The 127,842-nt window shown below is 33.2% G+C and overlaps 1 protein-coding gene and 1 long non-coding RNA gene across 15 annotated transcripts; one reads left to right on the top strand and one right to left on the bottom strand.

The window, feature by feature from the left end:
* Positions 1-18,905: 18,905 nt before the first annotated feature.
* LOC127723009 (uncharacterized) lies at positions 18,906-27,465 on the bottom strand. Of its 11 annotated transcripts, XR_007991811.1 has the most exons (6): positions 26,767-27,108; positions 25,254-25,634; positions 24,200-24,502; positions 22,427-22,875; positions 19,803-21,103; positions 18,906-19,046 (listed from the first exon to the last, which is right to left on the bottom strand). It is a non-coding gene; the product is annotated as an uncharacterized LOC127723009 (long non-coding RNA). The 11 variants fall into 11 exon arrangements; XR_007991795.1 differs by lacking the exons at positions 24,200-24,502; positions 25,254-25,634; positions 26,767-27,108 and adding an exon at positions 27,145-27,465 and having other exon boundaries at positions 22,427-23,368; XR_007991808.1 differs by lacking the exons at positions 24,200-24,502; positions 25,254-25,634 and having other exon boundaries at positions 22,427-23,178.
* Positions 27,466-28,742: 1,277 nt separating this feature from the next.
* Positions 28,743-98,736, top strand: LOC127722682 (L-tyrosine decarboxylase-like). Of its 4 annotated transcripts, none has more exons than XM_052229338.1 (11): positions 28,743-28,863; positions 70,816-71,127; positions 74,032-74,343; positions 86,436-86,769; positions 87,087-87,226; positions 88,002-88,373; positions 89,210-89,425; positions 90,123-90,380; positions 95,896-96,021; positions 97,582-98,064; positions 98,390-98,736. In XM_052229338.1, exons 2-11 carry the CDS (start codon positions 70,843-70,845, stop codon positions 98,621-98,623), a joined length of 2,760 nt encoding a protein of 919 aa, XP_052085298.1. In that variant the 5' UTR covers positions 28,743-28,863; positions 70,816-70,842; the 3' UTR covers positions 98,624-98,736. The 4 variants fall into 4 exon arrangements, with proteins under 4 accessions (XP_052085298.1, XP_052085297.1, XP_052085299.1 ...); XM_052229337.1 differs by having other exon boundaries at positions 86,433-86,769; XM_052229339.1 differs by lacking the exon at positions 28,743-28,863 and adding an exon at positions 61,050-61,494 and having other exon boundaries at positions 86,433-86,769; positions 97,582-98,091; positions 98,390-98,511.
* The last annotated feature ends 29,106 nt before the right edge of the window (positions 98,737-127,842 follow it).

Here is a 127,842-nt window from a genome sequence, read left to right as displayed (position 1 = left end):
AAATTGACTAAATGAGATTGGGGGCTAGGCCAATTTAAGCTATTTTTGGACCAATTTTAAGAGATTGTGACGGGCAACGACTATATAGGTGTTGTAGAGGAAACATTGGCGCATCGTTTAAGAAAATCTCCAGAGTGGTTTATGTTCGAAAATCTGAAGTTACGGTTAAAAAACTGAAAATTTTATTGTGAAATTGAAAAATGAGATTAGGGGGGTAGGGCAATTCAAGTTAATTTTGGACCTATTTCAAGAGATTTTGACGTGCAACGACTATATAGGTGTTGTACAGGAAACAATGGCGCATCGTTTAAGAAAATCTCCAGAGTGGTTTATGTTCGAAAATCTGAAGTTACGGTTAAAAAATTGAAATTGTGAAATTGACAAAATGAGATTAGGGGGGGGGGGGGGATAAGGCACTAAAAGAAAAATTTGGACCATTTTGAAGAGATTGTGACGGGCAACGACTATATAGGTGTTGTAGAGGAGACATTGGCGCATCGTTTAAGAAAATCTCCAGAGTGGATTATGTTCGAAAATCTGAAGTTACGGTTAAAAAACTGAAAATTTTATTGTGAAATTGAAAAATGAGATTAGGGGGGGTAGGGCAATTCAAGTTAATTTTGGACCTATTTCAAGAGATTTTGACGGGCAACGACTATATAGGTGTTGTAGAGGAGACATTGGCGCATCGTTTAAGAAAATCTCCAGAGTAGTTTATGTTCGAAAATCTGAAGTTACGGTTAAAAAACTGAAAATTTTATTGTGAAATTGACAAAATGAGATTAGGGGGGTAGGGCACTAAAAGAAAAAATTTGGACCATTTTAAAGAGATTTTTTAACGGGCAACGACTATATAGGTGTTGAAGAGGAGACATTGGCGCATCGTTTAAGAAAATCTCCAGAGTGGTTTATGTTCGAAAATCTGAAGTTACGGTTAAAAAACTGAAAATTTTATTGTGAAATTGACAAAATGAGATTAGGGGGGTAGGGCACTAAAAGAAAAATTTGGACCATTTTAAAGAGATTGTGACGGGAAACGACTATATAGGTGTTGAAGAGGAGACATTGGCGCATCGTTTAAGAAAATCTCCAGAGTAGTTTATGTTCGAAAATCTGAAGTTACGGTTGAAAAACTGAAATTGTGAAATTGACAAAATGAGATTAGGGGGCAGGCCAATTTAAGTTAATTTTGGTCCAATTTAAGAGATTGTGACGGGCAACGACTATATAAGCGTTGTAAAGGAGACATTGGCGCATCGTTTAAGAAATTCTCCAGAGTGGTTTATGTTCGAAAATTTGAAGTTCCGGTTAAAAAACTGAAATTGTGAAATTGACAAAATGAGTAAAGGGGGGTAGGGCAATTTAAGTTAATTTTGGACTAATTTCAAGAGATTGTGACGGGCAACGACTATATAGGTGTTGTAGAGGAGACATTGGCGCATCGTTTAAGAAAATCTCCAGAGTGGTTTATGTTCGAAAATCTGAAGTTACGGTTAAAAAATTGAAATTGTGAAATTGACAAAATGAGATTAGGGGGGGGGATAAGGCACTAAAAGAAAAATTTGGACCATTTTGAAGAGATTGTGACGGGCAACGACTATATAGGTGTTGTAGAGGAGACATTGGCGCATCGTTTAAGAAAATCTCCAGAGTGGATTATGTTCGAAAATCTGAAGTTACGGTTAAAAAAACTGAAATTGTGAAATTGACAAAATGACATTAGGGGGGTAGGCCAATTCAAGTTAATTTTGGACCAATTTCAAGAGATTGTGACGGGCAACGACTATATAAGTGTTGTAAAGGAGACATTGGCGCATCGTTTAAGAAATTCTCCAGAGTGGTTTATGTTCGAAAATCTGAAGTTCCGGTTAAAAAACTGAAATTGTGAAATTGACAAAATGAGTTAAGGGGGGGTAGGCCAATTTAAGTTAATTTTGGACCAATTTCAAGAGATTGTGACGGGCAACGACTATATAGGTGTTGTAGAGGAGACATTGGCGCATCGTTTAAGAAAATCTCCAGAGTGGTTTATGTTCGAAAATCTGAAGTTACGGTTAAAAAATTGAAATTGTGAAATTGACAAAATGAGATTAGGGGGGGGGGGGGGGGGATAAGGCACTAAAAGAAAAATTTGGACCATTTTGAAGAGATTGTGACGGGCAACGACTATATAGGTGTTGTAGAGGAGACATTGGCGCATCGTTTAAGAAAATCTCCAGAGTGGATTATGTTCGAAAATCTGAAGTTACGGTTAAAAAAACTGAAATTGTGAAATTGACAAAATGACATTAGGGGGGTAGGCCAGTTTATGTTAATTTTGGACCAATTTCAAGAGATTGTGACGGGCAACGATTACATAGGTGTTGTAGAGGAGACATTAGCCCATCGTTTAAGAAAATCTCCAGAGTGGTTTATGTTCGAAAATCTGAAGTTCCGGTTAAAAAACTGAAATTGTGAAATTGACTAAATGAGATTGGGGGTTAGGCCAATTTAAGCTATTTTTGGACCAATTTTAAGAGATTGTGACGGGCAACGACTATATAGGTGTTGTAGAGGAAACATTGGCGCATCGTTTAAGAAAATCTCCAGAGTGGTTTATGTTCGAAAATCTGAAGTTACGGTTAAAAAACTGAAAATTTTATTGTGAAATTGAAAAATGAGATTAGGGGGGTAGGGCAATTCAAGTTAATTTTGGACCTATTTCAAGAGATTTTGACGTGCAACGACTATATAGGTGTTGTACAGGAAACAATGGCGCATCGTTTAAGAAAATCTCCAGAGTGGTTTATGTTCGAAAATCTGAAGTTACGGTTAAAAAACTGAAAATTTTATTGTGAAATTGACAAAATGAGATTAAAGGGTAGGGCACTAAAAGAAAAAATTGGACCATTTTAAAGAGATTATGACGGGCAACGACTATATAGGTGTTGTAGAGGAGACATTGGCGCATCGTTTAAGAAAATCTCCAGAGTGGTTTATGTTCGAAAATCTGAAGTTACGGTTAAAAAACTGAAAATTTTATTGTGAAATTGACAGAATGAGATTAAGGGGGTAGGGCACTAAAAGAAAAATTTGGACCATTTTAAAGAGATTGTGACGGGCAACGACTATATAGGTGTTGAAGAGGAGACATTGGCGCATCGTTTAAGAAAATCTCCAGAGTGGTTTATGTTCGAAAATCTGAAGTTACGGTTAAAAAACTGAAAATTTTATTGTGAAATTGACAAAATGAGATTAGGGGGGTAGGGCACTAAAAGAAAAATTTGGACCATTTTAAAGAGATTGTGACGGGCAACGACTATATAGGTGTTGAAGAGGAGACATTGGCGCATCGTTTAAGAAAATCTCCAGAGTAGTTTATGTTCGAATATCTGAAGTTACGGTTAAAAAACTGAAATTGTGAAATTGACAAAATGAGATTAGGGGGCAGGCCAATTTAAGTTAATTTTGGACCAATTTGAGAGATTGTGACGGGCAACGACTATACAGGTGTTGTAAAGGAGACATTGGCGCATCGTTTAAGAAAATCTCCAAAGTGGTTTATGTTCGAAAATCTGAAGTTACGGTTAATAAACTGAAAGTTTTATTGTGAAATGACAAAATGAAATTAGGGGGGTAGTGCACTAAAAGAAAAATTTAGACCATGTTAAAGAGATTGAGACGGGCAACGACTATATAGGTGTTAAAGAGGAGACAATGGCGCATCGTTTAAGAAAATCTCCAGAGTGGTTTATGTTCGAAAATCTGAAGTTACGGTTAAAAAACTGAAAATGTTATTGTGAAATTGACAAAATGAGATTAGGGGGTAGGCCAATTTAAGTTAATTTTGGACCAATTTCAAGAGATTGTGACGGGCAACGATTACATAGGTGTTGTAGAGGAGACATTGACGCATCGTTTAAGAAAATCTCCAGAGTGGTTTATGTTCGAAAATCTGAAGTTCCGGTTAAAAAACTGAAATTGTGAAATTGACAAAATGAGTTAAGGGGGGGTAGGCCAATTTAAGTTAATTTTGGACCAATTTCAAGAGATTGTGACGGGCAACGACTATATAGGTGTTGTAGAGGAGACATTGGCGCATCGTTTAAGAAAATCTCCAGAGTGGTTTATGTTCGAAAATCTGAAGTTACGGTTAAAAAATTGAAATTGTGAAATTGACAAAATGAGATTAGGGGGGGGGGGGGGATAAGGCACTAAAAGAAAAATTTGGACCATTTTGAAGAGATTGTGACGGGCAACGACTATATAGGTGTTGTAGAGGAGACATTGGCGCATCGTTTAAGAAAATCTCCAGAGTGGATTATGTTCGAAAATCTGAAGTTACGGTTAAAAAAACTGAAATTGTGAAATTGACAAAATGACATTAGGGGGGTAGGCCAATTTATGTTAATTTTGGACCAATTTCAAGAGATTGTGACGGGCAACGATTACATAGGTGTTGTAGAGGAGACATTAGCCCATCGTTTAAGAAAATCTCCAGAGTGGTTTATGTTCGAAAATCTGAAGTTCCGGTTAAAAAACTGAAATTGTGAAATTGACTAAATGAGATTGGGGGCTAGGCCAATTTAAGCTATTTTTGGACCAATTTTAAGAGATTGTGACGGGCAACGACTATATAGGTGTTGTAGAGGAAACATTGGCGCATCGTTTAAGAAAATCTCCAGAGTGGTTTATGTTCGAAAATCTGAAGTTACGGTTAAAAAACTGAAAATTTTATTGTGAAATTGAAAAATGAGATTAGGGGGGTAGGGCAATTCAAGTTAATTTTGGACCTATTTCAAGAGATTTTGACGTGCAACGACTATATAGGTGTTGTACAGGAAACAATGGCGCATCGTTTAAGAAAATCTCCAGAGTGGTTTATGTTCGAAAATCTGAAGTTACGGTTAAAAAATTGAAATTGTGAAATTGACAAAATGAGATTAGGGGGGGGGGGGGGGGATAAGGCACTAAAAGAAAAATTTGGACCATTTTGAAGAGATTGTGACGGGCAACGACTATATAGGTGTTGTAGAGGAGACATTGGCGCATCGTTTAAGAAAATCTCCAGAGTGGATTATGTTCGAAAATCTGAAGTTACGGTTAAAAAACTGAAAATTTTATTGTGAAATTGAAAAATGAGATTAGGGGGGTAGGGCAATTCAAGTTAATTTTGGACCTATTTCAAGAGATTTTGACGGGCAACGACTATATAGGTGTTGTAGAGGAGACATTGGCGCATCGTTTAAGAAAATCTCCAGAGTAGTTTATGTTCGAAAATCTGAAGTTACGGTTAAAAAACTGAAAATTTTATTGTGAAATTGACAAAATGAGATTAGGGGGGTAGGGCACTAAAAGAAAAAATTTGGACCATTTTAAAGAGATTTTTTAACGGGCAACGACTATATAGGTGTTGAAGAGGAGACATTGGCGCATCGTTTAAGAAAATCTCCAGAGTGGTTTATGTTCGAAAATCTGAAGTTACGGTTAAAAAACTGAAAATTTTATTGTGAAATTGACAAAATGAGATTAGGGGGGTAGGGCACTAAAAGAAAAATTTGGACCATTTTAAAGAGATTGTGACGGGAAACGACTATATAGGTGTTGAAGAGGAGACATTGGCGCATCGTTTAAGAAAATCTCCAGAGTAGTTTATGTTCGAAAATCTGAAGTTACGGTTGAAAAACTGAAATTGTGAAATTGACAAAATGAGATTAGGGGGCAGGCCAATTTAAGTTAATTTTGGTCCAATTTAAGAGATTGTGACGGGCAACGACTATATAAGCGTTGTAAAGGAGACATTGGCGCATCGTTTAAGAAATTCTCCAGAGTGGTTTATGTTCGAAAATTTGAAGTTCCGGTTAAAAAACTGAAATTGTGAAATTGACAAAATGAGTAAAGGGGGGTAGGGCAATTTAAGTTAATTTTGGACTAATTTCAAGAGATTGTGACGGGCAACGACTATATAGGTGTTGTAGAGGAGACATTGGCGCATCGTTTAAGAAAATCTCCAGAGTGGTTTATGTTCGAAAATCTGAAGTTACGGTTAAAAAATTGAAATTGTGAAATTGACAAAATGAGATTAGGGGGGGGGATAAGGCACTAAAAGAAAAATTTGGACCATTTTGAAGAGATTGTGACGGGCAACGACTATATAGGTGTTGTAGAGGAGACATTGGCGCATCGTTTAAGAAAATCTCCAGAGTGGATTATGTTCGAAAATCTGAAGTTACGGTTAAAAAAACTGAAATTGTGAAATTGACAAAATGACATTAGGGGGGTAGGCCAATTCAAGTTAATTTTGGACCAATTTCAAGAGATTGTGACGGGCAACGACTATATAAGTGTTGTAAAGGAGACATTGGCGCATCGTTTAAGAAATTCTCCAGAGTGGTTTATGTTCGAAAATCTGAAGTTCCGGTTAAAAAACTGAAATTGTGAAATTGACAAAATGAGTTAAGGGGGGGTAGGCCAATTTAAGTTAATTTTGGACCAATTTCAAGAGATTGTGACGGGCAACGACTATATAGGTGTTGTAGAGGAGACATTGGCGCATCGTTTAAGAAAATCTCCAGAGTGGTTTATGTTCGAAAATCTGAAGTTACGGTTAAAAAATTGAAATTGTGAAATTGACAAAATGAGATTAGGGGGGGGGGGGGGGATAAGGCACTAAAAGAAAAATTTGGACCATTTTGAAGAGATTGTGACGGGCAACGACTATATAGGTGTTGTAGAGGAGACATTGGCGCATCGTTTAAGAAAATCTCCAGAGTGGATTATGTTCGAAAATCTGAAGTTACGGTTAAAAAAACTGAAATTGTGAAATTGACAAAATGACATTAGGGGGGTAGGCCAGTTTATGTTAATTTTGGACCAATTTCAAGAGATTGTGACGGGCAACGATTACATAGGTGTTGTAGAGGAGACATTAGCCCATCGTTTAAGAAAATCTCCAGAGTGGTTTATGTTCGAAAATCTGAAGTTCCGGTTAAAAAACTGAAATTGTGAAATTGACTAAATGAGATTGGGGGTTAGGCCAATTTAAGCTATTTTTGGACCAATTTTAAGAGATTGTGACGGGCAACGACTATATAGGTGTTGTAGAGGAAACATTGGCGCATCGTTTAAGAAAATCTCCAGAGTGGTTTATGTTCGAAAATCTGAAGTTACGGTTAAAAAACTGAAAATTTTATTGTGAAATTGAAAAATGAGATTAGGGGGGTAGGGCAATTCAAGTTAATTTTGGACCTATTTCAAGAGATTTTGACGTGCAACGACTATATAGGTGTTGTACAGGAAACAATGGCGCATCGTTTAAGAAAATCTCCAGAGTGGTTTATGTTCGAAAATCTGAAGTTACGGTTAAAAAACTGAAAATTTTATTGTGAAATTGACAAAATGAGATTAAAGGGTAGGGCACTAAAAGAAAAAATTGGACCATTTTAAAGAGATTATGACGGGCAACGACTATATAGGTGTTGTAGAGGAGACATTGGCGCATCGTTTAAGAAAATCTCCAGAGTGGTTTATGTTCGAAAATCTGAAGTTACGGTTAAAAAACTGAAAATTTTATTGTGAAATTGACAGAATGAGATTAAGGGGGTAGGGCACTAAAAGAAAAATTTGGACCATTTTAAAGAGATTGTGACGGGCAACGACTATATAGGTGTTGAAGAGGAGACATTGGCGCATCGTTTAAGAAAATCTCCAGAGTGGTTTATGTTCGAAAATCTGAAGTTACGGTTAAAAAACTGAAAATTTTATTGTGAAATTGACAAAATGAGATTAGGGGGGTAGGGCACTAAAAGAAAAATTTGGACCATTTTAAAGAGATTGTGACGGGCAACGACTATATAGGTGTTGAAGAGGAGACATTGGCGCATCGTTTAAGAAAATCTCCAGAGTAGTTTATGTTCGAATATCTGAAGTTACGGTTAAAAAACTGAAATTGTGAAATTGACAAAATGAGATTAGGGGGCAGGCCAATTTAAGTTAATTTTGGACCAATTTGAGAGATTGTGACGGGCAACGACTATACAGGTGTTGTAAAGGAGACATTGGCGCATCGTTTAAGAAAATCTCCAAAGTGGTTTATGTTCGAAAATCTGAAGTTACGGTTAATAAACTGAAAGTTTTATTGTGAAATGACAAAATGAAATTAGGGGGGTAGTGCACTAAAAGAAAAATTTAGACCATGTTAAAGAGATTGAGACGGGCAACGACTATATAGGTGTTAAAGAGGAGACAATGGCGCATCGTTTAAGAAAATCTCCAGAGTGGTTTATGTTCGAAAATCTGAAGTTACGGTTAAAAAACTGAAAATGTTATTGTGAAATTGACAAAATGAGATTAGGGGGTAGGCCAATTTAAGTTAATTTTGGACCAATTTCAAGAGATTGTGACGGGCAACGATTACATAGGTGTTGTAGAGGAGACATTGACGCATCGTTTAAGAAAATCTCCAGAGTGGTTTATGTTCGAAAATCTGAAGTTCCGGTTAAAAAACTGAAATTGTGAAATTGACAAAATGAGATTAGGGGGGTAGGCCAATTTAAGTTAATTTTGGACCAATTTCAAGAGATTGTGACGGGCAACGACTATATAGGTGTTGTAGAGGAGACATTGGCGCATCGTTTTAGAAAATCTCCAGAGTGGTTTATGTTCGAAAAATCTGAAGTTACGGTTAAAAAACTGAAATTGTGAAATTGACAAAAACGGAAAAATTGATGAAATTTTCGTTTCCGTTCTCTTACTTCAGTTTGCCTCAACCAAATGTTATGAAACTTAGACACAATGCTTATTACCACAAAACGATCTCAACTGTATGTGGAAGTTGACTCATGCATATTTAAAATCTTGAAAAATAGACCAACACTCATCCTTAATGTTTAAAATTAATTATTTTCCAATTAATCAAAGTGACAATTTATATACCTTCAGACATTTATTGACATGTACAATATAATATTTCAGATCACTTGAAGTAGTATTGGCAGTAATTTTAAAGTGATCATTTGATTAAGCATTTGAATGGGCTTGATAGTGCTTTCTTTTTTCGATATCTCTCTTTTTGTAGTATTCATTCAAAATTCGTAATTTGTCTAAATAAACATATCTTTAATAAATAAATATCACAAAATAATAAAGAAAAAACATACGGAAACAGAAGAGAGCAAGTGGCCGAAAATGGTTTATTTATTACAATAACAAAAATAGACATAATTTGAAAGTCACAATTATGAAATGCTTACGTTTTCCCTTTTCTTTAGATTACTACGTATTCGTGAACATATACATGCAAACAAATAAATATTTTCCTCTCATTCTACGTTTAGAATTAACAATGGGAATGGAATTAAATGAGGTTTTTCTAAACATTTAATTTTATTATACTTCACGTCAAAATGCCATATTTTGATTGGCTAATACGAGGGTGTTAATTTACTCTATTACCCTTCATGGAGACGCTTGATCAAGTGTGCGCTTTATTAAATACGACTCTATCCTATGGCAAATACTCTATTACCCTTCACGGAGACGCTTGATCAAGTGTGCGCTTTATTAAATACGACTCTATCCTATGGCAAATACTCTATTACCCTTCACGGAGACGCTTGATCAAGTGTGCGCTTTATTAAATACGGATGGTTGTTATGTACAAGACGTCATAGTTTATTACTTTGAATTTGAAATTTAATCGACAGTAATAACAGAACATTCAGTATAATAAATTAAATAACACATGTCTGGGAGGGTGATAGAGCAGATTGTTACCCCTCGAAAAGACATTGTCAACCTTGGCTTCGCCTCAGTTGACAATGTTTTTTTGGGGTAACAATCTGCTCAATAACCCTCTCAGCTATGTGTTATTTATATAATGTATAATTCTGTTAATATTTGAAATGTATGTTCTTATTATTTAGTTACTTTTTGTTGGGTTGCTTAATGATTGACATTTGCACTTCATTTGGTTTTATTTATACCAAATGAATACTCATTCATTTTACAATAACAATAACAATAGGTCTTGACAGATACAAGTTCTTAATTACTTCATTTAATTTAAGGATGAAAATGCAAAGGGATACTGAATAACTATTACATCTTATTTACTTTTGTTTTAATGAGTTTGGACAGATGGGCATAAATCCTTCATTTGAAACAATTAAACTTGTTATAAAATATTGTAAGAGGAAATCTGTCACTGAAACCAATTAATCCACCTTAAAATTTGACGGTTCACACAATAAAATTCGAACCTTAGAGATTTGGTAAATTGTTTTAAATGGCTTTCTATAATCATTATCATGATCATGATAATCTATCATGTGTCTCTAGATTTCAATTCATGTTTTATTAAAGAAACAGGGGGGGGGGGGGGGGGACACACACATTGAATGAAAAGTGATATTACAAATTTAATATAACATAACCAAATAACGAAACATTTAACATAAATAGTTTAAGAAAGGTCGTAATGGAATTGTAGCAAACTTTGCACACTTTTAAATGACTTTGTAAATCAACGAAAAATACTCCGGCGTTATGGTCATTATTTTTCATAACAATTCTTTCAGTGGAATTTTGATAAAGTCGTGTATTTTTTCCTGAAAAGGTTCTGTTTCGTACACATCGCTATGTGTGATTTCTCGAAATTTCTACATTTTCTGCTATTTATCCGTAGCGAGTTAACTTCTCCAGCTAAAATTTTACCGCTGGTAAATCATTTGTTATTTGTCTCATAATAGTTAAATTCATATAATGGCACTCATACATATAAGTTTTATAACATCAAGAATCAATTTCAAATAAATTTCAAACCTTCGTTCAGTTTAATAAAGGAAATAAAGTACGAAACATTCTTACACATTTTTCAAATATTCACAAATTGAACCTTATATACCCGTATATATAATGTTTTGGTGAAACACTTATATTTTCTTTCCTCCTTCATATTCAACTGACTTGCCGATTGCAGCCTGCAACCAACGGGAAGTGCTATTTTGCAGGTTGCGGGTTGCGGGTTGCAGGTCACACATATAAATATTATATACGTAAAAAGGTCATATTAGGGGAATTAATACATATAAAATCTACCCCATGACTAATAAAGGAGAAGGCTCACGAAGGGTTAAAATTGTCCCTAAATTTTTGATGTTTTTTAAATCGGGACAAAAAACTTAAAACTTATAGAAATACTTGAGATAATACTATTAAGACAAAAATATATTTTTTTTGCACCTTCCTTTCAACTTTATGAAGCTATGACCCCTTAAATAAACATTATTTGTATTAAAGGTCAATTTTGGTAAATTTTTTAATTAATTTAGCTTGGCCGCCATTCATGATCCAAATTTTTTTTATATTGATGAACTCTATATCCGCAAAATTGGAATCTTTTAGTTACAAAACATTTTGGATCGTAGGTGGCGGCCAAGGGTTTCCTAAAGCTTTTTGGTCTGAAAATTGCACAAGATCATCATATTTTGACAAAATGTCCAAAATGGGCCTACTTTGGAGAATATTATGTACTTTTATGAAAAGAACAGATTTATTTAGCAGTAAGGTTTTTGAAAAAGACCAATTTACGAACCAAACTGTGAACTTTTTGGTGTTTTATGATAAAGTTGATATTTTAGGCCATTTTGTGCCATAAGTGAACCTTGTCCTTACAATTATTTCTTACAGTACTGTGTGGTAAAAGTGTCTTGTCAGTTATCAGTTGTCAGTATTTAATTTTCTTTGTATCATAATCTTCAAATTCAATAATCATAATTTTAATACACATACATGTATCTTTTGATGCTAATCGTACTGCTCAATTGCTATTAATAGTTCTTAACATTGATTCTATAGTGAAGTTTAAGTAATAAAAACTTCAAATTGACATAGGCTGAACAGGTTCTATGGACACATTAATCTGTCTTAATCTAGTTACATAAACAATTAAATTCCTTTTAATGGACATTAAAAATCTTTGAGGCTAATATTAAGAAATTATTAGCTTTAAATAATTAATTGCTTTTTTTTGCCAAAACAGAAGGGACACCTCTATTTGTCGGTCTTTACTCAGTGATTTAGCACTTTTGGTTATCTCTAGCAATTATTTGGTTTCTCAACTGTCAAGTCAAACAGTAACTTTATTTTTATAAAACTTTATTCAAGGTGAGCAAAAAATACAACTTTTAAAACAGAAGTGTGTTCATCTGCTTAAACAGCCATTTTCTGAGAATACATTTCTGTTTGGCCTCCCCAACATTACTGACTGGTTTGTCAGAAAGAGACAAAACACCTCGCAAAACACGATTATTAAGTTTACGTATAATTTCTCCAATACAGAAGTGACGTACTTAGATACTGAGGTGTACAAAGGGGAGCATTTTAAATCGAGTGGTGTCCTTGATTTCAGGTTGCATGTCTTATGAGTATCTCCCAATTACAAGTGCACATCTTAGACATACTTTTCAAATTGTAATAACAAGTGAAACAAGTCGTCACTTAAGAAACAACTAGAACACACCCGCGAAATCGCGGGCTTTTAGAGTGTGGTTGAAAGTATGTAATCTGTTGTAGGATGAATTTTTGTAAAAGATTTTATGACTGGAGAATTTCAAAAACGGTATCAAATTAGAAAGGTCATAGGTACATGTACTTGGGGACATTACAATTTTTTTTTTAGCCCTCCCCCTTTTTTCCAAAGTCCGTTATTTTTTGTTTTTCTGTTAATTTTAATTATTTTCGCGTTTTTCTGTATATTATGAACATACATATACTATAAATGAAGTGCATTTGCTATTTACTATCAATTCCAAGTTTACTATCTAGGGCGGTCACTGATATATTATATAGAGACTCTCTAGATCTCTAAATAATATAGCAGTGACCGCCGTGGATAGTAGACTTGGAATTGATAGTAAATAGCAAATACACTTTATTTATAGTATATGCATTATCATAGTACATGTAGTATACAGAAAACGCGAAAATAATTGTCCTGTTCCCAAGTACTTATGAAATTCTATATGTAATTTTAAGAGTCCTAAACGGAAGTCTTGTCTATGACTTAAGAGTCCGTCCGATGACGAAAATATTATCGGGACGCCTTTATTATCGTTTCCTCCCAAAATAACCCAAACTGAATAATCATAAGCGAGGATGACAAATGCGACTATGCGTGATACCTATAGGACACAGAGGCATGATGATTTATTTATTGTGGAAGGAAGAGAAGCGACACACAAAATGAGGTCTTCTCATTTAATAGTATAAATAGCAACGAGACTGATCTCAACAACATTTTATGACTTTGGAGAAATAAACTTATAGATAGAGGAGGTTATGATATTAAAGTTTCAAACTGCGTAAGACATTACAGATGTGAAACACAAGATTAAAAGATGCAGTACACTCTGTCAAATAATTTTAGAAAAAAGGAAATTTCACTTGCACTGCATGGTAACTAAATATATAACCCTGCAGTAATAATTCTTAACAGAGCTATTAAGAAACATTAGCATATTTTTCAAAGAGATGAATATTGTTTTGATTGATATTCAATAAAAAAAGGAGTTCCAATGTCTCCCGCGTTGCACTTATTTAATATTTTCAAGTGGAATAATTTTATCATCTTATTAAGAAATCCGATTGTCCACCTTTATAGAACTTGTCCGAGATACTGCTGATATTAATCTAAAGTATAAGTTTTATAAATATCTGGCAAGAATTGTACCTGTATGAGCGCTAACGAGGCCATTTTCCATAAATTTAATATTTCCAAGGGACATAACTCTTTTAAAAAAAGTCGATCGTCCACCATTTTAGAACTTAATTTTAACTTTGAAGGAGCATCAATTGAAAACAAGACTTTTGAATAGGTAGGCTTTTGAGAAGGACCCTTGCTAAGAATGCAATAGAACTTCGCTGAAAAATTCAGAAACACCGTTCATTAAAAATATATACAATGATATACGTATGTACATCTAGCCGTTTAAAGGCAATAAGTCTTTACCACTATATAAAAACTGTGTCAAGTCTTGATGTTTTAGTATGTATGTTCTATGCATTTGTTGAAAGTTTTACCCAGATATTTGTTCAGTTTTCTCTTTTCGAACAGAAAGTGTATGTATTAGATAAACTCTGAGGGTGTTAGACCAATTAAGTGCATTTAAATCTCTCTGCCTTTAACACATGTTGATCATAAAATTGTGTAAATTAGATACACCCTCTCATGCTAATGCCCTCGTTGTATATCTAATACTTAAACCCGCAACCTTCAACCTGCAACCTGCAACCCGCAACCCACAACCTGCATTTTAGACAATTTCGCAACCAACAGTCCGCTCCGGTATCACTTGGTCCAACTCTTTATTGGAATGATTGAAATCTACATTGTAATCACAAGTCAATTTATCTACAAAACTACTTTTGAAATACCAAACGGTTTTTTTTCAATTCTTAATTTTCATCCTTATGATACTTTACTTCAGAACTTGTTCCTGTATTGTTATGAATTTCAGTTAATGGCCAATTTCTTAGTGAAGATTCGTCTAAATTCCATTTAATAGATACATTTAAAAACGCTTACCGTTACCTTGATGGCATTTTTGCTTCAAATAATAAAGAATTCCCTAATCATACTGCTGAAATTTACCCCAGAGAACTTACTTTAAATAAAAGTAATACTTGTATAAACAGCAATACTTTTGCTTTTTGCAGATTTTGACATATGATTACATTTCAGTTTCATACGAACAAATTCGTAAGGGTTCCGTGGAACCCAGTGTCTCGCCTACTTTTGCTGTTAGTCGCAGGCTCAACAAAAATGGGGAAATAATTATTGCAAATTTTCCTCTAGATACTATCTTTTAATTGTAAGAAGCTTCTGTTCAAGTTTGGAAGGAATCCAGGATGGTTTATGAATCTAATAAATGTTTTAAAAACTTTAACTGCAGACTGTATGTAATGTTAACTGGAAGAACAACTAAGTCCATTTATAAGTAATATACGGAAAAACAGGATTTTTTTTTTTACAAAATTTCCTTCTAGATACTAGCTTTTGATCATAAACAAGCTTCTGTCCAAGTTTGGTACAAATCCAGGATAGTGTAAAGAAAGTTATTAAAATTTGAAAAACTTTTACCACACAGTTAATGTTATGTTAACTGGCAGAAAAACTAAGTCCATTTATAAGTAAAATACGGATAAACAGGATTATTTTTTTAACAAAATTAATTTTTTAATACTATCTTATGATCATAAACAAGCTTCTGTCCAAGTATGGTACAAATCCAGGATAGTTTAAGAAAGTTATTAAAATTTGAAAAACTTTAACCACAGAGTGAATGTTATGTTAACTGGCAGAAAAACTAAGTCCATTTATAAGTAAAATACGGATAAACAGGATTATTTTTTTACAAAATTAACTTTTTAATACTATCTTATGATCATAAACAAGCTTCTGTCCAAGTATGGTACAAATCTAGGATAGTTTAAGAGAGTTATTAAAATTGGAAAAACTTTAACCACAGAGTGAATGTTATGTTAACTGGCAGAAAAACTAAGTCCAGTTATGAGTAAAATACGGATAAACAGGATTTTTCTTTACAAAATTTTCTTCTGTATACTATCTTATGATTATAAACAAGCTTCTGTCCAAGGTTGGTACAAATCCAGGATAGTTTAAGAAAGTTATTAAAATTTGAAAAACTTTAACCACAGAGTGAATGTTATGTTAACTGGCAGAAAAACTAAGTCCATTTATAAGTAAAATACGGATAAACAGGATTATTTTTTAACAAAATTAACTTTTGAATACTATCTTATGATCATAAACAAGCTTCTGTCCAAGTATGGTACAAATCCAGGATAGTTTAAGAAAGTTATTAAAATTGGAAAAACTTTAACCACAGAGTGAATGTTATGTTAACTGGCAGAAAAACTAAGTCCAGTTATGAGTAAAATACGGATAAACAGGATTATTCTTTACAAAATTTTCTTCTGGATACTATCTTATGATTATAAACAAGCTTCTGTCCAACGTTGGTACAAATCCAGGATAGTTTAAGAAAGTTATTAAAATTTGAAAAACTTTAACCACAGAGTGAATGTAATGTTAACTGGCAGAAAAACTAAGTCCATTTATGAGTAAAATACGGATAAACAGGATTTTTTTTACAAAATTTACTTCTGGATACTATCTTATAATCATAAACAAGCATCTGTCCAAGTTTATTAGAAATCCAGGATAGTTTAAGAAAGTTATTAAAATTTTAAAAACTTTAACCACAGAGTGAATATTTGTGGACGCCGCCGACGACGCCGGACGACGACGACGACAACGCCGACGACGGAATGTAGGATCGCTATGTCTCGCTTTTGCGACAAAAGTCGCAGGCTCGACAAAAATTAAAAGAAAACTTCACGACGACAAAATAGACGATTTTGTGCCCTTGATCGTTTTAAAGCGTGAATTGATCGGTCTTTTTCGAGTGTTATCATGTTTTTTTCGTGTGAATATGGTGTAAAATGTTAACAAACAGACTTCTTCTCTTTTCGTAAGACGGGAAATAAAAGTTTTAAAAAAACGTCAAAGGTAAAAACATCGATTGAAGTTATACACGTTGGTTTTCCCGTTTGAATGGTTTTACACTAGTAATTTTTGGGGCCCTTTATAGCTTGCTGTTCGGTGTGAGCTAAGGCTCCATGTTGAAGACCGTACTTTGACCTATAATTGTTTACTTTTATAAATTTTGACTTGGATGGAGAGTTGTCTCATTGGCACTCATACCACATCTTCTTATATCTATATATTGTGTAAAAGTTTTATGACAATTGGTTGAGGCAAACTAAAGTTAGAGAATGGAAACCAATTTTGGGACGTACGGACACAGGGACGTTTAGACGGACAAGGGTAAAGTTTAATGCCCCTCCGCTACGGCATAATAAGCTTAATAATATTGGTAGGTTATCGAGTCTCTTTTTGTGATAAAAATTATATGTTTTTTTTTTTAAATAGGACGAATAGGATGACTCGGACTTTTACATTAAATTTAGCATTGGCATTATTTGGGACATACGGATGCACGGACGTACAGACGGACAAGGGTAAAGTTTAATGCCCCTCCGCTACGGCGGGGGCATAATAAGCTAAAAAATATTGATAGGTTATCGAGTTCCTTTTTGTGATATATGTTTTTTTTTTTAAATGGGGCGAAAAGGATGACTCGGACTTTTACATTATATTTAGCATCGGCATTATTTGGGACGTACGGATGCACGGACGTACAGACGGACAAGGGTAAAGCTTAATGCCCCTCCGCTACGGCGGGGCATAATAAACTAAAAATATTGATAGGTTATAGAATTCCTTTTTGTGATATATGTTTTTTTAATTGGGGGAAAAGGATGACTTGGACTTTTACCTTATATTTAGCATTGGCATTATTTGGGACGTACAGACGCACGGACGTACAGATTGACAAGGGTAAATCTTAATGCCCCTCCGCTACGGCGGGGGCATAATAAGCTAAAAATATTGATAGGTTATAGAATTCCTTTTTGTTATATTTTTTTCACTAGAATTATTTCACACGCGAGAAAATGTAAATATATTTATTTTCTAAAAAAATAAAAGTTCGATATCGCACAGCTAATTCTTCTAAAATCTAGAAACAACTGATTAACATAAAAGTTGACAAACACTTAAATTGGAACACGTGCAATCGTGTTAATTCACGAGAAAGATAATAAACCGTTATTAGCTACCACAGACGAACATCTATCAACTCTTGCCATAAACTTGCGTATCGTCCCCATAACATTTATGAATTTGACAGATGCTGAGTTCGGACAGACAAAACAATAAACATTGATATAAACATCTATTAAAATTTTAAATTCAAATCAAAGTTGTGTTTTAAATTTCGTTTTTGTATTACTGTTCTCTCATATTTTCCATTATTTTGTGAAAAAATGAAATTGTCTCAGTCAAATAATTTGACAAAGTTTATCAGAAGTTTAGCTATTACCCTATTATACTCAACGAAGCTCGGAGATAAATGTACGTTCACCCGTAGAACGTTTAACGACCGTTGACTCGTCGAAAAAAGGGAAGGGGTGTGGTTTGGTCATTCAACAAGATAATTCCAAAGCTTTCAGACAAATTACTTCTTTATTTCAGCAATCACTTCTTTTTTATTAGTAAAATAAAATTAATAGGACTGTATTATATTTCTTTCCATTTTTGGGGACCATTATTATCAATTATGTTGTGTGCAGTATACAAATATGTAATAATGTGCACGTTTACAATCATCCATGTTTTATGTGGATGGCGAAGGAGTTGACAGAAAGAGATATGCAAAAAAAATATAGAATGACATTGTCAAAGTTTTAGGACCCTGTTATTTCAATAAAAAATATTACTTACTTCATTGTCGTGTTTGTGGACTACCGACTCAAGAGAATGTTGATTTCAACAAAGTGTGTTGTAAACGGTGTATACATACTGTCGGATAGCGGGAAAAATATTGATGTACTTTTTTATACAAGTATAAAAAGTAACATCATTCCATTATACAAGGTAACCCCCCCCCCCCCCCCCCCCCCCTATTTTTTTTAACCTAACTTCAGATTTCCAAACATAAACGATTCTGGAGTTTTTCTAAATAGATACGCCAATGTCTTCTCTAATGTCTCCTCTACGTTACATATACAGTCGTTGCCCGTCACAATCTCTATAAATTGGTCTTCAATCATCTTAAGGTACGCCATCCCTCGTTTTTACAATTTCAGTTTTTTAACCGTTACTTCAGATTTTGAACATAAACCACTCTGGAGATTTTCCTAAACGATGCGCCAATGTCTCCTCTACAACACCTATATAGTCGTTGTCCGTCACAATCTCTTTGAAATGGTCCAAAATTTCCTTTTAGTGCCCTACCCCCCTAATCTCATTTTGTCAATATCACAATAAAATTTTCAGTTTTTTAACCGTAACTTCAGATTTTCGAACATAAACCACTCTGGAGATTTTCTTAAACGATGCGCCATTGTTTCCTCTACAACACCTATATAGTCGTTGCCCGTCACAATTTCTTTGAAGTGGTCCAAAATTCCCTTTTAGTGCCCTACCCCCTTAATCTCATTTTGTCAATTTCGCAATAAAATTTTCAGTTTTTTAACCGTAACTTCAGATTTTCGAACATAAACCACTCTGGATTATTTCTTAAACAATGCGCCATTATCTCTTTTACAACACCTATATAGTCGTTGCCCGTCACAATCTCTTGAAATAGGTCCAAAATTAACTTAAATTGGCCTACCCCTAATCTCATTTTGTCAATTTCACAATTTCAGTTTTTTAACCGTAACTTCAGATTTTCGAACATAAACCACTCTGGAGATTTTCTTAAACGATGCGCCATTGTCTCGTCTACAACACCTATATAGTCGTTGTCCGTCACAATCTCTTGAAATTGGTCCAAAATTAACTTAAATTGCCCTACCCCCCTAATCTCATTTTGTCAATTTCACATTAAAAGTTTCAGTTTTTTAATCGTAACTTTAGATTTTCGAACATAAACCACTCTGGAGATTTTCTTAAACGAAGCACCATTGTCTCCTCTACAACACTTATAAAGTCGTTGCCCGTCACAATCTCTTTAAAATAGTCCAAATTTTTCTTTTAGTGCCCTACCCCTTTAATCTCATTTTGTCAATTTCACAATAAAAGTTTCAGTTTTTTAACCGTAACTTCAGATGTTCGAACATAAACCACTCTGGATAATTTCTTAAACAATGCGCAATTGTCTCCTCTACAACACCTATATAGTCGTTGCCCGTCACAATCTCTTGAAATTGGTCCAAAATTAACTTAAATTGGCCTACCCCCCTTATCTCATTTTGTCAATTTCACAATTTCAGTTTTTTAACCGTAACTTCAGATTTTCGAACATAAACCACTCAGGAGATTTTCTTAAACGATGCGCCATTGTCTCCTCTACAACACCTATATAGTCGTTGCCCGTCACAACCTCTTAAAATTGGTCCAAAATTAACTTAAGTTGCCCTACCCCCCTAATCTCATTTTGTCAATTTCACAATAAAATTTTCAGTTTTTTAACCGTAACTTCAGATTTTCGAACATAAACCACTCTGGAGATTTTCTTAAACGATGCGCCAATGTCTCCTCTACAACACCTATGTAGTCGTTGCCCGTCACAATCTCTTTAAAATGGTCCTAATTTTTCTTTTGTGCCCTACCCCCTAATCTCATTTTGTCAATTTCACAATAAAATTTTCAGTTTTTTAACAGTAAGTTCTGATTTTCGAACATAAACCACTCTGGAGATTTTCTTAAACGATGCGCCATTGTCTCCTCTACAACACCTATATAGTCGTTGTCCGTCACAATCTCTTTAAAATGGTCCTAATTTTTCTTTTGTGCCCTACCCCCTAATCTCATTTTGTCAATTTCACAATAAAATTTTCAGTTTTTTAACCGTAACTTCAGATTTTCGAACATAAACCACTCAGGAGATTTTCTTAAGCGATGCGCCAATGTCTCCTCTACAACACCTATATAGTCGTTGCCCGTCACAATCTCTTCAAAATGGTCCAAATTTTTCTTTTAGTGCCCTACCCCCTTAATCTCATTTTGTCAATTTCACAATAAAATTTTCAGTTTTTTAACCGTAACTTCAGATTTTCGAACATAAACCACTCTGGAGATTTTCTTAAACGATGCGCCATTGTCTCCTCTACAACACCTATATAGTCGTTCTCCGTCACAATCTCTTTAAAATGGTCCAAATTTTTCTTTTAGTGCCCTACCCCCCTAATCTCATTTTGTCAATTTCACAATAAAATTTTCAGTTTTTTAACCGTAACTTCAGATTTTCGAACATAAACCACTCTGGAGATTTTCTTAAACGACGCGCCATTGTCTCTTCTACAACACCTATATAGTCGTTGCCCGTCACAATCTCTTGAAATTGGTCCAAAATTAATTTAAATTGGCCTACCCCCCTAATCTCATTTTGTCAATTTCACAATAAAATTTTCAGTTTTTTAACCGTTACTTCAGATTTTCTTAAACGATGCGCCAATGTCTTCTCTACAACACCTATAGAGTCGTTGCCCGTCACAATCTCTTTAAAATGGTCCAAATTTTTCTTTTAGTGCCCTACCCCCCTAATCTCATTTTGTCAAATTCACAATAATATTTTCAGATTTTTAACCGTAACTTCAGATTTTCGAACATAAACCACTCTGGAGATTTTCTTAAACGATGCGCCATTGTCTCTCCTACAACACCTATATAGTGGTTGCCCGTCACAATCTTTTTAAAATGGTCCAAATTTTTCTTTTAGTGCCCTACCCCCCTAATCTCATTTTGTCAATTTCACAATAAAATTTTCAGATTTTTAACCGTAACTTCGGATTTTCGAACATAAACCACTCTGGAGATTTTCTTAAACGATGCGCCATTGTCTCCTCTACAACACCTATATAGTCGTTGCCGATCACAATCTCTTGAAATTGGTCCAAAATTAACTTAAATTGCCCTACCCCCCTAATCTCATTTTGTCAATTTCACAATTTCATTTTTTTAACCGTAACTTCAGATTTTCGAACATAAACCACTCTGGAGATTTTCTTAAACGATGCGCCAATGTCTCCTCTACAACACCTATATAGTCGTTGCCCGTCACAATCTCTTTAAAATGGTCCAAATTTTTCTTTTAGTGCTCTATCCCCTAATCTCATTTTGTCAATTTCACAATAAAATTTAAAGTTTTTTAACAGTAAGTTCTGATTTTCGAACATAAACCACTCTGGAGATTTTCTTAAACGATGCGCCAATGTCTCCTCTACAACACCTATATAGTCGTTCTCCGTCACAATCTCTTTAAAATGGTCCAAATTTTTCTTTTAGTGCCCTACCCCCCTAACCTAATTTTGTCAATTTCACAATAAAATTTTCAGTTTTTTAACCGTAACTTCAGATTTTCGAACATAAACCACTCTGGAGATTTTCTTAAACGATGCGCCATTGTCTTCTCTACAACATCTATATAGTTGTTGCCCGTCACAATCTCTTGAAATTGGTCCAAAACTAACTTAAATTGGCCTACACCCCTAATCTCGTTTTGTCAATTTCACAATTTCAGTTTTTTAACCGTAACTTCAGATTTTCGAACATAAACCACTCAGGAGATTTTCTTAAACGATGCGCCATTGTCTCCTCTACAACACCTATATAGTCGTTGTCCGTCACAATCTCTTTAAAATGGTCCTAATTTTTCTTTTGTGCCCTACCCCCCTAATCTCATTTTGTCAATTTCACAATGAAATTTTCAGTTTTTTAACCGTAACTTCAGATTTTCGAACATAAACCACTCAGGAGATTTTCTTAAACGATGCGCCAATTTCTCCTCTACAACACCTATATAGTCGTTGCCCGTCACAATCTCTTCAAAATGGTCCAAATTTTTCTTTTAGTGCCCTACCCCCTCAATCTCATTTTGTCAATTTCACAATAAAATATTCAGTTTTTTAACCGTAACTTCAGATTTTCGAACATAAACCACTCTGGAGATTTTCTTAAACGACGCGCCATTGTCTCCTCTACAACACCTATATAGTCGTTGCCCGTCACAATCTCTTGAAATTGGTCCAAAATTAACTTAAATTGGCCTACCCCCCTAATCTCATTTTGTCAATTTCACAATTTCAGTTTTTTAACCGTAAGTTCAGATTTTCGAACATAAACCACTCTGGAGATTTTCTTAAACGATGCGCCATTGTCTCCTCTACAACATCCATATAGTCGTTGCCCGTCACAATTTCTTGAAATTGGTCCAAAATTAACTTAAATTGGCCTACCCCCCTAATCTCATTTTGTCAATTTCACAATTTCAGTTTTTTAACCGTAACTTCAGATTTTCGAACATAAACCACTCTGGAGATTTTCTTAAACGATGCGCCATTGTTTCCTCTACAACACCTATATAGTCGTTGCCCGTCACAATCTCTTGAAATTGGTCAAAAATTAACTTAAATTGCCCTACCCCCCTAATCTCATTTTGTCAATTTCACAATAAAAGTTTCAGTTTTTTAATCGTAACTTCAGATTTTCGAACATAAACCACTCTGGAGATTTTCTTAAACGATGCGCCATTGTCTCCTCTACAACACCTATATAGTCGTTGTCCGTCACAATCTCTTTAAAATGGTCCTAATTTTTCTTTTGTGCCCTACCCCCCTAATCTCATTTTGTCAATTTCACAATAAAATTTTCAGTTTTTTAACCGTAACTTCAGATTTTCGAACATAAACCACTCAGGAGATTTTCTTAAACAATGCGCCAATGTCTCCTCTACAACACCTATATAGTCGTTGCCCGTCACAATCTCTTCAAAATGGTCTCAATTTTTCTTTTAGTGCCCTACCCCCCTAATCTCATTTTGTCAAATTCACAATAATATTTTCAGATTTTTAACCGTAACTTCAGATTTTCGAACATAAACCACTCTGGAGATTTTCTTAAACGATGCGCCATTGTCTTTCCTACAACACCTATATAGTGGTTGCCCGTCACAATCTCTTTAAAATGGTCCAAATTTTTCTTTTAGTGCCCTACCCCCCTAATCTCATTTTGTCAATTTCACAATAAAATTTTCAGATTTTTAACCGTAACTTCGGATTTTCGAACATAAACCACTCTGGAGATTTTCTTAAACGATGCGCCATTGTCTCCTCTACAACACCTATATAGTCGTTGCCGATCACAATCTCTTGAAATTGGTCCAAAATTAACTTAAATTGCCCTACCCCCCTAATCTCATTTTGTCAATTTCACAATTTCATTTTTTTAACCGTAACTTCAGATTTTCGAACATAAACCACTCTGGAGATTTTTCTTAAACGATGCGCCAATGTCTCCTCTACAACACCTATATAGTCGTTGCCCGTCACAATCTCTTTAAAATGGTCCAAATTTTTCTTTTAGTGCTCTATCCCCTAATCTCATTTTGTCAATTTCACAATAAAATTTAAAGTTTTTTAACAGTAAGTTCTGATTTTCGAACATAAACCACTCTGGAGATTTTCTTAAACGATGCGCCAATGTCTCCTCTACAACACCTATATAGTCGTTCTCCGTCACAATCTCTTTAAAATGGTCCAAATTTTTCTTTTAGTGCCCTACCCCCCTAACCTAATTTTGTCAATTTCACAATAAAATTTTCAGTTTTTTAACCGTAACTTCAGATTTTCGAACATAAACCACTCTGGAGATTTTCTTAAACGATGCGCCATTGTCTTCTCTACAACATCTATATAGTTGTTGCCCGTCACAATCTCTTGAAATTGGTCCAAAACTAACTTAAATTGGCCTACACCCCTAATCTCGTTTTGTCAATTTCACAATTTCAGTTTTTTAACCGTAACTTCAGATTTTCGAACATAAACCACTCAGGAGATTTTCTTAAACGATGCGCCATTGTCTCCTCTACAACACCTATATAGTCGTTGTCCGTCACAATCTCTTTAAAATGGTCCTAATTTTTCTTTTGTGCCCTACCCCCCTAATCTCATTTTGTCAATTTCACAATGAAATTTTCAGTTTTTTAACCGTAACTTCAGATTTTCGAACATAAACCACTCAGGAGATTTTCTTAAACGATGCGCCAATTTCTCCTCTACAACACCTATATAGTCGTTGCCCGTCACAATCTCTTCAAAATGGTCCAAATTTTTCTTTTAGTGCCCTACCCCCTCAATCTCATTTTGTCAATTTCACAATAAAATATTCAGTTTTTTAACCGTAACTTCAGATTTTCGAACATAAACCACTCTGGAGATTTTCTTAAACGACGCGCCATTGTCTCCTCTACAACACCTATATAGTCGTTGCCCGTCACAATCTCTTGAAATTGGTCCAAAATTAACTTAAATTGGCCTACCCCCCTAATCTCATTTTGTCAATTTCACAATTTCAGTTTTTTAACCGTAAGTTCAGATTTTCGAACATAAACCACTCTGGAGATTTTCTTAAACGATGCGCCATTGTCTCCTCTACAACATCCATATAGTCGTTGCCCGTCACAATTTCTTGAAATTGGTCCAAAATTAACTTAAATTGGCCTACCCCCCTAATCTCATTTTGTCAATTTCACAATTTCAGTTTTTTAACCGTAACTTCAGATTTTCGAACATAAACCACTCTGGAGATTTTCTTAAACGATGCGCCATTGTTTCCTCTACAACACCTATATAGTCGTTGCCCGTCACAATCTCTTGAAATTGGTCAAAAATTAACTTAAATTGCCCTACCCCCCTAATCTCATTTTGTCAATTTCACAATAAAAGTTTCAGTTTTTTAATCGTAACTTCAGATTTTCGAACATAAACCACTCTGGAGATTTTCTTAAACGATGCGCCATTGTCTCCTCTACAACACCTATATAGTCGTTGTCCGTCACAATCTCTTTAAAATGGTCCTAATTTTTCTTTTGTGCCCTACCCCCCTAATCTCATTTTGTCAATTTCACAATAAAATTTTCAGTTTTTTAACCGTAACTTCAGATTTTCGAACATAAACCACTCAGGAGATTTTCTTAAACAATGCGCCAATGTCTCCTCTACAACACCTATATAGTCGTTGCCCGTCACAATCTCTTCAAAATGGTCTCAATTTTTCTTTTAGTGCCCTACCCCCCTAATCTCATTTTGTCAAATTCACAATAATATTTTCAGATTTTTAACCGTAACTTCAGATTTTCGAACATAAACCACTCTGGAGATTTTCTTAAACGATGCGCCATTGTCTTTCCTACAACACCTATATAGTGGTTGCCCGTCACAATCTCTTTAAAATGGTCCAAATTTTTCTTTTAGTGCCCTACCCCCCTAATCTCATTTTGTCAATTTCACAATAAAATTTTCAGATTTTTAACCGTAACTTCAGATTTTCGAACATAAACTACTCTGGAGATTTTCTTAAACGATGCGCCATTGTCTCCTCTACAACACCTATATAGTCGTTGCCGATCACAATCTCTTGAAATTGGTCCAAAATTAACTTAAATTGCCCTACCCCCCTAATCTCATTTTGTCAATTTCACAATTTCAGTTTTTTAACCGTAACTTCAGATTTTCGAACATAAACCACTCTGGAGATTTTCTTAAACGATGCGCCAAGTTCTCCTCTATAACACCTATATAGTCGTTGCCCGTCACAATCTCTTTAAAATGGTCCAAATTTTTCTGTTAGTGCTCTACCCCCTAATCTCATTTTGTCAATTTCACAATAAAATTTTCAGTTTTTTAACCGTTACTTCAGATTTTCGAACATAAACCACTCAGGAGATTTTCTTAAGCGACGCGCCATTGTCTCCTCTACAACACCTATATAGTCGTTGCCCGTCACAATCTCTTGAAGATGGTCCAAAATTAACTTAAATTGGCATACCCCCTTATCTCATTTTGTCAATTTCACAATTTCAGTTTTTTAACCGTAACTTCAGATTTTCGAACATAAACCACTCTGGAGATTTTCTTAAACGATGCGCCAATGTCTCCTCTACAACACCTATATAGTCGTTCTCCGTCACAATCTCTTTAAAATGGTCCAAATTTTTCTTTTAGTGCCCTACCCCCCTAATCTCATTTTGTCAATTTCACAATAAAATTTTCAGTTTTTTAACCGTAACTTCAGATTTTCGAACATAAACCACTCTGGAGATTTTCTTAAACGATGCGCCAATGTCTCTTCTACAACACCTATATAGTCGTTCTCCGTCACAATCTCTTTAAAATGGTCCAAATTTTTCTTTTAGTGCCCTACCACCCTAATCTCATTTTGTCAATTTCACAATAAAATTTTCAGTTTTTTAACCGTAACTTCAGATTTTCGAACATAAACCACTCTGGAGATTTTCTTAAACGATGCACCAATCCTCTACAACACCTATATAGTCGTTGTCCTTCACAATCACTTTAAAATGGTCAAAATTTTTCTTTTAGTACCCTACCCCCCTAATCTCATTTTGTCAATTTCACAAAAAAAAATTCAGTTTTTTAACCGTAACTTCAGATTTTCGAACATAAACCACTCAATAGATTTTCTTAAACGACGCACCATTGTCTCTTCTACAACACCTATATAGTCGTTGACCGTCACAATCTCTTGAAATTGGTCCAAAATTAACTTAAATTGGCCTACCCCCCTAATCTCATTTTGTCAATTTCACAATTTCAGTTTTTTAACCGTAACTTCAGATTTTCGAACATAAACCACTCTGGAGATTTTCCTAAACGATGCGCTATTGTCTCCTCTACAATACCTATATAGTCGTTGCCCGTCACAATCTTTTGAAGATGGTCCAAAATTAACTTAAATTGGCATACCCCTAATCTCATTTTGTCAATTTCACAATTTCAGTTTTTTAACCGTAAGTTCAGATTTTCGAACATAAACAACTCTGGAGATTTTCTTAAACGATGGGCTATTGTCTCCTCTACAACACCTATGTAGTTGTTGTCCGTCACAATCTCTTTAAAATGGTCCAAATTTTATTTTTAGTGCCCTACCCCCCTAATCTCATTTTGTCAATTTCACAATAAAATTTTCAGTTTTTTAACCGTAACTTCATATTTTCGAACATAAACCACTCTGGAGATTTTCTTAAACAATGCGCCATTGTCTCCTCTACAACACCTATATAGTCATTGCCCGTCACAATCTCTTCAAATTGGTCCAAAATTAACTTAAATTGGCCTACCCCCTAATCTCATTTATTCAATTTCACAATTTCAGTTTTTTAACCGTAAGTTCAGATTTTCGAACATAAACCAATCTTGAGATTTTCTTAAACGATGCGCCAATGTCTCCTCTACAACACCTTTATAGTCATTGCCCGTCACAATCTCTATAAATTGGTCCAAAATTAACTTTGAGTGCCCAACCCCACAATCTCATTTTGAAAGTTTCAGTTTTTTAACCCTAACTTCCGATTTTCGAACATAAAGTGATCTGGAATTTTTCTTAAACGATGCGCCAATGTCTCCTCTACAATAACTATATAGTCGTTGCCCGTCACAATCTCTATAAATTGGTTAAACATTAACTTTTAGTGCCCTACCCCCCTAATCTTATTTTGTCAATTTCAGTTTTTTTACCGTAACTTCAGATTTTCGAACATAAACCTCTCTGGAGATTTTCCTAAACGATGCAGAAATGTCTCCTCTAAAACACCTATATAGTCGTTGCCTGTAACAATCTATTCAAATTGGTCAAAAATTAACTTAAAATGTCCTATTCCCAAATTTCATTTTGTTAATTTCAGTTTTTTTCTACCACAATTTAAGATTTTCGAACATAAACCACTCTGGAGATTTTCCTAAACTATGCGGCACTATCTCCTCTTAAACACCTATATAGCCTAACCTGTCACAATCTCTATTAATCGGACCAAACAACGTAAAGTGCACCCCAATTCCCTAAAAATGCATTGTGTCATTGTGTTAACTTATGGTCACTTTGCAATCCAGCTGTCTATTGAATGCCTTATGTGGATTTATTTAGTTAGGAAAGAAAAGCTTTGTATTCTTTATAAATGAAGTATGGTTTCCCTTTTGTTTTAAGTTAGTTTTTTCGTTTTTGTTTAAGATTGTATGTATTCTCATAATTGTTCGCTAGCTCGAAAAAACGTGATAACCTTATGTGATATTGTGGTTTTTAGTTATACCTCCTAATTGTTCGCTAAGACAGTAGGTCACTACCGTTCAAGGTTAAATGTGTAATAAAGTTAGCGAGTACGTAAACATTGGAATGGACAATTTCATCCGACTTTACACCGATTTGGGAACATAAAGCAGGTAAAATGCAGTTACTAATGAAATGTAGTATTAATAACAAACTGGAACACAAAACTAAGATGTTATTCGAATGCCACATGTTGGCGGAATTTCGTAACCAGCTGGTAACGCAAAATAGGAAACTGTCAGTTTTGCCGGGAACAAATTATATTTTCGGCTAAACAAAACTATGAAAGTATAATTAAACATTCATAACAGTAAAGTTTGCTTCCAAAATGTTGTATGTAAACTTGAAAATTGTTGTATAATGGCTTTGGGAATCAAATGCTTGTACATTTCTTTATTTCTGTGAAAATCAATTAAGTTTTTGGGTAATCCAGAAATGTCAAAGTTTTTACTTCACAGCCATTTACAAAAATGTTCAAGTTCCATACGACATTATGGAAGCATGCATTTCGACCAAAGTTTCAAAGCCTGTTTGTGAGATATTTTTTTTTTTGAAAAATTAGTAATTTTCAACATTTTGGAAGCCCAGGGACGATATTTGAGTTGAGTCTAATTTAGTTGGCCAAAATTATAGTAAATATCAAACCTACAGGTAGAGATTCGATAGAAGTTTAACTTCAGGAAAAACCATGAATAATGTAAATCATTTGGATGCAGCTTCTTTACCATATATTGCTGTTTTCTGTAGAATCAAAATAATAAACTGTAGACATCTTTGAAGTAAGTAAATGTTAAGATTTGTATAGCTTCTTCTTCTTCTTCCTGGTACGGGAAAGACTCCGGTGCCGGAGTGTGGAATAACCCGGAACTGTGGCGCTATGTACATGCAAATGGATGTCGAAAATTGTGTTATAATAAAATAAAAATATTTGCCACAGTTCAATTACAATTTAAAATAGCATTAGTTGTAGCTTAATGTTAAACATATTCACATTATGTACAGTGGCTTAAATACACTAATTAATTAGCCAGACTAGAACCTCCAAATGTTAAGGTGGAGATACAACCTTTGAAGGATTCTAGGGAGGTTGACATGCAAATTGTTTCTGGGAGATCGTTCCAGACAGCAATAGTACTTGGGAAAAAAGATGATTTAAAAAAGTCTTTATTTGTATATATATGTCGAAATTTATGTAGGCCTCTAGTTCGCCTGTCAGATTGTGTCAGGACGTCATTAGTGACTTCGACCAACCCCCCATTAATCTTATAAATCAAGACAAGCTTAGCTTTTGTTCTACGGGATTGCAAGTTTTCCCATTTTAGTTTGTTTAACATACCAGTGACAGCGCCTGGTGATCTATCGTTATAATCATTAAAAACATATCTTGCTCAATTTGGTTTATTTGGCTTTGTTTGTACGGATCCCAAACTGGTGAGGAGTACTCAACGGTCGGACGCACAAGTGATGTGTACGTAAGGTTAAAAGTACGTAAGGTTATTAACCTTACGTGTACAGTTTTTCATTTTTCTACGTAAAAAACCTAGTGTTTTATTTGCCTTTGAAGTTATATTATTAATATGGGGCCCCAATCAAGATCATTGCTTATTGTAATTCCTAGATACTTGCTGTCTCTGACAGATTCAAGTACATGGTTATGTAATTTATATTGAAATAAATTAGTTCTTGACTTTTTAGAAATATTTATGACATAGCATTTTTCAGGATTAGATTTCATTTGCCATTCAGATTCCCAATTTTCAAGGCTTGATAGATTTTTTTGGAGTGCTTGAGACTCATTTATATTATTTGATGTTTCATAAAGTAAACAGTTGTCAGCAAAAAGACGAACCTTACAGGAGACATGCTCAGGTAGGTCGTTTATGAATAACAAAAATAAAGTTGGGCTTAATACTGTGCCCTGAGGAACACCAGAGTCAACAGCTAATTTGGAAGATTGAACACCGTTAAGCAGGACTTGCTGTTGCCTGTTTGACAAAAAATCTTTTATCCAAAGTAAGTTATTTTCACGTATACCATAATAATTAAGTTTTGTTATTAATCTTTCATGGGGGACCTTATCAAAAGATTTAGAAAAATCTAAAAGTATTGCATCAACTTGATTACCTTCTGCCAAGTATTTGGCTATGTCCTGGATGCTGATAACAAGTTGTGCTTCACAGGAACGTTTACTCCTAAAGCCATGTTGGCAATCATTTAAAATCTTATTTAAATCTAAATGTTTTCTAATATTACTTGTTAAGACGTGTTCTAAAACCTTACAACATACAGCCGTTAAAGAAACCTGTCTAAAGTTAATTGCATTATGCTTATCTCCCTTTTTAAAAATTGGCACAACATTTGCCTGTTTCCACTCTTCTGGGATTTTTCCATCATTTATGGATTTTTGAAAAAAGAATACAAGGAAGGGGGATATCTCTTCCGAGAGTTTATTAAGGAAAATAGCAGGGATATCAGGTCCACTAGCTTTATGGGGGTTTATATTTTTAAGGAGTTTAATTATGCCATTGATACTAATGGTTATATCTGGCATGGTGGGGGTAGGGACTTTTAGGTTTATGTGGCATAGAAGTTTTATCTTCTTTAGTAAATGCACTTTTAAATTGTTCATTTAAAATATTTGATTGTGTTTGTGGATCACTATAAAGTAATCCATCTTTACCTTTCAAAGGTAAGACTCCTGATGTTTCAGTCTTTTTCACTTTTATGTATTGCCAAAATGATTTTGGTTTTTCCTGTTGTGGACTTATGATTTCTTCCATATATTTACTTTGGGCTTTCCTAATTTCTCTTTGAGCTGTTGCTTTAAGCTTTTTGTATTTATCTTTGTGGATTTGTTTCCCAGTTTTTTTAGCTTTATTAAATGCTGGTCTTTGTTTTTTACATAAACTATCAATTTCTTTATTTGCCCAGGGATTTGTATATTTAGATTTTGTCATTTTACTTGGTATATTTTCATTGATGATTTTTATTATTCCATCTCTAAACTTAATCCACCACTGATCTATAGTAAGTTCTAATGTGGTCTGGCTTAGCAGATCACATATAAATGATTTTATAATGTTTTTAATTTTTTCTAAATCCACCTTCTTCCATAAGAAAATTTTATGGGGGCATTGCGTAGCTCTTTTAGGCTTACAAATGGCATCAACCAAAACTATGTTGTGATCCGATATACCAGGTATTGATTTAATTTTGGTTATAAGATTTGGTTGGTTGGTACAAAAGATGTCTAAAATATTATCTTTCCTGGTAGGAAAATTTACTAACTGATCCATGATCATCCATACCTAGATTGTTTAATAAATCTAAAAAGATTTCATTCATTTCCTTCGGTTACATTTTGCCCTCTATTGTCATTGATGGCCAATCTATATCAGGAAGATTAAGGTCTCCACTTATCCAGAAGGTTGAATTTTTAAACTTTAATTTTAATCATTTATTTCTTATAACATCTGTTTAAAATAGTTTATATCAGATTTACTTGGTGGTCTGTAAACTGAAACAATTATCAAGGACTTTGAATCTGTGATATCTATTTGTGCTGCTATCAGCTCTACATTTTTACTACAATAAATTTGTTGGCATATAATACCCTTTCTAATAGCTATTAAAACGCCTCCGCCTTCTTTACATTCTCGGTCTCACCGGAATACATCCTCAAATAGTGAAGAAGGAAATATCTCAGAGGACTTGACATCCTTATTTAGCCAAGTCTCATTCCCAATTATAATATCAGGTTTAGATGATGTTATTAGTCCCCTACCGACGAAGTCGAAGGGGACTTTAGGTTTGCACTCCGCCGGTCCGTCTGTCTGTCTGTCTGTCTGTCTGTCTGTCTGTCTGTCTGTCTGTCAGTCCGGCAAATTAGCTTTCCACACTTTTTTTCTTCGTTCTTGAAGATATTGATTTGATATTTGGTATATATTTTTATCATGACAAGTTATAGATCAAGTTCAAATTTTGTTCCGGTCTGATGATTTAATCCAGAGTTATGGACCATATCTAATGTTAGAGTACTATGTTAAACCATATTTCTGTACAAAGGAAGATAACTAACTTTTTAAAAGACATTCTTTGTTCAATTATTTGAAGAATTTTTTGGCAGGTTTTTTAGTTATTTAGTATAAACTAATTTTCTGAATGCTATATATATAAAAAAAAAATATGAAGAGAAATCCTTTAATTAGATAATAATCTATTTTTATTATGTATATATTTCAATACATTACATTGTGTAGATAAAAGTTGTTGACATTTTATAGATAAGTTACAAATCAATATTAGTTTGTGACAAATGAAAGAAAAAATATTTGGAACTATTAATTATATTTGATTATAATTTGAAAATAGATATACACTGTATTACATCATATCTAATTTTAGAGAACTATTAATTCTATCGAATGTTTTTTCATCATGCTTATACGATATTGATTGATAATTAGTATATAGTTTTATCATGACAAGTTACAGATCAAGTTCAAATTTTTGTTTCGGTCTTATAATTTTGTGCAGAGTTATGGTCCTTGGACTTGAAAAATTCACTCATATAATCAGTTTTCCACACTGTTTTTAGTCATGCTTGAAGATATTGACATGATATTTACTTTTTGTTTACACCATGGCAAGTTATATAACAAGTTAGCATTTTGTTCCAGTATAAAGAATTTTTACCTGGTAGGGGACTATGTATTGCCATGCAATACTCTCAGAATGCTTGTTAAATTTTCTATTTGGGCCACTTTGTTTTTGCAGCTTCTAAAATTTATATTTAACACTCTTAGCGAAGTTTGCCTATTTATTCTTTTATTTATTTTTGTTGCTACTGGTTATGAAGAAGACGTAGCTACTGGATTTCCAATATTATCTGTATTATCATTAAGACTGACTGAAAAAGCTGAACTGTCAGTTTGGGATAAACATGAAAATGAGTTTGTTGTTAACACTGAATTTCCTGTTGATAAAAAGGACTGAAAAATTGTTCTGGAATGGTTGGGGGGTATCACAATTTGGACATACCCAGAGGGCTGAAGTATTTCCATACTTTTCATACATGGATGAGCTGATGTTTACACACCCTGCATGACACCATTTATCACAGTTATCACAGACTATAGCGTCTTGGTTCCAAGTACAATCCCGTGAGCAGATAGAACATGAGTAGCTAGACTCGTTTAAGTTGTTTGGTCCTGGATTGGTTTCGACCTGATTACTGAGCAATAATTTTAATAGTAAATGCACGTGTCGGGATCTATCAGAGCTTTTAAATATTGGTCTTTTAAAGCTAGACACATGTAATTGCCAGTATTCATTAAAAAAAAGGGGATTTTCCAGTTTTCTGACAATAACTCGAGAATGCTTTCACCAACTTGCAAGAAATTGTGGTGAATTGTTTATATCTATTGACATTAGCTCCCTTTCGATGTTATATATTTTAAATTTTACGTTTCCGAGTTATTAATCTCATAAATCAAGACAAGCTTAGCTTTTGTTCTACGGGATTGCAAGTTTTCCCATTTTAGTTTGTTTAACATACCAGTGACAGCGCCTGGTGATCTATCGTTATAATCATTAAAAATATATCTTGCTCAATTTGGTTTATTTGGCTTTGTTTGTACGGATCCCAAACTGGTGAGGAGTACTCGACGGTCGGACGCACAAGTGATGTGTACGTAAGGTTAAAAGTACGTAAGGTTTTTAACCTTACGTGTACAGTTTTTCATTTTTCTACGTAAAAAACCTAGTGTTTTATTTGCCTTTGAAGTTATATTATTAATATGGGGCCCCAATCAAGATCATTGCTTATTGTAATTCCTAGATACTTGCTGTCTCTGACAGATTCTAGTACATGGTTATGTAATTTATATTGAAATAAATTAGTTCTTGACTTTTTAGAAATATTTATGACATAGCATTTTTCAGGATTAGATTTCATTTGCCATTCAGATTCCCAATTTTCAAGGCTTGATAGATTTTTTTGGAGTGCTTGAGACTCATTTATATTATTTGATGTTTCATAAAGTAAACAGTTGTCAGCAAAAAGACGAACCTTACAGGAGACATGCTCAGGTAGGTCGTTTATGAATAACAAAAATAAAGTTGGGCCTAATACTGTGCCCTGAGGAACACCAGAGTCAACAGCTAATTTGGAAGATTGAACACCGTTAAGCAGGACTTGCTGTTGCCTGTTTGACAAAAAATCTTTTATCCAAAGTAAGTTATTTTCACGTATACCATAATAATTAAGTTTTGTTATTAATCTTTCATGGGGGACCTTATCAAAAGATTTAGAAAAATCTAAAAGTATTGCATCAACTTGATTACCTTCTGCCAAGTATTTGGCTATGTCCTGGATGCTGATAACAAGTTGTGCTTCACAGGAACGTTTACTCCTAAAGCCATGTTGGCAATCATTTAAAATCTTATTTAAATCTAAATGTTTTCTAATATTACTTGTTAAGACGTGTTCTAAAACCTTACAACATACAGCCGTTAAAGAAACCTGTCTAAAGTTAATTGCATTATGCTTATCTCCCTTTTTAAAAATTGGCACAACATTTGCCTGTTTCCACTCTTCTGGGATTTTTCCATCATTTATGGATTTTTGAAAAAAGAATACAAGGAAGGGGGATATCTCTTCCGAGAGTTTATTAAGGAAAATAGCAGGGATATCAGGTCCACTAGCTTTATGGGGGTTTATATTTTTAAGGAGTTTAATTATGCCATTGATACTAATGGTTATATCTGGCATGGTGGGGGTAGGGACTTTTAGGTTTATGTGGCATAGAAGTTTTATCTTCTTTAGTAAATGCACTTTTAAATTGTTCATTTAAAATATTTGATTGTGTTTGTGGATCACTATAAAGTAATCCATCTTTACCTTTCAAAGGTAAGACTCCTGATGTTTCAGTCTTTTTCACTTTTATGTATTGCCAAAATGATTTTGGTTTTTCCTGTTGTGGACTTATGATTTCTTCCATATATTTACTTTGGGCTTTCCTAATTTCTCTTTGAGCTGTTGCTTTAAGCTTTTTGTATTTATCTTTGTGGATTTGTTTCCCAGTTTTTTTAGCTTTATTAAATGCTCGTCTTTTTGTTTTTTACATAAACTATCAATTTCTTTATTTGCCCAGGGATTTGTATATTTAGATTTTGTCATTTTACTTGGTATATTTAGGTCTTTCCACCTTTCCGTGGAAAGACCTATTGGTTTTCTTCTGATTATTTTTTTTTTCTTCCGCCTAATTTTTTTCTTGCGGTGTATTTTTGTTTCAAAAGATGTCGCTTAGTTTTTTGGTATATGATATCATACAATCTATACGCTTTTGAAACTGACCCTGTTTAACCGAACACTTTTCTTTGTTAGAGTTATCTCCCCAAACACCGTTTTTCTTGTTATGAGATCTCCTCCGCAACCGTAAAAGAAAGCCACAAATTTATTTTTCCAAATTGCTCGTTATATCCTCAGGATGTTAGGTTTTATTTAGACCGAAGCTTTACGAAGACTCCATATGAGAGTTATTTCCCTTTTGTATTGATATAAGTGAAATTTATTTGTAACTGGAAAACCATAAGTCATAGAGGCCTAGGGTCTTTTGATTTGAGGTCCTTGGTCCATAAAAATGAAAATGAGGTCAAGGTCAAAGGTCAAGGTCATGTTAAAAATTTAGATTTCGGCTTGTTATCACTAATTTTCAGAAATCTTATAAGATATCAGCAAATTTTTTTTACAGAATTGTTAGTTGCGACATGTCGTAACACGTAAATTTGAGTTGAAAGGGTACGGAGACATTTAATGGGAGTTTTCTCACCTTTTATATTCAAAATTACATGTATGGTGATATAACTCATTCATCTTATATAATTGAGACCTAGGGTCTTTTGATTTGAGGCCCTTGTTTCATGACTTTTAAATTGGGGTCAAGGTCAAAGTTTAATTTGTATTATTTTTTTATTTTTTTTCTTCCGCCTAATTTTTTTCTTGCGGTGTATTTTTGTTTCAAAAGATGTCGCTTAGTATATGATATCATACAGTCTATATGCTTTTGAAACTGACCCTGTTTAACCGAACACTTTTCTTTGTAAGAGTTATCTCCCCAAACACTGTTTTTCTTGTTATGAGATCTCCTCTGCAACCGTAAAAGAAAGCGACAAATTTATTTTTCCAAATTGCTCGTTATATCCTCAGGATGTTAGGTTTTATTTAGACCGAAGCTTTACGAAGACTCCATATGAGAGTTTTTTCCCCTTTTGTATTTGATAAATGTGAAATGTATTTGTAACTGGAAAACCATAAGTGATAGAGGCCTAGGGTCTTTTGATTTGAGGTCCTTGGTCCATAAAAATGAAAATGAGGTCAAGGTCAAAGGTCAAGGTCATGTTAAAAATTTTGATTTTGGCTTGTTATCACTAATTTTCAGAAATCTTATAAGATATCGACAAATTTTTTTACAGAATTGTTAGTTGCGACATGTCTTAACACGTAAATTTGAGGTGAAAGGGTACGGAGACATTTAATGGGAGTTTTCTCCCCTATCATATTCAAAATTACACGTATGGTGATATAACTCATTCATCATATATAATTGAGACCTAGGGTATTTTGATTTGAAGCCCTTGTTTCATGACCTTGAAATTGGGGTCAAGGTCAAAGGTTGATTCGACGTTCTATATTTTGACCTTTGCTTTTACCTCATATATGTACATGATAATGCCATGGGACTTTTTGCATTAGGTTGCAAGCCATTTGACCTTGAAAAAGCCAACCGGAAGTGACCTTTTGTAAACCGGAAGTAGCTATTTATTGTACTAAATTAATGTAAAAGTATATAGAACTATTTTTGGAATCAGTGTCAAGTAAACTATCAAACAATACCGGAAGTGACATTTTTTAAACCGGAAGTCAAAAATTATCTCCCTTATTCATCTTTTTTTATAGAAACCATATATTTTTGGAATAAGCGTACATTAAGCTGTCATTTGACGCTGGAATTGACATTAAAAACCTAATTTTAATATTTTTCATATCAAAATAGATCCTTACTGGTGGAAAGACCTTCAATTGTTCTCAGAACAATTGGTTTTTAATTTCATTGATGATTTTTATTATTCCATCTCTAAACTTAATCCACCACTGATCTATAGTAAGTTCTGATGTGGTCTGGCTTAGCAGATCACATATAAATGATTTTATAATGTTTTTAATTTTTTCTAAATCCACCTTCTTCCATAAGAAAATTTTATGGGGGCATTGCGAAGCTCTTTTAGGCTTACAAATGGCATCAACCAAAACTATGTTGTGATCTGATATACCAGGTATTGATTTAATTTTGGTTATAAGATTTGGTTGGTTGGTACAAAAGATGTCTAAAATATTATCTTTCCTGGTAGGAAAATTTACTAACTGATCCATGATCATCCATACCTAGATTGTTTAATAAATCTAAAAAGATTTCATTCATTTCCTTCGGTTACATTTTGCCCTCTATTGTCAATGATGGCCAATCTATATCAGGAAGATTTAGGTCTCCACTTATCCAGAAGGTTGAATTTTTAAACTTTAATTTTAATCATTTATTTCTTATAACATCTGTTTAAAATAGTTTATATCAGATTTACTTGGTGGTCTATAAACTGAAACAATTATCAAGGACTTTGAATCTGTGATATCTATTTGTGCTGCTATCAGCTCTACATTTTTACTACAATAAATTTGTTGGCATATAATACCCTTTTTATACGACCGCAAAAATTTTTGCGGTCGTATATTGGTATGACGTTGGCGTCGTCGTCGTCGTCGTCGTCGTCTGGCGTCGTCCAGCGTCGTCCGAAGACACATTGGTTTTCGCACTCTAACTTTAGTTTAAGTGAATGGATCTCTATGAAATTTTACCATAAGGTTCAATACCACAAAAGGAAGGTTGGGATTGATTTTGGGGGTTATGGTACCAACAGTTAAGGAATTAGGGGCCAAAAAGGGGCCAAAAATAAGCATTTTTGTAACTTCCAGACATAACTTGTGTGTTAGTGTATGGATCTCTCTGACATTGTTCCACAAGGTTCCATATCACACAGGGAATGCTGGGATTGATTTTGGGGGTAATTGCCTCAAAATATTAGGAATTAGGGGCCAAAAAAGGGGCAAAAAACAAGCATTTTTCTAGTTTCATGACAATAACTTGTGTGTAAGTGTATGGATCTTTCTGAAATTGTACTACAAGGCTCCATATAACAAAGGGAAAGCTGGAATTGAGTTTGGGGGTAATTGCCCAAAACGTTTAGGAATAAGGGGCCAAAAAGGGGCCAAAAATAAGCATTTTTCTAGTTTCCAGACAATAACTTGTGTTCAAGTGTATGGATCTCTCTGAAATTGTACCACAAGGTTCCATATCACACAGGGAATGCTTGGATTGATTTTGGGGGTAATTGCCTCAAAATTTTAGGAATTAGGGGCCAAAAAAGGGGTAAAAAACAAGCATTTTTCTAGTTTCATGACAATAACTTGTGTGTAAGTGTATGGATCTTTCTGAAATTGTACTACAAGGTTCAATATCACAAAGGGAAAGCTGGAATTGAGTTTGGGAGTAATTGCCCAAAATGTTTAGGAATAAGGGGCCAAAAAGGGGCCAAAAATAAGCATTTTTCTAGTTTCCAGACAATAACTTGTGTTCAAGTGTATGGATCTCTCTGAAATTGTACTGCAAGGTACCATACCACAAAGGGAAGGCTGGGATTGAGTTTGGAGGTGATGAATCATAAGGGGGTTCAAAAAATTGGGGGGGGGATTTTTTTTTTTTTTTCCTTTTTTTCTTTTTTTCTTTTAAAATTTTCCATTTTAAGTTGGTTATTTCTCTGTTTTATATTTAAAAGCAAATAATAATGATATGGTAGGAGATACACACCAAACAGGATGTGTAAATTATTATATAATAAGTATTGTGCAATAGCAAGAAATTTTCAATTGCACAGTATTGCACAATAGCAAGAAATCTTCAATTGCACAGTATTGCGCAATAGCAAGAAATCTTCAATTGCACAGTATTGTGCAATAGCAAGAAATATCCAATAGCACAATATTGCGCAATAGCAAGAAATTGTCAATTGTACAGTATTGCACAATTGCAAGAAATATTCAATTGCACAGTATTGTGCAAAAGAAGATACTTCGTATAAGTTGCTTATTTCTTGACCAATTTCAATGGGGTTTTATTTTTGAATTCTTGGGGTTCTTCAATATGCTGATTCTAACCGTGTATTAAGTTTTTGGATTTTGGGCCCCGTTTTTAAATTGGTCCACATTGAGGTCCAAAGGGTCCAAAATTAAACTTTGTTTGATTTCATCAAAAATTGAATTATTGGGGTTCTTTGATATGCCGAATCTAACTGTGTATTTAGATTCTTAATTTTTGGTTCCGTTTTCAAATTGGTCTACATTAAGGTCCAAAGGCTCCAAAATTAAACTTAGTTTGATTTTAACAAAAATTGAATTCTTAGGGTTCTTTGATATGCTGAATCTAAATATGTATTTAGATTTTTGATTATGGGCCCAGTTTTCAAGTTGGTCCAAATCGGGGTCCAAAATTAAACTTTGTTTGATTTCAACAAAAATTGAATATATGGGGTTCTTTGATATGCTGAATCTAACCATGTATTTAGATTTTTGATTTTTGGGCCCCATTATCAACTTTGTCCACATTGAGGTCAAAAGGGTCCAAAATTAAACTTTGTTTGATTTCATCAAAAATTGAATTCTTGGGGTTCTTTGATATGCTGAATCTAACCATGTATTTAGATTTTGGATATTGTACCATAATAGGTGAATGTCCAATTTAAAATTTTTAAGTTCTTAGACCAGATTCATTCTGTCAGAAACCTATGCTGTGTCAAATATTTAATCACAATCCAAATTCAGAGCTGTATCAAGCTTGAATGTTGTGTCCATACTTGCCCCAACTGTTCAGGGTTCGACCTCTGCGGTCGTATCAAGCTGCGCCCTGCGGAGTATTTTATTAATAGCTATTAAAACGCCTCCGCCTTCTTCACATTCTCGGTCTTACCGGAATACATCCTCAAATAGTGAAGAAGGAAATATCTCAGAGGACTTGACATCCTTATTTAGCCAAGTCTCATTCCCAATTATAATATCAGGTTTAGATGATGTTATTAGTCCCCTACCGACGAAGTCGAAGGGGACTTTAGGTTTGCACTCCGCCCGTCCGTCTGTCTGTCTGTCTGTCTGTCTGTCTGTCTGTCTGTCCTTCTGTCAGTCCGGCAAATTAGCTTTCCACACTTTTTTTCTTCGTTCTTGAAGATATTGATTTGATATTTGGTATATATTTTTATCATGACAAGTTATAGATCAAGTTCAAAATTTGTTCCGGTCTGATGATTTAATCCAGAGTTATGGACCATATCTAATGTTAGAGTACTATGTTAAACCATTTTTCTGTACAAAGGGAGATAACTAACTTTTTAAAAGACATTCTTTGTTCAATTATTTGAAGAATTTTTTGGCAGGTTTGTTAGTTATTTAGTATAAACTAATTTTCTGAATGCTATATATATAAAAAAAAAATATTAAGAGAAATCCTTTAATTAGATAATAATCTATTTTTATTATGTATATATTTCAATACATTACATTGTGTAGATAAAAGTTGTTGACATTTTATAGATAAGTTACAAATCAATATTAGTTTGTGACAAATGAAAGAAAAAATATTTGGAACTATTAATTATATTTGATTATAATTTGAAAATAGATATACACTGTATTACATCATATCTAATTTTAGAGAACTATTAATTATATCGAATGTTTTTTTCATCATGCTTATACGATATTGATTGATAATTAGTATATAGTTTTATCATGACAAGTTACAGATCAAGTTCAAATTTTTGTTTCGGTCTTATAATTTTGTGCAGAGTTATGGTCCTTGGACTTGAAAAATTCACTCATATAATCAGTTTTCCACACTGTTTTTAGTCATGCTTGAAGATATTGACATGATATTTACTTTTTGTTTACACCATGGCAAGTTATATAACAAGTTAGCATTTTGTTCCAGTATAATGAATTTTTACCCGGTAGGGGACTATGTATTGCCATGCAATACTCTCAGAATGCTTGTTAAATTTTCTATTTGGGCCACTTTGTTTTTGCAGCTTCTAAAATTTATATTTAACATTCTTAGCGAAGTTTGCCTATTTATTCTTTTATTTATTTTTGTTGCTACTGGTTACGGAGAAGACGTAGCTACTGGATTTCCAATATTATCTGTATTATCATTAAGACTGACTGAAAAAGCTGAACTGTCAGTTTGGGATAAACATGAAAATGAGTTTGTTGTTAACACTGAATTTCCTGTTGATAAAAAGGACTGAAAAATTGTTCTGGAATGGTTGGGAGGTATCACAATTTGGACATACCCAGAGGGCTGAAGTATTTCCATACTTTTCATACATGGATGAGCTGATGTTTACACACCCTGCATGACACCATTTATCACAGTTATCACAGACTATAGCGTCTTGGTTCCAAGTACACTCCCGTGAGCAGATAGAACATGGGTAGCTAGACTCGTTTAAGTTGTTTGGTCCTGGATTGGTTTCGACCTGATTACTGAGCAATAATTTTAATAGTAAATGCACGTGTCGGGATCTATCAGAGCTTTTAAATATTGGTCTTTTAAAGCTAGACACATGTAATTGCCAGTATTCATTAAAAAAAAGGGGATTTTCCAGTTTTCTGACAATAACTCGAGAATGCTTTCACCAACTTGCAAGAAATTGTGGTGAATTGTTTATATCTATTGACATTAGCTCCCTTTCGATGTTATATATTTTAGATTTTACGTTTCCGAGTTACAGGGTTTCATAAAAAAAAAGGGGGATTTTCCAGTTTTCGGACAAATCAAAAATGCTTTCGGCAGTTCTTATGAAACTTTGGTGAATTGTTTATATCTATTGATGTAATCTCCGTTTAGAATTTTATAAATTTTACATTTTACATTTCTGAGTTATGGGGTTTTATTCATTAAAAAAGGGGGGATTTTCCAGTTTTCGGACAATAACTCAAAAATGCTGTCAGCAATTCTCATGAAACTTTGGTGAATTGTTTATATCTATTGATGAAAGCTCCCTTTACATTTTCATAAATTTCTAATATGACATTGAGAATTAATTGAACTTTAATTGTTTATAGTCTGACGACAGATTTACTAAGTATTGCGCAACAGCACAGTGTATTGCACATCAGCAAGAAATCTTTAATTGAATATAAATTCAATTCATATAACCAATTTCAAGTTCTTTGACTACATTTATTCAGAAACCTATACTATGTCAAATATTTAATACAATCCAAATTCAGACCTGTATCAAGCTTGAATATTGTGTCCATTTTTACCCCAACTGTTCAGGGTTGGACCTCTTCGGGCGTATCCAGCTGCGCCCAGCGAAGCAGTTTATTCCAGTATACCTTTGGCGCAGACCCATTAATTCGGGACCAGTCAGAAAGAAGTGCATATCTAAGACGACTTATTTACTACGCATAGTTGAAATTAATTATAATAAAGGGCATAGTTTATTTATGTATTAGAACCGAAGTACTTTTTTCGGTACTTCCTTAGTCCCGGCAACCAGTTTGCTCTTTAATGCAATCACATACATGTTGATTTTTTTTTCAGAATAAGCAACATAATTGCTCTGAAAATAAATCACTATCACTGAATGTGAACTTACGATATAAGAGCTATCTATCATATGTCATTTGGTCTTTGGAGGAGGGTTGTATCATTGACAATCATACCGTATCTTCTTATTTTTATATGACTGCTTGAAATTGAAGAATTTAACATTAAAAGCAACGAGGCCATGAATAGTTGTTTACCTCCTTTCTTTCTGCCGAACTTTCTTTTCCTATGAATTTAATAGAATACACTACACAACTGTCAAATGAGATAACTTATTAATCTGCTATTTTAATTACTGTTATTTTCAAACAAAATATTTCACATGGCCAAGGAAATCTGCCATAACGATTGTAAATACCAAAAAAATAATAATAGTGAATTTCTACATAACTCTAAATTTTAACACCAAAACTCCGCCACAGAGATATAATACATATACCTTTATCACATTTAGTTAGCTTCATATACCTTGTAAATGCAACATTTTACAGGACGAATGCATCTCATTTGTTTTATAATAAATGGTAAATAGTTAAGAATGACCAGTGTCTGGGTATTCATAATCTTTCCACATCTTTAACTTCAGATATAAATTTTGTAATCACTGATCCGTCAGAAAAATTACAAAGGTAAAAGAAAGGCGAAGGATACCAAAGGAACATTCAAACTCTTTAGTCGAAAATAAACTGACAACGACGTGACTTAAAAAGAAAAAGACAAACAAACAACAGTACACAACACACAACATAGAAAACCAAAGACTGAGCAACAAGAACCTCACTGGGGGTGATCTCAGGTGCTCCGGAAGGGTAAGCAGATCCTGCTTCACATGTGGCACCTGTCGTGTTACTCATGTTATATCAAACCCGGTGATAAGTCTAATCGGTAGGTCACACTCGGGGGGGGGGGGGGGGGGGGGGGTTTGGGGGGGAAGGGAAGGGATTTTAGTTTTGACAATAGTAACATACCCGTTGTCACTGGGAAATGGATATTGCATAACGGTCAACCAACCCGTGATGGCGTCCGTAAAATTTACGAAGGTTATCTGATTGCTTTGCATTGATTATTAAAGTGATATCATGACCAAAAACATCGAAACGTGTGTGCACGTTTATCTAAGATCAGTCAGGGGACTTATTGAAATACGGTAAGTGATTTTTAAATTCGAAGTTTTTTCACAAATTGTGATTTTGTAGTTTTACCAAAATTTTAAACACATAGGTTAAGATAATATCTTTTCATTAGTAAAATTGAAAAACATGAACTTTTTGCTTCTTTTAAGCAGCAAGGTTTATGCCTTTGATGCAATCATTTAGCTGCAAATTCCATTTTAGTTGAAAAAAATGCTATAAAAATGGCTTTACATAATGAACTGATACTTTCTTAACAGATTTTTCCCAGCAGTGGGAGTATTTTTCCTGTAAAATTCAAGGTTTCATCTTATAGATTATGTAATAAAATTCTACTGTTCGCGATCAAAATTTCACTGTTCGGGAGTGTTGAAATTAGTGGGGGTTACTAATATAATGATACTCAAAGAAGTTATTTTTTGGAAGGAAATTGAGGTATGATACTTAAACAAGTGATTTTTATGTCATTATCCTAGATTTAGTACAAGGTCATCACCTGACATGACCCGGTCATCCTATCAACACAAATGATGGATCTGATAATTTTAGCAACATAATTAGTCCCTGGATCATTAGTATTCTATATTTAAAGCTACAATAAAATTAAATCACTTAGTGTAGTGATTAATTTGTAATACTTAAATAGGTGATTATTAAAGAAAGACAACTCTTACTTCCAACCTTTATGGACATAATGTTACTTGAATCAGTGATTTAGAAAATCACTCATTTAAGTAAGTCCCCTGACTGAAGATGAAACATATTTGTGTCTTCATATTTTTATACGACCGCAAAAAATTTTTGCGGTCGTATATTGGTATGACGTTGGCGTCGTTGTCGTCGTCGTCGTCATCGTCGTCCCCCAGGGTCGTCGTCCGAAGACACATTGGTTTTTGCACTCTAACTTTAGTTTAAGTGAATGGATCTCTTTGAAATTTTACCATAAGGTTCAACACTACAAAAGGAAGGTGGGGATTATGGTACCAACAGTAAAGGAATTAGGGGCCAAAAAGAGGCCAAAAATAAGCATTTTCTAGTTTCCAGACAATAACTGTGGAACGGTGTATGGATCTCTCTGAAATTATACTACAAGTTTCCATACCACAAAGGGATGGTTAGGATTTGCTTTGGGGGGTTATGGCTCAAACCGTTTGGGAATTAGGGGCAAAAAAGGGGGAAAAACAAGGTTGTCCTGGTTAATGGACAAATACTTTAGTACAAAACATAAATAAAGCAGTGTGAGGGAGATAAATCAAATACATCATTGAAATTATCTCCCTTACACTGCTTTTAAATTATGTATAAAGTAATGGTTTATGAACAATTAAGATAATTTAAAACAGTGTAAGGGAGGTAATCCAAATACAACGTTTTGGTTACTTCCCTTACACTGCTTTTAAATTATGTTTAAAGAAATGCATATTTATAAAGGAAGACCAGTAAAAATATCTGCAAATTTTTCTTCTTTTTTTTTTTTACAAAAAAATCCATATGAAAGATTTGACACTATATTTTAAATTCTATTATAAAATAGATTAAGTTAGCACTATGGTAAATTTAAATGGGTAATTATGGTTGCAAACTCCATTGGAAATTTGATTGAGATAATGACCATATCTTGAGGGAAAGAATTTTTTGGGGGAAAAAGGGGGGGGGGGGTTAAAAAGAAATTGTGGGGGGTCAATTTTTTCTCATTTCAGATTTCAATTATTCTTCAAATATTTTTTTTTTTCAAATTTCAAATATTGAAAAATTTCAAGAAGTAATCTTTAATTGCACAGTATGGCGCATTAGATTTGCAAAATCTTTGACCTCATTTATTTATTTGTTATGCCGAATCTAACCGTGTATTTAGATTTTTAATTTTGGGTCCAGTTTTCAAATTGGTCTACATTAAGGTCCAAAGGGTCCAAAATTAAACTTTGTTTGATTTTAACAAAAATTTAATATATGGGGTTTTTGATATGCTGAATCTAATCATGTATTTAGATTTTTGATTTTTGGCCCAGTTTTCAAGTTGGTCCAAATTGAGGTCCAAAATTAAACTTTGTTTGATTTCAACAAAAATTGAATATATATGGTTCTTTGATATGCTGAATCTAACCATGTATTTAGATTTTTATACGACCGCAAAAAATTTTTGCGGTCGTATATTGGTATGACGTCGGCGTCGTCGTCGTCGTTGTCGTCGTCGTCGTCGTCGTCGTCCGAAGACACATTGGTTTTCGCACTCTAACTTTAGTTTAAGTGAATGGATCTCTTTGAAATTTTACCATAAGGTTAAATACCACAAAAGGAAGGTGGGGATTGATTAAAGGGGTTATGGTACCAACAGTAAAGGAATTAGGGGCCAAAAAGGGGCCAAAAATAAGCATTTTCTAGTTTCCAGACAATAACTGTGGAACGGTGTATGGATCTCTCTGAAATTATACTACAAGTTTCCATACCACAAAGGGATGGTTAGGATTTGCTTTGGGTGGGGGTTATGGCTCAAACCGTTTAGGAATTAGGGGCAAAAAAGGGGGAAAAACAAGGTTGTCCTGGTTAATGGACAAATACTTTAGTACAAAATATAATTTTTTGCAGTGTAAGGGAGATAAATCAAATACATCATTGAAATGATCTCCCTTACACTGCTTTTAAATTATGTATAAAGTAATGGTTAATGAACAATTAAGATAATTTAAAACAGTGTAAGGGAGGTAATCCAAATACAACGTTTTGGTTACTTCCCTTACACTGCTTTTAAATTATGTTTAAAGAAATGCATATTTATAAAGGAAGACCAGTAAAAATATCTGCAAATGCTTCATCTTTTTTTTTTTACAAAAAAATCCATATGAAAGATTTGACACTATATTTTAAATTCTATTATAAAATAGATTAAGTTAGCACTATGGTAAATTTAAATGGGTAATTATTGTTGCAAACTCCATTGGAAATTTGAATTGAGATTATGACCATATCTTGAGGGAAAGAATTTTTTGGGGAAAAAAAGGAGGGGGGGGGGTAAAAAGAAATTGTGGGGGGTCATTTTTTTCTCATTTCAGATTTCAGAAATTAAAAAGAATTATTCTTCAAATATTTTTTTTTTTTCAAATTTCAAATATTGAAAATTTTAAGAAGTAATCTTTAATTGCACAGTATGGCGCATTAGATTTGTAAAATCTTTGACCACATTTATTTATTTGTTATGCCGAATCTAACCGTGTATTTAGATTTTTAATTTTGGGTCCAGTTTTCAAATTGGTCTACATTAAGGTCCAAAGGGTCCAAAATTAAACTTTGTTTGATTTTAACAAAAATTGAATTTTCAAGTTGGTCCAAAATTAAACTTTGTTTGATTTCAACAAAAATTGAATATATGGGTTTTTTTGATATGCTGAATCTAACCATGTATTTATATTTTTTATTTGTGGGCCCGCTATCAAATTGGTTCATATTGAGGTCAAAAGGGTCCAAAATTAAACTTTGTTTGATTTCATCAAAAATTGAATTCTTGGGGTTCTTTGATATGCCAAATCTAACCGTGTTTATAGATTTTTAATTTTGGGTCCCGTTTTTTAAATTGGTCTACATTAAGGTCCAAAGGGTCCAAAATTAAACTTAGTTTGATTTTAACAAAAATTGAATTCATAGGGTTCTTTGATATGCTGAATCTAAACATGTGTTTAGATTTTTGATTATGGGCCCAGTTTTCAAGTTGGTCCAAGTTGGGGTCCAAAATTAAACTTTGTTTGATTTCAACAAAAATTGAATATATGGGGTTCTTTGATATGCTGAATCTAAACATGTATTTAGATTTTAGATTTTTGACCCAATTTTCAAGTTGGTCCAAATTGGGGTCCAAAATTAAACTTTGTTTGATTTCAACAAAAATTGAATATATGGGGTTCTTTGATATGCTGAATCTAACCATGTATTTAGATTTTTTATTTGTGGGCCAGCTATCAAATTGGTTCATATTGAGGTCAAAAGGGTCCAAAATTAAACTTTGTTTGATTTCATCAAAAATTGAATTATTGGGGTTCTTTGATATGCCAAATCTAACCGTGTTTATAGAATTTTAATTTTGGGTCCCGTTTTTTAAATTGGTCTACATTAAGGTCCAAAGGGTCCAAAATTAAACTGAGTTTGATTTTAACAAAAATTGAATTCTTGGGGTTCTTTGATATGCTGAATCTAAACATGTGTTTAGATTTTTGATTATGGGCCCAGTTTTCATTTGGTCCAAGTTGGGGTTTTTGTTTGATTTCATCAAAAATTGAATTATTGGGGTTCTTTGATATTCCAAATCTAACCGTGTATTTTGATTTTTAATTTTGGGTCCCGTTTTTTATATTGGTCTACATTAAGGTCCAAAGGGTCCAAAATTAAACTGAGTTTGATTTTAACAAAAATTGAATTCTTGGGGTTCTTCGATATGCTGAATCTAAACATGTGTTTAGATTTTTGATTATGGGCCCAGTTTTCAAGTTGGTCCAAGTTGGGGCCCAAAATTAAACTTTGTTTGATTTCAACAAAAATTGAATATGTGGGGTTCTTTGATATGCTGAATCTAAACATGTATTTAGATTTTAGATTTTTGGCCCAATTTTCAAGTTGTTCCAAAATTAAACTTTGTTTGATTTCAACAAAAATTGAATATATGGGGTTCTTTGATATGCTGAATCTAACCATGTATTTAGATTTTTTATTTGTGGGCCCGCTATCAAATTGGTTCATATTAAGGTCCAAAGGGTCCAAAATTAAATTTAGTTTGATTTTAACAAAAATTGAATTATTGGGGTTCTTTGATATGCTGAATCTAAACATGTGTTTAGATTTTTGATTATGGGCCCAGTTTTCAAGTTGGTCCAAGTTGGGGTCCAAAATTAAACTTTGTTTGATTTCCACAAAAATTGAATTTATGGGGTTCTTTGATATGCTGAATCTAACCATGTATTTTGATTTTGGACATTGGACCATAATAGGTAAATTAAAAAAATCAAGTTCTTAGACCACATTCTTTCTGTGTCAGAAACCTATGCTGTGTCAAATATTTAATCACAATCCAAATTCAGAGCTGTATCAAGCTTGAATGTTGTGTCCATACTTGCCCCAACTGTTCAGGGTTCGACCTCTGCGGTCGTATCAAGCTGCGCCCAGCGAAGCATTTTATTTATTTTTGGACCCCGCTATCAAATTGGTTCATATTGAGGTCAAAAGGGTCCAAAATTAAACTTCTTTGATTTCATCAAAAATTGAATTATTGGGGTTCTTTGATATGCCAAATCTAACTGTGTATTTAGATTTTTAATTTTGAATCCAGTTTTTTAAATTTGTCTACATTAAGGTCCAAAGGGTCCAAAATTAAACTTAGTTTGATTTTAACAAATATTGAATTCTTGGGGTTCTTTGATATGCTGAATCTAAACATGTGTTTAGATTTTTGATTATGGGCCCAATTTTCAAGTTGGTCCAAATTGGGGTCCAAAATTAAACTTTGTATGATTTCAACAAAAATTGAATATATGGGTTTTTTTGATATGCTGAATCTAACCATGTATTTATATTTTTTATTTGTGGGCCCGCTATCAAATTGGTTCATATTGAGGTCAAAAGGGTCCAAAATTAAACTTTGTTTGATTTCATCAAAAATTGAATTATTGGGGTTCTTTGATATTCCAAATCTAACCGTGTATTTTGATTTTTAATTTTGGGTCCCGTTTTTTAAATTGGTCTACATTAAGGTCCAAAGGGTCCAAAATTAAATTTAGTTTGATTTTAACAAAAATTGAATTCTTGGGGTTCTTCGATATGCTGAATCTAAACATGTGTTTAGATTTTTGATTATGGGCCCAGTTTTCAAGTTGGTCCAAGTTGGGGCCCAAATTAAACTTTGTTTGATTTCAACAAAAATTGAATATATGGGGTTCTTTGATATGCTGAATCTAACCATGTATTTAGATTTTTTATTTTTGGGCCCGCTATCAAATTGGTTCATATTGAGGTCAAAAGGGTCCAAAATTAAACTTTGTTTGATTTCATCAAAAATTGAATTCTTGGGGTTCTTTGATATGCCAAATCTAACCGTGTTTATAGATTTTTAATTTTGGGTCCCGTTTTTTAAATTGGTCTACATTAAGGTCCAAAGTGTCCAAAATTAAACTTAGTTTGATTTTAACAAAAATTGAATTCTTAGGGTTCTTTGATATGCTGAATCTAAACATGTGTTTAGATTTTTGATTATGGGCCCAGTTTTCAAGTTGGTCCAAGTTGGGGTCCAAAATTAAACTTTGTTTGATTTCAACAAAAATTGAATATATGGGGTTCTTTGATATGCTGAATCTAAACATGTATTTAGATTTTAGATTTTTGACCCAATTTTCAAGTTGGTCCAAATTGGGGTCCAAAATTTAACTTTGTTTGATTTCAACAAAAATTGAATATATGGGGTTCTTTGATATGCTGAATCTAACCATGTATTTAGATTTTTTATTTGTGGGCCCGTTATCAAATTGGTTCATATTGAGGTCAAAAGGGTCCAAAATTAAACTTTGTTTGATTTCATCAAAAATTGAATTATTGGGGTTCTTTGATATGCCAAATCTAACCGTGTTTATAGAATTTTAATTTTGGGTCCCGTTTTTTAAATTGGTCTACATTAAGGTCCAAAGGGTCCAAAATTAAACTGAGTTTGATTTTAACAAAAATTGAATTCTTGGGGTTCTTTGATATGCTGAGTCTAAACATGTGTTTAGATTTTTGATTATGGGCCCAGTTTTCATTTGGTCCAAGTTGGGGTTTTTGTTTGATTTCATCAAAAATTGAATTATTGGGGTTCTTTGATATTCCAAATCTAACCGTGTATTTTGATTTTTAATTTTGGGTCCCGTTTTTTATATTGGTCTACATTAAGGTCCAAACGGTCCAAAATTAAACTGAGTTTGATTTTAACAAAAATTGAATTCTTGGGGTTCTTTGATATGCTGAATCTAAACATGTGTTTAGATTTTTGATTATGGGCCCAGTTTTCATTTGGTCCAAGTTGGGGTTTTTGTTTGATTTCATCAAAAATTGAATTATTGGGGTTCTTTGATATTCCAAATCTAACCGTGTATTTTGATTTTTAATTTTGGGTCCCGTTTTTTATATTGGTCTACATTAAGGTCCAAAGGGTCCAAAATTAAACTTAGTTTGATTTCCACAAAAATTGAATATATGGGGTTCTTTGATATGCTGAATCTAACCATGTATTTTGATTTTGGACATTGGACCATAATAGGTAAATTAAAAAAAATCAAGTTCTTAGACCACATTCTTTCTGTGTCAGAAACCTATGCTGTGTCAAATATTTAATCACAATCCAAATTCAGAGCTGTATCAAGCTTGAATGTTGTGTCCATACTTGCCCCAACTGTTCAGGGTTCGACCTCTGCGGTCGTATCAAGCTGCGCTCAGCGAAGCATTTTATTTATTTTTGGACCCCGCTATCAAATTGGTTCATATTGAGGTCAAAAGGGTCCAAAATTAAACTTCGTTTGATTTCATAAAAAATTGAATTATTGGGGTTCTTTGATATGCCAAATCTAACTGTGTATTTAGATTTTTAATTTTGAGTCCAGTTTTTTAAAGTTGTCTACATTAAGGTCCAAAGGGTCCAAAATTAAACTTAGTTTGATTTTAACAAAAATTGAATTCTTGGGGTTCTTTGATATGCTGAATCTAAACATGTGTTTAGATTTTTGATTATGGGCCCAGTTTTCAAGTTGGTCCAAGTTGGGGTCCAAAATTAAACTTTGTTTGATTTCAACAAAAATTGAATATATGGGGTTCTTTGATATGCTGAATCTAAACATGTATTTAGATTTTAGATTTTTGGCCCAGTTTTCAAGTTGGTCCAAATTGGGGTCAAAAATTTAACTTTGTTTGATTTCAACAAAAATTGAATATATGGGGTTCTTTGATATGCTGAATCTAACCATGTATTTAGATTTTTTATTTTTGGGCCTGCTATCAAATTGGTGCATATTGAGGTCAAAAGGGTCCAAAATTAAACTTTGTTTGATTTCATCAAAAATTGAATTATTGGGGTTCTTTGATATTCCAAATCTAACCGTGTATTTTGATTTTTAATTTTGGGTCCCGTTTTTTAAATTGGTCTACGTTAAGGTCCAAAGGGTCCAACATTAAATTTAGTTTGATTTTAACAAAAATTGAATTCTTGGGGTTCTTTGATATGCTGAATCTAAACATGTGTTTAGATTTTTGATTATGGGCCCAGTTTTCAAGTTGGTCCAAGTTGGGGCCCAAAATTAAACTTTGTTTGATTTCAACAAAAATTGAATATGTGGGGTTCTTTGATATGCTGAATCTAAACATGTATTTAGATTTTAGATTTTTGGCCCAGTTTTCAAGTTGGTCCAAAATTAAACTTTGTTTGATTTCAACAAAAATTGAATATATGGGGTTCTTTGATATGCTGAATCTAACCATGTATTTTGATTTTTTATTTGTGGGCCCGCTATCAAAATGGTTCATATTAAGGTCCAAAGGGTCCAAAATTAAATTTAGTTTGATTTTAACAAAAATTGAATTATTGGGGTTCTTTGATATGCTGAATCTAAACATGTGTTTAGATTTTTGATTATGGGCCCAGTTTTCAAGTTGGTCCAAGTTGGGGTCCAAAATTAAACTTTGTTTGATTTCCACAAAAATTGAATTTATGGGGTTCTTTGATATGCTGAATCTAACCATGTATTTTGATTTTGGACATTGGACCATAATAGGTAAATTAAAAAAATCAAGTTCTTAGACCACATTCTTTCTGTGTCAGAAACCTATGCTGTGTCAAATATTTAATCACAATCCAAATTCAGAGCTGTATCAAGCTTGAATGTTGTGTCCATACTTGCCCCAACTGTTCAGGGTTCGACCTCTGCGGTCATATCAAGCTGCGCCCAGCGAAGCATTTTATTTATTTTTGGACCCCGCTATCAAATTGGTTCATATTGAGGTCAAAAGGGTCCAAAATTAAACTTCTTTGATTTCATCAAAAATTGAATTATTGGGGTTCTTTGATATGCCAAATCTAACTGTGTATTTAGATTTTTAATTTTGAGTCCAGTTTTTTAAATTTGTCTACATTAAGGTCCAAAGGGTCCAAAATTCAACTTAGTTTGATTTTAACAAAAATTGAATTCTTGGGGTTCTTTGATATGCTGAATCTAAACGTGTTTAGATTTTTAATTATGGGCCCAATTTTCAAGTTGGTCCAAATTGGGGTCCAAAATTAAACTTTGTTTGATTTTAACAAAAATTGAATATATGGGTTTTTTTGATATGCTGAATCTAACCATGTATTTAGATTTTTTATTTGTGGGCCCGCTATCAAATTGGTTCATATTGAGGTCAAAAGGGTCCAAAATTAAACTTTGTTTGATTTCATCAAAAATTGAATTCTTGGGGTTCTTTGATATGCCAAATCTAACCGTGTTTTTAGATTTTTAATTTTGGGTCCCGTTTTTTAAATTGGTCTACATTAAGGTCCAAAGGGTCCAAAATTAAACTTAGTTTGATTTTAACAAAAATTGAATTCTTAGGGTTCTTTGATATGCTGAATCTAAACATGTGTTTAGATTTTTGATTATGGGCCGAGTTTTCAAGTTGGTCCAAGTTGGGGTCCAAAATTAAACTTTGTTTGATTTCAACAAAAATTGAATATATGGGGTTCTTTGATATGCTGAATCTAAACATGTATTTAGATTTCAGATTTTTGACCCAATTTTCAAGTTGGTCCAAATTGGGGTCCAAAATTTAACTTTGTTTGATTTCAACAAAAATTGAATATATGGGGTTCTTTGATATGCTGAATCTAACCATGTATTTAGATTTTTTATTTGTGGGCCCGCTATCAAATTGGTTCATATTGAGGTCAAAAGGGTCCAAAATTAAACTTTGTTTGATTTCATCAAAAATTGAATTATTGGGGTTCTTTGATATGCCAAATCTAACCGTGTTTATAGAATTTTAATTTTGGGTCCCGTTTTTTAAATTGGTCTACATTAAGGTCCAAAGGGTCCAAAATTAAACTGAGTTTGATTTTAACAAAAATTGAATTCTTGGGGTTCTTTGATATGCTGAGTCTAAACATGTGTTTAGATTTTTGATTATGGGCCCAGTTTTCATTTGGTCCAAGTTGGGGTTTTTGTTTGATTTCATCAAAAATTGAATTATTGGGGTTCTTTGATATTCCAAATCTAACCGTGTATTTTGATTTTTAATTTTGGGTCCCGTTTTTTATATTGGTCTACATTAAGGTCCAAACGGTCCAAAATTAAACTGAGTTTGATTTTAACAAAAATTGAATTCTTGGGGTTCTTTGATATGCTGAATCTAAACATGTGTTTAGATTTTTGATTATGGGCCCAGTTTTCATTTGGTCCAAGTTGGGGTTTTTGTTTGATTTCATCAAAAATTGAATTATTGGGGTTCTTTGATATTCCAAATCTAACCGTGTATTTTGATTTTTAATTTTGGGTCCCGTTTTTTATATTGGTCTACATTAAGGTCCAAAGGGTCCAAAATTAAACTTAGTTTGATTTCCACAAAAATTGAATATATGGGGTTCTTTGATATGCTGAATCTAACCATGTATTTTGAGTTTGGACATTGGACCATAATAGGTAAATTAAAAAAAATCAAGTTCTTAGACCACATTCTTTCTGTGTCAGAAACCTATGCTGTGTCAAATATTTAATCACAATCCAAATTCAGAGCTGTATCAAGCTTGAATGTTGTGTCCATACTTGCCCCAACTGTTCAGGGTTCGACCTCTGCGGTCGTATCAAGCTGCGCTCAGCGAAGCATTTTATTTATTTTTGGACCCCGCTATCAAATTGGTTCATATTGAGGTCAAAAGGGTCTAAAATTAAACTTCGTTTGATTTCATAAAAAATTGAATTATTGGGGTTCTTTGATATGCCAAATCTAACTGTGTATTTAGATTTTTAATTTTGAGTCCAGTTTTTTAAAGTTGTCTACATTAAGGTCCAAAGGGTCCAAAATTAAACTTAGTTTGATTTTAACAAAAATTGAATTCTTGGGGTTCTTTGATATGCTGAATCTAAACATGTGTTTAGATTTTTGATTATGGGCCCAGTTTTCCAGTTGGTCTAAGTTGGGGTCCAAAATTAAACTTTGTTTGATTTCAACAAAAATTGAATATATGGGGTTCTTTGATATGCTGAATCTAAACATGTATTTAGATTTTAGATTTTTGGCCCAGTTTTCAAGTTGGTCCAAATTGGGGTCAAAAATTTAACTTTGTTTGATTTCAACAAAAATTGAATATATGGGGTTCTTTGATATGCTGAATCTAACCATGTATTTAGATTTTTTATTTTTGGGCCCGCTATCAAATTGGTGCATATTGAGGTCAAAAGGGTCCAAAATTAAACTTTGTTTGATTTCATCAAAAATTGAATTATTGGGGTTCTTTGATATTCCAAATCTAACCGTGTATTTTGATTTTTAATTTTGGGTCCCGTTTTTTAAATTGGTCTACATTAAGGTCCAAAGGGTCCAAAATTAAATTTAGTTTGATTTTAACAAAAATTGAATTCTTGGGGTTCTTTGATATGCTGAATCTAAACATATGTTTAGATTTTTGATTATGGGCCCAGTTTTCAAGTTGGTCCAAGTTGGGGCCCAAAATTAAACTTTGTTTGATTTCAACAAAAATTGAATATGTGCGGTTCTTTGATATGCTGAATCTAAACATGTATTTAGATTTTAGATTTTTGGCCCAGTTTTCAAGTTGGTCCAAAATTAAACTTTGTTTGATTTCACCAAAAATTGAATATATGGGGTTCTTTGATATGCTGAATCTAACCATGTATTTTGATTTTTTATTTGTGGGCCCGCTATCAAATTGGTTCATATTAAGGTCCAAAGAATCCAAAATTAAATTTAGTTTGATTTTAACAAAAATTGGATTATTGGGGTTCTTTGATATGCTGAATCTAAACATGTGTTTAGATTTTTGATTATGGGCCCAGTTTTCAAGTTGGTCCAAGTTGGGGTCCAAAATTAAACTTTGTTTGATTTCCACAAAAATTGAATTTATGGGGTTCGTTGATATGCTGAATCTAACCATGTATTTTGATTTTGGACATTGGACCATAATAGGTAAATTAAAAAAATCAAGTTCTTAGACCACATTCTTTCTGTGTCAGAAACCTATGCTGTGTCAAATATTTAATCACAATCCAAATTCAGAGCTGTATCAAGCTTGAATGTTGTGTCCATACTTGCCCCAACTGTTCAGGGTTCGACCTCTGCGGTCGTATCAAGCTGCGCTCAGCGAAGCATTTTATTTATTTTTGGACCCCGCTATCAAATTGGTTCATATTGAGGTCAAAAGGGTCCAAAATTAAACTTCTTTGATTTCATCAAAAATTGAATTATTAGGGTTCTTTGATATGCCGTGAGTCCAGTTTTTTAAATTTGTCTACATTAAGGTCCAAAGGGTCCAAAATTCAACTTAGTTTGATTTTAACAAAAATTGAATTCTTGGGGTTCTTTGATATGCTGAATCTAAACGTGTTTAGATTTTTGATTATGGGCCCAATTTTCAAGTTGGTCCAAATTGGGGTCCAAAATTAAACTTTGTTTGATTTCAACAAAAATTGAATGTATGGGTTTTTGTGATATGCTGAATCTAACCATGAATTTAGATTTTTTATTTGTGGGCCCGCTATCAAATTGGTTCATATTGAGGTCAAAAGGGTCCAAAATTAAACTTTGTTTGATTTCATCAAAAATTGAATTATTGGGGTTCTTTGATATTCCAAATCTAACCGTGTATTTTGATTTTTAATTTTGGGTCCCGTTTTTTAAATTGGTCTACATTAAGGTCCAAAGGGTCCAAAATTAAATTTAGTTTGATTTTAACAAAAATTGAATTTTTGGGGTTCTTTGATATGCTGAATCTAAACATGTGTTTAGATTTTTGATTATGGGCCCAGTTTTCAAGTTGGTCCAAGTTGGGGCCCAAAATTAAACTTTGTTTGATTTCAACAAAAATTGAATATGTGGGGTTCTTTGATATGCTGAATCTAAACATGTATTTAGATTTTAGATTTTTGGCCCAGTTTTCAAGTTGGTCCAAAATTAAACTTTGTTTGATTTCACCAAAAATTGAATATATGGGGTTCTTTGATATGCTGAATCTAACCATGTATTTTGATTTTTTATTTGTGGGCCCGCTATCAAATTGGTTCATATTAAGGTCCAAAGGGTCCAAAATTAAATTTAGTTTGATTTTAACAAAAATTGAATTATTGGGGTTCTTTGATATGCTGAATCTAAACATGTGTTTAGATTTTTGATTATGGGCCCAGTTTTCAAGTTGGTCCAAGTTGGGGTCCAAAATTAAACTTTGTTTGATTTCCACAAAAATTGAATTTATCGGGTTCGTTGATATGCTGAATCTAACCATGTATTTTGATTTTGGACATTGGACCATAATAGGTAAATTAAAAAAATCAAGTTCTTAGACCACATTCTTTCTGTGTCAGAAACCTATGCTGTGTCAAATATTTAATCACAATCCAAATTCAGAGCTGTATCAAGCTTGAATGTTGTGTCCATACTTGCCCCAACTGTTCAGGGTTCGACCTCTGCGGTCGTATCAAGCTGCGCTCAGCGAAGCATTTTATTTATTTTTGGACCCCGCTATCAAATTGGTTCATATTGAGGTCAAAAGGGTCCAAAATTAAACTTCTTTGATTTCATCAAAAATTGAATTATTAGGGTTCTTTGATATGCCGTGAGTCCAGTTTTTTAAATTTGTCTACATTAAGGTCCAAAGGGTCCAAAATTCAACTTAGTTTGATTTTAACAAAAATTGAATTCTTGGGGTTCTTTGATATGCTGAATCTAAACGTGTTTAGATTTTTGATTATGGGCCCAATTTTCAAGTTGGTCCAAATTGGGGTCCAAAATTAAACTTTGTTTGATTTCAACAAAAATTGAATGTATGGGTTTTTGTGATATGCTGAATCTAACCATGAATTTAGATTTTTTATTTGTGGGCCCGCTATCAAATTGGTTCATATTGAGGTCAAAAGGGTCCAAAATTAAACTTTGTTTGATTTCATCAAAAATTGAATTCTTGGGGTTCTTTGATATGCCAAATCTAATCGTGTTTATAGATTTTTAATTTTGGGTCCCGTTTTTTAAATTGGTCTACATTAAGGTCCAAAGGGTCCAAAATAAAACTGAGTTTGATTTTAACAAAAATTGAATTCTTGGGGTTCTTTGATATGCTGAATCTAAACATGTGTTTAGATTTTTGATTATGGGCCCAGTTTTCATTTGGTCCAAGTTGGGGTTTTTGTTTGATTTCATCAAAAATTGAATTATTGGGGTTCTTTGATATGCCAAATCTAACCGTGTTTATAGATTTTTAATTTTGGGTCCCGTTTTTTAAATTGGTCTACATTAAGGTCCAAAGGGTCCAAAATAAAACTGAGTTTGATTTTAACAAAAATTAAATTCTTGGGGTTCTTTGATATGCTGAATCTAAACATGTGTTTAGATTTTTTATTATGGGCCCAGTTTTAAAGTTGGTCCAAGTTGGGGTCCAAAATTAAACTTTGTTTGATTGCAACAAAAATTGAATATATGGGGTTCTTTGATATGCTGAATCTAAACATGTATTTAGATTTTAGATTTTTGGCCCAGTTTTCAAGTTTGTCCAAATTGGGGTCCAAAAGTAAACTTTGTTTGATTTCAACAAAAATTGAATATATGGGGTTCTTTGATATGCTGAATCTAACCATGTATTTAGATTTTTTATTTTTGGGCCCGCTATCAAATTGGTTCATATTGAGGTCAAAAGGGTCCAAAATTTAACTTTGTTTGATTTCAACAAAAATTGAATATATGGGGTTCTTTGATATGCTGAATCTAACCATGTATTTAGATTTTTTATTTTTGGGCCCGCTATCAAATTGGTTCATATTGAGGTCAAAAGGGTCAAAATTAAACTTTGTTTGATTTCATCAAAAATTGAATTATTGGGGTTCTTTGATATGCCAAATCTAACCGTGTATTTAGATTTTTGATTATGGGCCCAGTTTTAAAGTTTGTCCAAGTTGGGGTCCAAAATTAAACTTTGTTTGATTTCAACAAAAATTGAATATATGGGGTTCTTTGATATGCTGAATCTAAATATGTATTTTGATTTTGGAAATTGGACCATAATAGGTAAATTAAAAAAAATCAAGTTCTTAGACCACATTTTTTCTGTGTCAGAAACCTATGCTGTGTCAAATATTTAATCACAATCCAAATTCAGAGCTGTATCAAGCTTGAATGTTGTGACCATACGTGCCCCAACTGTTCAGGGTTCGACCTCTGCGGTCGTATCAAGCTGCACCCAGCGAAGCATTTTATTCTATCTTATTTCACTTTTACTATCTTAATTTGTATTGAACAAAAGTAGCTAGGCAATAATGTCAAAATAAGCTTAATCAGTCTTATCTTTTAACTATAAAGCAATATTTCTACGATTTAAAATTGTGTTCATCAACCTCTCAAAATCCTATCGGGCATTATAAAAACCTAACTTAGGACCCTCAAGCTTCAACGGCGCATCAGTTCAAGTGAAAAAAAATAAAATTTTATGATTTAAAAATCTCTTTACACTAATGAAAACTTGTATTAAGCAACTTTAGCTTTAGTGATGTGTAATGTATAATTATATATGTAAGACTCAAATCTATGGCGGGTTCCAGATCTATGGCAGATTCCTAATCTATGGTAAATATGACGTCATGCCATCCCAAATCTATGGCAGTTTTTTTAGAATCCTAATCAATTGCGGATTTCCAGATTTCTAATCTATGACAGATTTTCTACAAAGGTCGGACCAGTCAGTACATATCTGACCAATGATTTCGAGGTCGAAATGTCCAAAGGTAGCAAAAGAGCTGCTTTTAAGTAAAAAACAGTATAAGAAAAACAAATTAGGACTATTACTAGAAAGCATATCCATAACCGTTTGTTAAATGAACACAGACTTTAGGGTTGAAATCATGTGCCCGGAAGAATAATTATTTCCTACTCTGTGCATAGTACCTGTTTGACCCTTTATTTAACCAAGTCCCTTAACAACACAAAAGCAGTTTGAATTTTTAACATATCCTTTGAGCGTTGAATAATATAAATCTTGTTCGACTGATGACGATTTAAGTCCTTTAATGAACAATGACTCGCCTCAAACACGTGACTTTCTAAAAAAATCCTTATTTCTCCAACAGTACAGTTATTCGACATATTTATAGCGGAAAACGATATTAATATCTATTAGAAATCTATGTCATATTTATTTTAATTTCCAAATCTCAAGAAAGATTATTTGCTACAATAGTACAGGTATTTGAAACGCCAACCGTTATTGTAAATGGTTTGGCAGATATTATACAAATATCAATTAAAGTCAAAGTAATAAAACTGTTTTGAAGTCCAAACTTTGGATAATCAAGAAATAAGATTTGTTTAAATAAATAAAAGCAGCTTTATTAAAAGCTAATATCATTAACAATAGTTATTAATAAATCAATTAAATAGAATTGCAGTGTGTGCCAAAATACCTGAATAAATAATTCTGGGTCACTGTCTGAAACTCAGCTGTTCGCCAGCGGCTATAATTTGAAACTGACTATACTTTTCTCTAAACGTTTGAAAGATCAAGTTAATCAATACACCTAAAAATAGTACGCGTGTACACAATTGTGAAAGTAAACCAAAATGGCCTTTAACTTGACAAGTATGATTTTGGATAATTCTAACATTATAAAAGGATAACTATGGATAAAATAGGATGCATTAATAACTTCTGAATAAGGTAATTATGTTGTAACTATAGAAACTCATTCCGCATAACAAGCAAGTGTACAAAAGTGAAAATATGTATGACCTAGTTTCGCGGAAAATATACACCGGAAAATACAAATGAAAAGCAATGAATGAAGGTTATTATTAAAAGAATACTGTAAATAATCGTGGCACAACACTGCTCCTCTCAAAGAAAAAAGAATTCTGTCCCTAGAATTGACATGAAATAAAATGAATATATATTCAATTTTTCAACATAAGAAGCATACATATATAACAGTAAAACAATATACATGTATATATCACAATAAGTCTCATTCATTTTAAAAAGTTCAATATAATTAAAAAGTTCTTTCTATTTTCTTGATTCAATGACACAAACAGAACTTCTGATCTTCTTAGAGGATTTGGGTTGAGTCTCGGTTAATCTATTTTGGAGTTTTCTCACTTCTTCTTTAAGATCTGTCTTCCTCTTTTCCAGTCTCTCTATAAAATTCCCAAATCGAAGGCACTCAAATGTATGCTTTTCTTCTAAGTCTTTAAGTTGATTTTCATGTGTTGATTTCATTTCTACCAATTTATTCTCTAATTCCAAAATTTGTTCATCTTTGGGGTCAATATTTACTTCCACAATTTCAATCTCCTCTTCTTCTTGTATAAATATTTTGTCATTTATACATGTTGATTCAATTTCTGTAATGTCTTCACCCACAATCACCACATAAGGATTAATACTTTTCATACAAATATGTTCTTTGTTAACATGAGGTTTTTTAAGATCCTTTAAATGTCTTTGCCATTTAGCATGGGAAATTGTTTTAAAGTTACAGGTTTTGCATACAAATGGGACTCGGTCAACCGAAGCATGTTTAATTATAAAATGTTGAATTGTGTTTTTCGTATTTCCTCGGAAAGGACACTTCGAACATTGAAACAGTACCATAATTCTGTAAGAATAAAATTAATCAATACTTAATACTTTATAAAATTAACAAGTCTAAAATATTATTTTTATACAGGAATAAATAAATACATGTATAAAATGTGTATGTTTACTCTTAACATAACATTTATTCTAATTGATTGAGTTTTCTATTAACCCAGTCTGGTATTTCACCTACATACGGTTTTAATTTATCTATATGAACAACTTCATTTCTAGATTTAAAACAGATTTCATAGACCACTGTGCTCAAAACTTTTGAAATAAAATAGGGACCAAGCCATGGGGATTTAAATTTTTGTTTTATAGTTTTGTCAAATTTATATACAAGATCTCCCTTTTTATATATATGTTTTGTCAGTCTAGTGTCATGATTCTTTTTAAGTCGTTCTGCATTGGTCTTGAGATGTTTCCTGGCAATATGATACATATCTTGTAATCTATCTTGAAGATCTAGAGCATACTCATTTTGCCCTTCATATTTCTGGTCTGGCAGTGGATATATCAATTTTATTGGAATACTTATTTCTCGACCTAGCATTAAAAAATTAGGTGAGAAGCCTGTAGCAGGATGTGGTGTACTACGATAAGCTGCCAGTAGTAGATTGATGTTTACATCCCAGTCTGTAGCATTCTTGTTGATGAAACTTTTTATCATTCCTGCCAGGGTACGATTAAACCTCTCAATAAGCCCATTTGAGGCAGGATGGTAAGGTGTTGTCCGGGTCTTTGTTATTTCTAATATGCTACAGACAGCGTTAAACAATTCACTCTGGAAATTGCTGCCTTGGTCACTGTGCAGTTCTAGTGGTATTCCAAATCTCGTTATAAATTCCATTACAAACTTATGTGCCACAATATCAGCCTTTTGATGTGGCAAAGGATAAACTTCCATCCAACGGGTGAAATTATCTCCTATTACCAATAAATATTTATTTCTCCTCTGTGTTTGTGGTAAAGGTCCAATTACATCAATACTAACTCTGTCTAAAGGGTAACCCACTCTATAATCAACCAACCCAGCTTTTGATTTTCTACTTTTTCTTTTAGTACAAATTACACAATTTTCTATGTGTATTCTGACGTCTTTTGTCATTTGATACCATGTAAAATAATTTTTCATTTTCTGGACTGATTTCTTAATACCAAAATGACCAGAATATGCAGTATCGTGACAGCTGATTATTATTTCTTTCTTTATAACAGCTGGTACTAGAAGTTGTAAGTGATCTTGTTCACTTTTAACTTCTCTCCATTTTTGGTATATTACTCCACCAATACGGACAATATTACTCCAATTCAGCCAATAATGTCTTACTGCTGGGCTGAAACTGGCACATTTATCTCTATCTGGTGTTTCTTCTTCATCCATCCATTTATGTAAAAAACTGTAATCTGGGTCTTCTTTCTGGAATGTACTCATCTCTTTTTCTGTGTATTTAGTTAGCCAACTGGAACAATGACTATGGCTTGACTGTGTTACATTCCTTATCATAGGTTTATCAGTTAAATTCTTTACATTATCAACCTTTTTTCTAAATTCTGACCATTCTTGTTTCCATTCAATACATTCAGTGCAACTGGAATCAAGATTTCCCTCTTTCAAATGTATACAAAGATCATTTTCATTAGAATTTCTAGACATTGCATCAGCATTCAAATGTTTTGTACCTGGACGGTGTTGAATGTCAAAATTGTATTGACTAAGACTTTCAATCCATCGTGCTAACTGTCCCTGAGGGTCTTTAAATGCAAATATCCATCTTAATGATCCATGGTCTGTTCTCAGCAAAAATTTTCTTCCAAGCAAATAGTGCCGAAATTGCTGTATAAATGTGACAACTGCAAGTAGTTCTCGTCTTGTGACACTATACCTCTGTTGTACCCTGTCTAGCTTCTTTGATGCATATGATATAACCTTTTCTTTGTTTTCTTGGATTTGAGACAGCACAGCGCCAATACCTATATTAGATGCATCTGTGTCCAATATAAACATTCCATCTGATTGTGGGTATGCCAATATTGGTGATGTTGTCAGTGCGTTTTTCAATTTTTCAAAAGATTCTTTACAGGGATGTGTCCATTTAAAAAGTACATCTTTTCTGGTAAGATGACTGAGTGGAGCTGCAATGTCACTAAATTTGAATATATACTGCCTGTAATAATTACATAGACCAAGATATTGTTGAATCTCTTTTGCTGTTGATGGAACTTTCCAGCTATGTACGGACTGTACTATCTTTGGATTTGGCTTTATTCCCTCTTTTCCTACCACATGGCCTAGGTATAATATTTCTTCTCTTAACAGATCACATTTAGATGGTTTAAGCTTGAGCCCTGCATTTATAAGTCTTGAAAAAACTTCATCTAGTCTTTTAAGATGTTCTTCTTCATCAGAACTAAAAATTATAATGTCATCGAGATATATCAGGAGTGTTTGCCATTGAAGTCCTCTAAATATCAACTCCATGCATCTCTGGAAAGTGCTTGGGGCATTGCAGAGTCCAAAAGGCATCTTTGTATATTCATACAGGCCATACTTGGTAATAAATGCAGTCTTTGGTTGGTCTGATTCTTCTACCAGTAACTGCCAATAACCACTTTGAAGATCGAGACATGAAAATATGGACGCTGACGCTAGACAATCAAGGCACATATCTATGCGAGGAATTGGGTAGGCATCTTTAATTGTAAGATCGTTGACTCTGCGAAAATCCACACACCAGCGCACAGAGTTGTCTTTCTTCCGAACAAGTACTACAGGTGAAGCCCATGCTGATTTTGATGGTTTGATAACTCCCGTCTTAAGTTGATCTTGTAAGTTCTCAAATTCTTCATTCTCAAATCCTATTGGTGTCCTAAGTGGCTGTCTTACTGGTGCTGCACCAGCTGTGTCTATTCTATGCTTTATAAAGGAACATGTTCCAACATCAGTTTTAGAACCAGCAAATGCCTTGCTGTTCTTGAGGAGCATATCTGAAAGCTTTCGTTTGGTCTCTTCATTTGCTATGTTTTTACTACTTCTTTCAAATAAATCCTTAAGATGATCTGGTAATGCAGGAATTTTGGCCTCATTTCTGCATTTATCATCCATCTCCAAGGAATTTTCTGCTTTACATTTCCGAATGGTACTATTCCAGTCATCAGGAATACCTACTGGTTCATCTGTAAGGCTCATATTCATCTTCAAATTGTGCAACTTGCAGATATTCTTGGTATTATCGTCCAAAGGTTTTGTACTGTTTTGGATGTCATCAAACTGTGTAATATTTGTAACTGGATGTAACTCTCCTATTAAATAATTTCTTTTCAACTGTACAGGGTGGTCCTCCATATTGACCAGTCTAACGGGGATGATTTTTTCAAAAGGGTCAACAAGGATTTGTGCAACCATAATTTTCCGATTATCCTCAACCACTGGTTGAAGCATGGTATATCTGGTATCTATAGCATCAGTATTATCACTCCCACCAAATAATATCATCTCAGAATTGGCTGGAACGGTTACATTTTCAGTTAAAACCACTCTTGCTATCATGTCTGACTTGCGGTTAACTTCACACTCAATCCATTTTCCATTCAGTTGAATTCCTTTTCTAGAGTTTACTGTTATATCCATTTCATCAAGGACATCACAGCCTAGCAACAAATCATCACCAATTGTTGCTACATATACATCCCAGACAAACTTTGAGTCTCCAAGTGTTAACGTCACTGCTGCTATACCTTTTGTTCCCAATTGCTTCCCTGCTTCGGCAACAACTAGTTTTTTCAGTGCTGGTTTCAACTTTGATCTGCTTGTTTTTGGAAGGCGGAAAAATATGTCTTCATTTAAAACAGTAACTTCTGCTCCAGTATCAATTACAGCTTTTATTTTTTTTATTACTGACTTCCATTGGTACCTTAATACTGGCTGCTGTTACGCGATCAATTACAATTTCCTCTTTATTGTTAAATATCACGTCCTTTTCAGCACCTGTATCCTGACCACTATCACCATTTAAAGAGAGACCTTGGTCCTCCGGTATAGGCTCAGCAACAAAATCTGTACTTTCTTTCTTACTGGCAGAGTTCACCATTTGATTTTCAATCCCCTTACCAAGAAACACACATTCAATGTTTCTATCTACTTGATCCTCATTTGTCTGGTTTATATCTACTAAGTCTGTTTTAATTTTGCAATTGCGGGCTGACACTTGGCCATTAGTCTCAGCCCGATTTAGTTTAACGGATTTCTGTCTGAAACCTGTCCTTGTGTCTGTTTCTGGTTAGGACATGACCTTGCATAATGTCCTTCTTCATTACATGCATAGCATCTTGTGTTGTTTTGCTTCTGGTTTTTGTCCTTGTTATGCCATCTTGAATTTTGACTGTTAAAATTCTTCTTAGGCTGGTATGTATTTGATGTTGGTAGTCTTGTGTTCATTATGTTCTCAATAGACTTGGTTACTTCAGTCGTGATACTTTCTTTCATCTCTCTACCAAACTGATTAAGACGCTCCTCTGTTACAAATCGTTTACCTCCAACTCGTCTCACTTCTATGTCATCAGACTGATCAGCATCAAAAGACGTTTCTTCTTCTTCAATTTCAATTTGCCTTATTTGAGTTTTGCTTCTCAATCCATTTTTGCATGTAGTATGCCATGCTACAAGATTGATTGTTTCCTCCATAGTTTTAGGTCTTTTTGTCAATACATCATAGGCAATACTTTGATCATTTAATCCATTTAACATATGTTCAATTGAAATATTGTTGAATAGTTGATTATCCATGCCTGGATATGCCTTCCTGACCATTGTCTGAATGCGAGCAGCATATTCATTTACTGACTCCTTGTAATTTTTTCTGGTAAATTGCAACTCTTTTCTGTAGGTTTCAGGCAGCTTGTTATCTCCAAATCTTCTTTCCATATCTTTGGATAAAAGTCGAAACGAGCTCCTTGTTTCATACGGTAGCTCTGATGCAAATTTTGCAGCTTCATCTTTAAGCACCAGTAATATTTCCTCAGCTTGACGTCTTGGGTCCCAATTATTTCTTTCAGCAATTATTTCAAATTGCATCTGAAATGTACTCCAGTCACTTCTTCCATTGTAGAATGGTAGTCTTGAGTGATAACTATCTTGCATGCTAGATGTGGAGTCTGTTCTGTATCTCATTTGGTTGTTTTGCTGTCTAGTATAATTTGGTTGAAAATTTTGCTGTCCTGTATTCTCTGATTGAAAATTTTGCTGTCTTATATTATCTGGTTGGTTATTCTGCTGTCTGTAATAATCTCTTTCATTTTCAATTTGAAAATTTTGCTGTCTTGCATTATCTGGTTGGATATTCTGCTGTCTTGTATTTCCTGATTGAAAATTTTGCTGTCTTGTATTATCTGGTTGGTTATTCTGCTGTCTGTAATAATCTCTTTCATTTTCAATTTCCCTTATTTTCTCTCTCAATTTAAATACTTCTTGTTGGTCATCACCATTATTATGGCTGATTGGTCTGTTGAAACTGGTGTCACTGAATGATGTAATTTGTGGTATATTAGCCGTCTTTGTCTGATCATGAAATGGATTAGATGCATAAGATGTGCTTATTCCTCCCGTGGAAAAGGACCATGTACTTGGTACACCTTGTACTTTTGCATAAGTGTTTGAAGCGCTACTGTTTTGAACAAATGTGCTTGTTGCACTTTGGGTATATGAACCAATGCTCTGTGCACTTTGGTTATATGGACCAGTGCTCAGTGCACTTTGTGTATATGGACCAGTGCTCAGTGCACTTTGGGTATAAGGACCAGTACTCAGTGCACTTTGGATATAATGACCAGTGCTCAGTGCACTTTGGGTATAATGACCAGTGCTCAATGCACTTTGTGATGAAATACATGTGCTAGGTGCACCTTGAGTTTGAATATATGTGCTTGGTGCACTCTGATGTTGTACAGTTGTGCTCAGTGCACTCTGTACAGGAACATTAATGCTCTGTGCACTGCCTCTTATCATTGACACCCCCGGTTCATTTAATGAATTATTACTGGTTAAAGCAGGCAAGGTAAGTTGACTTGAAGAACCATGTAAACTTGGCATATTTGATAACCCACTATTTGAAACAAATTGTGTCTCATTTTCTCTTGTTAAGTCCGAAAAATTGGAATTAACACTATATAAGGGAGCTCTTGGGGACCCTCCCCCTCTATTATTTAAAAACATTGGAAGTGGTAATTGTCTGTGTCTTAAATTCATATTTAATATACCAGACTGAATTAATACTTAATTTCAGTTACCTTTAATGTTATTAAAATATTTTAAGAAAAATACACTTTGTGTTTCAGTAACTCTTAGTGTTCAATTATTTTATATGGAATTAAACACCTTGAGTTTCAATAACTCTTGGTGTTCTATAGTTTATAAGGAAAAAATACACCTTGAATTTCAATAACTCTTGGAGCTCAATAATTTATAAGGAAAAAATACACCTTGAATTTCAATAACTCTTGGTGTTCAATAATTTATAAGGAAAAAATACACCTTGAATTTCAATAACTCTTGGTGTTCAATAATTTATATGGAAAAATACACCTTGAATTTCAATAATTCTTGGTGTTCAATATTTTATATGGAAAAATACACCTTGAATTTCAATAACTCTTGGTGTTCAATATTTTATATGGAAAAATACACCTTGAATTTCAACAACTCTTGGTGTTCAATAATTTATATGGAAAAATGCACCTTGAATTTCAATAATTCTTGGTGTTCAGTATTTTATATGGAAAAATACACCTTGAATTTCAATAACTCTTGGTGTTCAATAATTTTATATGAAAACCACACTTTGAGTTTCAATATAAGCTGATTTGTATGTTGTTTTTTTTTTTTTTTTTTTTATGTATTACTTTTTTCCTTCCTTTTTTTTTTTTTTTTTTTTAAATGATGTTTTTACCGCTGCCACCAATTGAAACGCCAACCGTTATTGTAAATGGTTTGGCAGATATTATACAAATATCAATTAAAGTCAAAGTAATAAAACTGTTTTGAAGTCCAAACTTTGGATAATCAAGAAATAAGATTTGTTTAAATAAATAAAAGCAGCTTTATTAAAAGCTAATATCATTAACAATAGTTATTAATAAATCAATTAAATAGAATTGCAGTGTGTGCCAAAATACCTGAATAAATAATTCTGGGTCACTGTCTGAAACTCAGCTGTTCGCCAGCGGCTATAATTTGAAACTGACTATACTTTTCTCTAAACGTTTGAAAGATCAAGTTAATCAATACACCTAAAAATAGTACGCGTGTACACAATTGTGAAAGTAAACCAAAATGGCCTTTAACTTGACAAGTATGATTTTGGATAATTCTAACATTATAAAAGGATAACTATGGATAAAATAGGATGCATTAATAACTTTTGAATAAGGTAATTATGTTGTAACTATAGAAAATCATTCCGCATAACAAGCAAGTGTACAAAAGTGAAAATATGTATGACCTAGTTTTGCGGAAAATATACACCGGGAAATACAAATGAAAAGCAATGAATGAAGGTTATTATTAAAAGAATACTGTAAATAATCGTGGCACAACAGTATTCACTGTTGTATAGCTGACAAAATACTTCATGTTGTGTTACTTCTTACAGAAAATTAAAGAGATCATAGGAATACAAAAAATAGCACAGAAAACACACAACAGCAAACCAAAATGCACGGTAAAAGCTCGTACAATTAAGGGTGATGCCAACACCAGCAACACGAGAAGAAGAAAACAAGGGTAGAAACAAACACAATTCTGATTTATAATTTATTTATTAATTTGGATCCTTGCAAACTTGCTTTTCGATCTTTTTCCTTTCCTTTTGTATAACAAAACCGTCGTCGTCAGCGGCAGCTTCGACGTTACATGACGTTATTTAATTGTGACGGAAAATTACGTAGTATCCAAATCTGCCATAGATTTGGAGAAAACAAAATACTGCCATAGATTTGTGATTTGTTTGGCGTTTGTGACATCATATTTACCATAGATTAGGAATTTGCAGAAATTTGCCATAGATCTGGAACCCACCATAGATTTGAGTCCTACATCTGTATATTTGAAAAAATACTACGTACACCAGTACAATACACCTTATCGCTATTCCCGCTTGACCCAAGAATCTGTCCCGCTCGAACTTTTGACGTCATACAACAATCACTTTTCCATTGTGGCGTCAGATATTTTCTATTATGACGTCAAAATTTTACGGGAACTTGTGTGATGTCCAGTAATGGCGGATAAATAGCGATAAGGTGTATTGTCGAAATGGGATTTTGAAAACATCTGATGATGATTCTTTGAAATTACTATTAGATCTTGACTTTGAAGTTTTCTTATAGCTTTAATTAAACTTTCAGCAAAGGATATACAGTATTGGTGACATTATGGACGATACCTCCTCTGAACGTCTTCAAATTGAAACACTGGCTGCATGGTTCCTTGGGCCAAAATTAGAAAATATCGACATATTGCAAAAACTATCTGTATATTCGTTTTCTGAAACTGCAAACTTTCGACAAAGATTATTCCCATTAGATCGAGGATGCATAACAGAAGACGTCAGGCAAAGTGAAGCGTATAAGAACCATATTGAGAAGTTGGAAAAAGAATTGGGGAAAATATGCCAGGAATTACAAAAATCTCCAAATTTTGCGAGCACAAGAATTGTGGTATGTAACTAGAACTACTTCTAATTATTTTTTTTATTTTCTGATATAAATTTCCGTTTCATCTTGTGATTTTATATTTTGTTGATTAATTTTACATCAGTGAAGAATAAGTGGCGTAAAGATTAACAGACTTGACTGTATCTGTGGTATCCTTTATTTCAAGTTCAATGGGATAGATGTGTTCAACATACTCGTTGTCACTAAACTTCAATTGTTTATTGAGAGGACATCTATAGGGGAACGTGAAGTTAATGGATAATGCTAGCTTCTTCCATGTATGAAGTCTGTCAGTAGATTTAGAATATATCTTGTACCTGACTTGTTTATGTAAGACTATCGTTTAGGAAAATACAATATCGTTTGGTATTGTAATTGAGATTTTTTAAAAATATAAAGAATAAAGTCCTGGCCACCGTTTCACAAAGCCTTCTTAACTTACGACCACCGTATCATTTTACGATCCGTTTACGTGTGGTTCTACGTTCACGTTACGTGTGTTTCACAAAGGCATCGTAAAGGACTACTAAGTTGATCGCAAGTTACACACTGTGTATCATCGTAAGTGTATCGTAAAATGGAACTCTGGCTGTAAACAGGAGGTGTGAATCGTAGTTTATTTACATCGGAATATGGCACACTCTTCTTTCACAGATCGATGAGTCGAGCATGCCGATGAGAGTGGACGTGAAAATGTTTGCAGAGAGGATCCTTCAACATCATTGAAATTGTTTTGCCAAAATGGTTTCATGGATAAATATTGTTATCCTTACATCTTATATTTTATGTTTTGGATTATATTTTTTTGTTGAGGAAAGTTTCTGTAGATATTTTCAGGTTTGTTTGAGACATGTGGTCAGATGGAATCCATAAGAAGTTTCCATGTGGGAAACTATCAGATCAATATAAGTGTATGAATCTTTCTGAAATTGTACTACAAGGTTCCATATCACAAAGGAAAAGTTGGAATTGAGTTTGGGGGTAATTACCCAAAAAGTTTAGGAATTTGGGGCCAAAAAACAAGCATTTTTCTAGTTTCCAGACAATAACTTGTGTTCAAGTGTATGGATCTCTCTGAAATTGTACTGCAAGGAACCATACCACAAAGGGAAGGCTGGGATTGAGTTTGGGGGTGATGAACCATAAGGGGGTTCAAAAAATTGGGGGGGGTTTCCTTTTTTTAGCTCACCTGGCCCGAAGGGCCAAGTGAGCTTTTCTCATCACTTGGCGTCCGTCGTGTTCCGGCGTCGGCGTTAACTTTTTACATTTTGAACTTCTTCTAGAGAACCACTGAATGGAATAAAACCAAACATGGCATGAATGTTCCTTATGAGGTGCTGACCAAGTGTTGTTACTTTGTAGCAGATCCATCATCCAAGATGGCCGCCAGCGGGGGACTTAGTTTAACATAGGACCCTATGGGAAATACATACAAATGTCTTCTTTTAGAGAACCACTGAATGGAATGAAACCAAACATGGTATGAATGTTCCTTATGAGGTGCTGACAGGGTGTTTTTACTTTGAAGCCGATCCATAATCCAAGATGGCCGCCAGCAGGGGACTTAGTTTAACATAGGACCCTAAGGGAAATACAAACAAATGTCTTCATTAAGAGAACCACTGAATGGAATGAAACCAAACATGGCATGAATGTTCCTTATGAGGTGCTGACCAAGTGTTGTTACTTTGCAGCCGATTCATAATCCAAGATGGCCGCCAGCAGGGGACTTAGTTTAACATGGGATCCTATGAGAAATACATACAAATGTCTCCTTTTAGAGAACCACTGAATGGAATGAAACCAAACATGGCATGAATGTTCCTTATGAGGTGCTGACCGAGTGTTGTTACTTTGAAGCGGATCCATAATCCAAGATGGCTGCCAGCGGGGGACTTAGTTTAACATGGGATCCTATGGGAAATACATAAAAACGTCTTCTTTTAGAGAACCACTGAATGGAATGAAACCAAACATGGCATGCATGTTCCTTTTGAGGTGCTGACCAAGTGTTGTTACTTTGAAGCTGATCCTTCATCCATGATGGCTGCCAGATGGGGACAATGTTTAACATGGGACCCTATGGACAATACATACAAATGTCTTCTTTTAGAGAACCACATACTGAATGGATTGAAACCAAACATGGCATGAATGTTTCTTATGAGGTGCTGACTAAGTTTTGTAACTTTGAAGCTGATCCTTCATCCATGATGGCTGCCAATGGGGGGACTTCCTTTAACATAAGACCCTATGGGAAATACATACAAATGCTTCTTCTAGAGGTGCACTGAATGGAATGAAACCAAAACATGGCATAAATGTTTTTTATGAGGTGCTGATTAAGTGTTGCTAATTTGTTGCCAATTTACTGTTCAAGATGGCCACCAGGATTTTTTATTAAATTACAGGACCAATATTAAACCAAATTTGGCCTCACTCATTATTAGGGTATCTGTTATGATTTTAATCTATTTTTACATGATTTCCAAAACCAAAGTTGAATCAGGTGATCGACACAGGCTCTGGAGAGCCTCTAGTTCCTTTTTTTGTCTTTAAAATTTTCCATTTTAAATTGGTTATTTCTGATTTATATATAAAAGCAAATAATAATGATATGGTTTGAATAGGTAAATTAAATTTTTAAGTTCTTAGACCACATTCATTCTGTGTCAGAAACCTATGATGTGTCAAATATTTAATCACAATCCAAATTCAGTGCTGTATCAAGCTTGAATGTTGTGTCCATACTTGCCCCAACTGTTCAGGGTTCGACCTCTGCGGTCGTATCAAGCTGCGCCCAGCGGAGCATTTTATTTACATAAGAAATACAGTCATTAATCTGTACAATCATTATTTGAGAATATTTTTTTATCTCTATAAATATAATGTCGAAATTGATTTTAGGGCCTACCAGTTAGCGACACAACATTATCGGGAACACTTGGGTACTTAGCGGATATACTTTATAATTCCAATAACATCGACTGTGCTGGAGGGCCTGTAACCACTGCCATGGAAGTTGAAGTTGGAGAACAACTATGTGAAATGCTTGGATACGAGACACACAGTACACCTAAACCATGGGTTCACATCACTTGTGGGGGTACAGTAGCTAACATCGAAGCTCTGTGGGCAGCACAAAATATCAAGTTTTTCCCTCTTGTTGTTCGAAAGGTTATTGCAGAGAATCCTGGAATAGCTTTGCCTAATAACAAGGTAAGGCAAATAGAAATAGACGCTTAATGGACTGGAAAGGACAGACACAATCAATGTAATAAAAGATGTTATTATACCTCAGTAATCATTATGCCCCCGCCGTAGCGGAGGGGGCATTAAGTTTTACCCTTGTCCGTCTGTACGTACGTCTGTCCGTACGTCCCAAAATTGGTTTCCGTTCTCTAACTTGAGTTTGCCTCAACCAAATGTTATGAAACTTATACACAATGCTTATTACCACAAAACACAGATCAAGTTTGAATTTTGGTGGCGTCACTTTAACCGTTCTAGAGTTATGCCCCTTTATAAATGGAAAAATTGCAAGATTTTTAGTTTCTGTTCTCTTACTTAAGTTTGCCTCAACCAAATGTTATGAAACTTATACACAATGCTTATTACCACAAAACACAGAGCAAATTTGAATTTTGGTGGCGTCACTTTAACCGTTCTAGAGTTATGCCCCTTTAAAAATGGAAAAATTGCAAATTTTTTATTTTCTTCTAAATATCAAGTAATTCTTAAAATTGGAGTTGTCTTCCTTTGTCCATGATTATAGTTGAATCAACTACAATCAATGCTTTATACAATGCAATGTTTAATTTTACTTCCACTGATAAAACACAGATCAAGTTGAATTTGGGAAGTGTCACTTTAACCATTATTGAGTTATGCCCCTTTATAAATCGAAAGATTGCAAAATTTTTAGTTTCCATTCTGTAACTTTAGTTTGCCCCAACCAAACATTATGAAACCTATACACAATATTCATTACCACAAAACTATGATCAAGTACAAATTTTTTGTTTCCGTTTTCTAACTTTAGTTTGCCTCAACCAAATGTTATGAAACTCATACACAATGCTTATTACTACATAATACAGATTAAGTACGAAATTTGGTGGCAACACTTTTACCTTTCTTGAGTTATGTCCCTTTATAAACATAAAAAATGCTGAATTTTTTAGTTTGTCTCAACCAAATGTTATAAAACTTATACACAACCGTTCTAGAGTTATGCGTGTTTACAAATAGAAAAATTGCTAAATTTTTAGTTTCTGTTCTCTACTTAAGTTAGCCTCAACCAAATGTTATGAGACTTACACACAATGCTTATTACCACAAAACTCAGATCAAGTTCAAATTTCTTCAGTTATGTCCCTTTATAACTATATGATATGCAGGCGGGGGCATCATCTGTGTCCACATGTGGACACTATCCACATTTATTTTCTATATAAAATAAGTACACAATATTTTGACTATTTTTCAAATTGCAAGTGTTGAACTATTTGAGAGGTCAATAGTTTCCAACCATTGGACCTCGATAAAACTATTTGACCGCAAGCGTCATTATATTTCGCGGAATTTTAAATGCAGCTATGGGATTGGAGGATGTTTATAATACCGCGGGAGTTGCGACGTCGCGTTTTACCTATTGTATCTAGGGTCTTACCATTCAGAATATATATAAAGTAAACGTTAAACAGTATGGTTGTGTTTCTGCTTTTTATATTACGATAGTTGATTTAGCCCTGACATTTATTGTCTGTTGTTTCTTTCGGTATAATAAAACACTTAGTGACTGGATATTCGTAGAATAGTAAGTTTATTGTTCCCTCGGATACAACTATTGCCCTCAGCTACGCCTCAGGGCAATAGTTGCACCTCGGGGGACAATAAACTTACTATTTACATATTAAACAGTTCACTTCACATTGGATGTGTGTATGAAGTTTCTCAAAGTATCAACACAAACTACATTAAACAAAAACTTAACTTATGTTAAACCAAACCTTAACTTATCTTAAACCAAACCTTAACTTATCTTAAACCAAACCATAACTTATCTAAAACCAAACCATAACTTATCTTAAACCAAAAATGAACTTATCTTAAACCAAAACATAAACCTGATAAAGCACGGATGGATAAACGGACGGAAACACAAACCGGAAAACATAATTTTCCACTACGTATGCGCGAAAACAAAATCGATAAACTCAGGTGCTCCAAAAAGTAAATCAGTTTCAATTCTCCTAGTAACACACACCGGATTACTGACATAAAAAGAAATGTTATAATCGGCTATAATCATTGATATTTGAGAATTTATGTCAGTCATACCAACAGCAAAATGGTATATGCATCCTGTCTCGCCTTGGACATGACCAATTTAATTCATTTTCAGTAATATTAAGTGGGTCTCGTTAGGGTCTAAGCGTGACGCGGGATTGGCCGATTTTTTTTTAAGCGTGACTCGTGAAAGTCAAATTATTGTGCGTGAAAACGGGAAACGAATCTGGCTGGACACGTGAAATTACAAACGTTATTATTACAATTATAAGCGGGATACAGCAATCTGACAATACAATAAGCGGGATCCGGGATCAGACCCTTATTAACTATAAATCCTTAGTACATTTCCGAATACAAGTGTGAGGCCAATATACAAATATATACAAACAGTTTGATAAAAACAAACGATTGAGAAGACAAATTACAACTGAAACAACTTATACGTGAAAGGGGCATTAGCTGTCAAATTCATGTTCAGCGACTGACTCAAATTCTTAAATATGATTTATAACGTATATCCATATTACAATATGTCTGAAATAAACAATAAACAATGCATGAACTCGATAATATATATCAGCATTTCATGTGTATTCTAGTCTATACGCCATCTAATTAACCATCGAGATGACCTCCGAAGACTGCTGACAGTCACATAACCCAATATAAACGTAAACATAGGTATAAATAGATAGCGACCCTGTGCAATCGGACTTTCTATGTCTGTTTGATTTCATGTTATAGGTTAAAACAATAACTTAATCATCGTTTTTATCTGTATAAAAATGATTTTTGTGTGGATCGAATCAGTCTACGAAATGGTTCACCTTGTTTCACTTTCAATGTTGACATTCTCTTCCTTATAATTCATCAGCGATGTTTCTTAGCTTATTTTGACAAAATTGAACTAAACTGGCTGCTAAAAGTGAATTATTATTTCACTATTTCACTTTCATTAATGATTGAACAAAACAAAACAAATCATATTTTATTTTTTTTTATATCTCGTCAAGATCCCCACCCCGTAACCATATATATTCTTGTATGGGACAATAAAACAAATCAAATGAAATAACAGGCGAGTCCCTGGGGTCACCCCCACCCCTTTCTGTTTAAGAATTTGTAAATGGTCAAGAGCCCCTCCCAGAAACCATATATATTCTTGTATGGGACAATAAAACAAATCATATGAAATAAAAGGCGAGTCCCCTGGGGTCATCACCACCCCCCTCCTGTTTAAGAACTTGTAAACGGTCGAGATCCCCACCCCTAAACCATATATATTCTTGTATGGGCCAAAAAAACAAATCATATGAAATAAAGGGCGAGTCCCCTGGGGATCACCCCCCACCCCCTTTTGAGAACTTGTAAACGGTCGAGATCTCCACCCTAAACCATATATATTCCTGTTCGTCATTTCAAGAAGATTTGAATGACATACAGGGTCAATCCATAGGCATCACTTGTGCATATCACAAACCAATTTGTACTGGACTTTGCCCAATGTCAGGCGACCATGGGAATGACGAATTATTGGAAGACTTCGTAACAGCATCCTGTTACAATTATTTCTTGTTACTGATAAGTTTTATAGATTTTGAAAAGACATTGTATTAATGATAAATAATATTTTGATTTTTTTCTTCTTTTCTTTGGTAAATTGTTTGAAGAATTTTGTGGCAAGTTTGTTTGTTATTCGGTAAAAACTAATTTTCTGAATGCTATAAATTATTTTTTTGATGAAGTGAACTCCTTTAAAAACTAAGCTTTCATTGTCTATTAATAAACATATATTTAGATTTCTGATTTTGGGCCCAGTTTTCAAGTTGGTCCAAATCGGGGTCCAAAATTAAACTGTGTGTGTTTGATTCCAACATAAATTGAATATCTATAGGGTTCTTTGAAATGCTTAATCTAAACCTGTATTTCTTTTCATTATTAATAAGATAATACCACATTGAGGTCCAAAGGGTCCTAAATTAAACTTTTGTTTAATTTCATAAAAAATTGAATTCTTTGGTTCTTTGATATGCTGATTCTAACAATGTTTGAGTGTTAAATCATATCTAATTTTAGAGAACTTAGTCATCACTGGTTGTTGTTATTATATTATTATACCCCATGCAACGGGTTGCGGAGGGTATAATGTTTTTGACCCGTCCGTCCGTCAGTACGTCCGTCCGTCAGTCCGTCAGTCCTGTTTCTTGTCATCGCAACTCCTCTCAAACCACCCAACATAATTTCACGAAACCTTTTTAGATAATAAGGACATACTATGTAGTTGTGCATATCGACAGGAAATTGCGATTCAATTTTTTTTCTAGGAGTTACGCTCCTTTGAACTTATTTACTTTAATGTACTACTGCAACAGTTTGTCATCGCAACTCCTCTCAAACCACACAACAGAATTTCATGAAACCTTTTCATATAATAAGGACATACTACGTAGATGTGCATATCGACAGGAAATTACGATTCAATTTTTTTTCCAGGAGTTACGTCCCTTTGAAATTATTTGCTATTGCAACCTTTTGTCATCGCAACTCCTCTCAAACCACTCAACAGAATTTCATGAAACCTTTTCAGATAATAAGGACATACTAGGTAGATGTGAATATCAACAGGAAATTACGATTCAATTTTTTTCCAGGAGTTACACCCCTTTGAACTTATTTGCCCAATATACTACTGCAACCTTTTGTCATCGCAACTCCTCTCAAACCACACAACAGAATTTCATGAAACTGTGTAGATAATAAGGACCTATGTAGATGTGCATATTGACAGGAAATTATGATTCAATTTTTTTTCTTACACTTATTTTATTTCTCCAATGACAATGCGGGGACGTGGGGTATGTGAGCGCGCTCACTAAGGTTCTTTCATTGATTATGATTTGAAAAATTGCATCATATCTTATTTTAGAGAACTATTTATCCAGTTTGAGTTATTTCCCTTTGCACAGAAAATATTATGGATAAAATTAACCTGTGTTTCATTTTAACATACATTAAATATATATAGGGTTCTTTCAAATGCTGAATCTAAACCTGTATTTAAATATTAGATTTTTGGGCCCAGTTTTCAAGTTGGTCCAAATCAGGGTCCAAAATTAAACTTTGTTTGATTCAACAAAAATTGAATTCATGGCATTCTTTGAAATGCTGAATCTAACCATGTATTGAGAGATTTTGGATTGTGGGCTCCTTTATCAAATTGGTCCACATTGAGGTCCAAAGGGTCCTAAATTAAACTTTTGTCTGATTTCATAAAAAATTGAATTCTTGGGGTTCTTTGATATGATGATTCTAATATGTACTTATTATTGATGTTCAGTAGTTGTCGTTTGTTGATGTGGTTCATAAGTGTTTCTCGTTTCTCGTTTTTTATATAGATTAGACCGTTGGTTTTCCCGTTTGAATGGTTTTACACTAGTAATTTTTTGGGGCCCTTTATAGTTTGCTGTTCGGTGTGAGCCAAGGCTCCGTGTTGAAGACCGTATTTTGACCTATAATGGTTTACTTTCATAAATTTTGACTTGGATGGAGAGTTGTCTCATTGGCACTCATACCAAATCTTCTTATATCTTTTAGATTTTGGATATTGGACCATAATAGGTAAATGTCCAATTTCAAATATTTCAGTTCTTTGACCACATTCATTTTGTGTCACAAACCTATGCTGTGTCAAATATTCAATCACAATCCAAATTCAGAGCTGTTTTAAGCTTAAATGTAGTGTCCATACTTGCTCAACTGTTCAGGGTTCGACCTCTGCAGGAAAATCCGGATTTGCCGTCACTCTGACAGCCTCTTGTTTTATTTTGATATATATTTTCATTTCTGTTTGTGTATATTTTGACTTTTAATCGTCGTTGTTAGATAGTCATTGTTTTGTCCAAAGCAAATTAATTCCAAGCAGCAATGTTTACATACCGTTTGGTAGTATGTGTGGTCGAAATGTGTAATTATCACGTCGTTTATACGGTATTGTCCACGCAGGGAGTCTAATGAAGCTTTCCCGGATGTGATTATAAACTATAGCTTATTCTAACATAGAATAAATAATTTTTCACAATATTTAACTGACTGTAAAATTCCAGGACAAGAGCAGAAACTAAAGTGGAGTAGACTTGTTTAGCTGCAATAGAGAACACCGATCAACTGTTTGAGATTCCCCGACCAATATCAGTTTTAAAATATCCATTCCAAATTTAGATTAGAACAAATAAGTTAAAAATTGAGTCCAACGACGCTGTAAATACTTAATATGCAAATTAATAAATTATCGTTTTCTACCAGTCACTGTGTTGATAAAAATGATTATTTACAGCTCTTTCGGAGGTTGTTAAGCGATAACTTACCATTTACTATGGCTAGCTCAAAACTATGTTTAAACCATTTTTCGAAAAATTTACACACTGAGAATTAAAAAATAAAACACACTGAGATTAAAAACCCTAAAAACACACACTGAAAATTAAAAATTACACACTGAGATTTCATTAAGACGCACTGAGATTACAAAAAAAATGAAAAACACACACTGAGAATTAAAAATTACAGACTGAGATTTCATAAAGACGCACTGAGATTACAAAAAAATGAAAAACACACACCGAGAATTGAAAATTACACACTGAGATGAAATAAACTGAAAAACACACACTGAGAATTTGAAATTACACACTGAGAATTTAAAATTACACACTGAGATTTGAGCGCACTTTTTATGCGCACATATCTAATTAGCATACTTAATGTGAATCTATTACAAGTTGAAAACAACTAGGGGACAGAACTCGCTCAATTTGGCACCAAATGCTTTATAAAAAACATTAGAAATACAACATATAGAAAAACTATGTTATTAAAGACCAATAGAACAAGAAAAATACCCACTTACTCTCATTACAAAATATAACTAAATGGTGAAAAACTTTATTAAAAATATTAGAAAACATTGGAACAATCTGCAAAAAGAAAAACAATGCATTGAAATTTTTACCCATGTGCCTATTATAGCATATAAACTTACAAAAATATAAAAAAATTTCCTTGCGAAATCAGGGTGAAAGACTTTTGAAAAGGGACCCATGCTTAAACAGTTTTAAGCAAAAAATCCCGATACACTGTTAGTAATATTCTGAATTATAGGCAACAAACTTATGAATATGAGTTAGCAAAAAATGATGTTAAGTCTTGAAATTTATTACGAATGTTGGTTGAAGGAACCGCATTAGAGTTTGGGAGACCAATATATTAATCTGTTGAATTATTCATCTCATGAATATTCATTGGTAATGTACATATTAATCCCTAACCCGAATAATTCAGTCGTTATATTCCGCTGATCTACGAAGGCTACATTAACGCCTGAACGTCTTCCTCGATAAAGACCGTCAACCGGAAAATTCACACCGCTATGCAATATGGGAATTTTGATTTAAGTTGGCAGCTAAAGAAGGAGGAGTTCCGGATGTTAATTGATGTTAAATGATGTAAACTGATGTTAATTGATGTTAATTGATGTTAATTAATTATTTTCGGATTTGTGTTAATTGAACACACGTGTTTGGTAAGACAATCACAAGACAGTTGCGCAGACTCATTATCCTGATTGCCGCCGATTGGCTCGCTCTCACAGAGAGCAGGCGACGCGGCCAATGATCATAAGGAGTTCAAGCCCTCGTGTGGGAGAAAATCAGACACGGAAAGGGCTTGAATTATTCGAGTTAATTTATCCCAGTGTGTATTTTTGAAATCTCAGTGTGTACTTAACAATTCTCAGTGTGTATTTTTCAATTTATTTCATCTCAGTGTGTCTTTTTAAAATCTCAGTGTGTAATTTTAAATTCTCAGTGTGTGTTTTTTATTTTTTGTAATCTCAGTGTGTAATTTCGATTTCTCAGTGTGTTATTTTAGGTTTTTATACGCACGTTTACGGGACGTATTATGGTCCCTTTGTCCTTTGTCCGTCTGTCCGTCCGTCGTCAACATGTCAGACATTAACTCAAAAACTCCTTTACCAATTTGTATAAAACTTAGGTGAATTGTTTATATCTATTGACGTGAGCTCCCTTTCGTTTTTTATAAATTTTAGATTTTACGTTTCCGAATTATGACGTTTTATTCATTAAAAAAAGGGGGATTTTCCAGTTTTCGGACAATAACTCAAGAATGCTTTCACCAACTTGCAAGAAATTGTGGTGAATTGTTTATATCTATTGACATGAGCTCACCTTCAATTTTTATATATTTTAGATTTTACGTTTCCAAGTTACAGGGTTTTATTCATCAAAAAAAAAGGGGGATTTTCCAGTTTTCGGACAATAACTTCAGCAGTTCTTATGAAACTTTGGTGAATTGTTTATATCTATTGATGTAAGCTCTGTTTAGAATTTTATAAATTTTTCATTTATCATTTCTGAGTTATGGGGTTTTATTCATTAAAAAAGGGGGGATTTTCCAGTTTTCGGACAATAACTTCAGCAGTTCTTATGAAACTTTGGTGAATTGTTTATATCTATTGATGTAAGCTCCGTTTAGAATTTTATAAATTTTTCATTTATCATTTCTGAGTTATGGGGTTTTATTCATTAAAAAAGGGGGGATTTTCCAGTTTTCGGACAATAACTCAAAAATGCTGTCAGCAATTCTCATGAAACTTTGGTGAATTGTTTATATCTATTGATGTAAGCTCCCTTTACATTTTCATAAATTTCTAATATGACATTGAGAATTGATTGAACTTTATTTGTGTATAGTCTGACAACAGATTTACTAAGTATTGCGCAACATCACAGTGTATTGCACAACAGCAAGAAATCTTTAATTGAATATAAATTAAATTCATATAACCAATTTCAAGTTCTTTGACTACATTTATTCAGAAACCTATAATATGTTAAATATTTAATTACAATCCAAATTCAGACCTGTATCAAACTTAAATATTGTGTCCATTTTTGCCCCAACTGTTCAGGGTTGGACCTCTGCGGGCGTATCCAGCTGCGCTCAGCGAAGCAGTTTATTAAATCTCATTGTGGTTTTTTGTTAACTCTCAGTGTGTAATTTTTCGAAAAAGGGTTTAAACATAGTTTTGACGAGAACGGCTTGCCGTAATTTACAGCTTGTTCGGTGGTTGTTAATGAATAACTTACTATTTACAGCTCGTTCGGAGGTTGTTTATCAATAACTTACTATTCACAACTCGTTCGGAGTTTGTTAACCAATAACTTATTATTTACAGCTCGTTCGAAGGTTGTTGATAAATAATTTACTATTGACAGCTCGTCGCAGTGTTAATAATTAACAACTTTCTATTGACAACCGTCGTAGTCCTGTTAATAAATACTGTTGACAGCTCGTCATAGTATTGTTTTGATTGAAACCAGATATGGTCCCTGACATGAGATTGTTTTACATCCCTTATATAAGAAATATTTTATATTCATAGTAGAAGAGAGGCGAAATGACGGAAAGACAAACAACAGTACACAAAACACAACATAGAAAACTGAAGACTGAGCAACACGAACCCCACTAAAAAAACCGGGGGTAATCTCAGATGCTCCGGAATGATAAAAATGTTCCACATGTATCACCCGTAAGAGTTCGGCTGGACATTACGTCTTGAAAAATGCTAAAGACCAAAAAAATGTATACATAAAAATGAATATCTCTATATTGTCTGGTCTACAATGTATAAAAATGGAATAATAATAAAAAAACATCAAATATATCTAGGCAAATTGAACATTTAAAACATTACTTGGATGACTTTAACAATGATGTTGAAAAGACGGGAAAAAAAATTTAAAGAAGATTCTTGATACTGGTTTAAAGGATGGCGAACTCCAACTTGGATCTGCCTGTTAATACATTAAAGTTTTTTTTATGCAACTAGCAAAGAAATGAATGAGTTTAAGGTAGCACTACAGTCTAACAATGATTTTTTGAAGATATTTTTTTTATCACATAATTTTGAATTAAGTATTATTCTGCACAGTTTGTAAAAATCCCAAAGTCATTATCATATCACAGCAGGGAGTAAATTGATAATGAACTTATGTAAATAAAAGCACATGGTAATTAATCTAAATATATAGGCATTTTGGAGGGGCAAATATGTCAATCATCTGTTGATACCAGTGTCCAGCTGTTAATCCCCGACCACAAGATAAATATTGTGGTCTTATCTCATTGTATTGCAACAAAAGTAATTTATATAACATGTTAATAAACAGAGGAAAAGAAAAAGGTATGCAAAGGAAAAAATCTAAAGGGAAAAAATCTACCAAAAATGAAAACAAAAATTGGAAAAAAGCGTGAAAGTATCTTTGAAAGCCTCTGACTGCCTGTATAAATTTCTTCTATTTGGTCTTCTACATTTAAATACAGTTTTAGGCATTTTAACCAATTTTAAGTTTATTTGAAATTTTTCAATTCCATAAAACTCAAAAATCATGTGGGATTGTCTTTTTTTAAAGAAGGGGATGGTCTTGGATCTTTTTATGAACATGTCTTTTGATGCACAATTTTAACGTTCTAGCTAATTTCAGTAATAGTATATTTCTTTTTTGAAATACAAAATGAAAATTATTCTTTATAGTGAGAATATACTGATGTTAAATATTGATTAAATGCAGCTGGTTAATCCTGTTATTCTCTTATCTTAGACTGTCTGGACAGAGGCGGAGCCTTGTCTATATTTAATTACTACATCACAGATGTTGGTCAAATCTGTGACGTCAAACTCCCGCCAAATGCCAAGTTTGTGTTGCACAGTGCCACACATAATGCAAAATTTACAGCATTAGAGCATCAAAGACACAAAGTGTGTGGTTCTATTGATAAAGTAATGGTGTCAGAACACTCCTGGGGTGTTCCCAGTGGAATTTTTGTATTTATGTTGCATTTATAGGGGTTCTAAGGGGGAAAATCCGTTTTTAGGTCATTTCTCAGAACAATTTTTCATGAGATTTGTTAGGAAAAATGAAAATATAAACTTTATGGGTACCCCCTTTGGCCTGACTTTGATATATGTGATTAAAGGGAGTATTTTCTACAATACCGTGTCCCAGTTTTTGGATAATTTGTTTCTAAATGAATTTATAGGTCTCCAAAGATGAAAGGTGAAATGAGGTTTGGCATCCAGCAGTTAAATCAATATATCTTCTTACTGGAGGCTTATATCAAAAATCTGAGACACAGTTTTGTAGCTTGTATATGGGTAATTAAAGGGATGAAAACAAATTTTTACTACCATTTAACCTGAATGTGCCATTTTCATCCAAGTTGGAAGACTACTTTTTTGGCAAATAATGAGATATATTTTGAGATTTATCATACAAAAAATAAATTTATCATAATATTTCAGCTTTAAAATGAGTTAAATATTTTAAAAATCCATTCAGTAGTTTTGGAGAAATTAATCTTTAAAGACTGTTGGTTGGTGTCAGAAAATTCTGACTGTAGTGCTACCTTAATGTCTGAACTTCTAGTAAGATGTAGATGATTCAAAATTTGAAATTTGTGAATTTAGTCTATGTGTTCCTTCAAAAGATTTCCAAGCTTTAGACAATAACATGAAAAAATAACATAACTTCCTAATAATTAATAATAATTTAATTTTGGATGTAACGCGTCTTCCGATTGGCTGACGTTGTTTTGTTAATCAGCTTATAGACATAATTTTGTCATGTGACCTTGATGTCATCAACGTTTTTTCATGATTTACTGCGGTTTGAAATGGAAATAAGAATTAAATTATAAGAAATGACTGTAATATTTTTTCTGTCTATTCGAAATAACATAAAAAATGTGGTGCACACTTTAAAATAACCCGCTACGCGGATTATTTAGTGTGCACCACATTTTTGATGTTATTTCTTCATAGACAGAAAAAATATTACAGTCATTCCTTAAATAAACAAAAGTTATCATACCAATTGCTGAACTAATTTCAACAGTAAGGTATACATGTATCATTGTGAGCTTATATCTTTTAGCAGATTTATGATCCAGAGAAAATTTCTTTACAAAATATTACCGAAGTTTCCATTTGGAATATTATCAACATGGATATTGATTGCATTGTCGATATGGCAAAATCTATCGGCAATCACGTGAATGGTGAGAAATTAAACAAAATGATAGACAAGTATTCTTTATCATCTCTCGGATGGTACAACTTCATGACGATGTATAAGCTGAAAGAAGCACCAGTTGTTATATGTTCTGCATCAACCCATTACTCACTGCTGAAGGCTATGGTCCTGCTTGGTTTAGGGAAAGATCAACTCATACAAGTACCAACAGATGAACATGGCCGTTTAAACGCACAAAGTGAGTAAAAAACAAAACGTTATCAATTTTTATTAAAGAGCTTGAAATAACTTAAATTCTACAAAAAAAAACTATCCTGTAGAAAATTATTACTGTTTATCCATATTATGCAATTCATGATGCTCTAAAATGATACCTATAATCAGGCAAGAAACACGAACAAAATACGACAAAATCGTATGATGACGAACGCACAACATACTGAGGGAGATAACTTCCATTAGAGATAATGCAAGGTCACACAAACAAATTTTCATCGACAGTATGGGTTTTTCTCTACGCTTTCAGTTTGATTTATAGGATGAAGTTTATTTTAGAATTGGATAAAGTCCTTTGTGATTGTGAGGAACGAAAAATCTCAGTGATAGCTGTAGTATCTATACAAGGATCGACCGAATTTGGTGCTATGGATCCACTTGAAGATATCATTCTTCTGAGGGACAAATATATGAAAAAGGTATCAATTATATTTTAAGTCACTGAACATCTGTACCATTAAGGGACTATGTAAGAATGTCTCAGGAATTGACTAGGGTATAGAAGTATCGTCCCATCGAGCAGTACAAACCCATTTGGCTGTGGGAGATGTATAAAAACACAGCCACGTCCTGTCATAATATGGGGACGATAACGCTCATGAAAGGGAGATAACAACGCCATATTTACGTTGCGAATAACCCTCTTTTCCGCCCTTCTTTAATTGTCTGCACTAGACTAATGACTGGACCTCAGACCGGTTGAAAATATCATAATTAAAATTAAAAATCATTGGAAACCATTTCAAAACGGTGTGCTAAATTTTGTTAAGACTTTATAGTTTGTACACAAAAGGTGCGTTTTGTTTACGTAAGACTCATCAGTATACCTCGAATGATAACAGCTGGAAAGCCAATGAATTTAATCATTGGAAACTAAAAATCATAAAACGTTATGCCAAATTTGACTAAGAAAAACTGACATTTAAAAGAGTTGGATAGGCGCCATGCGGTGGTAAATTAAAGCATTTGTAGTTTACCGATGTTCAAATCTCATAAATCGATTAAGAAGACAAGGTCACAAACAAAAACTGGGTGAATGGCATGAACTTCAAAGTGAAAGAGACCGGCTGCGTCGACAGGGTAAGCAAGACATAGTCACTGATTTTCAAAGTACTCTGAATGAAATTCAAATTAAAAAAACACATCTATTTTGTTTGACATCATAGTATTGATTCAATTTCTAATTGTTTATAGGGATTGTATTTTTCTGTCCATGCTGATGCGGCATGTGGTGGTTATTTTTCATCCATTCTTCGAGAAAATATTGATTCAAGTTTTGGTCAAGATAATCCCAAAGAGAAATGGTATGATTCAATGCTCAGTAACTATACGGAGAATCAACTTGATTGTTTAAAGAAGGCTGACTCGATTACTATAGATCCACATAAATACGGTTTCGTGCCTTTGTCAGCAGGTGCTATTTGCTATAGGAATGGACATCTGAAACATTTTGTAAAGCTAAAGCCATCTTTTATTGATCACGGATTTAACGAAAGCATGGGCGTATATGGTGTTGAAGGTTCAAGACAAAGTGCAGCCGTAGTCAGTGTACTACTATCACATAACGTAAGTTTTCCCTTAAGTATTAAAAAACAAGATATTCCTGAGGTTGATCTCGTATTCTTTTTCATCTGAACTGACTTGGGCAAATGTTGATGTTTTATGTCCAATATATCTGGCAAAGTTGGAGTTTCTACGAATATCTCCAAGGTAAAATCGAGGCTAGTTCCTCCATCTCTCTGGTCAAAGTTGATGTTTCTTTTACAATTGCTTTGTCAATGCGAACATTTGTTCTTCCATTACGCGGGTAATGTTTAGGTATATGCGGAATCGTTTGTTCATCCTGTCGAGGATCAATCACATTAAAGTAGTTTGTTGAACATGTCTGTCAAATCAAGTAATGTGATGCAAGCAACTGAAGTTTTTAGTTCTGTATGTTGCAGTAGTTTCAAAAAGACAAAGTATGTTATAAAGAAAATATACTTTTTTGATATAGAGTCAAAATTCCTATACTTGGAATACAAATGCAGCCAATTCATTTGCAATAATTCAAAAACAATATTTACCAATAGCAAAACAGCTGCCTAAGATTTATTTATCTTATTTTATTAAAAGGATGAAAGATATATGAAAGAAATCCTGTTTTATAAGTAAGTCGATGACACAACATGCTCAGAAATAACTAAGGCACATATGATGACAAGAGCCTCGAACTTGTCTCTTTTGTCCATGTTAAGATCATTTAACGGGGCCCATTTTCATCACTGCGTAGCTATTTCTGTCACTCTCGTTCTTAGCTTCTGAATCAACCACTGATCAGAGGATTTTCAACAGTGAGAAAATGAACAAACCAGTAAAAATGCACTACATTAACAACAGAAAAAAAAGTTTTCATGTTGCAGGTTATTGGATTGAATAAATGCGGATATGGAAGAATTTTAGAACACTGTCTGTTATGTTCTAAACTTATGTATTGTAATTGGTTGACGATTGCCAAAGATGATGACAATTTTGTGTGCTTCCCGGTCATGCCATTACCAAAGAAGACAACATTGGAGTATGCCAAAACTTTTATAAAGAAGTTCATCATTGGGAAGACATTTGAAGAAATTATACAGGTAAACACATCATTACATATAAGAAAAAAATCCATTTCTTGATGTTGTTATACTTTAGTATTTATATATTGGAATAATGTTAATGGCAGGGGCTATTTACTCTTGGCGCCAATATTTTAAATTTACTTTGTAAATATATACCATGTCCGTCCGATATTTGAACAACGTTCAATGCAGACGGTATGTAGAAAAATTTCTATCAAACTCTTAATTAGAATTTAAGAGAGGCGGATCATAACAAAGGGATAAAACATACAATGTATGAATATTAGAATAGTAAGAGTAATCTTCATTACATATTCCAATTTCATATGATTAATTACCCTAAGAGTAGTTTTATTACATATTAAAATTACAAATAATTTATAATCTTATTCCTTAAAACTATATGCAACATAACATCTAAACATCACAGACTGAGAAGAAAGAAGTAAAATCACAAAAATACTGAACTCCGAGGAAAATTCAAAAAGGAAAGTCCCTAATCAAATGGCAAAATCAAAAGCTCAAACACATCAAACGAATGAAAACGAAGCGTGTGCAAAAGGCTCTACACAATACATTTTATCGACATGATACATTGCCTTCCAATGGTAATTATAGGAAACATATGTCTGGCAGTTGATAATGAAATCAAATATAAGATGATAATGATATGAAATATAGATATTAGCAGATCTTTCTTTTATTTTTTCAGACCAAAAATACTTTAGAATTCCTCAGAGGTATAGGATCAGATACAGTGATGACTCCTTTTCTAGTGAATTTTAAAAGAGGAGATGTTTTAAATGATGACATTGAAAAGTGCAACAAATTAAACGTTGAAATTCATCGTCGACTATCATTGATAAATACCAGACAAAATAATAAGAGAAAACCATTAGCTGTACTACGTTCATCGATGTATGAGGACACCTATCCATTATTTTACGCTTATATCAAGGATATGCTAGGTGTATGTATTATTTATTCTTTGAGGAAAAAACCAAAAATAAATGGTACACGTAAAATACGGATTAGTATAAAACAACACACACACACACGAAGAGTAATAAAAATAGAACTAATAACATAACATTAGTAAACAAATTTTGATCTGAAATGGTCATTTTGATCTAAACAGTTCTTAAAGACTGAATAATAAAAAACTTGGTAATTTTCAGTGTATTAGTAAATTGTAAGATTTATCAACTGCAGTAAATTCAGTACTGTTCAGACAATTTGCTTGCTGCCAATTAAGATCTGTACAGTCTATGATCAGACTGTTTTATTCTTATTTTAATATTATAGCTATGATACAGAAACAAAGACATATAACTTTAAAGATGAAATACACATTAAAATTTCATTATATAACTAATCATGCATGGTGATAAGATTTTAACATATTATACCTTATAATTTTGTGTGTGGATTAACTGTAAAAAAAAATGCAAAAAAAAAGTAACTATGCAGTTTGTTATTTTTAAAACATTTGACACACATTAGAACAAATATAAAGAGGCAAAATAAGTATTTTTAAATTTCAAAAGCTAATGTTGCAGAGGAATCCATGACATATCGCCCCACTGCCAAATCGCCCACACCAAATTTTCACCATTCACCCCACTTTCTACCTACTCGCCCCACTTGTGAAAAAGGGTAAAATCCCAATGATCAAAGGCCTGCCAACTCGCCCCATAAAAAAGGGAATATCTCGTTAAATTTACTCCTGCCAACTCCCCAAACTTATGAAAAAGGATTAAATCCCGTTGAATATAGGTCTGCCAACTCGCCCCACTTTTGAAAAAAGGAATAAAATCTGACTGCATTAAGGACTACAAACTCGCCCTTCTTATGAAAAGGAGTTTAATCCCATTGAATAAAGGTCTGCCAACTCGCCCCACTAATGAAAAAAAGAATTAAACTGTACTGAATTAAGGCCTACCAACTAGCCCCACATAGGAATTTTAAAATGAATACTGATGAAAACCTTAGAAATACATCTTGTTTTTTATACTTCTTTTCTTTTGGTTGAAATAAATCAGAAAGAAGGAAGTATCAACATTTCTGTGGTGTATGATGTTATTGACCATTGTAACTGTTTATGACGTTTGTTTTCTGGTAAATTTAAAGCACTGTTTTACAAGATAAGTCAAAAGTCATCGATGTTTACATAATTTAATTCTCAGATGATAGGTATGAACATAAACATAAGTACCCTTTTTCATAAATGAGGCGAGTTGGCAGGAGTACATTTGACTTGATTTTACCCTTTATCAAAAGTGGGGCGAGTTGGTCGAAAAGTGGGGCGATTTGGTGTGGGGCGATTTGGCAGTGGGGCGACTCGTCTTGCTTCCATTGCAGAGGTTCGCAGGGATAGGTTTTTCAATGTGCGTAGACATACATATTTTTTTTTGTAATTCTATATATATTTATATCTATGAAAGGTTTTAATGGTACTGATGTTTTTTTATATATAAAAACAGGAAGATGTGGTATGATTACCAATGAGACAACTCTCCACATGAGACCAAATGACATAGAAATTAACAACTATAGGTCACCATACGGCCTTCAACAATGAACAAAACCCATACCACATAATCAGTTATAAAAAGCCCCGAAATAACAAATGTAAAACAATTCAAAGGAGAAAACTTACAGCCTGATTTATGTCCAAAATAATGAACGAAAAACAAATATGATATATAGCAACAAACGACAAACACTGAATTACAGGCTACTGACTTGGCACATAAGAATGTGGTGGGGTTAAACTAGTTTGAAGGCGCCAACCAGTCCCTAACCTGGGACAGTGGTGCAACAGTACAACATAAGAACAAACTATAAAAATCAGTTAAAAAGGGCTTAACTCATCAGATAGATACAAAGCAGAAATACATCTAACAAAAACACAGACCGGACGTGGGAGGGTACTTGTTTATATATATATATACACAAGTGCCTATAAATAGAAGCACATGACATACAAATCTATGGGAGTGTGGATTAATCAGTACAGAGATTAATTCAATTACACAAATAAAATTATAGATTGCCTAACAATGTAATTTTAACACTATTTAGTATGTAAATATTAGAATGTTTAAAATATTTACAAAATGATGAAAATAAATGCAATATTTCGCTAGACTAACTAGTTTTATCAAGCGTGCATCTATCCAGGTGAAATCGGATGTAGATGATAAGAAACTTTTGCAGCTCAATGTATATGTTGCACTTGAATTTAGCTGCCTTGAAAATAATACACAATTTGGATGAAGTTCAAGATTTTTACAAAATTGGTAGTTGAAGTTAGCAAAGTCCATTGGCCAATATTACAGGATAAAAAGGACGATGCTGTGTACTAAATTATTCTTTATCTTTCCTGTATCTTTTCTCATCTTTTTCGTTAAGACCATCAGGTTCTAAAGTGTGGAGTTGGTGGATCCAAAAATTGTCTCTTCTCCTTCTCGCCGTGGTGTCTTACTCGGTGTTGACTTCTATGATTTGGAAAGTAACATTATCAAAAGAATGTTTCGTTCAAAGTACAAAGATAAGAATAAAGCAGCTAACAGAACACCCCTTGTACTCACTTACCATCCTGATTTTAAAAATGTGTCTTCCATTGTTCAGAAGCATTGGAAAATTATAGAAAATGATTCAAATCTTAAAAAGTATTTTCCTCACCACCAGTCATGGCCTTCAGAAGACCTTAAAACATCCGTGACAAATTAGTGACATCTGTATTAGCAAAGCAGCCTACTCCATCTCCCGGTTGCTACAAACAATGTGGTCGAAGGAACTGCTTGTGTTGTAAAACTGCCAATACAAGCAGTTCTTTCATCAGCTCCGTTACTAAACAAAATTATACCATCTACTCAAATTCCAACTGTAAAACGGAGAACTCAATTTATATATTAACATGTGACACTTGTGGCATTCAGTATGTGGGAGAAACAATGGACAAATTTAATATTCGGCTCAATAACCATCGTTCATGGTACAAAACCAACAAAAACTGTCCTCTCACTAGACATCTTCGTTCAACGAAACATTCTTTTGATAATGTTACTTTCCAAATCATAGAAGTCAACACCGAGTGGGACACCACGGCGAGAAGGAGAAGAGAAAATATTTGGATCATATAAACCAGAAGGCAAATATAATACAAGCCCAAACAAAAAAATATAAACAAGTCTAAATTGAAAACAACGTTCAAACCTATGATTGTGTTGGATAAAAAACGCATTTTTTATACGTGTGCATGCAAAACAAATTTCTTGGTAGAGGGGTCTAAATACAGCACAAAAAACATTTTCCAAAAGACCAAATGAGTGAAAAATTATATTTTAACAAAACGCATTTGACTAGCAGGTCGAACAACTGATGTTCTTAAACCCTGCTGACTGCCATTGGCGATTGCCAAATAAACGGATCACAAGATGTAACAAAATAGATCTTATTATTTATTTATTACCAAACAGAAAACAATAAACTTGCGCAAACATGAGGTGCAAAAATTTGTACAACATATCTGGATTTCGACAATTAATGTCTCTTTAGTGATGTTAGGAATATATATATATATATATACACAGAATCTACATGTAGCACTAGACACTTACACAGATTTGAATATACATTTTAATTAGTTATTAATGCTATGTACTAGGGGAAACAACAATGCTTATGATTTCCCAGTATATGTATACGTAGACGTTGCATACCATTCTACTTTTAAATGAAAATTCAGTTTCTTTACATTAAAAATGCCACTTATGCAATGACATTATAGAACAATGACAAAAAAAAAAGAAAAAAAAAAGAAACAGAAGTTGTTTTAACAAATTATAATAACGTCAGATTTAGAAAGATTAATTTACAGTTTATATTTTCTTTGTATGTTTATATGCTTGTATGAATATTGCTAGTGTTTCATAAGCCTCTAAAGGCTAGCTGATATAGTATACTATTGCTGATGTATTGAATTGTAATTGTGGTGTTATATTATGTATATAGTATTAGGATGCACTTTAAATAAAATAAATCTAAAAAATTCTAAAATCTATACACAAGATAACATGAAAGAGTCTGTGTGTCGTTAAAAAGAGAAAACTGATGACATTTGTATTCAATTTTATAAGTCGCAAATGAGTACAATTGTTTTTAGATACAAAAGAGTACAAATTAATTAAATGGGAAATGTTAAAAAATTATGTAAAATAATATGTAGTCAACCATGGTGATTTACTTATTCCCCACCATTATGATGTTCTTGCATTTCAACACAAATAATTATTGTAAATTCAGAAATGAATATGAGATTATTATCAAGTGCCAATATGCCTAAGAATCAGGCAGTGGTGAAAACATGACAAACAAAAACCCGCTCAAGTTTACATTGATTTATGTTCAAAATGTTTAATGGTGTACAAATATAACTTTCGTTTCCTTTTCCTGTTCTGGTTATTCAAAAAATAATTTAGTTGAAATGCATTATAGATTAACAATTAAGGGGAGCTAACTCCATTATTTGCTATCATTCTAACCAAAATTTATCTAGAGATTTCTCGAATTACCAGACATGCAGAAACAAAAGACCAAGCATTTCTAACTCAGGATTAGGGTAACTTCAAAATAGGATGTTAAGGTCGGTGGTTTTTTTTCCGGCCATGTTTTGAATTTTTTCAATATTGCCTGATTCTTACAAAGACTGGCACTTAATACGAATAATGCGACTCCTTGAATATCTCAATAATAAGAAACCCGCATTCTGATATATGATACATATATATGTATGAAACTTTTCCTAAAATCGCAATATTTAAATTCACATTTTTGTTAATTTTTCAAAAATCACAATAATAATGCACGCAATAATTTCTAAATTTGATCCGATGGAAATGATTTCAGAAGAAATACACAGAATGTTTAAGAAATGCGTTCGAAGAACTTTTCCAGAATAAAGCCAGGCTTAGACTTGTGCTATGATTAATATAAATGTAAAATGTGAAAATAAGGAGATGTGGAATGATTGCTAATGAGACAACTATCCTCTAAAGTACAACTGAAGTGCATGTAAGCAATGATAGGCAACCGTACTATACCCATACCGTATAGTCGGATATAAAAGGCCCCGACAAGAAACATATGAAACAATTCAATTGAGGTAAAAATATCGGCCTAATTTATAACAAAACAATTTACCAAAACACATATGACAGACATGAACCAACGACAACCACTGAAGTACAGGCTCCTGACTTGGGACATGCACATAAAGAATGTGGTGGGGTTAAACTTTGTGAGCGCTCAACCCTCCCCTAACCTGGGACAGTGGTGTTACAGCACAACATAAGAACAATGTATAAAAATCAGTTTATAATGGCTTAATTCATCAGATAGGTACAAAGCAGCAATACATCTAACAAAGGCACAGTCCGGACTAAGTACATAATGAAATAACATAATGTTTATTTGTTTAGCTAAAAGGGACTGCAGGAATTGAATTCTTGTTGAATTTTGCAAAGAATCCTTGGATTGTCTACAACAATCAAGTAGAGATGAATGGATCCATATTTAGGCAGATAGTCCTAGATACTATTGGCTTGGTATGATTATGTTTTTAAAAACAAGTATGGGGTAATTGTTAAGAATCAGTTATCCTTTACTGGCCTTAAAATTAAAAAAAAATAGTAAACTAGATATGATTCCAATTACATGGCGAGAGAAATTAACTTTGATTTACGTGCTAGATATTTTCCATGAAAAAACCCTGGAACCTTATTAACAATTTTACCAAATAATTTAATTGCTTAATATCATGCCAACTTAAATATATCCACTCTCAAAAAATAGTTGTCGCATTTCAAACAAATGGGTGTGTTCCTGTTTCGTTTTGCCACTATTTAATTGTAGAATCGTAATACATTAGAAACATCTTCAGCAGATTTTTTCATATCATCGAAAATTTTTATATATATTTACAAATGCTTTCTTGAACAAGTTTGTTAAATTCAATTGGCAAACCACTATATATTTAACGGGTATACTCAAGAATACCTGTTTTCAACTAGAAGACACGTTGCAAACAGATTTTCAGATATTAGTACTTCAGCAATCATTCTCGTGTATATTTTGATCTTGTTGACGTTCCCTTTAGTGCAATGATTCAACGTTCTCCTAATGAACCTGTATTGTGATATTCTTAAATAACATAGGCGTCTTAATTGTAATATTATATTTCTTAACTGTTGTTTTTCCAAAAGAAAAGAAAGAATAATTTTAACGTGATCTTACCCACTCCACCAGTTGCTTTGCTTAATTGTTATGATGAATGTTAGATATGCATACATAAGACATAAGATGAACGACATGGAGACAAAATAACCACTTGAATGTTAGATATGTATAAAATAAGATGCAAGAAGAACGCCACGACATTGGGACCAAATAACCACTCCTTCCAAAGATGAATCTTAGATATGAATAACATAATTATGAAAATTAACTCATCATAGATACCAGGTTCAAAGTTATGTACGTAACTCGCGTTTCGTTTACAAAAAGACTAATTAGTGACGCTCGAATCCAAATAGTGCAAACCACATAAAGTACGAAATTGAAGAGCATATTGAAGACCCAAAATTCCTAAAGTTTTAAGAGTGGCGGAAGATACATTTTACCAAGGGGATATTCAAACTCATAAGTCAAAAACAAACAGACAACGCCATGGCAAAGAAAAACAAAAAAAAAAAACGGCGAAAGACACAGTAAACAAAACACAACACAGAAAGCTAAAGACTGAACAACACGAATCCCTCCAAAACAGGGGTTGAACACAGGTGCTCTGAAAGGGGAAGCAGACTCTGTTCCATATGTCGCAACCGGATGTGACTGTTCTAAGATGAACGACAGGGAGACCAAATAACCACTCCTCCAAAAGATGAATATTAGATAGGATTAAGATAAGATAAAAGATGAACAGCATGGAGACGAAATAACTGCTCCCCATAAAGATGAATATTACATACAAATAAAAGAAAATGTAAGATAAGCGATATGAAGAATAACCAAAATACAGAGCGTATCTGATATTATATTTGATATGATTCTGTAAAATTAAGTACAAGCGTAGATTAAATAATTTGTTCTTCTATTTTATTATGCAGATTACAGATAAACCCTCAGTACATCCGTTTTTGGTAGCAGGCAGAATGTTTAAAAACACATTTTTCTGTGATTATCTAACAAATCTTCAAATACCAGGTCACCAGTATCAAGCCATTGTTAAATTCCAGTTTCTTAACGCATCAGATACTGAAAAATACCGAACAGAAACTAAAGAGAATGCAAACAAATGCAAAAGGCAAAGCAACGTGTTTATGCAGATTGATACAGAAATGGTTATAGGAGAAATTTTAGAATCATCAACGGGCGTGGTTCATACTGTGAGCTTTTATGATGATGTACCATCGATGAACAATTATCCGTTTATGTCATCAATCAAGGTCAAAGTTGACGATATTCCATTATTCAGACATGTTGATATGGTTTATACAGTTGGCAACATCATAGACGATTATTTTCTTTATGGAGATCAACACAGAATTCACATGTCAAGAAAGATTTCGAAGATGTCGAATTGTCTTCAAGTGCGAAAATTTAAATTTTAAACTTAAGTACTAGTTTATACAATAATCATGCTAAAATGAAAATGAGAAAAAATCTCTTCAAAGGCTACAAAGCACTATTTTGTGAATTTTGCACTTGTGTGCTGTACTGATCTATGTATACTACTTCTGTATTTATCACAACGAAGAAAAAAGATGAAAAAGAACAATGATTTCATGTACATGAGAGTTTTTTTCTAATCTGTTGAAGAACACATTTATACAAGTGCATAAAAATGTATGTACGAATAACTTTATTGTGAAATACATTTTGATTGACTTAATTGATATTTATTTTATGTTTTAGGTTGCAATTTTGTCAGAAAAGCCAAATGCTTTACCTCTCCATTGGATAGAACAAGGAATGGACGTATCACTTATTGATTTAGTTGAACACAACAATAGAACACACGAACCTTGCATTAAGACAAAGTTCATCATTCAATATTCTGGACCGGATGGGAATCTCTTCAAACAGACAGTCCAACTTGATCCTGTATATGGACTACTTGATTTTGCTGTTCAGAATTCTGTTGACTAAATATTTTACTCAAACATTATATGAACATTAACTAACTATAGATCATACTTTTAAATCATTGCTTTTATAGCATAATTTGTAGATTTGAACAAATAAAAAAACCTAATTGTGAATAGTGATCTGTAGATGTTAATATGGCATTACAAACCACATCAAAAAGAAATATTACATCTAAAGTGTCTATGAACAAATCGTTCTCGTTTTTATATCTCGTTAAATTGCCATCAATAGTAAATTCAATTACACGGCTGTCATTCGGCATATCGCGAAAAAAAATAAGTAACAGTTGTCAAATATTTCGACCTGACCTTGAAAAATAAAGGTAACAGTAGTATACCGCTGTTTAATAGTCATAAATCGATTAAGCGAAAACAAATCTGGGTCACAAACCAAAACCGAGGAAAATACATCAACTATAAGAGGAAAACAACGGAAAAACAGAAACACTGAATTGCAATAAAAACAATCTCCAACATACATAGAAAAGGATTATTTATTAACAACGACCATATTCCTGACTTGGTACAGGACATTTTAAGAAAAAATGATGGGTTGAACCTGGTATTACGGCTAGCCAAACCTCCCGCTTATATGGCAATGTTAAAAATACCGCTAAAATGACAATATTACGTGACAGGAATACAGTACAAATAAACGCAAGAACATCCAGGACAGAGAAAAACATAAATAAATAATATAATAGTACATTACATATAAACCTCAGAATAACAACGGACACCTCCGATGACTTTACGAAAGTACACCAAGACACCACAACGAATTATAAACTGTGCGCACACGAATGTATCAATGCTACAAAAAGTGACGTATTTTTCTAGTGTGCACTTTTTTATTAGGAGGACAATTGTAAAAAAAAAAATAAAGTCATAAATTAAGATAGTTTACTTATAACAACAACAAAACGACAGAAATGGTGTAGAAATAAGAATCGGTTAACCTCGGCCGTAGCGGGTATTAATTGTTCCGGATCGGCAAACCTCGGGCTCAGCGGGTGTAACTTTTAGACGTTAACACCCGTTGCTAATATCATCACATGTTGCTATGGGTGGGTGGGGCGTATGAAAGGTTAGTGAAAATTAACAAATGCCGCGTGTCCAATGACACGAATGGATAATATAAGAAATTTGCATAAAGTAAAATAAATCATATTATCCTCTTTGAAACCAAGCTTTTGAATTAAAACCCAATTATATGGACATTTTAAGATTCGTTGATACCAGCTTTAACTATGTCACAAAGGGATTAATTACCGTTTAAATTAAATGGCCATGTAGAGAGATTGCAGCGTAAATTCATGGTAAACAATTATTCAATATCAAATCAGAAATTCGATTTATATTCTTAATGTTAGTGTGTTAACAGTTGTTATATTTTCATCTAATGTTACAGCTTCCGCAATATGTAACAATTAATTACTCTGGCTATGGTAAACATGCGTATATAGCAAAACATATCACATCAAAGAATAAAGTTTTCTGTGTTGTGCGTTTTTTTCGATGTAATTATGTTTTAGGTGCCATACATCTCCTATATTTGAAAATGAAGTAAAATGAGATATGTTTGAGCTTTTAATACCAGCTACAATGTCCAGTACGTCATCTATCATGTCACACTTAAAATGCAAAATAAAACTAGATTCCTGCTGTCGGAATCGACAGTTACTATATCTACCTTACATTTGTAAACAAATTTTGATCTGAAACGGTCATTTTGAACTGAACAGCTCGTAAATGACCGAACAATGAATAATTGAGTAATTTTCAGACTTATCCATTGCGGTAAACTCAGAACCGTTCAGACATTTCGCTTGCAGTCAATTAAGATCTGTTCAGTCTATGTTCAGACTGTTCAGTAGTTGTTATTTGCCTGTAAGCATCATCTTCGTACTGAATTGTCTGAAAAGCTACTGAACAGTATTGAACTGACTTTAATGGAATTGTTTGAACTAATGAATGAATCGCATTGAATTGAATAAGTCTGAAAATTGACTTAAAGATTGAACATGACTGAATAATCTATCATTCAGACTTTTCAGATGACTTTAAGAACAAAATAATTGTTTTCGTTGGTGTATAGTCCCAACTGTATATTGGCAAAATTAATGTTGCATGTAAAAAAGAAAGTTGAATTAAAATATTAAGTAGCAAAAGAATTTAAAATGACCGATTTAGATTTTCAATTTTGAACGATTATTCAAAATCAAACGAATTTGCCTACTGACAAAAAAATTTATGTTTCTTTGGGTTGCAGTCTCATTGGCGTTTACTCAACACCTTTTTTACCCTTCATTCATAGCTACTGCGATCTATCTTATTTATGGTGGTCTGATATATAGATATAAATTATTCAGAGATCTGTTTGAGTACATACAATCCAAGACACCTTCCTTGTGAAATAGTATAAAAAATATTTGACGTCTTTGCCCATTTGCACAAGTGTTCTTCATTCTAAAATTATCAACTGATTTTAGAAATTTGCCAAACTACTTTTAATTATACACAAGGGCCAAACATCTTCTCATATGAAGGGCCAATTCATACTTTGTTAAACCGATTCTATTTCAAACAAAAAGTTCTCCGAAAAAGTGACATCATCAAGGTGTAAGATTATTTTTCATGACAACATATTATTGCGTTATGTGGAAATGTTATCAACAAACAGTCGGAATTACTATGGTAAACAAAATGTTCTGTGCTCCTGTTATCGCTGCAATGTTCCTTCTTTCGCATGAGATATATAGGATATATGAACTTCACAAGAGAATGAATGAAAGGAGATTAGTATCTAACTTCACTTTTCGCTTTAAAGAGGATGTTATTTCGCCAGAAAATTCGAAGTTTTGTGACTAGGACGATCGCAACGATTTCATCAAATTTATGAAAGGAAGCCATTATACCAAGGGGTTTTTAATGGTGACGACCATTACCATCAATCGGATTTCTTTCTTGTCATGAATAAGATAAGTGCCACTTATGAACCAGGAACTAGTACTGCATGCGGGTCATCCTAAAATGATCTTTTTCCAGAGAATAGTGTTGCTTTTGCTTTAATTGTTTGTGTTAACACTCTTTTCATTTCAATATTTGAATTTTGTCATGTATAAGGGTTAGAGAAATTTTATATACTGATGGTAAATTTGTTAATATCTTAGGGTCAGTTGCGTTTACCCCCAATCGAAGCAGTGTTTAATCATATACCCCTTTGGTAATTGAAAATATTTATTTTAAAACAAAAATTTCATTTATTCAAATGATAAAAAAAAATCTATCCAGCAAAAAATGAAACGTGTTTTACGTATTTTTAAAAAAAACTTGTGTAAAATATAAGTTTTGTGAACGGAATAAGCATGCGTTTAACGGCTGCGCTATAACGGATGTAAAACGTATGTTTTGAAAACTCGTATTCTTTTCTTTTCAATAGTACCGGTAAATGCAATTAAATTGAATTTAACATATATATAAATAAGAAGATGTGGTATGACTGCCAATGAGACAACTATCCATCCAAGTCACAATGTGTAAAAAGTAAACAATTATAGGTCAAAGTACGGCCTTCAACACGGAGCCTTGGATCACACCGAACAGTAAGCTATAAAAGGTCCCAAAAAGACTAGTGTAAAACAATTCAAACGGGAAAACCAACGGTCTAATCTATATAAAAAACGAGAAACGAGAAACACTTATGAACCACATCAACAAACGACAACCACTAAACAACAGGCTCCTGACTTAGGACGGGTGCATGAAAATACAGCGGGTTTAAACGTTTTAACAGGTGCCAACCTTCACCCTAACCTGACACAGTGGTATAACATTACAACATAAAAAGACACACTAAAATATCAATTGAAATGGCTTAACTCATCAAAAAGAAAATACACAAAAACAGGTAAATATACACTGAACGAATAAGTTTGATCTATGACACAATATAAATACAAGAGATGTTTCAATGCCAAAAAGACAACTTTAACCTAGGACAAAATGGCGTTAGATAAAGTAATGTACACAGGTAAATTTAAATATAATAATTTTGTTGTTAGGAATGCAGAAACATTTTTTACAATATAAATTTGTTATTCATAGTACGAGTACAGAAGTGAAAATGTTTTCGTCATACTAAATATTTATCAAAGGTAGTACATATTAAAAATAGTAAGACGAGATAATAACACAAAATAAGTAAACATTGAATAACAGAATTGCATTAGAAATTGTGTCAACAGGTCAAATTAACACGAAATACTATTTGAGAGTTGCTGAAAGCTAGTTAAGAGCCAAAAACAATTAATAATAAAAAATCATACATCAGAGACTATATGTTTACATCAATATGAAGAAAAGGAGAGGTCGGTTATAAGTCAATCAGACAGCAACTAAACAATAAAATTAACCAAAAATGCTTATGATTGATTGATTTTTGGTGTTTAACGCCACTTTCAGCACTTTATATAATTGTCTATTTGTTGGCGGTCAGTTTTTGTTGGTGGAGAAAGCCGGAGTGCCCAGAGAGAACCATCGACCTTCGGCAGGATAACTCACAATCCTAGTCAATCAAAAGTGGAATCAAAAACTCATATGTAACGTGCGGGGTTCGAACTCACAACCTCAGTGCTGACAGGCTAGTGCTACAGGAGATGAACTACTTTGTTTTATCTTTACTAAGATGAACTACTTTAACCACTCGGCTACAGAGGCCTGTAGAGGCCCCTACACGTTTTACATACGTTTACCCATATAACATGCGTTATACAGGGTGATTTTACACTATGTTTTACGGCAACACAAGTTTTGTGTATGTTTAACATAAGTAATTTATAATTTTTTTACATGCGTCTTAAATCCGTGGTCCTCGACGTGAGTTTCACGTACGCATTATAACAATTCTTGGTGTATAGTGATGATGAAATAAGTAATTTCGATTGATATAAGATCTGTAATCCAAGTATTTCAACGCAACTGAGATTAAACACATAGGGAGTAGTCTTATTGTGTCCTATTTTGTTTGAAGTAAATTGAAAAAAAAAAACAATCTGATCAGTTTAATTCAACTCGTTTGATTCAACTTCAGAATCTTTTTAAAGATGTATAAAAATGATTAAGAGCAAACAAATAATATGAATGACTGTGTGAGATTAAAAACAACCTTCATACACAAGAAATGACTTAATTTATTGAATTTATGTTCCGTTTTGTTTGATATAAATAAATACACGACTAATTCCTTAACAAAGTAATTGATGGCTTTGAGGGGAATGAGCGGATAAGGTATATTCGATCCTTCATGTTTGTTGATATTTTAAAATAACGATAAGCTGATTTGTCCATCTTTCCATATGAAACCAACGGTTTCAAGTAGACAGTTCCAATTGCTTGGGCTAGGAAATGTTAACTTTGCAACAATACTACCTAAACATAAAATACTGTTTGATTTTCATTGTCGCGGAAATTACAATTCAAAATGTATTCTTTCTCATGTATGAAGATTTTTTTAATCTTCCACAGTCATACTTAATCAATTTGTTTTTTTCAAATGTATATTGTAATCAATATTTGAATTTCTTTAACATCTTTCTCCCTCGTGTTTATATAAATCAGTTGAATTGGATATTGGTTAAAATCACGCCATTAACAAAGATCGAAAGAAAAAAATTAATTTAACGATACAAAATAAAAATCATTTAGATGGGGTATGATTTCTAATGATACAAATACCCCAAAAAGACCAAAGAACAAAGGATGTGAGAACTACAGAGCACCGTAAAACCTTTTCCAATGAGCAAAGACCATACGGCATAGTCAACCATGAAAAGCCCAGTTATTACAAAATGCGAAACAATTTAATTAAAGGAGAAAGCTTACGTCCTGAATTAAAGGGGCACTAGCTACGAGATATATAAAAAATCTAAAATATGATTTTTTTTGTACAATCATTAATGAAAGTGAAATAGTGAAATAATAATTCGCTTATAGCTGCCAGTATGGTTCAATTTTGTCAAAATAAGCTAAGAAACATTGATGATGAATTATTCACTTGCAAGTGAATAATTCGACCTCATTGAATCCGTATTCATGTGAACTTCAACTTAACCCCTTAGCTAGAGATGGATAACGCATGAATCGTGCGTGTTGAGTTATTTAAAGGAAAAGAATGTCAACATTGAAAGTGAAACAAAGGTAAATCATTTGATTGACTGATTCGATCCACAAAACATCATTCTAATAGAGGTAAAAACGATGATTAACATATATTTTTAATCTATAATATGAAATTAAACAGACCTAGAAAAATCCAATTGCACGATTTCCCTATCTATTTATATCTATATTTATGTTTATGTCGCTTATATGACCATCGGAGGTCTTCGTAGGTCAACTCGATAGTTAATTAGATGGCGTCTAGACTAAAATAAACACGAAACGAAGCTACATATTCTCGAGCCCATGCCCTGTAAAATGTTTATTTTAGACTTTTTTTATAATTTGGATAAATGTTATACATTGTTATAAATCAAATATGAGAATTTGAGTCAATCGGTGAACATGAATTTGACAGCTAGTGCCCCTTTAAGCTTATTAATTTGAACGAAAAAAAAATATTTTAAACTGGAAACATCGACAACCAATTTTATTAGTGCTATTGATGGAAGAAGCAACATAAAATGTATTCTATTTTTTTTTGTCATTGTGTTGCTGTCTCAATGAGGCGTACAACACATATCCTTTTATTATTATGCATATGTTCAGCCGAGGATAATTTGTCCCTTCTTAATTTTTATTATCTAAATCCTATAGGCTCTAAAGAGAGAAATAGGGGGTTCTATAATTTTTAAGGATATATATTTCCTACGAACAAAGTCCATTTTAAAACAATAATATAGTTTAGTTTTCAATTGCAAATGGTTTAGCGTTTTCAAAAAAATTTCAAATTCCACCGTAACATTGTCTATAATAGTATACCAGTAACATAATATTACACAGAGCACTGCCAGTTGTTAATCTAACTTAACATTTCAAGATACAATATTTTTGTTTGAAAAAGTTATAGAAGTTAGCTTTTCTGTGTGAATAGTGTATGTGGAACATAACTGTTTTATGTCAAAACTATTCACATACCAATACAATTCTTAGTATTCATCTTGAACTTACCAGTTGCATTTAAACAATTAAAAATAAAAGAATATAAGAACGGGTCTTATTGCAATTGCTTCAGTAGGCATTCATCAACAGCCACTTTGAATTACTCTACGCACAGCTTTAACATATAACTAATGTTCATGGCCCCTCACGAATACTTCACTCGATAAACCGAAAGATGGTAATGTCATATCTTTAGAACATTTCTAAACTGAATTTATATACTAGTAGCATTTTAATTGCATTAGTATGAAAAGGTTAGTTTATGACATTTTTACATCGCGATGACCGTGATGGCATTACGATGTATTGTTGCCACATAGATTTCTACTTACGTAAATTTCGTTTTTGACAGGTAACCGATCTATAAATACGCGGACATTATCGAGTGCAAAATAACATTCATTATCGCTTGTTATAAATTCATTCCTTCAATGAATACTCTTAAAAAATATTTTTATTTCCCTCGTGTGTATATAAATCAGTTGAATTGGATGTTGGTTAAAATCACGCCATTAAGAAACATCGAAAGAAAAAAATGAATTTAACGATACAAATTAAAAATCGTTTAGATGGGGTATGATTTCTAATGATACAAATACCCCAAAAAACCAAAGAACAAGGATGTGAGAACTACAGATCACCGTAAAACCTTTTCCAATGAGCAAAGACCATACGGCATAGTCAACCATGAAAAGCCCAGTTATTACAAAATGCGAAACAATTTAATTAAAGGAGAAAGCTAACGTCCTGAATTAAAGGGGCACTAGCTACGAGATATATAAAAAATCTAAAATATGATTTTTTTTTATACAATCATTAATGAAAGTGAAATAGTGAAATAATAATTCGCTTATAGCTGCCAGTATGGTTCAATTTTGTCAAAATAAGCTAAGAAACATTGATGATGAATTATTCACTTGCAAGTGAATAATTCGACCTCATTGAATCCGTATTCATGTGAACTTCAACTAAACCCCTTAGCTAGAGATGGATAACGCATGAATCGTGCATGTTGAGTTATTTAAAGGAAAAGAATGTCAACATTGAAAGTGAAACAAAGGTAAATCATTTGATTGACTGATTCGATCCACAAAACATCATTCTAATACAGGTTAAAACGATGATTAACATATATTTTTAATCTATAATATGAAATTAAACAGACCTAGAAAAATCCAATTTCACGATTTCCCTATCTATTTATATCTATATTAATGTTTATGTCGCTTATATGACCATCGGAGGTCTTCGTAGGTCAACTCGATAGATAATTAGATAGCGTCTAGACTAAAATACACACGAAACGAAGCTACATATTCTCGAGCCCATGCCCTGTAAAATGTTTATTTTAGACTTTTTTATAATTTGGATAAATGTTTTACATTGTTATAAATCAAATATGAGAATTTGAGTCAAATCGGTGAACATGAATTTGACAGTTAGTGCCCCTTTAAGCTTATTAATTTGAACGAAAAAAAAATTATTTTAAACTGGAAACATCGACAACCAATTTTATTAGTGCTATTGATGGAAGAAGCAACATAAAATGTATTCTATTTTTTTTGTCATTGTGTTGCTGTCTCAATTAGGCGTACAACACATATCCTTTTATTATTATGCATATGTTCAGCCGAGGATAATTTGTCCCTTCTTAATTTTTATTATCTAAATCCTATAGGCTCCAAAGAGAGAAATAGATGGTTCTATAATTTTTAAGGATATATATTTCCTACGAACAAAGTCCATTTTAAAACAATAATATAGTTTAGTTTTCAATTGGAAATGGTTTAGCGTTTCAAAAAAAAATTTCAAATTCCACCGTAACATTGTCTATAATAATATACCAGTAACATAATATTACACAGAGCACTGCAAGTTGTTAATCTAACTTAACATTTCAAGATACAATATTTTTGTTTGAAAAAGTTATAGAAGTTAGCTTTTCTGTGTGAATAGTGTATGTGGAAAATAACTGTTTTTATGTCAAAACTATTCACATACCAATACAATTCTAAGTATGCATCTTGAACTTACCAGTTGCATTTAAACAATTAAAAATAAAAGAATATAAGAACGGGTCTTATTGCAATTGCTTCAGTAGGCATTCATCAACAGCCACTTTGATTACCCCACGCACAGCTTTAACATATAACTAATGTTCATGGCCCCTCACGAATACTTCACTCGATAAACCGAAAGATGGCAATGTCATATCTTTAGAACATTTCTATACTGAATTTATATAGCATTTTAATTGCATTAGTATGAAAAGGTTAGTTTATGACATTTTTACATCGCGATGACATTATCGAGTGCAAAATAACATTCCTTATCGCTTGTTATAAATTCATTTCTTCAATGAATACTCATAAAAATATTTTTTTTTAGAACATAAATTAATAATATGAAACTGATTTGTCGTTAGAAATATATATATATATATATATATATATATAAGTAAATAATAATTAATATCTATGCACACGTACAGAAAAATCATGTTAACGAATGCGGAAGAATATCTCAAGAACGTTTTGCGGGAAAATATGAATGCCTTCTCAAATCCAATCTATTAGAATTATCGAATTATTACAGAAGAGTGTCCACCATGCACTTGCACTGCACTATTATTAGAATAGTAGAATAGAATGATATACAAATAGATGAAAATTATATATACATGTAACTGTTTTATACAAATATCAATATAATATATAATAACAAACCAGAGTATACTGATTTGTATCACTACAATATAATAGTTATTACGGTGAGGTCGAATTCCCTGTCATTTATTCATTATTCACGCACGAACTTATCTCAGAAAAAAATATATCTCAGTACATTAACCTCACTTTTAGGTATAGAGATGTAATTTTTTTTCTGAGACAAGTGCTTGTGACCATCCACAAGAACTTGCGGTCATCCGATGTTCAGTACTTCAGTACTTTGATTCTCTATTATAACATGTACGATCATGTACAACTTTCACGTCGTATGGTTGTATGGTTGGATGACAGTTTAACGTCAAATCGCAACTTTTACATGCATATTCAGGACGCCAACAATTTGAAACCTGCTCACTACCTGGCCAACCCGTTAAATTAACAAACATTCTGCTTGAAGCCGGATATTTGACTCTGCCGGACACATTGTTAACTTAGGGTCTACCAGTCATTGCTATTTAGGTAAAGTACAACATTTTAAAGTTACAATCATTTTATTTGATAATATTGGCCAGCGTGTAGCTTTTTAAAAAAATAGAACATTAAATTTGTCAGAAAAATATATTTAAAAAAAATATTACATGTATTTGAATTAAAAATAACAAACGAGACGTTCAATTTACCTTATATTAACTATCCTCTAAGTTTATTACTTTTGTCTTTGCAGCTGTTGGTCTTGTCGTCTCAACAGGCAATGGGTATGAATTAATACATTTGCATCGAAGGAATTCACGATATTTCTGGATCCTTAATACGTAAACCAGAGGGTCAAAGAGCGGGTTAAACAATAAGAATACGGTGTTCACAACCATAATCAGGTCTGAAACCTTTTCAGGTTCAGCAACACTGTACGAATAAAAGCCCACAAAACTACGTGGAAGAACCGTAATTGAGGTGATGACGATGATCAGTCCCAGTGTAATTAAGTTATTACGCATTCTAAGTCCGTTGGATTTCTTCTTCGTAATTTGCCATGCAGATAATGCTCCTTTTTGAATGTCTACCATTTTTTGTTGCTTAATCATTCGATAAACAACAATGCTATAACATGTTATAACGGACATCAGTATCGTAGTAGAGAGAACGTCATGCGATAATATAAACGTTAGCGTTATCGTCTGCAAGCCGTCACATGGTACGGGACCCTTTAACGTCTCAACTCCAAATCTCACGAGAGCAATGCAATGACTTATTACAAAGCAAAATGCGACAGATGTATTCCCTGTCAGAAGCACCATAATACGTTTCTTTGTTGTAAATGTAGCATTCAATCGTTCCAGACATATTACCAAGGTTTGAAGTAAAGATGAAATAACAGTTCCACAGGCTAGGTGTTTTATTATCATACACTGATAAAGGTATGCTGCTGAGTTTTGAGATCCAGAATTTAAAAAATTTAGAAAACCGTGGTACATAAACTGAAGTCCTATTGCACAATCACTGAGACTTAGATACAAAGCCAAAACCAAGAAACGATTCTTCTTTAATTCTTTTGAAGTAATGGAAACATATATAGAACAAACATGGAGCAATACAATTAAGGTGGAAATCACCAAGGCAACAATCGTACCCTCCTGCTTCATCTCCGCAAAAAAAAACAGTGTTTAATTCGTTCTATCTCGCTTAAATATAAGTAAAGTAACAGAGATTTAAAAAATCTTTGTACGAAGTAATCGATTCCCATAGTAACCAAACGTGCGTTGTTGGTGATTGGGTTTTACACATATGACTATGGTATTGGGAAATGAACCAATCTTATCGTACGAATGAATATGAAAAGAGAAATAAAAAGATGTGGTATGAGTGCCAATGAGACAACTCTCCATCCAAGTCACAATTAGTAAAAGTAAATCATTATAGGTCAAAGTACGGCCTTCAACACGGAGCATTGGCTCACACCGAACAGCAAGCTATATAGGGCCCCAAAATGGCTAGTGTAAAACCATTCAAACAGCAAATTAAACCAACGGTCTAATCTATATAAAAAACGAGAAACGAGAAACACTTATGAACCACATCAACATACAACAACCACTGAACATCAGGTTCCTGACTTAGGACAGGTGCAAACAAATGCAGCGGGTTGAAAAGGGTTATTTTCAACTTCAAACGTATCATTTAAAACTTCAAATATAGCAAATATAATATGGAATTTTAGGAAGTTAATTATATATATTGTTTTCCTTGTATTAAAGTTTTGAAAGTTCAAATAAGTAGAATTAAACACTAATGTACCTATCTGTGTGAGTTAATGTACAACAGGTGACACGATTAGAGAAATGAATTTAACACTTTATGAATTTCATGCGTTATAAGCGCTTTTTTGTATTTACCTTCATCAAGAACGCTAAATTTGAATATAAAAACCCAGCATACTTAGTGTGGGCAATATTCATAATGAAAACAACGGAATAAAACAATCAATTTTTTGTTTGTTCTGCAACGTAAGTATAAAACAAATTAAGATAAAAACGATGTTTTTATTAAATAATTGTTCTAAGTTAAAAGTATCTCAGTTTACTACGCATACCTATTACAATTGCATGAGACAGGGAATCTAATAAATGTGATCTTTCGTCAATATCAAGATTAGATTACATATGTATTAATTATCATTATCTTTCCAGGTTTTTTTCAGACGTATTCCCTTTTCTTTTTTTTTTTGTCTTTTTCTTTTTTTTTTATAGTCCAGCGTATTAGTTTTTATTGAAATGTGTCCCTCTTTTTACTGCTCTGTTACATATTTCATTTTAATTATAATTAACTATAAAGGGCAATAACTCCTTAAGGGGTCAATTGACAATTTTGTTCATGTTGACTTATTTGTAGATCTTACTTTGCTGTACATTATTGCTGTTTAAGTTTATCTCTATCTAGAATCATGTGCAAAACAGTGTAGCCGAGACCATTGATTGGCGCGCTAAAATATCCCATTGACTGGGTCAGATTAGGTGAAGGTTCGTCTGTGACGCCCACAACTCACGACGTATTTATTATAGACATTTAAACTGTGGGGTCACCAAATGGTCTCAACGACTAAATAAATTAATTCGAAAAACTAATCAGGAATAACCTTTGTGTTTTGATTTATATTGAATACTTAAACGTTCTTTACTTGTGTTTTCGTTATGTTTTGATAATCAATTTTTATGATATCGCACGTTCTTTCAGCAAATAAAAAAGGATTTAACTGGCTTTTAAAGTTACAATGCATGTGTTGATTATAATTATTATCTTTTTTTTCGGACGTCAAAGCGATTTAACAATTGCGGTTGTCCAATTATGTCATCTTTTAACTTTTATTTGGTCAAAATTTTATTTTAGAACGAATGCATGATCAACTTTAAAAAGTGTGCGTACACAAACATACAGACAAAATATACTTCTGTCCTGTCTTTTTCGTACTTGCAAGTTATTAGACAATAAAAAGGCTATTTGGATCAAGCCTTGTGGAATTTGCATTTACGTTTTTGAATAGGTAAAATGTATAGTTTGGTGAACTTTTCTGCTAACTACTATACTTGTGAAAAACCCTTGGCAACAGAAACATATTCAGCTTTTTTTTAATCGACCCAATTTACATAGTAATGGACGACTTCGTACATTTTATGATCGCAAATAAAATATGTATATAATATACTGTGCACTGTAGTTCGTATATATACTGAGACCCTTTGGCAACCCCACAGTTTAAATGTTTATAATGAATACGTCGTGAGTTGTGGGCGTCACAGACGAACGTTCACCTAATCTGACCCAGTCAATGGGATATTTTAGCGCGCCAATCAATGGTCTCGGCTTCACTGTTTTGCACATGATTCTATAATAATATTCAAGATAATAACCAAAAACGGCAAAATTTTCTTAAAATTACCAATTCAGGGGCAGCAACCCAACAACTTGTTGCCTGATTGCTCTGAAAATTTCAGGGCAGATAGATCTCGACCTAATGAACAATTTTTTTCTCGTCAGATTTGCTCTAAATGATTTGGTTTCAGAGATATGAAGCAAACACTGCATTTTACCCTATGTACTATTTTTTAGCCATGTCGGCCATCTTGGTTCGCGGGCAGGGTCATCGGACACATTTTTTTAAACTAGATATCCTAATGATGATTGTGGACAAGTTTGGTTAAATTTGTCTTAGTAGTTTCAGAGGAGAAGATTTTTGTAAAAGATTACAAAAATTTACGAAAAATGGTTAAAAATTGACTATAAAGGGCAATAACTCCTTTAGTGGTCAACTGACCATTTTGGTCAAACGACTTATTTGTAGATCTTACTTTGCTGAACATTATTGCTGTTTACAGTTTACCTCTATCTTTAATAATATTCAAGATAATAACGAAAAACGGCAAAATTTCCTTAAAATTACCAATTCAGGGGCAGCAACCCAACAACGGTTTGTCCGATTCATCTGAAAATTGCAGGGCAGATAGATCTTGACCTGATAAACAATTTTATCCCATGTCAGAGTTGCTCTAAATGCTTTAGTTTCAGAGATATAAGACAAAATCTACATTTTACCCCCATGTTCTATTTTTAGCCATGGCGGCCATCTTGGTTGGTTGGCCGGGTCACCGGACACATTTTTTAAACTAGATACCCCAATAATGATTGTGGCCAAGTTTGGTTTAATTTGGCCAAGTAGTTTCAGAGGAGAAGATTTTTGTAAAAGTTAACGACGACGGACGACGACGGACGACGACGACGACGACGGACGACGGACGCCAAGTGATGAGGAAAGCTCACTTGGCCATTTGGGCCAGGTGAGCTAAAAATGTGTTTGTTCTTGGTATACTTATTTAGGTCATTTTTTAATTAGTCTGAGTCGATTTGTGATTAAGTATGGTATTGTTACATATAATTACTTGTTTGTATTCTATTATGGGCTGTAATAAAGATTATCCTCATAAACTTCTTGTATTTAATTGATTTTGATGGCTTCTATTTTGACAGGCATCCGTATCCTTGAATTTAATGATTTTTTTGCCAGTCATACGACCGTTATGTATGCACATACTTAATTTATGAGAGCATCTGCATGGGATTTATTTTAGAGGTACACTCCCTACCAACCGTATGACTTTTACTCCTGCATGGACTTTATATTGAGGGAAAAACTGTATTAACTAAAGGTTATTAGAATACTGATGGCCATTTATATTTTCAGATATAAGTTAAAATATTAATATATTTTTGACTCAAACCAGTACAAATAAAAAAAATTAAATTGGTGCAAAATTTGTGTCGTTGCAAAGGTAACACGTGACCACATATCTATTAATTCTTTTCATAAATTTATCATAACGTGATACGAAAGAATTTAACGAGATTTGTTTTATTTTAATTTGTTTTGTCCAAGAGAAAGATTGTTAAACAACCTAGCAAAAATATAACTACACACACAAACATACACAAATTCTTTCGTGATACAACTTGAAATAGAAGCTTAAAAAGACAATCACAGAGTGGGTACTTCCGTCAATAAGAAAACAATATTCAACTTAAGTCAGAAAAGTCTAAACGCTCAAGATGTGGAGGCAACCCAGAATTTATAAAGTGGCGCGAGTGGGTGTGTTATTTTTATGGCAAGCCGTTTTACTATTTATTCTAACTTCAAGATATGTCATATAATATATAAGATATCTTATATAATCTAGTTTTTATAAGATATCTTATTACTATATATATATAAAAATATTAATTTTCGCGAACCATTTAGGTCACGGAAATTCCATTTTTTGCCATCAGTAAGGAGAGTTGTACAAATAATGTGAATACACAGAACCCCGATCCAATTCATCTTTTGCTAAAAATATTTATCTTTTTCTGTTTTATATCTCCTAACATCATTCCATTTTTCTCTAATTTCGATTAAAATATGCCAAAACCTGCAGTAAAAATAGATGTATGCCCCAAATAAACATTCCCCGATTGGTTGAACTACTATGGCGTCGATGTAAAGCAACGAAAGCCTCGATGTAAAGCAACGCAAGCCTCGATGTAAAGCACACACTTCCCAAGAGTAAGGAGAGTTGTACAAATAATGTGAATTCACAGACCCCCGATCCAATTTATCTTTTGCTAAAAGTGTTCATCATTTTCTGTTCTGTATTTCTACCAACAACATTCTATTTTTCTATAATCCCGATTTAAACATGTCGAAACCTGCAGTAAAAATAGATGTATGCCCCAAGTAAACATTCCCCGATTGGTTGAAAAGCTGAAGCCTCGATCTAAAGCAACGCAAGCACACGCAAAAATTTCCGTTGAAATGTTGAACTTCGACCCCGAGCCGATTCACATAGAGATTTTCTTGCGCTCAAATGTAATTCTAAGTGAAGTATACTGGTAAAGTAAAATTATATATTTTATTATTAATGTATTGTCATGCTTCTGCATATTTACGCTGAGCTTTAGTAAAATATAATTCTATACAAATTTTGTTACGTCAAGCATTAAGAGTAAGAGTATATTTCGCGCCAAAACAAGAAAATAATCTGTGTCACCAAATAAGATTATCAGCATCTTTCTGAAATTTTCCAACAGAAAATAGCGTTAATTATAGAGAAATTTTGGTGAGTATTACTTATTAATGTTAAGGTTCTCCAGAGGTGGTTCTCTACACCTTCTTGGCGGTCAATTTAATCCCATTTATCAATTATCCCCGATGGCGATGACACCCAGTCGATTTGTGTCATGAGTGAAAATCTTATCCTATTTTATGAAATAACTTCTTCATTAACTGTACATGCAATATTTTTGTAGTTTTTGTTAACCGTGCACATTCCCATTGCATGTCCGCAAGATAAATGGGTTATGCATTTGTGAATTGTGTATACAGTAATATTGTGTGATAAAAATTTGTGACGGTCAGTGCGTGATCACGTGACATTATTATTTGTAAACAAACGGGCTCCCCATGTAACACGTGTCGGAACTATCCATACAAGGTGCAATCAATCTTTTATTTCACTATTTGATGATATTTCTGTGTCTGTTTGTAGGTTTTGCAGATCAGATCATCGACAGATGTCATAGTGTAGTTTCATAGGTAAAAAAGTACCATGATTGTTCCTGTTCAGTAGTTGTGAATTTTTTTTTATAGAATTAGAAGGTAATTCTACATTAGTCATTATTTGAATTAAGTCTGAAAAAAATGACTCAACTCTCTGTGTAATTTTTCCCCAATTTTTGAAACATGCATAATTTAAAGAGCATTTACTTCCCTTGAACCCTCCCTCCCCTTACAAATTGCCCAAAACTCATACTCATAGTCCGAGATTACTCTGGTGTCCAACATCTGTTTTTGCGATTCCGGCATTTTAACTCTCTATTTTCAAATTGAACACACTCGGCCATTCAGCTTATTTGCATCGTAAATGTTAGATTATGTTTTCCTATTGAATAAGGGTCATTTTCATAAATCAGCTCTCATACATGTAATGCATTGTAAATTACTTTTTCTGTTGGTCATGTCACAATCTTTTAAAGTTAAAGTAAAAATGCCAGTATTGATGTGTCGATGTGAAAACTGTCCAAATATGAGAAAATAGCGGGTGGCAGGTCGATTAAACTTACTTTAATGAAGAGAAAAATGAACTAATTGAGGCTCGATTTATATAGATTATGTTTTCCTATGGAATATGGGTCATTTGCATAAATCAGTTCCCATAATGTTGGTCATGTGACATTCTTATAAAGTGAAAGTTAAAATGAGGGTGGTAATGGGGGTACCTTCATGACGAATAACGGTAAAAAATCCTGCCAAATGACGTTAACGGTAATTTTTGGTGCATGACGATAAAATAATTTCTTCAAGATGATAAAAAAATAGACAGATTTTGACGAATCACGTTAATTTTCCCCCAAAAATAACGGTAACCATAATTATTTGAGACCTCTGACGAATCACGATAAGGATATGTTGACGAATCACGGTAAAATGTTAACCAATTTGATGCTAACGGTAACCGAAAATGACTGTTTGACGCCTGACGGTAAAGGGCATTCATACCCTCTAAAATGCCAGTATTGATGGGTCAATGTGAAAACTGTCCAAATATGAGAAGATAATGGGTGGCAGGTTGATCAAACTTACTTAAATGAAGAGAAAAATGAATAAATTGAGGCTTGATTTATATGAATCCAGTCACCTCCACTTCGGACAGGCAAATATCATCTATCTGATATGGGACCAGCTGAAGTCCCACTGCCCTAGCTGGTGTCGCAAAACAGTCGTTTGAGGTTAGAGTAATCTGCGACTACAAAACTCAATTCCAATGACAAAAATGCCCAAACTTAAATTGAAAGCATTGGAAAAGTAAACTGTAAACTATAATTTTGACAATGACCACAATTTGTTTTAGTTCAATGTACATGCAATAATATGCGGGATAATACATGAACTTAATACTGCTTCAAGGTTATACAGGTTTGTCAATGTAAAAATAAAATAATTTGTTTGCTAATTTAGGGAGCTACCATTTGATTTTTAGGGGGGGGGGGGGGTCTAGGATGAAATTTGAAAAGGCAGGATGAGACAATATGAAAAAAAAGGCAGGATGACAATTTATGTAAACAAGTCGGGATAAACTAATAGAAAAAAAGGCAGGACAAAAAAGAGTGAAAAATAAAAAGGCAGGACAGATTACATCTCGAACTAAAAAAAAATGCAGGAAAAAAATTTTTCATCCTAGCCCCCCCCCCCCCTTTTTCCCCCATAAAAATGGAAAGGAAGCTCCCTTATAGTGTTTCCTTCAAAGGGTGTTGGCCTGGAATGGTACCCTGCAGTTTTCATACGCCTGTTCATGAGAAATATTATGGTATGCCTTTGTCCGTCTGTCTGCCCTGATCTGTCTGTTTCTAGCATGTTGTTCACTAACTCAGTAATATTTTCACCAATTTGCATGAAACTCTGGTGAATTGATTATAAATACTGACGTGAGCTCCCTTTTAGACTTTTAGGAATTTTATAATATACATTTTCAAAATGTGAGGTTTTATTCATTAAAAAAGGGGGATTTTCATGTTAACGCCCATTAACTCTAAAAATGCTTTGTTCACCAACTCTTCAACGCTTTCACCAATTTGCATGAAACTGTTGTGAATTGATTATTTTATAAATTTTAGGTTTCCCGTTTCAGAGTTATATGGGATTGTATTTATGTATTGATGTGAGCTCCCTTTAGATTGTATTTGGAATTTTAGAATTTACATTATCCAGTTACAATGTAAGGGGTTTTATTCATTCAAAAAGGGGGATTTCCATGTTTTCGGACATTAACTCGAAAATGCTTTAAGCAGTTGTTATTTGTCATGAAACTTTGGTTAATTGTTTATATATATCTATTGATGTAAGCTCCCTTTCAATTTAATAAATTGTGGGATTTTATTCGTAAAAAAGGATGGCTTTCCCAGTTTGCAGATTAAATTCAAAAGTTTGTACATGCACTTCTCTGGCATGTTTCAGTAAATGTGTAAATTATAACTGACATAACTAACTTTGACAATGACCACATATTTTTAAGTTCAATGTACATGAAATATACAAGTTAATGCATGTAGACTCGATACTGCTGCAGTTTATACAGGGTTGTCAATGAAAAAAAAAAAATTTGTTTGCCAACTTTAGTGTTTCTTTCAGAAGGTTTTGGTGTGGTATGACACCCTGTCATTTTTATACGCCCGTTTATGGGACGTACTATGGTTGTCCGTCTGTCTGTCCGTCGTCAACATGTCGGACATTAACTCAAAACCGCTTTAACCAATTTGCATAAAACTTTGGTGAATTGTTTATATCTATTGACATGAGCTCCCTTTCGTTTTTTATAAATTTTAGATTTTAAGTTTCTGAGTTATGGGGTTTTATTCATTAAAAAAAGGGGGATTTTCCAGTTTTCAGACAATAAAAGCTTTCACCAACTTGCAAGAAATTGTGGTGAATTGTTTATATCTATTGACATGAGTTCCATTTCGATTTTTATATATTTTAGATTTTACATTTCTGAGTTGCAGGGTTTTATTCATGAAAAAAGGGGGGATTTTCCAGTTTCGGACAAAAATCAAAAATGCTTTCAGCAGTTCGTATGAAACTTTGGTGAATTGTTTATATCTATATTGATGTAAGCTCCGTTTAAAATTTTATAAATTTTACATTTTACATTTCTGAGTGATGGGGTTTTATTCATTAAAAAAGGGGTGATTTTCCAGTTTTCGGACAATAGCTCAAAAATGCTGTCAGCAATTCTCGTGAAACTTAAGTGAATTGTTTATATCTATTGATGCAAGCTCCCATTACAGTTTCATAAATTTCTAATATGACTGGGAATTAATTGAACTTTATTTGTTTATAGTCTGACGACAGATTTACTAAGTATTGCGCAACAGCACAGTGTATTGCACAACAGCAAGAAATCTTTAATTTCATCACGTTCTAATGAAGTAACAAGCTTATTTTGCCGAAAGTTAGAATGATTTGATCTACAATTGAGTAACAAGTACCAGAAGTGATAAAAAAATTGTCTTTATGAAAATAACATGCAACCAACTTTAAAATCAATGCTTTAACCTCCTAAAGAAAATAAATTGTTTACGTCTTTGAATTTCTTTACTTTCAAATGAAAAATTGCTGTTTCATCGACTTGGTAAATGTTGAATATTGCCGATGACGAAAGCGACTGAAAGCGAGTATCGTAAACAACAGGGCGACTAGATTTTGCTTTTGAAGGTCGGTCAAAGCGAAGTGGCGACTGAGAAAGCGACTTTGTCGCCCCAGTAGCATGGTAACGTGAGCCCTGCACAATGCTTATTACTTTAAAACACAGTCCTGTAATATTTTTTATTCTACTTTGAATATTGCCTGCTTATTTCAGCAACTATTCTTACAAAACAATCCTCTGTTTATCCTAGGTGTTGCACTCAGTATTGTTGATTATATTTATATGTATATGTAGTAAAGTGAATGCAACCCCCTTTTTGAAGGTAAGTAACAGTTAACAAACTTTATCACTTATCAGTAGTTTAGAATGGTTTAAAAAAAGATCTAATAGATGTTACATGCATTATGCCTTCCTCTCAAAAAGTTTGCATGTGTTTTAAAGTGGTTATTTAGCAATGTAATTTTTCCCCTCAGTATTAACATTAATTTGGAAGTAAGTTAAAGGATTTCAGTTAACTAAATAATTTGGAAGTAAGTTAAAGGATTTCAGTTAACCAAAATTATTTCACGCCTAATTTATATAAACAAATCCCACGTCGATATATAACATGTACAACAATCAAACATCAACCCACGCCAAACTGGATGTAATTGAAAGACATCTAGATGTCAATATACACTCTCGAACAAAAGACAAAATGAGGAAAAATATAGCGAATTTTTGAGAATTATTATTGCATGTATATTTGCAATATTTAAAATGCATAGTTTAAAATCTTTTGAGTTTTAGGTTCCACGTACCATTTTAGAAAACTGGGATTTCATTGCAGCTAGTCTATTAGATAACATTTTATAGTTTTGAATGTTTCTTCATCAGTTAACTAAAATTAGGTGGAGGTATGTTCTTATTTCTGACAGAGGGGTACTCAACCTATATCAATTTGTGCATGAAGCGATTGATAGTTGCTAGATACTGAATAATTTTACCACAAATTTGTGAAAGTTTTAACAGGTGTATATACTTAAAATATGTTACAAAAGTTCATGTCTTTTTCAGGACTTCTGATCCAACCATGTAGTATGGCATGTTTGCGAGATATGGTTTTGGCCAGTAGGATGTTCATGAAGGACCTGTAGTACAAAGTATATCACTGGATTGAGCTCATTGTCTAAGTGTATTATTAAAGTGCTTTGCTTTGAGCTCAGTTCATTGTTATGCAATTCATTCTTTGTGAAATAAAGATTTGACAGACAACTCTCATGTACAAGGAATTGTCAAAGTAGTATCCATACTATGAACAATGTAAGTAATAGGGAGATAAAAGCATTTTATTTAGATTTGAACCAAACATTTTTTGTCCATTAGCCAAACTGAAAAAAAGAAGCACAAATTCACCAAACAATGCTACTGGCGCTACTTTTGTTTCACTTTATTATGCCCCAGTCGTATTGGAGGGGGCATTAAGTTTTACCCTTGTCCGTCTGGACGTACGTACGTCCCAAAATTGGTTTCCGTTCTCTAACTTTAGTTTGCCTCAACCAAATGTTATGAATCTTATACACAATGCTTATTACCACAAAACACAGATCAAGTATGAATTTTGGTGGCGTCACTTTTACCGGTCTAGAGTTATGCCCCTTTACAAATGGAAAAATTAATGAATTTTTCATTTCCGTTCTCTAATTTTAGTTTGCCTCAACCAAATGTTATGAAACTTATACACAATGCTTATTACCACAAAACACAGATCAAGTTTGAATTTTGGTGGCGTCACTTTAACCATTCTAGAGTTATGCCCCTTAAGAAATGGAAAAATTTATAATTTTTTATATTCTTCGAAATATCAAGTAATTTTTTAATTGGAGTTATCTTCCTTTGTCCATGATTATAGTTGAATCAGCTACAATCAATGCTTTATACAATGCAATGTTTAATTTTGACTTCCACTGATAAAACACAAATCATGTTGAATTTGGGTAGTGTCACTTTAATCATTATTGAGTTATGCCCCTTTATAAATTGAAAGATTGCAAAATTTTTAGTTTCCATTCTGTAACTTAAGTTTGCCCCAACCAAACATTATGAAACCTATACACAATATTCATTACCACAAAACTAAGATCAAGTACAAATTTTTTGTATCCGTTTTCTAACTTTAGTTTGCCTTAACCAAATGTTATGAAACTTATACACAATGCTTATTACTACATAATACAGATTAAGTACGAAATTTGGTGGCAACACTTTTACCATTCTTGAGTTATGTCCCTTTATAAACATAAAAATTGCTGAATTTTTCGTTTCCGTTCTCTAACTTCCAAATGTTATAAAACTTATACACAACCGTTCTAGAGTTATAATTATTTATTGCGTGTTTACAAATATAAATTGCTGAATTTTTAGTTTCTGTTCTCTACTTAAGTAAGCCTCAACCAAATGTTATGAGACTTGCACACAATGCTTATTACCACAAAACTAGGATCAAGTTCAAATTTGGGTAGCGTCACTTTTACCACTTCAGTTATGTCCCTTTATAACTATATGATATGCAAGTGGGGGCATCATCTGTGTCCACATGTGGACACTATCCACATTTATTTTTTTTTACATCTGTACTGCCTACTGGTGACTCAGTTCTGAGTGTAAATGGTCATTCAGTATGTTAAGAAAAAGATCAGAATTTATAAGGCCTATCTGGCCTAATTGATTTCTAAAATATATTTCATTGTACATGTTCAACATTTATCATCCATTTGTTTATTTCTTAATTTGTGTGAATTAACAGTAAATGTTAGTTACTACACTTTCATACCATAACAAAACTGCCTTACTGTATTGGTATCACTTATATTTGTATCCATATAACAAAAAAACTGAAAAGAGAATACTTTTGCAATAGCTTTTTCATATTGAATACTAAAACTTTTTAGATATTTAGACATATTAAGTAGATGTTCATAATATCCACTTGACACTTTATCATATGACTTCTGTAGTTAGTTATGAGTCTTTGAAGCATGCTCACAAAGGTTCTTTTGTTGATATCATTTTCATACTGGTCAAAACTTTTTTTTTGCTTTGACCAGCTTTGGAGGAGATATTTTCAAAGAATTAATATAAAAAATAACACAGAAATTCACTTTCTAGCTCATCTAGCCCCAATCATCATGTCAGGCATTGTCATTACTAAAAAACATTAAATGTCTTCTAAACTGAGAAACAATTTCCACATTTAACTGAAATCTTTTACTTATGATACTGACAACCTCACAAAGTAATATAAATAGAACCATACAAATAGTAAGCAAATACATGTTCTCAGATACCATCTCCCATATAAAAAAAAATCACATTAAGAAAAAAATGAACCTATTATGTGTTCCTCTCCTAGCTGCAAAATGTATCCAAAATCAAAGATGTGGAACATATATATTCTATCATAATCATTTGGTAATTAATGCAATTAGTATCTGTTGAACATAAAAAACTAAATATTACATAAACAACACCCCTAATGCTCATGTTGGTTGTCATTGTGCAACACAGTTAATACATAGAAAACATAAAACATAGAACTCCTTTTGTCATATAAAACACTGTCAAACATCCAGTCATACTGTCCACACTGATCTGTGTCCACACTTGTATACTTTATAAGATATCTTATAAACTATATAAGATATCTTATAAACTATATGAGATATCTTATAAAGTTTATTAGATATCTCGAAGTAAGAATAAATAGTAAAACAGCTTGCAATAGATTTTCCTTAGAAATAAAAAAAAAAATAAACAAAAAGATGAGAGCTTAATTAATTAGAGGACATTTTACAGTGAGGTATTCTAATTTAACTACCACTATTTGGTCATTTGAGCAACAAAAACATTTGGTACTTAGAATATGAAAACTTGCTTTACTTTTAATTGTTTTTAACACTGAAACTACAAGTTCAAGTTCAAAAGCTTTATTTACAGACGAATATCAGTATACAGAAAACATAAGCTCTATTGAGCTTTTATATCGTCTTATTTAAAACAAAACTTTTCAAACATGCACGTTTAAAACAAAGCAAGCATACTAGAATCATGTGCAAAACAGTGTAACCGAGACCTTTGATTGGCGCGCTAAAATATCCCATTGACTGGGTTAGATTAGGTGAACGTTCGTATGTAACGCCCACAACTCACGACGTATTTATTATAAACATTTAAACTGTGGGGTTGCCAAAGGGTCTCATTATATATACGAACTACAGTGCACAGTATATTATATACATATTTTATTTGCGATCATAAAATGTACGAAGTCGTCCATTACTATGTAAATTGGGTCGATTAAAAAAAAAGCTGAATATGTTTCTGTTGCCAAGGGTTTTTCACAAGTATAGTAGTTAGCAGAAAAGATCATCAAACTATACGTTTTATACTGAACTGCGGCCAAGCTTAGCGAAAGGTCGTGCAACATAATCAGTCAAACAAACTTTATTAGATTAACTCGTTAAGGAACGATCGTTTTCATTGGTCAATTCAATTTTAAACCTTCGACCTCACACCTGCGAAAATAGAACACGCGTACTATAAAGTTGAATGGACTGATCAGTATTCACGTAGCCGGTCAAGGTCGTTAAAAACTTCCATCGTCGTATTCACGTACATGATTGTGTTCTTGATTATCCCATGGCAATTTTAGCTTTTATACATGTGCATGTAAAATTTTAAACTTTAATCTGAACAGTCACGTCGAAATATTTAATTCAACTGTCTCCTCTCAATTGGTTCTGGATTAAGGGAGCTACCATTTTATTTTGATTGGGGGTGGGGGACTTGGATGAAACATTTTGTCCTGCATTTTTTTTAGTTGTTATCTCTGTCCTGTCTTTCTATTTTTCAGTCTGTTAGGTCCTGACTATATTTATTAGTTTATCCTGATTTTTTTTACATAAATCGTCATCCTGCCTTTTTTTTGTCAAGTTGCTCACCCTGCCTTATCTTTTATTCAATCGACTTGATGAATTAACGTTGTACTTGAAATGAAACCGTACTTAACTACAAAAATAACCAAATTACATACTAAAGATATTGCTCGATTTTTATAGTAAATGGGTTTGTGTTATAAACTGTCATGTTCATTATTCATATTCTTTCATAAGTTTTAGGATAGTGTGATTTTTTTTCTGATTTAGTTTACTTGATTTTGAAAAAAAAATCCCGAAATTCTAAGTAAATTCAGAACATGTAACCAGCCATGCTTTGTTTAGAGAAAAAATGAAGATGGCAAACCATGGCACAGTGGAAGGAAATGTACTTTATAAACTCCAGCGATATACTTTCTTAATTTATAATTAACTGTTTTGCTATCCTCGGTTGAAAATTATATATTGTAAATATTTAAACAGTTGCATAGAAAACAATCAGTTTTAAACAGTGTGGTTATTCACTAAATGTATTGATAAAAGGTTACTCCATTTTTGTACATACTTTTACAGTAGTCATCCTTAATTTTTTAATATTTCGTTTATAAGTTTATCATACATGTATGATTTTGTATTTCATTTTAATACGCACGCATGCCACACGTTACTTTGGCGGATAGTTCAACAATGTTATGCAAAGCTCTATTCTTACGGTATGAAACTAAAGGATAAATTTTCAACCAATTAAAATCGAAAACAGTACATTTATATAGTTCCTTATAAACTACGACATTTCTCACAAGTATTTATTTATTTTTTAGTTCTACACATGCAAAAATAAAATCTTCGCCGATGAAACATTTCAAACCTTTTTACACCAACATGCCTTCACTGAATTCATTTGAATTTCGTGGTGACCATGTTAGTACATTGCATAGTACATCTATATTCACGTGCACACATGATACGATCTTTCGGGGACAATTTGCTCGTTTATGACACGTCATTTCTGAATGACCAAACGCTTAGCTACTTTATTTTCGTTTTATAGCATGAAAACAATCAAAGAGGAATGCGCAACCCATCATAAATTTGAAATGGATCAGTATTATGAGATCCTTATTATAAGTAACTACGACATTGTCAGGATAATAACCTTGCGTCAATATGAAAGAAATTAAAGTGGTTCATACATTCATCCGTATAAAAGCGGCACATGTATTTTATTTTATCCTAATATTTTTCATAGTGCGGTACAAGTGCTGCATGCATAAAGAATATTACTTAACACAAATTATTAGTATAATATTTCGACCCCACTTTTTGAAATTCACAAAATACTTATTTAATTATTTCGACCAAAAATCATTGTTTTTTACGTTCGTAGTAACGTAGTACATTCCATTGTCGGTCACCTGTGTCAATTCACGTGCACACTACAATTGTTGTTGTATTTAAATCTTTCGGCCAATGAAATGAGACGTTACAAGTTGTTTGTTTGGATACGCCAGAATGTTATCAATGAATTATCAATCGCTAAACTTGACTGCATTTCAGTGTACCTATTCAAAAACGTAAATGCAAATTTCTCAAGGCTTGATCCAAATAGCCTTTTTACTGTCTAATAACTTGCAAGTACGAAAAAGACAGGAAAGAAGTATATTTTGTCTATATGTTTTGTGTTTGCACACTTTTTAAAGTTGATCATGCATTCGTTCTAAAATAAAATTTTGACCAGATAAAAGTTAAAAGATGACATAATTGGACAACCGCAATTGTTAAATCGCTTTGACGTCCGAAAAAAGATAATAATCAACACATCCATTGTAACTTTTAAAGCCAGTTAAATCCTTTTTTGCTGAAAGAACGTCCGATATCATAAAAATTGATTATCAAAACATAACAAAAACACAAGTAAAGAACGTTTAAGTATTCAATTTAAATCAAAACACAAAGTTTATTCCTGATTAGTTTTTCGAATTATTTTATTTAGGCGTTGAGACCCTTTGGTGACCCCACAGTTTAAATGTCTATAATAAATACGTCGTGAGTTGTGGGCGTTACAGACAACGTTCACCTAATCTGACCCAGTCAATGGGATATTTTAGCGCGCCAATCAATGGTCTCGGCTACACTGTTTTGCACATGATTCTATTAAAAGTACCGTAAGCAATCAATATTAAAAGCATATGAAGCACTTTAAAACACATAAGCAAGTATAGCACATTAAGCAGAAAAAAGCACTAAAAGTTAAAGCATTAATTATTTGCAGGCATTGTATTGGCATGAACTACCAGTCCAGGTACCAATAAGTTTAGAAAATTGGTTCAAATTCAAAAACTCAGGGGTAGTTCATTCCAAAATTTTGCAGCTGTGTATCGAAAAGAATTGATGTCATAGCTTGTTGTTCTCACCTGGGGCTGTTCAATTGTATTTCTATATCTGATGGAATATTTGTTATTTTTTACATTAATCAAATCATGTAAATATGATGGACTCTTTTTGTGTATAATTTTAAAAGTTTCTATAGCTATTGCTCGTAATCTTCTGACTTTAAGAGATGGAAGTTTTGACTTTTGTAAAAGATCTTCATATGAGCTCAAATCTCAAGGCTCTCTCTTTGATTTTTCCATCTTAATTGTTTTTTTTCACTACAAAAATGCCAGGTGATTAAGATTAGACAAAATAAAAGAATAATAAATTGTTAGACGACCAAGTCTATTCAGATATCTACCAATACGTTTAAGAACATTAAGTTGACAAGAGGCCTTCTTACAAATCTCAGATATATGTTTATCATATTTAATCTGTAGTCTAGTGTGACTCCCAGTAGCTTTACATCATTTTCACATTCTATTTTATTTCCATTAAGATTAAAAACAATAGCATGATGAAAAGTTTTTTTTGCCAATTGCCAGAGCTTGAAATTTATCTGGATTACCTTTCATTAAATTGTAATCAAACCAGACCAGCATTTTGAGACTATCACTTTCTAAATATTTTATAACATTCTGTATATCAAAATCAGCATAGCTGGTGCGAGTAGGTGTGCGATAAGTGCAATGAGTTAAAAGACGCGTGCCATTAAGTTCACCACCGGGTTTTGTTGGTGTTCATGTTGTCCAACCTTATTTATTTGTATTACTAGAACACGCCCGCGACATCGCGGATCCGTGACCTACAGTACGACTTATTTATTGGCTGGATTTTAATTCACTTGCACTAATAGATGTAAATAGTATTCAATTACGGTTTTTGCATTTATGTATATTTTAGGACAATAATATTTTATGAAGGAATGCATATACCCTTTTAGTTTTAGTATTTAAGTTCTTAATGTTTTATTTTTTGATAAGTAGTATTAAAATTAAGAAAGGTCTTTTAATACCCGTGTGACAAAGGTGCTCCGACAACGGAGGAATTTACTAAGAGAAGAAGAACTTCAACTTCAAATATTGGTATAGCCTGGAATCCCAGCCCGATCTAGCTGCGCGTCGCAAGGGCCAGGTGGGAACAAATACCACGTGATCGATTCAGTGCCAGTTGACTCTGAATCTAAAGTGAGGTTGAATAAATATATGCATAAATTTTTATGTTTGATGTAAATCATCGATTTCAAACCAATGTTTAAGAAACATTGCTTCAGATTCAATAAATTTTGCTCTCAGGTTGACCAGTCTCCATTGTCAGTAACTTAATAAAATAAATATAAATTAAACAGTATAAATAACTATTAGTACGTGTAATCAAAAGCAA

Source organism: Mytilus californianus, unplaced genomic scaffold (genome assembly GCF_021869535.1).
Source record: "Mytilus californianus isolate M0D057914Y unplaced genomic scaffold, xbMytCali1.0.p SCAF_1, whole genome shotgun sequence".
Taxonomy (NCBI): Eukaryota; Metazoa; Mollusca; class Bivalvia; order Mytilida; family Mytilidae; genus Mytilus; species Mytilus californianus.
Note: the sequence above shows the minus strand (reverse complement) of the source record. Positions and strands in the feature narration are given on the sequence as shown.

Excerpts from the sequence above, each read along its gene's own strand:
- LOC127722682 (XM_052229337.1), top strand. The coding sequence starts at position 70,843 with ATGGACGATACCTCCTCTGAACGTCTTCAAATTGAAACACTGGCTGCA. Across the intron at positions 71,128-74,031 it reads TTGCGAGCACAAGAATTGTG|GGCCTACCAGTTAGCGACAC; the intron begins GTATGTAACTAG and ends AATTGATTTTAG. Across the intron at positions 88,374-89,209 it reads GTGTACTACTATCACATAAC|GTTATTGGATTGAATAAATG; the intron begins GTAAGTTTTCCC and ends TTCATGTTGCAG.